The sequence below is a fragment of the Thermomyces dupontii genome (genome assembly GCF_041956625.1).
Source record: "Thermomyces dupontii strain NRRL 2155 unplaced genomic scaffold VTN31scaffold_10, whole genome shotgun sequence".
NCBI lineage: Eukaryota > Fungi > Ascomycota > Eurotiomycetes > Eurotiales > Trichocomaceae > Thermomyces > Thermomyces dupontii.
This window is the reverse complement of record NW_027192316.1, coordinates 513232-621681: the sequence shown is the minus strand read 5'-3', so window position 1 is coordinate 621681 and position 108450 is coordinate 513232. Positions and strand designations below refer to the sequence as shown.

Sequence of the window (108450 nt, the reverse complement as noted above, 5' to 3'; positions counted from 1 at the left end):
ACAAATCATTGGCAGTTGGTGACGGCCACCGCAGGGACTGCGACGTTCCTTTCTCTGCCAGCGATTCATTTCGGATATAACCTTCGGACTGGTGATATCTAACCCGTCGATTCCCGTTCGAACTCCGAACGGTGTCGGACGCACAATCGGGTAGGGAGCGGTCGACGAAGTTACCCTTGCTCACAGTGTCGACGTTTGATTTGGAGCCGTTTCCTGATGAGCAGCACGCACCCAATGTGAGTTGCTGTGTGATTTGGTTCAGAGCGCGGGTAATTGAGGTTCGGAAGGACGCAGGATTCCAGGGTTTCCCGGAGCGGCTGTATGTGCCGCATTTCGACATTGAAATGGAAGAAGATACATTTCCCTACGACCTCCACTGTGTATTTCAAGTAGGTTGTCGTTGGGATAGCAGACCCCTACCTAGCGTGGGAGACACAGTTGATGTTGTTGATTTTATGATCGGCGTTCATGAACGAGGAGGTTGGTTATCACCGCTGGTGGCTATCATGGAAATGAGGCACCACCGAGGACGTTTTAGGCGTAGAGTATGAGGAGACGGTGGTAGAAAAAGTCAGGCTGGTCATTGACAGAGTAGCATGATGGACAGCAAGGACGGTTGAAAGCAGTCAATAAGCCTGTAGCATGTAGAGGAACGTCTTCGGCTGTGTTCATTCACTCAGAAGAACGAGATTGTGACGGACAAAGCAGGAAGTTAGCTACTGTTCTTTGAGATTGTATGGTAGCACCTTTTCGTGGCGAGTCTTCGGAGCAGAATCCCTGAGAGATGAACAGTATGACAGTAGGGGCAGCGGCGTCCCATTTATATGGATAGTATAGGTCCCGCGGGGATCGCGATCGGCGGGCGTAGGTACTGTTCTTCAAGTGACGACAGGACAGGACGGCGAGATGCCGCTCGGGCCAGGACTTTGAGAGTCGACTGAAAGTAGCGACTTAGCAAGCAACTGTTCTTCGCGTACGTATCAAATAGGAAGACCATTCTGTTGAAACAAGCAAGGAACGGAGGGATGAAATTTGGTAATCACTCTGGAACGGAGTAGGAGGAAGTACACATCTCTCCTCTGAACATTCATTACATACCGACATAGAAATGGACAAGTATGAGGGCGGATCAGAAAAGTGACTTGACCACCAACCGTAACTGTACCTTTGGTCTGGGCCTTGATCGGATTTCAGGGTCGTGAGTATGCACACTCATGAAAGATAATCGAAGGGAGGCAGTATCTGAGACGAATCTCTTGAACAGAATGGTCCGCCGTGGAAGCAGCCGTGCGGCAGACCTCTGAAAGCAGCAAGAGCTCGTTATTTTGATGCCTTTGATCTGTTGATGTTGTTTGTTGTTGAAAGGGCGATATGAAACGTCTTGTATCCTACAGGATTCTCAAAAAGGGACGAGTCTAACACCAAGACGGACGTCGCCATTTGCTTCAAGTTGTCCGGGTACGAATTCACAATTGCAAACAACTGTCCACATAATGAGGGTCTTGAACTGAACGGAGAGCGTTGATCTGCTGCAAGACTCATACGAGTAGTCTTACGGGCCACTACAAGACACTTCAGAGGGTTCCACTGTACCTTTCGAGTACTCCGTAGTTTAAACCGAATTATGACAGAAATACTTACCTACCAACTAGGTTGGCTACTAGGTAATCGAAGTGCAGGAGAATGTACTCCGTACGGAATACGATGTAGGTACTAGGACTCAATCAAAGACTTGGGTTGGAAGCCAGGCAGGACGGAACTGAAGAAGTCAGGTGTAGAGCGAAATGTTGGAGACCTTTTTTACTTTGCCACTTGAAGCCTTGAGGGTGGAATTAGCTGACCTATTACCGTATTTTGGTTGACTAGCATTATTTGAAATTCACGTGATAGTACAATTTTTGCCGCCGATCGGTCGGTCCTCGCGCGGCCTTCGGGACCCTTTCACTCACTTCGTTCGTTTCAGGGCATTCACAAAATGTAGTGCGGAGGCTAGCCACAGCACCTCTGCAGGGGGCCTGATAGGCGTGTAATTGTCGGAACTAAATTTATGAATCACGTGACATATCACATGATCTTTTAATTTCATTCACCGGATAGGGACTAGCGTCAGTACGGAAAAAAGAACGACTGTCAGACACAATTGGTGTGAATGTGAATACACTGCATTATGATCAGGCTGTCAATCAAAACGATGATGCCTATCCGTGAACAACAAAAAACAACACGATCCTATCACGCCAAGCTTCGCGTCTTGCCAGATTACCTCAGGTACCTAGTGAGTCGATGCCTATATTCCGAATTCCGTGGCATGGTTCGTTTGCGACGAAGGGAATTGGCTTCCTCCACCAGAAGACGATCCTGCTGATGGGCTGCGAGGAACAGGTCCACCCATTTCACATTTCTTTTCGCGACTTGGTCCTCGTAGAGCTCTAGCATGTCAGCTAACATTTTCCTGCCTTCCTCCACGCGGGTCTCCCACAACCCCTCGTCGTCTTGATCGTCATTATGAAGGTACAACTCGCTTTCTGCCTCATTCCCCGAGTCCAGCTCGCTTCCAGACTCGAGGTCCGACTCTTGAAGTTGGTCTTCTTGTGGTTCCTGGGCTTGAATTGCCGCAGCCGGCGCATATTCCGGTCGTAGAATGAGCCCCTGCCTTTCCAAAACGGACGTGTTGTTCTGCGCTTCACAGTCTGGAAGAACTGCGGGTCAGGGAACTCGTAACAGTGGACAATATGCTTACAAGTCAAAAAGCGATTCTGAAGAAATGCTCGGCACCCGCAAACCCAATTAACGGGGTTCGTATGATAGATTATCATTTTTTGTGGGTCAACTGACTTTGCCGCATCTCTCTTCCATTGCCTTTTGAACGCTTCCCTCCATCGAGCCTTATGGACTCGGGTCTGCCCACTCAGGATTGCCGATAAACGGTGCTCCGCATCGGGCAGAACGCGCGTTATGAGGATGAACACGATAAATCGACGCGAGGTCGATTGAAGCGGTGGAGATGATCATGTTTTAACGTCCACCAGTGGGACTCTGCAATCATTGTTGTTTTGACTGTCGGAATCTGCTTCGGATCGGCGGACCTCGCCCACAGTTCCCGCTGCTCTGGGTGATACCAATTCTCAAAAAGATAAGCCCACAGCCGAAAATAGCCGCGAGGCCTGCACCACCTATACATCTCAGTGGCACATTCACGATGGATAAGATCAGAAGATTTGAATGTGCCATTCTGATCGGGAATGAAAGGATGAAAATGAAAGTGATGACACATCATGTCCAAAATTGCCTGTTTCTCATCCTTTGTCCTTGGTTCCAGCCGCCCTTCGTCTTAATTTCTCTGTCCTTGATGGACACTCACATTCAGCAGGATAAAGATGGCTCGACGGACGGCCGGCGTTGTATCTTAGAGCCCCAGCAGATCTCCAGCTCAGGAATGACTTTTTGCGCTTCTGCGGGCCAGTAATTGTCTTGGCTATCTGTTTCTTTTGAGTTTAACTTCAAACTGACCGCGCGCTTGATATGCCAATAACACAGCTGAATTTTGGCATTTTTCCAAACAGAGGTCACAGCCGCAATCTCTGCGGTGTCCTTGTCAATGGCGAAACAAGCTGAATTGAATCCAAAACCATCTTTGAGCCGCTTTAAGAACCGATAGAGCACGACTGAAGTTGCGCCAGGATCTGCACGAGCCTTTTTCTTTTTACCTCGCGCATTGGCCCCTCTAGGACTCACAACCTCCGTTAGGCAATATGCTAAAGGAACTCCGGTGCCGTCAATCTCGGCAAGCAGCAAAAAGGTCTATGCCGGTGTTATTCGTCCCATAGGTTGAGTCCATCACAAGCTGCGTGGTCGACCTGGAAAGCTGCATAATGTTCTCCGGAGCATAGAGACACAATGCCCTAACGTTGCCCTCCTGGATGATACCATATCGACCTTGATATTGGCCGTATTCAGATAGGAGCTTCTCTGCCGAGGCCACAGGGTCTGCATCTCGCTGCCATATTTCAGCATTTGCTCTTTGCCAGAGAACTTGGTACCGAGTGACGGTTTCCGCCTCGCGCATCCCCCGAATTTCACGATAAATTTCCGAAGGCGTTTTAGTCGCGACAAGCTCGTTGATCGATTCCCGAACCATCGGTGGCACTTGCACATCTTCATAAGGAGGATGCCACTCGTGATGGATAATAATTGACAGTGTCCGGCTCTGAAAGCATGCGCGCATAACGAGTTTACTCTTGCAATCAAACCGCATCATGCGTCTGCCATCACGTCGCCTTTCGAGGTCAACGTTTGAATGATAACCTTGAACATGGCGAGATCTTGAGAGCAACGGTATGTATATGTGAGGCTCTGTAAGTTTGATCCTTTGTGCTTGAAGCGGAAGCCTCCTTCTTTCCAAATTATCTCTGTGAGATCACGCAATGCCGCGCTCAATGCCGCCAATGGAGATGTTTCCGAGTCGGGATTGCCAGCGGAACCGGGTTCATTCGATTGCACTAGATCGCCGAACATAACAGGAAGAGCATCCATATTGAACGTGTAAGAAGCATTCAGAACTTCGCTCTGGCCCTGTTAGAGAAATAGAGCGAGAATGAGATGCTGCCCGCTGAAAATATTGAATTTCACAGGCAACTCACAGCCTTTTTCCAACGGCGAAGACGCTGAATGAAATCTCTCCATTCATTGATATGCAGCTGTCGTTTTCGACTATGGCGCTGGCAAGTTTTTTTCCTTTTGCCGTGTTTGTTGATTTCGAAGTCTTCGGCAGGCCGACTTCTTTTGCAGATGGAGCAAGGAAATTCAATCTTCCCTTCAGAAGCCATCGTCAATCGCTGTTACGATTAATGCCACAACTGAATGAAAGTAGTCTTGCTGATGAGCGTGGTGTGGTGAAGCAAAAGTACCGCGGGAAAAGCGGACGCGATATGCAGAACGCGATGAGCGAACGGAGGAAACAAACAATAGTTATTATGTAATCATGTAGATGACTAATAAACAGGTCACGTGACTTTCATATAATTAGTTCCGACGATTACACCCGCAGGTTGTCACGTGGTTGGTCACGTGATAGATTATGTCAGCGGACAGCACCTTGGCAGCTCTTGGCACTCGCGCCCCTATCTCGTGCTCCCTAGCTCGTTCGCAGAGCAATGCTCACAAGCTAGTGCTCTGACAAGAGTAGCCTTTCAAAAATACGCGTTCACCAGGACGTGCATATGGAAAAGTACTATTGTACTTAAAGTCGATTACCTACCAACCCCTCCTTCATCTCCATTTGAAGATTATTCAGAATCTCCCATAGTTACTTTACCAGACAGTGTAGCATTGCTTCCTCTATCACCGAGCAATAACAGTTTTCATTGAAATCGACAGAGAACGGCTGCACACAGCTTCGGATTCTCGCCTCCAGCCTGCAATTTCGCCCCCCCTCCCCAAATGCTTGATTGTAGGTACAGGTACCTCGGTACCTACCCAGGTAGGATGACCACTAATGGCCGGTGCGTGGACACAAAATAAAAGGAAGACCTCGTGGCAATACCATTGTTACAGGGGCAAAACCAATTTTGATCGCTATGTAGCTATAGTCCGCCGTAGCTTATGGCAATCGGATAATGTCGATCAGTCGTGGATGGATGGCTGTTAACCAGTCGTCTTCAATGATAATCGAGGAATCTGTCGATGTAGCCCGAAAAGAGTGAAGACACTCGTTGGATTAAACATTAGTAGACGAACGATGCTAGATTATATACAATGTTGACTATTATGCAGTCATATCTGCGCAAAAAGATGTCTATCCGCGTTCCTATTACATCGTGCTGGCCACGCGGCAACGGGTCGGTACGTCTGGAGACGGTCTGCCATTCGATTTGTCGTCTGATCCTCTCGATGGGGGGCGCCTAGCTTCTGCTCAACCACTCTCTGACGAGGAACGGCACGTTTTTCGCGTTGGCTCGCGGAAAAGGCAGCGAGCTCTTTCGATAAGGAATCGCCGTACATCGGTTGGTGACTATGTATCGTGGTCATTACATTTGTTCAGCGCCTTCTGCCGATGCTGACGCCGCCTTCTTCGGCTTGCTGGCACGCAGATGAGACCGGATAGCTCTCAGTGTGAAGCCCAAGACCGGGCCAATGGCGGTATAGTAGAAAGCACTGTGCTTGTGCTTTTCGAAATCGGCCGCTGGTTCCACCAGATGATAGTAAAGTATACTTGGGTCATTCCGATCAAGTCTGAGAAAAACAATCGCCTCGCCTGTTGTGAAGTAGCCATATCTCACCCCGGCCTCCATCATGTCATGGTATACGCGACTGACTGCAGCAGCGGTCCGAATTTCGGCCTGGTATTGAAAGAGAGCGCTCTCATCGTTGACACTGGGCCCCGTGGCTCGGTTCACCACTCCTCGTAATGATCCATGTCGCGAAGTCCGGCCCTGAGATGAGGAAGAGTGAGTTCGATCGGGTTTTCGCATTCAAAAACTGGGATATCGCCCTTGATCTTCGGCTCAGGCATGGAATCGCAGGTCTGGTTTGGTAGTTCGTTTGTGCTTCGTTGTTGATGTGGCCCCCCTGCGTTCTGTTCCCGTGTGTTGCCATTCAGCACGTTCAAGTCAGGATGATGCTGAACGTAATCCGCAATTCCCAAATGGTTTTGCACATCATACTCATTCAACTTGCTCACAATTGAAGCAACCGGTTGCACGATCATGAGACGCCAGACATACTGGAGATCTCTTTCGTCCGAAATTATAAGACTTGACATCGGACTCTGAACATGAAAATGAATTTCACGTAAACTCTCGAAGATTTGACGACTTTTCAAGAGGCCGAATGCTTCCTTCAAATCTCTCTGATATCCAGGTTCGGACCAGGCCAGGAGACGAGTAGGGCAGCGCTTGCTCTGCCGGCTAGTCAAATCCTCTCTCGGTTTCAAGGTCCTGTCTAGTCGAAATCTTTTGTAAAACTCGTTGTGAAAAGCTCCGATAAATTCGCAGTGAGAGGTATTGCGACTGTCGCGGCTTCACTCGGGCGCTGCTTCAATTCCGAGATGCGCTCCAACTTTTTTTTCGCCTGTTCTATCTCGCGACGCTTCTCCTCAGTTAGGCGTTTCAACTTCGTTCTCTCCATATCTATTGCCCGCTGTTTCTCGTCCGCAATGTATTGCCAGATTCTTTTCTCTTTTTCCCATTCACGTTCCTTCTCCTCGGTAATGCGCTTCTACCGGTCTCGCTCCAAGTCCATCATCCGTCGCCTCTCCTCCGCGATGGATTTCCGCAGTTCTCTCTCGCGTTGCACCTCCCGCTGCTTTTCCTCGGCAATGCGCTTTCGCTTCTGTTTCTCACGCTGCAGCTTGCGCTGCCACTTCTTTCGCTCGCGCTCGACCTTGCTCAGTCGCTTTTTCTTCCCGTGCTCCGTCGCCTCCCTGGTACGCTTCTCTCCTTTCTGTTGCGAATCATCATCCTCCGGATGTTGAACTTCTCCGCTGGAATCCGCGTTGGATACTGGAGAGCCCTCGAGTGATTGCAGAGGGTGATCATTGGAGGCACGGGAAGAGGAGCCAAAGGAAGAAAGAAAAGTCGACACGAACAATATTGCGCCCGTGAGTTCATAGAAAGCTGAATGAGCCGGGATCTCATTGAATTCTCAGGGGCTAAGCTGTGGGAGGAAGCCTGGAAAACAGGATCGACGCGTGTTTTGACTTTTCTTTTTTCAGTCTAGTAAGCCCAAGTATGTACCTCAGTGAAGATAGAGTTGGGTTTGATGCATACTCTAGCCTGCCTGCTCCTTGATCTCTTTGTGTATATGAGCAATTAGATGAGACGTACTAGGTAGTGAAAGCATCGGAAATGAAGGCATTTGATCGTTAGACTCATCAAGGACTCCCAGAGTCTGTTCACAGGTGGCCGACGTAACTCGTATCTAGTACGGAGGACTACCTAGGGAAGTACTAGTTAGTTCAGACGAGTACGGAGTATATCAAACACTTTGGACCTTGAGGGAAAAGCAGAATGGAATATCAGCAATACCTTACCTACAGGGCTTTCGGTAAGTACCTCTAGGGCTTAATTGAGGAAGAGAAATGTTTCCATTTCAACCTTTAATCAGAGTCCTAGTTACAGGTAGTCACCAAAGTACTAAGTTACTCTGATCTCTCGATGACAAGGACTCGAATAGAACAACAGGCTGATGACGATTGTTATCTGGTGGCAACCATCCCTGAACATAACATCTTGTTGAATTCAGTCAAGTTCAGTCAAGTTATATGTTGAAGGCGTTGAAGCCGACAACATCCAACATCTTTTTTTTTTTGTCTTCTTACCCCGGGGCGGAGGCGAGAAATAACAATGATAACTCAGCAACAATTGAACGCGCCATAAGGACATCAAAGGCGAGACAGAGACTTCAAGGTTTGCCGACGTCCGGTCATCAAAAAGGGCGCGGTGTCAATCTCAAGCGCTCCGGACTACCAACCATGGCACAAGTCAAACGTTCGGCACAGCGACCCGATGATCAGCGGCGGCTCTCTGTCTCGGTTGACTTTGCGCAGGGGAAGCCTCCTAGGTAGCCCGCTTAGCGGATCCAGCCGAATTTTTGCTTGGCGATGGCTGTTTGTTTGGACACGATTTCCTTCAACGGCTGCCTCTTGGGCTTCTTGGGTTCGATCATCGTAGCACGATCGAAGTCAATCAGCATTACCTGTCCAGTTTCTTTGCACCACAAAACGTTCGCCAAACGCACGTCGTTGTGCATCACGCCTAGTTCATGCAATTTGTCCACCGACTCGTGAATCTCTTTCCTCAGTTTGGCATCGCCAAAGTAGTCATCCCAGGTTATCATATCGCCACCCCAAGACAGGAACAGCATGTGTACAATGTACTCTCTGAACTCCCAGCAGAAATGACTCTCAAGATCAGCCGATTGGAGGGGCCTGAGCCGCTGGTATATTTTCGCCTCGTGTTGAAGATAAGGAACAAAATCTTTAACAGTCGCTTTGGCAACGAACGTGTACCCGTATTCCATCAAAGTCACCCTGAAGAGGTTTCCTCTTGCTCCATACAAGAGTTCCCCCGTTCCTTGCGATCTCACCGGCTCGAGGCCCCTATCTCGAGTTCTTTGCAGTTGGTCATTGAGAAGACGAAGCCACGTGGTGTGATCGATCGGATGGCGTCCCTCCGTGTTCTCTCCCTGTTGCACGTGGAGCGAGTAGTTGGGACAACCACGATCCATCATGCCTCCTTCAACCAATCCCAGGAAGCACTTTTGTGTGCAATGCTCACTATTCCGGGTCCTCTCTGTGCGAGAATCCTGCTGATTTTGTTTCTTATCCGACTTGTTCTGGCCACGCGGGAATGGGGTCGGTGTCTCTGGCGGTCCGCCGTTCTCTGATTCTCCGTCTGATTCGTTAGACGAAGAACGTCGGTTCGACGATTCAGTTGTGGGACAGCACGTCTTGCGCGTTGCCTTGGTCGATTTTCGAAGAGGGTAGGGAGATCTCTTGACATTGGTGGCTGTCCCTCGGGGCATCTTAACTTCAGATCCTGGTGGCGTCGGCTTCCGCGCGCTCGGCGGCATCTCCCCCAGAATCCGTCCGGGATCCACTGCCCATTCTTTCAATCGTTGCTTTATCGATTCCCTGTCCGACTCCGAAAGCTGGGACGACTTGATAGCGCGCAGGGTGAACGCCAGGACCTGGCCGATGGCGGTGTAGTAGACAGCACTCTCCTTGTTCTCTCGGACATCGGCCACTGGGTTCGTCAGATGGTAGTAGAGAACACTCGGATTCCTCCCAATCTACTTTGAGGAAGACGAATGCCTCTCCCGTCGTGACGTAGCCATAATTCACGCCGGTGTTGATCATGTAGTCATATGTTTGGGTGACTGCGGCAGCCGTCAGCTTGTCAGAATGGTATTGAGAAACAGCGTCGTGCTCGTGGGAATTGGGCTGCGTCACTCTGTGGACCACCTCATCATAAATATTGGCGTCGCGAAGACCGGCTTTGAGGTGGGCAAATGTAAGTTTATGGGGAGCCTTATACTCAACGACGAATGCGAGCTGCCCATCATCCTCGATTCCTTGTTCACGCTTGAAGACACAAATTTGATCTGGTCGACGTCCCCTCGGAGGCTTTTGATGTTGTGCATTGTTGTTGATTGCGTTCAGGTCATTGTGAAAACGGACTCCACCCCCAAGGTTCAGCCGGTTATGGACGTCATGCTTCCGCAACATGTCGATTATGAATGTAACGGGTCACTCTATCATGACACGCATGACGCCCTGGAGATCTGCTTCATTCGAGATCTTTTGGTCTGACATCGACATCTCGGCATGAAAGCGAACCTCTTGCAGACTTGCAAAGATTCGTGCATCATTCGGACACACATAGAATACCTTGTCCAATTCTTCCTGCTTCAGTTCAGGGAAATCGGACCACTTCTGGAGACGAATGGGGCACAGTTTATTCTGCGGGTTGGTCAGATATCCTCTTGACGCCCTGTCCTTGTCGGGCTGGACTTCAAATCTCTTGTAGAACTCGTCGTTGAAAGCTTCAATATGGTTGATCAAAGAAGTTCCGCTGTTGCTCTGAATCCGGCACTGAAGCTCGTCCTCGATGCGCTTCCGCTCTTTTCTCTCAACATCTATCACCACCTGCCTCTCTTCCGCGATGCGTACCCACTCTTCTATCTTGCGTGCGAGGTCCCGCTGTTCCTCCTTGATGTGTTTCCACGCTTCCCTCTCACGTTCGATGGTCCCTTGCTTCTGTGCCACAATGCGTTCCCACAATTCTCTCTCACGTTCGAGGGCCCCTTGTTTCTCTGCCACGATGCGCTCCCACATTTTTCTCTCGCGCTTCAGCTCCCGCTGCTTCTCTTTTTCAAGGCGCTTCCGCTTCTGCTTCTCACGCTTCTGTTTGCGCTTCTGCTTCATTTTGTCGCGCTCATCCCCCCTGCGCTTCCGTTTCTTTTCCTTGTGCTTTCCATTTCGCTTCCGCTTCTTTCTCTCGCGTTCCGCCTCGCGCTCGGACGACTCATCTCTTTCATGAAGTCGTTTTTCCGCATTGGATCCAGTCGCATCCTTGATAGACTGCTGCTCCCCGTTCTGCTGCTTAGCGTTCTTCTTCGGACGCTGACCCTCCGAGTTGGAGCTCATGTTGGATAGAGACAGCTCGAGTGTTTGCAGAACTTGAGCATTGGAGGCGATGAGGAAGAAAGAACTGTAGACATGACGAACAGAAAATGCCATGACATTTTTTATAAGCGTGTGATCCTTTGAATTTTCAGAGAAGGTGAATTATGGACGTTGCACGTCTGGCAATGACGAGTATCGCGGGTTCACGGTGCTTTTGTTTGATGACTTCCTGTTTAGGGCTAGCGTACGGAGTTCTGTAAGAAGTCTCATACTGTTCCAGGTTTAGTGTATGCTCCAACATTCTATCTTTGGCTTAGGCTGACATCAACCCTAAACGCTCTTCATGTGAAAAGTGAATCTGAGACAGAATGTTCCGGTTGATCATGGAGGGAGTATTCTCACACGCAGCTGGGAGCTGCTCTGGTTTTTGAGCAAATGTTTCTCGGAAGCATATTAGCTAACTCATACTGGTGCCTTGAGAATGCCCATTGACAGGATATCTAGGACTGGGCAGAACAATAGTAGGCTACTAATAAACAGTAGCAACTCACTCAGGGATATGGAGACTGTTACAATATGACCAGCAAAAAGTGACTGGACACTACATAGCAGTGTCTATTCAACAATAAGTACTACTCTTGTACTGAATTCTCCTTCCAGAGTTATTGGAACTATGAAATATCCTGTCGTAAGCTCATTGACTGCGCAGGGAAATCATGTAGATCACCCAGACTTCTCTGGTTCTGATAGACATACCTACCGACTAGGATTGATGAATATCAATCGCTTGTCCAGCAAATATACGGTTATTATCAGAACGTTCTTGGATAATGGTGCCTATAGACCACAAAATCGTTGATTGATTTTACCTGTTCGAAGTTACTCGTGATCAAGACAGTAATTGACAGCTAACTCAATGCCAATTGATAAACAAAATGCATGGACACAATCCATAAATCACGCAAATAAGTTGTTCACATCGCCAAAACATGTCTATCATACAACCATCCAAGACACATACACCCAACGCCGAATACCCACACCAATCCATGCATAGAATAAAGCCTAGGAGTACAGTATATGCAATCATGGATTCTTGAATCTACGTGTACGCATAGGCGTGCCATCAAGTGAATATCAAACAAGAGCAAACAACGTGTAAAAAACATGAAAGTTCTGACTTTGCACAGCTGGCCTCCAACTCCGCTTGTGTTCAACAAACTCAAGGAGCAAGAACGAGCGCAAGAAGCGCCATGCGACAGTAGAGGCCGTACCGCATCTACAAACCACGTTAGTATGTCAACCCGTACACACTGTAAGCCAAAGAGAAAAAAACTCACCTGGCGGAAGTAAGCAGCCCGCTGGTCGAAATCCACTTCCTCGCTAATCTCCGCATTGCGCGGCAAGGGATGCATGACGACCATGTGGCTTTTGGCGTGCTTCAGGACCCGGTTGTCGATGATGAAAGTGTTCTTGAGCCGTTCATACTCGTCCAGATCCGCAAACCGCTCCTTTTGCACCCGAGTGCAGTACAGCACGTCCGATCGCGCGACAATCTCCGGCGTCAGCTCCTCGGACTCGACCAGCAGCTGGCCCGACGAAATGACCTGCTGGCGCACGTCCTCCGGCAGCGACAGCGCCTTGGGCGCCACAAGCTGCACCTGCACGTCGTAGAACTGGAGCAGCTTGATAAGCGAATGCACCGTTCGCCCGTAGCGCAGATCACCGGTGAACGTCACCGTCAGACCCGTCACCGTTCCCAGTTCCTCCCGGATGGTGAACAGATCCAGGAACGCCTGGGTCGGGTGCTCACGGCTGCCGTTGCCACCGTTGATCACCGGCACCGGTGAGAACTTGGCGGCCGTGTGCGCGCTGCTCTCCTCCGGATGGCGAAGCACAATGGCATCGCCGTAGCAACCCAGAGTGCGGATCGTATCCTGCAGCGTTTCGCCCTTCTTGGTCGATGAATGCTCGGTCGAGATCGCAATGGTGCGTCCACCAAGGCGCTGCATGGCAGCGTCGAACGAGGCAGAGGTGCGAGTCGATGGCTCAAAGAACAACGTGCACAGAACCTTGCCCTTGAGGATATCCAGAACACCCTGTCGCTCCACGCCCAACCTCATCTCCTGCGCGACGGTGAACAACAGGTGAAGGTCCGACCGGTTGAATTGGTTGACCGAGATGACGTGTTTCTGCTTGAAAGTGGACCGCGACAGTAGCTCCTGCAGGGACGGCGACATCTGCGACAGCGGCGTGAATAGCGGTGGCCCGAGTTCTGGTCCAGCGGGCAAGTGGTCGGTCACCCTTGGACGCTGTGGCCGCACTGGTGTGCTGGTGGTCATGGAGAAGCGACGCTCAATGGAAGTCTGCGCCTGCACTTTGGGCGAGAAGGACTTGATCGAAGGCGACGGCGGTACAATGCGATGGCTGGACATGTCCGCACCAAGTGCCGCGCCGGGCTGAAGCTCGCCATCCAAGCAAGAAGTCTTGCCCTGGAAAACGACACGGTGGACAGAGCCCTTGAGAGGTTTACCATCAAACGGCGACCAGGCCTTGTCGTTGCGATAGATATACTCGCGGTCGAGCTCGACCTCCACGCTCGCGTCCGGCTGATCATGCAGCTCAAAGATTCTCTTTGGATTGTGGTACAGTCGGTCGACAATGTCATTCACCGTGAGACGTCCCTGCGACACGGCCGTGAGGAGGAGAGGCAGGGCATCAGAAATACCAACAGTGGGGCTCGCGTTCTTGCCCGCCAGCTGATACGGGACGCTGCCGATAGAGAAGACGTCGATACCGTTCAGATGCTCCCACAGAGCGTTTTGGTCTTCTGCTGTGGGAAGGCCGGCGCAGTTGGGGAAGTCCGAACGAGTGAGGAAGAGGCTGTAGATCGAGACATCGCAGGTGATCTTCAGACCCTTCTCCTTGCTGAGTGCAACGAGATTGATGTCGTCCTTCGACGTCACGTTCATCACGTGAATGTTGCGATTGTGTAAGCTCGCCAGGAGAAGGATCGATGCGAGCTCCGTCCCCTTCGCATCCGTGAGGATAGGCTTACTGGCTGGCCAAGAAGCGAAGTGGCTGATGACTGCAGGGACCTTGATATTGCCGGACAGATGGTTGAAAGGAATGAAGAGGGACCCCACCTCAGCCGTAAGCTGTCCGAGCGTTTCAGCATTTGAAGTGGTCGCAGTCACCGAGAGGTTGAAGTCGCAGAAGGATCCTTCCTTGGTATTCCGCTGGGCAATACTTAGGGCCGCGCTGTCGGTCACGAACGTGTCAACGCCCACTGGCATCACTCGAATCATCGTAAAACCGGCGGCAATGGAAGCCTCCGTGACCTGCCGGAAATCCTTGGATCCGGGAGTGGCCAATCCGGGGACAAAGGAGGCGATATTGATCAACCCAGGGAGGACCACCGTCCGGTGACTGGTCTGTGCGTCAATGGTAAGAATACCAAGCTGGTAGTTCCGCGACAGAGCTTCGATCAGGAGCTTCGCATTCTTGACGTTGGTGACAAGAGGTGTCTGGTAGTCGACGGCCATTCGACGAGTGCGGTAACCCTTGCTCATGTAATTGGCAGGTCGACGGTACCGGTTGTTCGACGGCAGGTTGATGTACAGATCGATGAGGTTATTGGCCAGGTGCTGCGTCAAAGAGTACTCGGACTTGAGATCCTCTTCTTGACCAGCGAGCACTTCGAGATACTTGACTGGAATGCCATGTTCCTGGATGTAATCCGCAGTGCCAGCAGTGGCAAAGAGGTTGTAGCCCATTTGGTGCAGCTTGTGGATGAAGGGAAGCATTTCCAGCTTCTCTTTAAACGACCCGATCGACAACAAGATGTTCTTCTTCGGCAGACGGAAACCGGTCGAAATCAGGGCCTTCAAGTACGCCTCATACCGGTCACGGCCAAAGCAAGCAACCTCACCTGTCGAAGCCATTTCAACCCCCAGCACCGGGTCAGCGCCGGACAAGCGGGAGAAGGAGAACTGCGGGACCTTAACACCGACATAGTCCTTTGGCACATTGGTCGGCGGGTACGCCTCAAACGGAACACCGAGCATGGCCTTCGTCGCCATCTCGATAAGGTCAACGCCCATGACTTTGGAGACGAACGGGAATGAACGCGATGCTCGGACGTTGCACTCGATGACCTTGATATCATTGTCCTTGGCGATGAATTGGATGTTGAAGGGCCCGGTCACATTGAGCGCATCCGCTATCTTGCGAGTTGCATCTTCGATCCGGCGGACGGTCTCAGGATCCAAATCCTGTGGAGGGAGGACCAAGGTGGCATCACCAGAATGCACGCCGGCATTCTCAACATGCTCAGAAATGAAGTGGCCAACCATGACACCGTTTCGGGCAACGGCATCCATTTCAATCTCCTTGGCATTTTCGATGTACTTGGTGATCACCACAGGATGCTCACGCGAAACGGCGGCAGCTTGGTTTAGATAGTTGGCCAGGTCATCCTCCGAATACACCGTGTTCATTGCAGCACCCGAAAGGACGTACGACGGGCGGACCAGGACGGGATACTTGACTTGCTTGCAGAAGGCCTTGGCCTCTTCGATGCTAGTCAGCTCCTTCCAGGCAGGCTGGTCAACGCCAATACGGTCAAGCATGCGGGAGAACTTGTATCGGTTCTCGGCGGTATCGATCATCTCGGGGGAAGTGCCCAGGATCTTCACATTCAGGCGATGCAGCGGCAGTGCAATATTGTTCGGGGTCTGACCACCCATCGACATGATCACACCAGTCGACGACTCCAGCTGATAGATATCCAAAACCGTTTCCAAGTTGATATTCTCGAAGTACAACCGATCGGCTTCGTCGTAGTCGGTACTGACAGTCTCCGGGTTGTAGTTGACCATGACGGTCTTGTAGCCCTGCTCACGAAGAGTTCGAATGGTCCGAACCGAGCACCAGTCGAACTCCACAGACGAACCAATCCGGTAAACACCGGAACCGAGAACCATTACGCCGTGATCATTGAAATCGATGTCGTGCTCCGAGCCGTTGTAGGTGAGGTAGAGATAGTTGGTTTGGGCAGGGAATTCGGCAGCCACGGTATCAATCTGCTTCACCACGGGGAAAATGCCCGCCTCCACACGCATGCGCCGGATCGCAAGTTCGTTGGAACTCAAGAATTTGGCAAGCTGTCGATCAGAGAAACCGAGTTTCTTGGCTTGGCGAATCAGGTCCATGGGCACAGTGGAAGCATTATAGTTGCTGCTAAGCATCTTGCCGAAGTCGCTGAGTCCCTTGAGCTTGCGCAGAAACCATTTGTCAATCTGTGTGAGCTTCCAGATGTCATCCACCGAATAGCCATTATGCATGGCATTCGCGATGGCAAAGAGACGCTGGTCGGACGGGGTTTGAAGTTCCGTGTCGATTGACATCAGTGCACTGGTCTCGTTGAAGCCCAAGTTATGATAATCAACGGACCGGATGGCCTTTTGAATAGCCTCTTCGAATGTCCGACCGATGCTCATAACCTCTCCGACGCTCTTCATGGACGATCCAAGCTGGGTGGACACTCGGGTGAACTTTTTCAAATCCCAGCGAGGGATCTTGACGACAACGTAGTCCAGAGACGGTTCAAAGCAGGCGCAGGTAACCTTGGTGACCGAGTTGGCTATCTCATTCAACGGAATACCCAGACCGAGTTTCGCTGCAATATAGGCGAGCGGGTAGCCAGTGGCCTTGGAGGCCAGAGCTGATGATCGAGATAGACGAGCATTGACCTCGATAATGCAATACTCCTTCGAGAACGGGTTCAAAGCATACTGGATATTGCATTCACCGACGACACCGAGATGGCGGATGACATTGACGGCTGTCGTCCGAAGCATGTTGTAGTCTTCATCCGACAAGGTTTGAGAGGGAGCCACCACGATAGAATCACCGGTGTGAATGCCCAAAGGATCGAAATTCTCCATGTTGCAAACAGTAACGCAGTTGTCTTGAGCATCGCGGACAACCTCGTACTCAATCTCCTTCCAGCCTTTCATACTCTTCTCGATAAGGACCTGAGGACTGGCCGCAAACGCTTTGGAGCAGAGATCTCGCAGCTGTTCTGGATTCTCCGCAAAACCACTTCCAAGGCCTCCCAGGGCATAAGCTGCGCGAACAATGACCGGGAATCCAATGTCATCAACGACCCTCATGGCCTCCTCTAGGTTGGAGGCGGAGGCAGACTTGGCGCACTTCTCGCCGATTGACTCCATGCTGCGTGCAAAGAGCTCACGGTCCTCGGTGGTGATGATTGTCTCGATAGGTGTGCCCAGAACCTTGACACCAAGCTCCTCGAATTCGTCCTTGAGCTGGATACCCACTTGGAGGGCAGTTTGGCCACCAAAAGTCACGTAAATGCCGTCCGGTCGCTCATGCTTGATGACTTTCCGCACAAAGTCTGCGTTGACAGGAAGGAAATACACCTTATCCGCCAGACCCTTGGAAGTTTGGATGGTGGCAATGTTCGGGTTGATCAAAATGGTGTAGATGCCCTCTTGTTTCAGAGCCTTGATGGCTTGACTGCCGGAATAATCAAATTCTCCGGCCTGGCCGATGCTCAAGCCCCCGCTACCCAGGACCAGGACTTTCTTGACCGACACCCGAGGCGCTTTCCGCTCATTCTCGGTCTTCGTTCCACCAGGGAACTCGACTGGCTTGTTCATAGCCTCGGGAGAGGCGATGGTCGATTGAATAGTATTAATGAACACGTCGAATAGAAACTCGGTATCGCGAGGACCGGGAGTGGCCTCTGGGTGGAATTGAACACTGAAGAACGGCCGGCGGACATGCCGGATACCCTCGTTGCTGCCGTCGTTCGCGTTGACGAACAATTCTTCCCAATCCGCTGGAAGGGTAGCTGCGTCCACAGCGTAACCGTGATTCTGGGAAGTAATGTGGCATTTCCCCGAAATCATACTTGTGCAAGGAATATTGTGGCCACGGTTTCCGAACTTCATCTTGACAGTGCGGGCTCCTGAGGCGAGGGCAAGCAGCTGGTGTCCGAGACAAATGCCGAAGATTGGCACACGTGCTTCACGAAGTACCCGTGCCAAGTTGTCGATAGTGGTTGTGATCGTGGTGGGATCGCCCGGCCCATTGGAAACGAAGAGGCCATCGTAATCTTTGCCGGCGAGATTAGGAAAGTCATAGTCCCAAGGGACGACCATGACCTCAACGCCACGGGAAAGCAGGCAGCGAAGCTGGTTAAATTTCATCCCGACGTCCACGCAGAGCACTCGAATGGGTCTACCGGATGGGTGCTTCAGCGCAACCTGTTCGGGAGGCGAAAAGAGGCGGCGCTCCCGGATGGAGACTGAGAATTGTCAGTTTCCGGTAGGCCATCTACTCCCGCGAGGATCATACCTTCGGCCACTAGATTGATCTTACTTGGATCGACCCATTCGATGTCCTCGAATGATTCACGCCATTCCCCGGGCGTGCCATTGGTCACCGTTCCGTTGGGCAGCTGAGACTTTTGCAGCAACAAGCGGCCCAGCATACTGCCCTTTTCGCGGATCCGCTTGGTCAGGGACCGCGTGTCTACGGCATAGATGCCCGGAACTCCTTGCTCCTTGAGCCAAGAACCCAGAGATGACTGGGCTAGGTAATGTTCGTAGTCCTCACCCGAGTATGTGGCGACGACCAGGGCAGCAATATGGATCTGGGTGGACTCGAAGTGCTTTGGCAGGTCCTTCAGGAGTTCGTCCATGGCGTCGCGAGGCGGCACGCCATAGTTGCCGACCAAGGGAAATGTAATTACCAGGATCTGGCCTCGGTAAGAGGGATCTGTGATGGACTCCGGATAGCCAACCAGGCCGGTCTGAAAGACCAATTCTCCAGCCGCACTCTTCTCTGCACCAAAGTTATATCCCTGGTAGATGGTTCCATCCTCGAGCTCGAGGGTCATCAACTTGCCGTCCGTGCCAACGATGGGGGAGGCAGCTGGCGGGTAGAAGGCGCCATCGGTGGCTGTGGGTGGCAGGGCGGAATTCGACCGAGACTCTCGATTCATACTGTTATATGCAACGACGCCTCCGGTCGAGGGACTGGAGGGAACGGGGCCATTGCTCACACTAGTGCCCCGAGGCGAAGAGGCCTCGAGGCTGGTGTCCAATTGCGGCATGGATCACGGCAAAAGAGAACGAGGGACAGTCAGGTCCTCCGTCGCAGAAGCAGAAGAAACTATGGACGCATCAGGCGCACTTGAAGACAGCCGCAGAGTCTGTCAATGCGCACTTCTGGCTCCGGCGAGGAAGACAATTGGGGAGAAAAGCAGCTCAACGAAGTGCATTTTTTATAAATTTTTTGCCATGGTCCCGCCTAGCCAAGCTCCCATTGGACGCGGCCCGCCCAGTCGATCCAGAGTCCAGAGCGTCGGTTCGGAATTTTCTTGAAACATGGTTTGCAAATTACGACTGCCAAGACCGGATGCTTCTATTCAAAGCACCCAGGAGTGGAGTCACCACACGAGATTAGTGATCAAATCTGTGCAGTCTTTTCGATTTTCACGTTCAAAAACTTCAAATTGCCGATTTTTGTTACAGATTCCACGCTCATGACGCCAACATGTCGGTCCGTTATACCTAAGAAGGTATTTTCGTTACAGATATTTTCCGCACCCACTGTGCTTGGGACTTGAGGACATTCAGAACCCGCGTTTGGCGCGTTGAGCGCGGATGTCGAGATCTTCAGATCACAGGAAGCAGCTCTAACTTTCTCTCAACGTTCCTCTGAGCCTGCACTCCATGAGCACTATGAGGTCAGTTTTGAATGATGGTACGGTACGGCCCTCATCTGAAGAAATTGACGGAGACATCCTAGAATTTCCTGTTTGGTGCTTAGAGGATACGGTGAATATCCAAATACATTATTATTCCGTCACTCAGCCCTAACTCTGCAACCAGGTGGATCATCGCAAGTTGTATCGAGGTCCAACTCAACATGTTGGGACGTGAGATTGGTCACTTCATCAAATATTAGTTTATCCCTTGAACGATTCCTAGGTCAGTACTCAAACCTGATCACTCTGAATGGAAGTATTGGTAAGGTACCTGTCTTCATACCTCTAGTTCGCTGGTCCGTTAGCCGAGTCTCATGATGGGATGAATACTTGCAATCACGAATGTAGCAGATGAACATAAAAGAAACACAAAATGTCTATGATTCTATCTAGTGGTAGGTACCCGTCTATAACCCATCCGCATAACATCCAACATACAGAACCATCATGTCGTAAATTCGTCTATATGTCCACCCAAACCCATCAAAGGTCGAATAGTTGATACGGACCTTCCTCAGGGACCCAATCAAACTCCATCTCCATGGGCATGTTCTCGGCGGGATACATCCTCAGTGCCTGATTGGGATCCATGGGAACAGGATGGGACGTGATCTGGCCGGTTGTCTGCTGGGGCCATGGATGTTGAATTTGAGACCCAGCTGCATGTGGGTCGTAAATCGCACCCTCCCTCCCATGAGACGGCGTACCCAGTCCCGGTTGGTGCCAACCGCCCTGCATGGGGGACCCGGCGGTAGGCGCCGATGCGGGAGACACCGCATACCCCATCTTGGAGTCGGAGAGTTGAGACTGCATCGACGGCGATAGCGAGGAATGCTGGTCATCTGACCCCGGTGTTGAAGCAACTTCGTGATACATCCTCGTTGCGAAGGGTAAAAGGCCACTATGCCACACGGGAAACGAAGATTCAGCCGATGGCGAGGTTACCGAATGGCCCTCGTGGGAACTGACTTGCGTCGGCTGTGCTTGCGGCTGCGGCTGAGGGGATGCGGTCTTGTTGGTCGTTTGATGAGACGGAAACTGCCGATAAAAGTCTCGCAACTTTGCCTCGATAACCCTCAACCAATGGGTCGGGGTCAAAAACTGTGAATTGCCGCTGGCTTCCGTGAGTTTCTGCGTTATTGCTTCGAGATATGCCTCCATCCGCACAGACTCCGGGCTGAGAACCTCTCCCAGCGCGCCCGACTTGACCGAGCGGAAAACTTTCAGTAGAACTATCACGCCCGTGGTCACACGGCAGTATGCAAGACTTGGCATCTGGCGTACGGCGTGTATGTCACAGTTTAGAAAAGAATCAAGCAGCCCGTGCGCCGCGTCGAGCCACCTCAGCATGAGATCCACTCGAAAGGCACTCAAAGCTTCCTCCGAGCGCCCCGTCGGCTCATCATCGATGGCATGAAAATCATGATATCCTTCCCCAACCCCAACTCCGTACACAGCCAAGGTTATAAAATGATATTCAAGCGCCATGAAGACTACGTTGTTGATCAGTGCATGATTTCGACGCTTCCATCCACATCATTTTGCCGTACCAGTGAAATGCTCCGAATCGATGCCCCTTCTCCAGTCTTCGACTCGTTTATCGAACAGGCGAAGCACAGAGCGAACCCGAGCTTCCGTCAGAGGCGCGATTGAGCTAGTTTCGTCCAGCCCAAAAGCATGCAGCGTCTCGTCAGTAATCTTCTGCAGGCCGAACCAAATAGCAAGCTGCCTGTCAGAGCTGATCGGAGATCGACTCAGCATTCTCACACACTCTTGGATCCAATCATTGTACACGAGCATATTCGGCCGTCGTGTTTTAATAGCAACACTGTTCACAGTCAGTCACTTGCACAGATGAGAGGGAAGGGCCAGGGAAAGAAACAAAGTACACACCCAGAAGCCAAGTGATAGCACGCAAGGATCGCCCTCGCCTGCTCGGCCATACGATGGTCAAAATTTGACCGAGTATGCGCCACCTTTTTGGCCTCCGCTGGTCTTCGAGATACACGGCGCTTCGAGGCTATACCTATCTCCAGCGCCATCGTCGCGGCAATATGGGCATACTGAAATATCTGGGATTCTGCGGGGGATTCTGGGGGAGGGTGAAACACAACCATCAAGATCAACGCCTGGACGAGTTCCAGAGACTTCTCACGCCTGAAGAAAAATCGCAGCGCGAACGAATTGATCAACTCCCGATTCAGCGCAGCAGCAAGCTTGGAATCTACTGCGAAGGATGCGGAAGCGAGAACGGACAAAAACAGCACGGGTTTTGTGTGTCGTAGCTGGGCTGCGGACGTTTGTTCCGGCAGCACGACCACCGGGAAGTACTTGGCCAGCTTGTGGATAAAAAGAGAAATCAGCTCGTTGGCCATGTCGAGAGACACCACGCCGCGATCGATTATATCATCCCCATCCAAAGATTCGGGTGAGACGATGTTTTGTGTCAGGGGAGGCGTGTTCGTGCTCCAGACAGAGCTTTCACTGCACGAGGCGTCCTGTCCGTGCCACTGTCCAGGGGATAGAGACTGGTTCTGAGCCCTGGAGGGGATTTCTGAATCCCTAGTCGACGGCTGGCCACGGTCACTGAAGTCAATGTCTTCGGAGTCCTCGTTTCCAGTCTCTGACTCTTCGATGCTCGGTTCCCCGATAGGAAGGGTGCGATCCCGCAGCATCGTGCGCATGGCAGCCATCTCCCGCTCCAACTGAGCGACGCGGGAGTCGGTACGCCTCCGCGGACGACGCTTCTGCGGAGCAACGAAGATGCAAGGGCGGTTCGCCCTGGTACATCTCTGGCATTGATTTGGGACGTTTGGATCGGGGATGCATCGCACCTTTAACGACCTGCAGGACTCACATGATCGATTCAATTGTTGTTGTGACTGGGATGGCTGATCCGTCCGGCCGTCAGTCCCCGTTGTCGACGGTTGGCTAGTACTCGACATGCTGTTGTCCAATGACACAGGTGCCAGGTGCAAGAAGGGTAGCTCCCGTCTCTAGCCTACCGATGACTGAGGCGTACCTAACTAGGCAGTACCAACCGTAAAAGAAAACGAATAAACGGTGCAGGAAAAGAGAAAAAACAATCACATCGAGCAGGAAAGAGCTTGAGCGCTCCAGAACGCTCAGTGACACTAAGCACCAGCCATGGCGCGGTGAGATTGAGCAACGACTCGAGTCTGTACTAGAGAGGAACTGTAGTACCTAGAAGCGCGTCGATCAGGCCATAGGTACTACTATACTGTAAGTAGGGCTAAGAAGTGATAGTATCGAAGAATGAGCTGTAGAGGATTAATAATTCCTGTGCCACATTCATGGTACCTAACGGGCGCTGGTAATCCCTTCAAGTTCGATAATTGCCGCGTCGGGCGCAGTATCAAGATCATTGGCTTTCAGCCACGATGCATGGCAATCGAGCGATCTGTGCAGATCACGTGATCAATGGATGAGACTTTTCTCCATGAGCCTGGGCACACATTGATTTCCTACCTAGGTAAATTGGGGTGGGCACAAAAATGCACCACACCACGGTCAACTCACCACTGCCGTGAGCATGGGCGAACTCTAAACTGCTGATGCAACCGGTGAATCCATGGGGCTCTTCTCGACTCCAGGCTAAATAATGTACCTTGTTGAGCTTAGTATTCAAGGCATATCTACAGGTAGTCTTAGAGTACTATTCTACTAAATCATTCCAGATCCATTCTGCCAACTAAGCTGAAGCAGTAGTACCTATACTCTCGTATGTTGAGTATGTACGGAGTACTTCATCAGATTGGGTTCATAGTGTATCACTTTGCCTGGAGTAGTACAATTGCCACCCAAACATGTCCTAGTTTCTCGGCTGCTTGGATGGTTAAATTATTTTTTTTTTCTTACAGCATCATGATAAGTATCTGGGCAATAATGTGTTCATGAAATTTCAGGAAATTGATCCCCATGAGTCATACTAGTATGCAAGGGAACGACCCAACTCACCCAAGTCCCAACAATACTACTTAGAACCCATGTGCACTCGATGGGCGAAAAGTTACCTGCCAGAGCTAACGTATCTGCTCCAAATTACGAGCACAAAGGACTTACTCGTAGTAGTTTTCTTTTTGGGGGCCGACTTATGTAACAGGATTCCAATTGCATCGACTTATCCTATTGCTCATTCGAGTCTCGAGTCGTCTGTTCACGACACACTGTGCAGGTATCGCTATGAGATTTCTCTGAACTTCACGTACGAATCTAACCTTTGGCAATCATAGCATGACAGTAAAAGTAGAGTCTCTAGGGTAGTCGGCTTGGTACTAGCCAGACTACAAATGATTGACAATTGGGTCCCAAGGCTGCTATTGCAGCAAACGTCAATACCAGATCCACAGCCAAGGAGCTCGATACGAATGCAGTTGCCGGTAGAGAGAGTATGGCATGGACTGGACAGGCATGAAGCATCAGTATGAGATATGGCCAAGCCAATTCTTGTGTGCGAGTTGCGAGATTTGAACAAACAGAATCCGATTGACTCAGTACCTTAAATTTTAACCTTAGTCTACGAGTCAACTAGTAGTAGCATAATCGAGAAATTAGTTGAGGCTTAACTCAACGGTCGAGATCCAGCCGTTGGGAGCAAGATTGTAGGGGAGGGACGAGATCACTCTGATGCTGTATTGGCAACTAAGGGCAGGCCAATCCTCTGATCTGTTTCGACTCAACATTGCTGTCTGGTGACCGGGCTGGGCACGACCTGGGCATCTGTCGTCGCATCCTTCGGCTACAATAAAGCCATTCTGCAGTATAAGAGTAGAGTGCTTTTGTCAAAGTTCGATCTCATCACCGTATGTGCATTCATTCAAGAAACCCAGCCCGTTTCAGGTTCTCGCGCACGAATTGATACCTGCCCAATGGTAAATTATAAAAAGTTACTCCTTCGGCATAAATCATCCCCGAGTAATGACTTTCCAGAGGCGGTGTAGTTTTGTCATTTTTAAGCCCTTGCCCTACATAAAGACTCTCGGCAAACCATCTCGTAGCCAACAAAATGACCCCAGACGGTCTGGAACCTTGAAGATCAAGCTACCAAGTGAAACGCGTCTTTGCCCCGGAACCTGGGGTAGGGCAAGAACAGCGCATGTTCCAGACTCGTACGTTATCTTCACCGTCGGAGCCCCAGAAACCCCTGTCTGTCGACGATTCTGCACAAGCAGCACAACGGAATGCATGCCACAAAGTTCTCCGTAGCTGGAACCCAGTGTGATAAACTGTTCAGTCCAGCTTGTCCAGCTTGACGCGCGTTTCCTCCCACGTCTTCGCGACCCTGGATCAGGTATACGGAGTACTTTGTGGGAGAACCATAGTACTACCTAATCTAGAAGCTAGAAGAAAAGACACGTGCAATGAGTACTGGAAGTACTTGGGAGGCATTCATATGGAGAAAATGCCGTAACCTTAACCTCTTGCAACGAACTTGGACTGAATTGATTGACCCACGGAAATCCCCCACAGGCCTACCTACTACAGTCAAACCCCGTTATGGCGATACAATCCATCCCTCCAGTAAGTATCGCGATAGCGAGAATATCGCAGATCGAAATCTCACGTGACTATTGTAATACCATTCTAGGTAGTAAATCAAGTTACATGTAATAATGGCTTGCCGCTTTGACTGGAGTGCGGCCATCCATGGCGGTCTTCATTGGTCCATTGTCTTGCTGCCAAGCTCCCCCCACTATTGAGCCATACAAGCACTCTGATTGGTCAATCTTCCTCCCGCTAACGCGATATTCTGGACTTCAGGCATCGCGATATCGACTAACTATCGTGAAAGCTGAAAATTTGTATGGGCGGAGAATCCGTCCCGCCCATGAGTATCGCAATAACGGGGATATCGTGATAACGAGGAGAAATATAACGGGGTTTGACTGTATTATTCAGTACTAACTAGGTATTGGCTAGGTAACTAGGTGTACGGAGTACTAGGTAATTTGATGATAGTCACTCAAAATGCTGAGACAAACCAAGCAGCAACCCAATGATGCCAATTGAATGTACCGCGGCGATCGTGAGTTGGACATTATCCCTGCCTCTGCCACCATCTTCGTGGGGCTTTCGGCCCTGCAAGCTGGTCAGTAGAGCGCGTCAGAGGTGAGCCCTAAAAAGCTTGACTTGGCATGCAACCAATGAGCATCGTCGTTTCATGGAGCAAGCATGTAGATTGTGTAATTGCCAAGTGCGGAAGAATCGATGATGACTATTCCGATGCTGAATGAATCCGTCATAATGGCATTCATTTGTCCCTTTTTTTCTTGTTTTTCTCAATCTGGTTCTGTTCAGCATTCTCTTGCATCGAATCGCCATTTAGCCGCATCGGTTGATCATAATCCTTCAATTGAATCTAATACTAATACTCATTGGTGCGGATTGTACACTGCAGGGGTACATGCTCAACGCAAAGTCCATGCCAATGACTTCGGGTCGTGACCTACACAGCAGCATCGCGAGCACGCCGCAATGAGATTATGTCTGCTACTGCTTTGCATAGTAGTACTACTATGTGCTGGCATGACCGCGCTTACGTCGACCGAGCTCGGTTCGGATTTCACCAGCACTGGGATAAATGTAGCCAAGACCTCCATTAATAAGGGGGGGAAGCCAGGGTCGAAATATTTTCGTAAGTCGGTCAGGCTAATTTCTGGAAATAAGAAGCTCATGAGTTACACTAAGACGAGTCATCGTAAGAGGTTCGCACTGAATCACATTTGCCCGATACTAATGACTGGGGGCTGTTCTCGGAGGTCTAGGTTCAACAATCATTATGATGGACGGTTGGTTGCAATGTCTCTTCTTGTTGCAACTCGCAGCTAACCATGGACAGTTTTGCATCTGAGGAGATGCCGGGAGAGAAGACACTTCCCTACCTGAGAGCTTTGATCCAAACTTACCTTGTGACAATGAATGACTTGGGGGTTGCCACGTGGATCATGCATGGCACTTTGCTAGGATGGTGGTGGAATCAGAAGGTACTGTCCTAGCTACCTATCTCTCACAGTCTTGTCACTCTAAATTTGTGGCCCATACCTGACATGTATCTGGTCTAGATTATGCCATGGGACACTGATATCGATGTGCAAGTCACGGAACCCAGCATTTATTTACTAGCTCAACATTACAATATGACCGAGTACCATTTCGACCTCCCAGGCATACCAGGTGGCCGAACATACGTGCTAGATGTTAACCCGAATTACCATGTGTCATCTACCAAAGACCGCGCTAATGTGATCGATGCCCGATGGATCGACAAGACCAGTGGCTTATACATCGACATTACTGCTGTGCGGGCCGATGAAAAGCGTAGAAAGAACGGTGAGGAAGGGGCACTGATCTGCAAGGATTCCCATCAATACCAGGTACGTTTGCTTGCTACTCTGCTGTCAATGGGATGGGTTGCGCTCACAAGTTGACAGGAGGAGGATTTGTTTCCACTGCGTGATAGCCTGTTCGAAGGCGTCCCAGTTAAAATTCCTTTCGCGTTTGTCAAATTGTTAACAGATGAATATGGCGAAACATCCATTACGAGAACGAGATACAAAGAGTGCGCCGACTCCAACGCTTCTATATAGTTGCTTGCACCACTGTGCTGATTAGTTATGCGGCTACTCAGGCATACGTTCAATGACGAGGCTCAGCTCTGGGTCAGGGACGAGTGAGTGAATGCTCAGAAGAGATAGTACCTTCGTTGTTTAACAAGGCGCAGCGTTAACGAGAAATTGACAAAGCCGGGGCACTAACTCATGAAGGTTGGGAAAAATTCGATTCGACGTTGGGACCATAGTAACGACTTGACCTAATCATCAGTGAGGATACGATGGATCATCTCAGGGTAAACAAGATCAATCATCCCATGCTTTCTCGCTCGAGACCTTGCTGGTATCCTAGACTTCAACTAGGAATTCGAGAGTCGTACTCCGTACTGGTAGTTCATGATGATTATTTTGGATGTGGTTCTCAATCTTGTCTGAGTTCTGAACTTCTGACATTCTGCAATTCTGCAGTGACCTGGTTGACTTCGTTCAAAGCTGAAGTTTGCAAAGGCTTGAAAATTGTAAGTACCCAGTCCCCATCAGGCACTAATATCGCAACATGATTGGTGACTATGGGCTCGTGCTCATCAAATTGACTTCAGAGTGGGCAAAGCATATCTATAATGACCAATTAGAGCAAGCCATAGTTATTGGTGCAAAACTTTACGCTTCATTCTGTTGTGATTTGCATAACCGATAACGAAATCGACTCGTCGACTCGACAAGTTGATCACCTTGAACTCAAAACAGATTAAGCTTCGTGGATTGGGCTGAGAAGAAGCGACGATAAAGTTCTCTCATTGTCCTCCGTCCGTTGTTTCTCATGATCGGGGAGCTGTCAAGAGAAGCAAAATCCAGACGCGATAAATTCTTCGAAAGTTCTACCACGTGTCGTTCTCGTTGGCCGCATTACCTACAGTACTAAGTAGCTCAGCGGCATGATTGGTTCTCAGCAACATCGTGGGACATCCACAGCTTTAGCCGAAGACCGTCCATTTGCATAGCTTGGGCGAGAGTACGGAGAGTACCTATCATGGAAAACAGCAACGATGCACTCGAGGATATGCGAGGTCACCATGAAACTTTGTCGCAATTATCGCAACCAGCCAGCCAATCCGTTGTGCAGCAATCGCAGAGCGTTGCCAACCCACAACAACCGATGCAGCCAGTCACCAACCCGGACCCCCAGCTGCAAATCAGGAGCTGCGTCACCTGTCGTCGGCGCAAGGTACGCTGCAACAGGAGACATCCATGCTCGAACTGTGTCAAAGCAGGCATTGAATGCATCTTTCCTACAAGACGCGCGCCTCGAAAGTCACGGCGCCCACCAGAAAGCGACATTCTCGATCGCTTGCGCCGGCTTGAAGGTGTTGTGGAGAGTCTGGGAGCCACAGCAGTGGCAGATCGACCGGATGCCACCCGCGCCCCCGTTCCGGAACACCCGCAAGGTTCTGCATCAACAATTCAGGAGCCTGAGACGTCAAACAGTGACAGCTGGCCAGGGGAAACGGGTGTGCGCGAGCAGATTGGACGGCTGGTGATCGATGATAGCAGCAGGAGTAGGTATGTCAGTAACAGATTCTGGGCCAGTTTGGGAGATCAGGTGAGGTGAAATGCAGAGCGCCGAGGACATGAGGCTAACGTTGGCCAGATCGAAGAGCTGCGTGATCTGCTGGAATCCTCCTCCGAGGATGAAGTGGATGACTCATCGCCGCAAGACTCTGTCAAGTCGGCAAGCCAGAACCATGATTCCTTTCTCTTAGGCTATCATTCCGTGGCCCATACGCTTCGAAGCTACCATCCGACAACAGCGCAGACGTTTGCTTTGTGGAATATTTACGAGCAGAATGTGGCTCCGTTGGTGTCCCTTCTTCACAGACCGACCGCATGGAGAATCCTCTCGGAAGCTGCGACGCGTGTAGAGTCACTCGACAAGAACACCGAAGCTCTTGTCTTTGCGGTGTACCTGAGCGCAGTCATCAGTATGAGTCCGGAGCAAGCCCAGCAGGAACTGGGCGAGGATCGTGACAGCGCAATCAACCGCTTCCGGTTTGCCACGGAACAAGCCCTGGCCAGAGCCAACTTTCTCCACTCGCAGAACCTGACGCTCCTACAGGCCGCGGTTCTATTTCTTACTGTGATCCGCGCGCATGACAGCTCTCGCTTCGTGTGGACCCTGGTACCCGTGGTGATTCGCTTTGCTACTAGTCTCGGTATTCACCGTGACGGCACTAATTTTGGACTCAGCCCGTACGAGACGGAAGTCCGGCGTCGGCTGTGGTGGCACATCTGCATTCTGGATGTGCGCTCAGCAGAGGATTACGGAATGGACCCGATCATCCACGACGAAGACTATGACACACGGTTATTCTTGAACGTGAATGATGAGGATCTCACACAGGAGATGTCTGACCCGCCGGCAGAGCGCGTGGGAATGACGGATGTGACATTCTCCCTCATGCGGAGTGAGGTGGTGATTGCATACCGCCAAGTTATGTATACGCCTCTCCGGACCAGGGTGATTCCAAAGCTGGGGCAGCGGCTGAATCTGGTCAAGAGCCTTAATGACCGGCTTCAGGCGCTGATAATTAGGCACTGCGACATGTCGATTCCTATACACTGGCTGACTGCGACCCTGGGGCGGCTGATCGTGGCGAAACTATGGTTGATTGTGCACCACCCGTTGATCAACGATGAGCGGCCGACGATGATGCCTCACGTAGTGCGTGACCAAATGCTACGGACATCTGTTGAGATGATTGAGTTTTCACACTTGCTAGAAACCAACGAGGAGACAACCTGCTGGGGGTGGCTCTTCAATTCCTACAGCCTGTGGCATGCAGTGGCATTTGTCCTGGCAGAGGTGTGTCTGCGTCCGCCGTCGCCGGACATTGATCGAGGATGGGCCGCAGTCAATGCGGTCTTCCGCAGCTGGGAGAAGCAAAACTGGCAGACAAAGGGTGTTCCCTTCCGGCCGTTATCGAAACTAATGAAGCGGGCGATCGACGTCCGGCAAATGCAGAGGATGCGGGAGAGATCTGGGGAGTCATTATCACCGTCTTCTCAAAGCGTTCCGCCGCCGGGGTCGCAGACGACCCCTTCGTCGATAACGTCCCCGTCCAGTAGATTGATGATGGGAGTTTCAACGCCGGACTTCAATCCGTCAAATACAGGTTCCTCTCGACAGCATTCGGCATCTAAGAGCCGGTCGCCGCAGAGACAGCAGCAGCAGCAGCAGCAACGGCCCAATGCTTCTATGTCATTTGACCTCGACCTGTCACAGTCCATGCCTGATCTACTCCAAGACATCTTGCCGCTGCATGGTATGACCGGTCCAATCACACCCGAGACTGTACGAAACCAGAGTATCCCGCTCTCGCCGCCTTCCACGAGACAGGCGTCAGAACCAGGACACCCCGGACCGATCGACACGGCGCCAAATAGCTTGGGCATGCCCTTATCGCCGGACCGACCAAGCCATATGATGCGTGACTTCGGAGTGGACTGGGGGAATATGGACGGAATCGGGATGATTGGAAGTACACTTGGGCTATTTTAATAATAATACTGTATGATTATGACCTACCGAGGGTTACGATGCTTCCAGGATGATCCGACAATGAACTGAAGCTTTTGGCCTCATTCTGGGCAGGATGCAGCTCCGAGTTCTGGGAGAAGCGCGTTACGATGACGAATGTAAATTACGTATCGGTACGATATTGAAACTTGCGAAACGTCACGCCTAAGCCCAATCAGCCGTGTCACGCCCCGTGTCACCAATCAAGTTACTGTAACAATACATACCACCCAATGAAGGAGCTCTGCTCAGGACACCTTTCACGTCAGCACCTCACGACCGGCTCTCTCCATCCCGACACGACTCCTCCACCAAAGCCGACACAATGGTCAACAAACGGCAACCAGCGGCCCAAGCCGGGCCAGGGCTCGTCGGCAAAACCTCTCCTCCCGCAACAACAATAACATCATCCCCAACAACACTCTCCTCCCGCGCCTCCTCCCGCGAAATCATCCAGCACATCTGGCAACGATACCTTGCAGAGACACCGCAGCGGACATTTCTTCTTGACGCGTTTATGATCTTTTTGGTGATCGTTGGCGGGGTACAATTCTTGTATTGCGTTTTGGCGGGGAACTTTGTACGTTACCTTATCAATTCCTTCCGCGGTTTGGATTGTTTACTGATGACGGGTTGGGGAAACGTTTAGCCATTCAATGCGTTTCTGAGCGGGTTCTGTGCTGCGGTCGGTCAGTTCGTGCTCACGGCGAGCTTGAGGATGCAAACTAGCCAGGTTGCTGGTTCGGGTTCTACCGATCAGAGTGCGACGTTGCATGAAAGGTTGGTATGAGCTCTATCGAGGTGGATGCGGCTGGCTGACAATGGTGTAGGGCGTTTGCGGATTACATCTTTGGGAGTCTGATTTTGCATTTCTTTTGTATCAATTTCATCAATTGATGGGCATTCGTTGGGCTCGAGGAAAACCGTTCCGCGTATGTACGCCAAGGTGTATTTATATTCTCTATTGCGAAAGCCTTTCCCGATAGATGGACACGCTGTCTAGCGGTACAACAACCTCTCTACCTCCTCGGCAATGGCCAACGCACTCGTCAGTCCCGGACTCTCGATTCCTAATAAATTGACGAACCCATCGAACCCGTCCTCCTTCTGGATCACGAAATCCTGAAACTCGCGATGCTCCGCCGGACGCAACTTGGGCCGGATGCCGCAATAGTCCAGTGATATGGCCGACGGATCAATCCCTGGTAGATACCGCCGGATCTGTTCCAGCGCCTCGGGGAGCCGGGACGGGTTTGGGACGAGATCGGTCGCGTCGGGGACCCATTCCACGTCCGGGCCGAAGCGGATGCGGTTGGCCATGTCGAGGGTGAGATGCGTGCCGAGCCCGCCATGAACGGCGCCGGGAGCTGGATAGACCAACGTATTGATGGGACCCGGCCGAGACGCGCTGTAGGAGAAGTACGTGCCCTTCGCGTAGTAAGGCGTTCGATGCCGGGACGGCGGCAGCAGCATGTTCTGTATATGGCAGGCATACAGCCCTGCGCTGTTGATCAGGGTCTCCGCCGTGATGGAGTCCTCCGTTTGGCCGCCATCCGACGAGGCGAAGATGCGGTAGGATGACCCATCGCGCTCGATCCGCGTCACCGCGGTCCCCAGCGCCACATCGCCGCCACGGTCCTCGAAATCACTCAGTAAAACCGTCATCAGCGCATGGCTATCGATGATCCCCGTCCACTCGGACTCGACGATCCCGGCCCGTGCCTGTATGTCCGGCTCCCGACGGCGAGCCTCCTCGCACCCGACGAGTCGCGTAGGCACGCCGAGCGACGTGGCGTGCTTGTGCAGGCGCAGGCACGCCTCCCACTCGCGTTCATCCTGCGCCACGATCCATTTCTTGGTGTTTCGGTGTGGGATATCGCGGGCCGCGCAGAAGGAGTACAGTAGTCGGTTTCCGCGGATGCAGAGGCGCGTTTTGAGCGATTGCGGAGGATAGTAGATTCCTGCGTGAATGACCTGGAACCACTTAGTTTTGACTTCGGTGAAGAAAAAAAAAAAGAATGGATAAGAAGAGATCCTCGAAACCTCAGAGTTTCGACTGCTCGTCTCGGTCCCAACGGCTCCGTGCCGTTCCAGGAGGATGGTGCTCGTCCCGTCGCGAGCCGCCAATTGTCGCGCAATTGCGAGCCCGACAACGCCGGCTCCAATCACCTGAACGAGCGGCGCATTAGCATTGGCAAATTCGTAGGCAATTCAAGGAAATGGAATGATGAAGGCTTACGGCGTGGGTAAAGTCGGCGTGTCGTGCGGCGGTGTTGGCGAAACTTCGTCGACAATCAGGCCGGACGATGAATCGCCGTGCGCTGGACAAGGACGGTCGCAGCAGCATCGCGATGTGAAGCTTCCCTGGAAATGCTCATTCACGCAAAATTAGACAGGGTAGATTCAAATTTCAATTGTGCCATGTAGATTTGCAAGACGTTGGGAAACCGGGCTCTATATATATACCTAGTCAATGGTTTGGGACTACACATTCGGAGAACATCCGGCATACTCATACGATCAATGGCTTCATTACTCTAAATCTATGACAGAATGACTCCAAGGCGTGAAATATACTCGCCTACAACAGACCAACGCCAGATGGTCACCGTCGCATAACGCCCTGCAACATCTCGTTGAAATGCTCTTTCTGTTCCGTTGCGAGCTTCCCGTTCGTGTCCTGCGTGCATTAGCACAATCCCATCGTCAGTGCCAGCCGCACTTACGCTGATGATGGTCAAGATCAATGAGTAGTTGTTATACAAGAATCGCTCGCGCCGTTTCGGATCTCCCAATCCCCGACTCAGCTTGGCTAGGAGTGAGTCGAATTCCGCCGTCAAGCGACCCAAACTGTTCGAGACCGGCTCGTCATCTCCCGCTTCGTTACTCAAGGATAAGATCCCATGCACCAGCTGTCCAAAGCGCTGCGTGAGAAAGTGCGGTGCCGACGATTGCGTTGCGTCGTCGCTGGTCAGCGACAGCGTCGACATGCCGCTGCGAGACGCAGTGCTCGCGACCTTCTTCAGCGACTCGCAGTGCAGATCCATGATCTGCTGGAACCGCGGCCACAGCTGCATGTTGATCCCGTTGATGTATGAATCGGCGACTGGGACTCTGCGTCGCTGCAGCTCAAACGCGGCTTGCTGATTCAGCCGCACGCACAGGAGCACTCCCAGACAATCAGTTGTGTTATCAATCAGCGACTTGGTCATGTTCTGGCCCAGGGTAAACACCGGTTCAAAGATCTCTATGGCCCGCCGCGAGATCTGCTGGAACGATTTGACCGAAAACATTTCGGCCATGAACGAATACTCTGCAGACACGTTGTCGATCAAAGCCAGGTTGAAATGTCGGAACGGCACTTCGAACCCGTGTACGGATTTGTCCTCTTCTGCGACATGCGCCCCCATCGCCATGTGATTCGTTGTTTTCAAGATGTCGATTCGTCTTCCTAGCGTGAACGGATCGAATGCAGAGAAGCCGCGGGCTGGGCCCGTGTGGGCTACACACTCAGCACAGGGCCATACCTGAGATGGGAGCAAACCTACCACTTCGCTGGGATGCGTCTCCTCCCAGGACGTTGTTCTGGTCAGACTGATGGAGCCGAAGCTTTCCCAGCGCCTGACTGTACCGTGTGAAGTGTGAGATATAGTACCATCTCATCGTATTGACGTATGCTTGTGTGATCTCTTCTGTGAGAGTCGGATGCGCTCGGTATAAATAGCTGTACAGATCTTTGTACTTAAGGAAATTCTGCTGTTGAATGATCTGTGCATTAATGTTTGGCGAGCGCAGCGCCTTGATTTGAGCCACCAGATAATCACGGATTCTAACGACCGCCTGCGCAGGTCAGCGCGGTTGAACAAATAGCGGGCCGAGACGTTACCTTTGTCTTCAAATCCGCGAGTAATGGCCGGAGATCATCCAATGCTTTGATCGACGCAGATGATTTCTCGATGCTGGCTGAACGAGCCTCGACTTCGTTCAACGCCTTGACCCAATTTTCGTCGATGGGACCGTCTACAATCGCCCGAACTGCTTTAGGGGAGATGCTGATCTCCTCCACAGCCGGTCCCAAGAGCCGTTCTACATTGCGGCGATTCTCCAGCTTCGCATTTAGCTGTATCGACCGTGCTTGTAGCGACTCGATTTCAGCAGAGACAGCCCCCAACTCGTTCTGAAAGTCGTTGAGGTAAGACTCGACAGACTTTAGCACCTCATCGCAATCCTAGGTGGATCAGCATACACCCGGATCGGATACCTATGATTATCCCAACATACTGCAATCGCGTTGTGTAGCTCCTGGTACTTGTCCTGTTCACACTCAACTGCGATCGACATTAGCCGGCGCCATTTGAGAGCCGGGACTAGACATACATTGCTGGATTGCTTGCGCCCCATCGTCGCTGCGAACAATGCCGCCAGGCTCCGTCCCTCGGAGGGCAAACTGCTCAAGGGAGAGTCCTCCAAAGTCAATTGACTCGACCAGCTGTGCCGGTTTCTCAACCGTCGTTTCGGCCGACTTCTCCGGCGCTTTCCTCCCAATGATGCTGTTCAGGACTTCCAGTGGATCGCTAACTCCCGTCGGCTGTTGTCGCGACTGCGCCGGTCTCGAAGCGGTGCCATTGGACGAGGATCGCGCTGTTCCTGGCAATGATGTTGTCGAGTCGTCCGGAGACAGTAATAGGGAAGTCGACGATGATCGCGGATGGAGAGTCGAACGGAGGCTCTGGGACCGAGGAAGACGCGCCGGTCTCCGCGCAGGGGAATAGGATCGACTGTTCGGCGGCGGCGTTCCTGAGGGAGACGAGTGACCCGACAGACGGTCAAGCCACATCCTCGCGGCAACGGACACGTCTGGTGGTCACAGCATGGAGGAGACGATCGCAGCTCGGAACCAAACCGTTGTGAACGGGAGACGGAGACACAAAGTCGCTACGATGTATGTTGCGTTGCAGCGATTGTGTCCGTCCTCATCTATCTAGCATTTCATGAGAGCTCAACTGCCAGCTTCGAGAGAGTGATGGCCTCAGGCCCCCTAGGTATGTATTAAGATTACACGTTTCATTACACAAACGCATACATTATAGCACCAATTTGGACTTTTCCTGGTAACTTGGTGTAACAACAATGTTGCTGCCTCTGAACTTAGTCCTGTTGAACTCCTCCGTCACCGAGCTCGACGTGCGGCTCTTGGAACCGTTTCAAGCCTCGAGCTCTGACCATATCGCGTGCTTCGCAATGTCGCGAATGGACGTGTCGCTTGGAGGTTGAAAATTGAACTGCGGGACACCCCTGGTTCCGGCAAGCGATAAGCCCCAAAGACGCACCGCACAACGATCTGATTCGCCAATGAGAGACCCCGCCACTAGGCATTCCTAAAACGGAATGGCGCCCTGAAAAACTGCCTCGCAGATTCTCTGCTTTTTCATACCCCCCCCATCTCCTCTCAACTTTTGCTCCTCCTCCCAGACGACATTTATTCGGCCAATTTCCTTTGTGTCATCGCTTCTCTTCACTGTTCAATAGTCCCTTCAACCAGACACCATGGCCGACGACGCGCAGGTGAGTCCAATCCCTGGCGGCGGTTCGACAGGATACCCCGCTTTGCGTTGTCGCAATGGATGTGCAGCAAGTCTTGCATTGTGCATCCATTTCTAGCGCGTATTTTTGATTTCTACCCGAGGGTCGTCAGAGATGTTGACTCGCTGTGTGTTGTCAATAGCATGAACACACCTTCGAGAGCGCCGATGCGGGTGCCTCTTCGACCTACCCCATGCAGTGCTCGGCGCTGCGCAAGGGTGGCTACGTCGTGATTAAGGGCCGTCCTTGCAAGATCGTCGAAATGTCGACCTCCAAGACCGGCAAGCACGGCGGTGCCAAGGTCCACCTTGTTGCGCTCGACATCTTCACTGGCAAGAAGCTGGAGGAGTTGTCTCCTTCCACCCACAACATGGATGTGCCCAATGTCACCCGGAAGGAATACCAGCTGGTCAGTTTCAGAGCCAGGGTTTTGGCTTGTCTTTCGCTAACCGTGTGCAGCTGGATGTGACCGACGACGGTTTCCTTTCCCTGATGGACGATAACGGCAACACCAAGGACGACGTCAAATTGCCGGAGGGTGAGGTTGGTGAGCGCATTACGAAGATGTTCAAGGAGGAGGAGAAGGATGTCAACGTGACCGTCATGTCCGCCATGGGTGAGGAGGTTGCGGTTGATGTCAAAGAGGCCGCGGCTGCCCGTTAAATGGAGTACAGGACGATTATGTCCTCTCATGGCCCCGGCTGTCATGGGACCTTTCCCATCTGTGTCAATTGTACTCTGGGTCGCGGGTCACACGACGCTGTTTTCCTGTTTGCGTGCTGTAGCGGTCCATTTGCATTCTTGAAGATTGGGAGAAGACCCGTCCATGAATTGCTTTTGTGACGATCAAAAGAGACGACGCCATGTCAGATACTTCATACTTCAATTGGGAATTTGACGTGGGATTACGACCAGACACTACTTATAAAATAATCTAGTGTTCTCGTAGTCTTCCTACCGCAATAGACGCAGGGAAAACATTCCAAGTTCCCGGCAGACCGGGCCAGGTGATTGTGCTGTATCTGCTGCCCAAAGGCGATGGTTGACGGATTTTTCAGGCAATCAACCTACACGTGACCTAGACCTTAGGTAGTACAAATCAGAAAGCTTCCTCTTCGACACGTCGAGGTACTACCTACTCAATACACAGCGAGAAGTACCCTTTACTCCTACTTGCTCTTCAGTCGTAGGATAGTACGTGTCGAGGACGGAGTGCTATGTGATCCTAGTCATCTCAAATACGGCAATCATATCAGTCGCCAGCGTGCAACATGACTTGGATTGCCCGGAATGGAGTACATCACTCGCGGTCCATGCGGCCAGGAAGGCTGTCGAGAGACCCGCTATTATCTGGATAGTGGGATCTGGTTCTGCAGACGTGGCCATCAGCAAGAGGTATGGATCCAGAGTACACGTGCCGGAGTCGAACGCGCAGGTTCACAATGTTGTGCAGGGACGGCAAATCGAGGAAGATCCAGAGGATTTTGGCAAACTTGGAAGAATCAGCCGAGTGAAACGCACGGCCGCGGAAAAGATTCAAAAAAGTTAGTGTTCGTCGAGTCACCGCTGGAAATTGAAAGCTAACCTTTTCTTTGCAGCGTTTCGTGGCAAGGAGGCGTATCGGCTTTTTGTCCATGCATATCAATATGTACTGTGGACGCAGTGTCATGCCCTCGTGCATGCAAAGGGTTATCCTGCGGATCTCGAGGTTTGTTTTTGACTCTGCCGAGGGGCGAATTGCACTGATATCGTTCAGGTAGTGGTGAGGGATCTGTGGGCACTACGTTTGCGCTCACTGGTCAAGAAACTCGACGATCTGCCCGAGGATGACGATGACGTTCAAGCGTCCAGCTCTCAAGCTGCTTCGGGCATTGAAGCTGAATTCGATGATACTCGAGAGCAGTTCATGCCTCGACGGCCGTCTAGTACTCCTCGTCTGGTTGAAACTCTGGGGCTCTGTTATTTGGGCTGCCTATTACTACGATTGCCGACAAGTGTTGGTGATATATATAGGTACGATCCCCTGTTTGTTCATACAGGGCGACCCAAGCTGATATAGCAGGTTGGCTATGGCGGGAGATATCCCATACATCCGGGTGGTGCGGTCATTGCCGAATGACATCAAGGATCGACTTCCCCAGGTGTACCTGCGCCAGTTTGACACGCCGGTAAGTTCTCCACCAGGCCAGCTGAGCTCGACTGATTGCTTTTAGTATCTCCTCACCAATGAGCGTCTCCATGAAGTGGTGAACCATTTGATCATCATGTACCATGGGGAATATGGGACCGACTTTCCACCGTTGAATGCGCCCCTGCTGCTCTTTGAGTATATCAGGCAGTTGTCTCTACCTCGTAAGTCGACAATCATCACCAGTGCGTCATCCGCTAATGCCTAGCAGTGGAAGTCTACACAGTAGTGAGGAAGCTCAATCAGATGCTGAAGTTTACATATGACTTTTCACTCTCTTCGAAAGCAACCCTCCGAAACCTGGGGTTCCCTGAGTTGCAGCTGATGGCCCAACTGGTCGTGGCCACCAAGCTCATCTTCCCGTTTGAGAATACAACCAAATTCCCGTCCTCCCCTAGTGAGCCGGCGGCTCAGTCCCTCGACTGGAAACGATGGAGTCAGATCCGAGCTGATTTTGCCAAGAAAATGACGGAAGGGAAGATTGCCAAAGGAAGGCATATCTTACTTGAGGAGGACGACGTTTTCGACCTCACTCCTGAACAACTAGACGACTACATGGATTGGTACGAAACTCGCTGGCTCGATACCAGCAAATGTAACATTCGACCCATCGATTCTGGAACCGGGACCTTGACTAACTACGAATAGCTCACAATCCAATAGCTGAGATGTTCCGCTGGAGTCGGCCGGAGACAACAACTGCATCTTCAGCTGCAGCGCCAAGCAGCACAGAAGATGACACCAACGAGAGGCTAGCATTTGTCATCAGTTCCCTCCGGCCAGTGAAGTCGGTTAAGAAAAAGGATCGGCAGGAGCATCCCCAACCGGGAACATCGTATCAACAATATCAATCCGAGGCAGAACTACCCGAAAATGCGCGCATTTTCTACGAGGCCGCAGCAGAGCTATCCGGGATATCGCTGCACTCGCTGGTAAGGGCTGTGGTGCAGGTCGAAGTAAAACTTCAGGAGTGGATGGAGGATTGGCGGCGGGCTGTCTACCATGGACTGATCGAGGAGAGTTCGTCAGAGGAAGAAGCGAGCGAGGATACAGTGCTCGAAGCAGAGGAATGATCCTGTACCGACGAGGTTGACTCCATACTGGCCAAGTCAAGGCCATTCACACTACTTGTTTCCTGCATTTTCCGCCATTTATTGCTTACACAAATCCACAGAAACGTTCAACATTCGATTTGGATGGTTTTCGCTATCTGCTACATGAAGATAAACTGGAGCAGAGTGATTGCCTAGGAACCTGCAATAGCCAGCGGCATTTTCACTACAAAGAATGGTGCAATGCTGGCCGTGGTAAGAATGTGATTCTAGCCAGTGAATTCACTCGCCGGGTATATAGGTACCTAGCTTAAGAACTGGCTACTGAGAAAGCATAGTGTGCTGTCGAGCATCCAACAGGGACGGAAGGGCAAGGGCTAGTACACCTAGAACAAGCATCTGCCAGCAAACACTCTTAACGGCTGAGCTTGGGAATTCAATTAGCGAGGAGTGGCTTCTATGTAACTGGAATCAATGGCTGGAAGGAAAAGAGCAAAGATGGGTGGGATACGAAAGAAAAAGCTCAAAGAGTTACAACAGGCAGGCGCGATGTAAGCAGTCGCACAAGAATAAAAAATATCAGTCCTATCTATTAAATGGTTCAAGCTGGCTGGTAAACTCTTCCCACATCCGCACTGCAAACCTGAGCCATCACAACAGGGCAACAATATTCATGTCCCAAACTCCGTCTCTGTTAAGACTATTTGATGGTACGCCTCATGTTCTTCAGGCGTCGGTCACTAGAAGAGCAACAACACAACCAGTGGCAGTTACTCCTGGAGGGATGTCAACGTCGTCGGCCATAGGGCTGGATTTACATATACCCACAATCATGCAGCGTCACAGAATCATACTCCTGTCAGCCGTGATCGATGAGGAGCCATGCCAGCTTCCCCTCCACAAGCAACCAACACTGATTCCATGTTTGCCATGCGATTAAATAGGTACCTACCTACGTACAAAATCGGCTGCATCGTGCACTGAGGGCCGGATTCCAGCACATCCAATCTCAGCAGGACCCGCATCTCACCCCAATAACCGTCAACATGGGTGCAGATCATCAAGTTTCGGGGAAGCAGATTCAATTCCACGCCAAACCGCTGCACAGGTGAGTTAAAGGTATCTTGGAAGTGGTGCTCCGATTGAGCAACCACGCAAATCCATGGGAAATCGCAGGGAGTATTCAAGGTCTTTTCACAAGTCAATCTCTATATGAGCCAGCACGGCACATGCCACGGTTGTGTCATGACAAACACAAAGCTGGTGTCGATCAAAAAGGCTGGATGGGAATGGCAATTTGCTGTTGGCCCAGCGAATACCGTGGGAAGTAAGCGATCCTGGACGCCTGACCGTTCTCCTGGGAGATCAAAGACGGCCTTATAATTTTCAACACACGTGGCTCGCAGTCGCCACGGTTAGTGACTTGGAATATTGAGGATGAGGATTCCTTCAGCACCTTGATAAAAGTCATCTCTGTTGGGTCGATGTCGAATCTCAAAGTTGGTGTCCAGTCTTCTCATTTTCATCATATAGTTCCCTCTGGGCCAATCATGGAAACAATGACGAGTTGGAGGGAAGTTCCGTGCGGTTCCGTGTTGACTCCGATTACTGAGGAGTTCCCATGACGTTCAAGCTGCACTTGAGGGTTACATAGGACCTAGGGCGGAGAACGAGCGGAACGAGATTACCTAAGTGCCTACCTAGGTGTCTCCGTTACGAGGTACATAACTAGGTACATACTCCGTACCAGGCACCCCGTGGTAACCTAACTATCCAATCTGGACTGAATCTAGGGCTTAGGGCTAGACTATCCCGAATGGGCCCACTTCGCTAAGCGACTGACCCGACCATCGACTTTGCACCCTTTGTGCAGACAATCAGACTGACAGAGGAATCAGCGATAGACGAACGTCGCAAAGAGTAAGTCATATTACGACATAAAAGTATTCAAACAAAAGAGGATGCTAACATGTCATCAATCCAACAGTGCAGATGTAGGTTCACCCAAGTCCCCGAAGCGCTTGTCGAGCCGTTCGAGCTTTTCGAGTATCCTTCGATGTTCATCACGATTTTCGGCTCCTTTCAACAAGACGGCGAGCCAAATCGGAGGATACAGTTGATGTTTCGACGAGTCGCGGAGTATCCTACTTGAGCGGTTCGACGAGCGTCAAGATGCGCATGGATGGATGGATGGAACATAAGCTGATACGTCTGGATCTACAGCTTCGTCAAGACGCTCACGGGTAAAACCATCACCCTCGACGTTGAGTCGAGCGACACCATCGACAACGTCAAGGCCAAGATCCAGGACAAGGAGGGGATTCCGCCGGACCAGCAGCGTCTGATCTTCGCCGGCAAGCAGCTTGAGGATGGCCGCACTCTGAGCGACTACAACATCCAGAAGGTGCGTAAAGTACTGCCTTATCGCCACGACGGAATAGTATTTGCTGACCGATGGTTGCGGGGGGGAAATAACAGGAGTCCACCCTCCATCTGGTCCTCCGTCTGCGCGGTGGTATCATTGAGCCCTCCCTGAAGGCTCTGGCTTCTCGCTACAACTGCGAGAAGAACGTCTGCCGCAAGTGCTACGTATGTTTTCTTGACTCCTTTTTTCGTTATTGTTTTCTTACTGACATTCACCCAGGCTCGTCTCCCCCCGCGTGCGACGAACTGCCGCAAGCGCAAGTGCGGCCACAGCAACCAGCTCCGCCCCAAGAAGAAGCTCAAGTAAATGGAATGTATCCGATGGGTTTGGAGGGGTGTCGCCGGGGGGTCTGTTTTGCATTTCTTTGCGCTTAGGGCTTTGGAAGGCGCTCCGTGTTGATCGATATTAGACAAATGAAATTTATCGATCAAAAAAGGACTCGTTCCAATTTGTAGAATCGTAGAGTAGATGCTAATCTATGATCGCATACTGATACATCATTTTACTCGTACAGCATTGACAGAATAAGAACCAAGTTGAAAGCTAGAACCCCGGAATGAACTAGAATATCCTCTTGTCATCGTCGTCGTCGTCGTCATCATCCTCGTCCTTGTGTTTCTTCTTCGACGCCGGGCTCCCGTGCCTAATATACATCGTTAGTATTTCACGGTTCATATTTCAAGGGAGCGGGCAGACCTACGCGAAGAAAAGAATCTTAATCGCGATCGCCAACCCAGCATGCAGAACAATGACCAGAATCAAAAGAATCCTGCTCGCCTTGGCGTCTGTGGCGCTGAGCACGGGATACAAGTTCCGCAACAGGAAAAAGACCGTCCAAGCAAACCCGACACCCACAAGGATCCAGTTCAACAACGTGAGAGGGCTCCAGCTGACCAGCGCGACGGCGATCCAGACGAGGTTCGCGTAGCCGTAGAGTGCCCAGCACTCAATCAAATCCGCGCCGGTGCTGCCGAACCACCGCAGCACCGCCCAGAGCGCGATCGGGATCACGCCTGTGTAGCCGTACACCAAGCCCGCCGCGCCGGAGAGCAGCCGAAAGTCATACTCAAAGTGCTTCGCATCGCGCCGCGCCAGGTACTGCGACACAGTGCCCGTAAGGAACAGGATGACCACCACTGTGGTCGCGATCCAGAACGGGCCGTACAGGTCCGGGTTGCCGTCTAGGACGTCTAGGAAGTTGCTCCGTGGGTAGAGGGCCGCGACACACCGCCGCACGACCTCGTTCGTGTCCACGTCAAAGAATTGGCTGTAGTATTGCAGCGTCCATAGCCGGTGCTTGGTAAACCCGCTGCCTCCTCCGCGATGGCTGCTGCCTCCGCCGCCGCCGCCATCATGGCCGCTTAGAAAGGGTGTCGAGTCGGATTGGATTTTGGCGGTGCGAGGATCATTCTCAAAGTCTGTTGATTGTTAGGCACCTCTGACAAAAGCAGACCTCGGTGGTTGAAGAGTGGCGTACTCGATGGGTGGAACTCGAGGTCTTCTTGTAAATCTGTATGGCCGAGATCTCCCTGTTTGCGAATAATACGGCGTCAGTATTGTGCCGCGGTGGCTGCTAGGACCTTCGTATGGTGTGTTTACCTCTGCGTCAACGTCTACGACCACATCGTAGCCGCGATTCGACATATTGGCAATTGAGCGGAGCTCGGCTCTCTCGCTGGTTTGGGCCTCTGATTCTGTGAGATAAGAGTCGTGTTTGTTGGTGGTTATGAAAGACCAGGTGTCCGGTTCAGCATCATCTCGATCTGGCTCCAACCAAGGGAACGAGCACCACGTAATCTGGAGTCGATACCTTCCATATCTGGTGTAGCGTCACTCCAGATCCCATTACGCCAGTTGCTCCTTCATGCCAGGTGGATTTTGCGAGAGGACCAAAACTGAAACATTTCATGATCGTCAAAAGTTCCATAAATGGCCAAATATAGCCTATATACAACCCAGCTATCCTAATAATCCAACACGAAGCCGCCTGAGGTACGACCACAGAGTCATATCCAGACCGCTGCGGCGCAGGTAAATCGACACCAGGCCAACAAAAATCGCCAGTGCGATGCCGCCAGCAGGCCGGCGGTACCGCCAGATCAAGGCACCGGTCTTTTTCCGGAACTCTCCCCGCTGCAGCTGTCGGTACTGCAAGTCGAACAGTTGCATGGCCTCTTGAGGAGTGGAATTCCGCGCACAGTCGCGTGATGTTTTGAGGACACTGTATCGCGATATCCGCGCCCAAGCCCGGAACGGCAAGGATTCCGGAGGGTAACTATTATACAGATCGAGCGCAGACGCAACCATCCCCTCCAAGTCCAGCGGCTGTGGAAGTTTGGACAAGGTAAAATGGAGCATCTCCGGCTCATTCACTGGGATCTCCAGTAGCTCCTTTTTGCGGCGGAGAATGATCGCTGCAAAGAGATAGATGGCCACTACGGGCTCGTGCGCTAGTAGAAAGTCGTAGAGACGAGCAATGTCGCCGTACTCCTGGATGTCATGTGCATACAGCGTTAGTGTTGCGGCCAGAGCGAAAAACGGCTCAGTGCCCGACAGATGCCGACGCAATTTCGAATCGGCCCGCTCTAAAATTGCGGGGATCAACTGCAAGTGCTTGACAGCTGGTGACAGGGACGGGAGCATGTAGTCTCGAATCCGCAACAGAGATACGCGCGCCAAAGCCTGGCGTGCTAGCCGTTGCCCCAACACCAGCAGAAAGACCTGTGCAATGTCATGGTATCCTTGGAAGTATGACAGCATCGGGTATCGTCGAAGGGTCTCGATAATCAGATCGGACAACTCTTGCTTGCGAATCTCCAACTCGGACGGTTCGCCTGGAAGAGAGCACACCTTGTCAGGGTTCCATAGGCATAACGGGATCATGCATATACTGACAGTACGGGTAGTAGACGAAGGCCCGGTCGACATCCAGCTCGACCTGGGCCTCCTCACGATGTCGAGGAAGCTCTTTCCAAGACCGGTCTGATGCCTCCGAGGCCTCTACATTTCCCAGTAGAATGGGCCCTGTGGCAGAGATGAGCATGCATCGCGTTGTGATGTCATCCGGGACTCGACGTACACGCCGACCGACGAAGTTCATCATCCAACAAGCCACCAGAAGAGGTGGCATACTGAATCAAAGCATTGACATCGCATTGCTGACAGGCTTGTCGGATGGCCTCCCGTTTCTCATCATGTTCGCTGGGCTTCTCCGGGGCATCTGCATATACCGGCTGTTCCATGCTCCCATTCATAGGTATTTGATCAGCCCGATCAACCATATTCACTGAGTAAGGCGCCCAGAGTTTGACGGAATGCTGTTCATGAGAATTTTAATCTTAACTAGTAGCAGTGATTACGATAAAGACTCCGGAAACGCAAGGGACATAGGTAGAGCTTGATCATCGAGATACTTGACGTGAAATCAGCCAATTCTTGCGGGATTGTCTTCTGGCTGGTCAGGATTCACGCACTGGGCATGGCGTCGCGGATCGAGGTGATTTTTGGACTCAAGCGTCTGCGTGTTCCTGGCGGATGTCTGCAGGTTTATGCAATGTTCCAGCCCTGCTGCTGGCTCTCACCGCCTACAGTTCATTGACCGTGATTGGCTATGCTCATTTCACATGTTTTCCGATCAGAGCTCCGAGTTACCGTATCACTCGCTGACGACATCATATCATTGGTCATGATGATAAATTACGGAAATGACAACAACAACCCACTTCTGATAAGCAGATTACCTAATCGCCTAAACCAGATTCGGGCAGCTCGAGGAGATTAACAAGTTCATATTTTGGTGCCTGAACTCAGACGCGGTCGCGTCGGACGCAGCTCACCGGCATATTCGCTCGTGTCGGTTCCAAGGTTGCAGTCTGCACGCGGTTGTTATGAACTTATCAAGCTAGGCTTTGTTCGGCATCGGAGCTGTCAGTGATTGAAATTCAATGAGTGATAGGTACGCGTTCCGTGTCCCTCCAGTCTGCCTCATAGATTCGATAAGTCATAAGCTTCAGTTGTCACACATGCCGGCTAACTCAACCTTTGTCTAGGGACAGTTGTATTGCGCTGGGCTGAGTGACATTACTCATATTAGCTACCCCCCAAATCGACTCTTTTCCATTTTACCTGAGTTGCCCCTTCGGTGCCTCTTGCATGTCGCAGGAAATGGGCAGATGGAGCGCATCATGAAAGTATTCCTTGTCGCTGTTGTTGATTCGGCCCCTCAAAAGAAATCTCTTTGCTTCGAACTCAGACAAGATATTTGTTTATCGCACCCCCACTGCCCGCTTTTCAATTGATCGCACCTTGGAGACAGTAGCAGGGCATTCCAGCACCCAGCACCGTAATCTTGGGTCACGGCCTTGTCAATAAAATCTCGTGTGAATTCAAGCTCTCATCTTACAACTATGGCTTTTCAGGCGTCTGATCTGACCAGCGACTTCTTGTCCGGTCAATCCAGCGAAATTGGCCGAGCAATGGCGCAGAACCAACGCTGTGGTCAGCCCACAGAAGCCGGGCCTAACAAGCCCAAGATTGGGCTTCTCACCCAGACCGTCGTGCCTAGTCCAACCGTTCGTTTTGTTGTGCCAGCAAGGCTGAGGAGTCGATTCCGGAACGATGTCGCTTTTGTCGGAGAAAGATCAATACAATTGCGCGAGGTAGTAATGAGTGCTTATCTGGATGATGTCGCCGCCACATCGAATTTTGATGCCGGCATCATGGCGTCCAAGGCCATCCGGACATACGGCGATTTGCCCTTAGACGTTGAGATGAAATTGGGCGCCGGCCAACATTCTCATCCACATGTGCTCAAGTCAGAGTATAACGTTCCTGGTCATATTCTGGTGCTTACATTGGATTCGCAAGAGCTCATATTTCTGTACCACCGTGGTGAAACTTCACATCGCGAAGAAGATCAGTTTGTGTTCTTTCGCCGACCCATGCCGTTGGATGTTAGCATCGTGGAGCGGTTCGGCACGCACCTCGCTGTTGACCCGAAGTATGGCTCCCGATTCATCACTGACCGCGGCGGGAATTAACTTCTGCCAGGTCCCGAGCTATTGCTGTGGCAGCTCCAGCGGATTTTTTCGGAATCTTCGTCATGAAGCCACTCGAGGAATTGCAGTCGCAGCTGTCGAGCGGCACACTCAATCCCATCGCCGAGGTAGGCTCTGAGACATGCTATTAGATTTCGACTTAGAACCCTCCTTTGCTGAACTATCCCCGATCCAGGAACGCTTCTTTCGCCTTGACGGTGACATTTTATTCATGGATTTCCTGTATCCAGAATCAGACAACGAAAATCGCGTGATTCTCGTTTTGATAGTGGCAAGAGGCCCAGATACATATTCAATTTGCTACGACTGGGACTCGTCCGACTCGTTGCGCCACTCCAAACCCAGGGTGCTACAGCGGAAGCTCTCAGAGGAGTGCACTTTACCCAGCCTCCTCATTCCGCTGACCAAACTGACCTCATTCATGTTGGTCACGAGTTCACGCATTGTGGTCTACAACAACGTCCTGGATTCGAGCACAAGCCGACTCCCTATGAAACTACCTCTAACGCCGCCATCTAGCCCCGGGCCCGATCTCCTCTGGGCAAACTGGGCACGTCCGTATCGCAATTCAGTTTACAGCCGTAATCATGATGACATATACCTCTGCCGAGAGGATGGACTGTTGCTGTATTGCGATGTGGACAACACTGGCCAGGTCAGCCAGGTCGTTAAGATATCGGAACTAGGTTATCTCGACTGTGAGGTGGATGGAGGCTTCGACACCATCAATTCCAGCGACCACAATCAGGGCGGCGATATTCTCGTTGCTGCCGGAGTGATGGGCCATGGTGGTCTTTACATCCAGCGTGCGAGAGAGCAACCAGTATGTCTGCAAAAATTCCTGAATTGGGCGCCAGTTTTGGACGCCGTTATGGTACCGACCGGGGCACAGGCCCGAAATCGAGGACAGGCTTCAGGCAACAATGGTGGAGTCTCGAAAGGACGCCTATTCGTCTGCACCGGGTCTTCCAGCAACCGTGGTGTATACGAGCTTCGATATGGGTTCGAAGCTCGCATTGGCCTCATGATCCCTCTGGAAGATCTCTCAAGCACAAGGGCAGTCTGGGCGATACCAGGTTCGGCTGGAGGGAGTGTCTACCTTCTACTCTCAGATCCGGTGTCCTCTACACTTCTATGCCTTCCTCATGGAAGCGGGGAAGAGATCTGCGCTGTGGACGATGCGGAGTCAGGATTTGATTCGGGTTCACAAACGTTGGCTGCGGGAGCTACCGTTAGCGGTGTCCTGGTTCAAGTCACAGGAACTTCGGTTCGCCTGACAACCCCAGGAGACACAGGAAACAATGTCACCTTCGAATTCCCACCAGGGCATACAGTCCTTGCCTCGGCGATTGAATACAGGCACGGATTCATCATCTCCGTGGTCCGATCAGGGCAAGGGATTCAGATCCACACGGGTCGCATCCCCACCGATGGCGAATCACTGGGAATCGAACAGGTGGCTGAGCCGGTTAGCATCGAAAGCGAACCCATTGCGATTGTGATGGAAGATATCCATAATGTGCTATATTCCTTCATAGGAACCAGTGATGGCCATTTGCTTTGCTGGCGCGTGACAGCGGAAGGCATCTCACATTCAGCCACCCATGTCTTGGAGCTGGACGAGGATGAGGTCTCGAAAGCGATCGAGAGCGTCCGTTTCGTGCCTAGCGGTTCTGGGTTTTCATCGACCCTCTTCTGCGGTCTACGTAATGGGCTTCTTGTGCCTCTCTCGATTGAGTTCGGCGATGACGGCCGGGAAATATCAAGTAAGGGTCTTCTAGATTATTGTCTGCCAGTTGCGAAAGAGGTATCTAACTGTCTACAAGACATTCGGCAACATTCGGCCCACAGGCTCGGCCAAACAGCGGTGAAACTAGGCGGCAATGAATCGATAACTCTTGCGACATGCGGCGGCAACATTTGGCGCTTGTCAGATATTTGTCGTGGAAGTGCCTTTGATTGCAGCCTCCAACCAGTCTGGATTACGGACCAGAACGATGTAGGTATGCTTCGGAAAAGTGGCGTATATCAAGCTCACCGGTGTATTTCAGGCATCCTACCTTCAACAAAACGTTGACATTCTCACAATAATTCCTGCCTCTCCAGATCTCAGATCGGGGAGCCTTGCCGGATCTCTCGTATGTATCAGCGACGGGCAGTTGCTCATATGCACCGTGGACCAACGCACGAAAACTGTGCCGCGCAAGATAGACGTGCCTGGTGAAGCGAACCGGATTGCCTATTCACAGCATCTCGATCGCCTTATCGTGGCGTACACTACCGTTGATTGGGAGGTTGATGAAGAGACGAACATCGCCAAGCGGTATGCACGCCCACACCTTGAGTTCCTGGATCCCAATAGCCAGTCTCCCAGTCCGTCGGAATCTGCGGATATAGAGCCGCAAGGCGCCTCGGACCTGTGCCGGCTGTCAGGATCCGCAGGTGAGCGGATAACGTGCATTCAAGAATGGACGCCAACGAGGGATGGCGAGCGGTATCACTTCATCATCATCGGGACGGCACGGAAAGCAGAGAAGGAAGCCGGCCGGGTCGTTTTCCTGCAAGCGACCAAAGATCGGGGACAGATCAAGTGCGCCGTGAAGCATGTGCACAAGTTTGACGGTCCTGTCCGCGCTTTGAGGACACTGTATCGCGATATCCGCGCCCAAGCCCGGAACGGCAAGGATTCCGGAGGGTAACTATTATACAGATCGAGCGCAGACGCAACCATCCCCTCCAAGTCCAGCGGCTGTGGAAGTTTGGACAAGGTAAAATGGAGCATCTCCGGCTCATTCACTGGGATCTCCAGTAGCTCCTTTTTGCGGCGGAGAATGATCGCTGCAAAGAGATAGATGGCCACTACGGGCTCGTGCGCTAGTAGAAAGTCGTAGAGACGAGCAATGTCGCCGTACTCCTGGATGTCATGTGCATACAGCGTTAGTGTTGCGGCCAGAGCGAAAAACGGCTCAGTGCCCGACAGATGCCGACGCAATTTCGAATCGGCCCGCTCTAAAATTGCGGGGATCAACTCACAGAAGATGACACCAACGAGAGGCTAGCATTTGTCATCAGTTCCCTCCGGCCAGTGAAGTCGGTTAAGAAAAAGGATCGGCAGGAGCATCCCCAACCGGGAACATCGTATCAACAATATCAATCCGAGGCAGAACTACCCGAAAATGCGCGCATTTTCTACGAGGCCGCAGCAGAGCTATCCGGGATATCGCTGCACTCGCTGGTAAGGGCTGTGGTGCAGGTCGAAGTAAAACTTCAGGAGTGGATGGAGGATTGGCGGCGGGCTGTCTACCATGGACTGATCGAGGAGAGTTCGTCAGAGGAAGAAGCGAGCGAGGATACAGTGCTCGAAGCAGAGGAATGATCCTGTACCGACGAGGTTGACTCCATACTGGCCAAGTCAAGGCCATTCACACTACTTGTTTCCTATGGGACCGTCTACAATCGCCCGAACTGCTTTAGGGGAGATGCTGATCTCCTCCACAGCCGGTCCCAAGAGCCGTTCTACATTGCGGCGATTCTCCAGCTTCGCATTTAGCTGTATCGACCGTGCTTGTAGCGACTCGATTTCAGCAGAGACAGCCCCCAACTCGTTCTGAAAGTCGTTGAGGTTATTCTTGAACGTGCTCCATCGTGTGGTGCTTTCTCTTGTACTTCCCCTTGTAGTATCTTGCGCTCACCCACTTTGTCTTCTCTTACCTACTCCATATCCAATACCTTTCAAGTTGCCGTTTCTCTTTGGGGATTTGATCAATCATTGTCTATCAACGGTTTTCAAGTTTGGGGACTACTTAGAGGCGGTAAATCTCAAGCAGCTGACAGAGTGCAACTGTTCACATAGGTCCTATTGTCTGCGTATGCCTTTGCCTTTCGCCCCAAGCTCAATTGTCGGGATTCATATGAAATCTGCAGCTTTCACGCGTCATGGAATAAGCCAAATGGTAGACCAGTGCATTTGACGAGCGGCTCTGTTCATGTAGCGGTTCTCAGTGGGATTGTAAATGAGATCTCAACTTGCGCAGTTCTTTTGGTTTCTCAGTCTTTGCTCTCTTTTCAGCGCACTGTTTCCGTGTGCTATAAACTATTCTGATAACTAACTATTCCTCCTGTGCTGACTTGATGGCTCGTCTACGCGTATTTCCTGATTCAAGCCGTCAGTATTCGGCCATAGCCTCATAGTACTACATACTGAAGTACTACTTATTCAATCGTAGTCAACGAGATTCCTGGTTGCTAGACGATGTGTACCGTCTGGTGTAGCTGCGGGTGTAATCTGCTTCACTAAAGAGTTGGAGAGTACTCCGTAGTTAGGGAAAATGGAGAATCGTTGGCAGGAGGAGGAGATCAATCAAGATTTGCTAAGTTATCTGTCATACCAGAGCCCTTGCCTAATCCGATCTAGCGCGTCACCTCACATAACTTAGGGCTGAGCCCTGACGCCCATGACTTACTCGTGCTCGTACTTTGTAGTTCATGTAGAGACAACTCCCGACCCTGAGAGTTCGTTCTTCTCCAGAGGAGACTCGAGGGATCTCATCGTATGGCAGCAGTTCCATAGTGATCTCTCCAGATAGCATTTTCCCTTTGCGGCTGGCCCGCAGCCAGCCGTAAAAAAAAAAAAAAAAAAAAAAAAACTGCCAAGCCAAGGGTAAGCAATAACTATCGTACGAGTTCATGCCTTGAAATTCGGGCATCAGCCCCACTGGCCACTAAATTCGAATTTGCCGTCGCCGATCGACACAAGGACGGAGACAAGAAGGCAGGTCGCTCCGTCAGGGCACATATTCATTTGAATTCATGTCAATCTTTCCTTGCGTTTCTGTGCTGGTATATTGACTGGTTTACGTCTGATTTGACGCGACCAGCACAGAACGGGAATTTGATTTGTGCCTTGTGTCTGGCGATTTTTTCTTTCTCATGACTTAGTACTCTTGTATTCTTTCGAGAAATCCCCATCTCTGTTTGTGGGCGCGACTCGTGGATTTTTTCCAGAGATAGCGAAGCCGCCCCGTGCTAGGTCGTCGATACGCTGAGACCGTGTTTCAAGCTCTGGGATCGTGACATCGACATTCTAAGATCGCATATTCTCGTTCCGAAACGTATCGCACACGCCGGACAAGATGCCACCGAAGAAGAAGGGAGGACGGAAGCAGGAGGAAGACTGGGAGGCCGAGCTGGGCGAGACGCCACCCGGTGCGAACGGGGTAACGACAACAGAGACTCCGGCCGAAGATGGCGACGCCGACGAGTTTGGCGGTGGCGGTCTTCTGGCCGCAGTGAGGAAGAATCAGAAGAACCGCAAGGCAAAGAAGGGCAAGTTGGTGAATGATTTCGTGGAAGGAGAGGATCCCACCAAGCCCGAAGGCGACGAGGGCGACGCGGCAGCTGATCTGGCTAGCAAGGCCCCCGTCGAGGCCAGCTTTGAAGATGACGAGGAGGATGTTTTTGCCGGCAAACCGAAGAAAGGCAAGGTTGCGCAGAAGGCCGCGCCTGCGAAGGAGGCCTCTCCGGAACCGACGGAGGTCAAAGTAAAGTCCAAGAAAGAAAAGGAGAAGGAGAAGAAAGAGCGAGAAAAGCAGCGCAAGAAGGAACAGGTAAATGAGTTAATATCCCCCTTCCAAAAGGATTGCGTTGACAGTCAATCAGGCTGCGAAGAAGAAAGCTGCTGGCGCCGCCGCTCAACCCAAGGCCGAACCGGCGAAGGCTGAGCCGGCGAAGAAAGAGGAGCCGGCACCCGCCAAGGAGACAAAGCCGGCGGCTCCTGAACCCGCGGGCAAGAAGAAGAAAGTTTCAGCAGCCATTGCGGCCATTCAGAGGCAGCAAGAGGCGCTGAGAAAGGCCCAAGAAGAAGAGGAGCGCCGCCGGGAGGAGCAAAGGCGGCTAGAGGAAGAGTACCGACGTAAACTGGAGGAAGAAGAGCGGCGCAAAGAGGAGGCTCGTCAGCGAAAGAAGGAGAAGGAGAGAGAGAAGAAGGAGCAGTTGCGAAGAGAAGGCAAGCTGTTGACTAAGGCGCAGAAGGAAGCCAAGGAACGGAATGAACTGCGGATAAAGCAGATGCTGGCGGCCGGCGTCGGTCACGTGGCTGGCCTGGAAGGGAAGACGACAGAAGAGAAGAAGAAGCCGGTGTACGACAACCGCAAGAAGCGGGGTCCTAAGAAGGAGGAAGTGGACCTGGAGGAGGCGGCCGCTCGTGCTCGGGCCCAGGCCGAAGAAGAAGCCAGACGTAGGAAGGAGGAAGAAGAGGCGAAGGCTCGGGCGGCCGCGGAAGCTGAAGCGGCCAAGAAGGCGGAAGACAGCGAGCCCGAGGATTGGGAGGCCGCCGCCGATGCCGAGGATGAGGAAGGCGTGAAGCCCAAATGGGACGACGTCAAAGACAGCTGGGACGCCGAGTCCGAGGAGGAAGCCGAGGATGACGCTCAAGCCAAGAAGGAGGAGAAAGCTGCGGCGCCCGCGGCTGCACCCGCAACACAAGCTCCCACGGCGACCGCCAAGACTGCTGAGCCGGAGTCAGAATCGGAGACGGAGGAGTCCGAGTCTGAGGAAGAGTCCGAGGAAGAAGAAGAAAAGACCAGCGCAGCCCAGAGGGCGGCTGCCCAGCGAAAAGCGGAAGCGGCAGAGCGGCGGCGAAAACAGCACGAGGAGGCGTTGGCGGCGCGATCAAAGGACAATCTCCGGTCTCCTATCTGCTGTATTCTGGGTCATGTCGACACGGGAAAGACCAAGTTGCTGGACAAGATCCGACAGACGAACGTGCAGGAGGGAGAAGCCGGTGGTATCACCCAGCAGATTGGTGCCACCTACTTCCCGACGGAGGCACTCAAGCAGAAGACACAGGTGGTGAACAAGGATGGCAAGTTCGAGTTCAAGATCCCTGGTCTGCTGGTCATCGATACACCAGGCCACGAGTCATTTGCCAACCTGCGGTCGCGAGGCTCATCGCTGTGTAATATCGCCATTCTCGTGGTCGACATCATGCACGGTCTCGAGCAACAGACGCTGGAGTCGCTGCGCCTCCTGCGGGAGCGTCGAACGCCGTTTGTAGTGGCGCTGAACAAGATCGATCGACTGTACGGGTGGAAGAGGATTGACAACAACGCGTTCCAAGACAGTTTGGCGATGCAGAACAAGGGCGTGCTGAACGAGTTCCGGACGCGTGTGGACAAGATCAAGCTGGCGTTTGCGGAGCAAGGGTTCAACTCGGAGTTGTATTGGGAGAACAAGTCGATGGCGCGCAACGTGTCGCTGATTCCGACGTCGGCGCACACGGGTGAGGGCGTCCCAGACCTGCTGAAGCTGCTGGCGCAGCTGACGCAGGAGCGTATGACGAGCTCGCTGATGTACCTGTCGGAGGTGGAGTGCACTGTTCTGGAGGTCAAGGTGATTGAAGGCCTGGGCACGACGATCGACGTGGTTCTGTCGAACGGCGTTCTGCGTGAGGGCGACCGAATCGTCTTGTGCGGTCTCAACGGGCCGATAGCAACGAACATCCGGGCGCTACTGACGCCGGCGCCGCTTAAGGAGTTGCGAGTCAAGTCGCAGTACGTGCATCACAAGGAGGTCAAAGCGGCGCTGGGTGTGAAGATCGCGGCGAACGACCTTGAGCACGCGATCGCAGGGTCGCGACTACTGGTTGTTGGGCCAGATGATGACGAGGAGGACCTGATGGAGGAGGTGATGTCTGACTTGGAGAACCTGCTGAGCAAGGTGTCGCGAGACCGTCGTGGAGTGACGGTGCAGGCCTCGACGCTGGGTTCGCTGGAGGCTCTGTTGGAGTTCCTGAAGGACATGAAGATCCCCGTGGCGAACATCTCTATCGGGCCGGTGTACAAGCGCGACGTGATGATGGCGGGGCTGATGTTGGAGAAAGGGTTCAGGGAGTACGCTGTGATGCTGTGCTTCGACGTCAAGGTGGACAAGGAGGCACAGGCGTATGCCGACGAAACAGGCATCAAGATCTTCACGGCGGACATCATCTACCACTTGTTCGATGACTTCACGCGACACGTGAAGCAGCTCACGGAGCAGCGGAAAGAGGAGAGCAAGCTGGACGCGGTGTTCCCGTGCGTGCTCAAGACTGTGGCCGTGTTCAACAAGAAGGACCCTATCGTCATTGGCGTGGACGTTATTGAGGGCAGCTTGCGGCTGATGACGCCCATTGCGGCCATCAAGCAGAATGCCGAGGGGAAGAAGGAGGTTATTCAACTGGGGCGAGTGTACGCATCTCTACATACTTCTCCAGTATTGGATGACAATGTTACTAACAAGACTGAAACAGACAATCGATTGAGCGCGACCACAAGCCCATCAACGTTTGCAAGCGCGGCCAACCGTCGGTGGCGATCAAGATCGAAGGGCCGAACCAACCGATGTACGGCCGGCACCTGGAGGAGTCGGATACGCTGTACTCGTTGATCTCGCGGCGGAGCATCGATACGCTGAAAGAGTTCTACCGGCCCGAGGTGTCGATGGAAGAGTGGGCGTTGATCAAGAAGATGAAACCATTGTTCGATATTCCTTGAGCATGCTCTTATCCGTTTGATGTATGTCATGAGTCAGTTCCGTGTTTTATGCCTCAAAATAGACCTCCAAGTACGGAGCACTTGATGAGATTGGCCTGGGCGAATGTAGTTATGAACAATTGGACTCGAAACTCTTTTTTTCTCACTCACTCCCCTCCCACTTCTCAACCTTTCCTCCCTTATCCACCCAATCCAACCAACTCCCATCATATACCGCAATCCTTTCCGGATCATATCCAGCCTGCACCGCCAACTGCGCCGCCGCCCTGGCCCTTACCCCAGCCTTGCAATAAAACACCAACTCATTCTTCTTCTCCCCATTACTACTCCCGGGTTTCGAAAACCCAAACCTCGTCTCGAATTCCTCCGGGGAAAGGAAATACGCGTCCGGTTGCGAGGCCAACGGAATGGACACGGCACCCGGAATGATTCCCGTGGAGGAGAGTTCGGCGGGTTCGCGGACGTCGATGAGGATTCTGTCGGTTGAGGGGGCGGAATTGATCTATAATCTCCACGTATTATTACTTTTGGCTCTTTTGTTTCTCCTACTTCAGAGTGGGTTACCGAGGGAAGGTTGTTGTACCTACGTACGTCTTCGAATCTGACTTGTTTCAGTTGTTGGGCTTGTTGTTCCGCGGTGGAAGTGTTGTTGTCGCTGTTCGACGAGGAAGAGGAAAAGTAGCGGTTTGTGAGAGGGACGCATCGAGGGCTAGAAGACAGAGGACGTTGATGTGCGATGAGCGTCGGTAATCGCTGGCGACACGTTGCTGCTGCTGCTGCTGCCGCGCTGATGGGACTCGTCGGGGTGGTTCGCGGGGAGTGCATGCGCACCCCACTGCGAAGCGCGACGCTGCCACGGGCGCGAATCAAAGGATTCGAAATCGTAGCCATGATCGTGGGATGCCGATGAAGGAGAAAGGTTCAGATGGGGTTGACTCGGAACCTAGACGCGCCATGACGTACGAGTACTCCGTAGAGCTACGAAAAACTACTAAATACGGAAGGTAGGTGTGAAGGCGATTACTCATCGTCATCGCAATGGATTCATAATCAAAATCTTAACCGAAGCACATCAACTCCCAGACGTACAGGATGAGGGAGTACATAAAACATAACACGACGGATTAAGCATAAATTAGGTATGTATATATATCGCCCGCTCATCATTGAACCAAGCCCCATCGTAACGGATCAATTCCGCGGAGTGAAGACCAAATGAAGGTCATCCTGTTCGTAGTCAGTACCTTCAGACTGAGATCCAGACAAGGAATCGGAGAACGTACCTGCGGGAAAATTGTGGCAAATACTTTGATCTTGTCCGAATCGGGCGTTTTATGATGCTTCCAGTCGATAAACATGCTGGCCTTGCCGATCAGGCCAATCAGGGTGTTCTGGGCATATGTTTGGCCCAGGCAGTAGTGCGGCCCCGTGCCAAACACGAGCCAATTCTTCGGATGCTTCTCTGCATCACCGCTGATCCAGCGGTCAGGGTCAAAGGTCTCCGGGTTCGGGTACGCCTCCGGGTCATGCGTCGCCGGGTAGATGCTGGGCACCACCATGCTGCCCTTGGGGATTGTGTAGTCCGGCGTGACGGGGAAGTCCCGCTTGGCCAGGTACGGCACCATGATGACCGGCGGCCGGAATCGCAGCGTCTCCTTGACCACCGCCCGCGTGTATGTCATCTGATCCAACAGGTCCAGCGTCAGCGGCGCGTTGCGGTCGCCGTTGCGCAGACGGAGGTTCTCCTCCCGGATCTTGTCCAGTACTTCCGGGTGGTCGGCCGTCAGCTGGAACAGCCAGGTGCATGCGGCGCTCGTCGCGTCCTGCGACGCAAACAACAGCGTGAAGACGGTCTGCGCAATCTCATAGTCGGTGAACTCGCGCAGCAACATCGGCGGCTTCTCCTTCTCCAGCTCGCTCTCCGGCACCCCCTGCGCGAGCTTCTCTCGGTACTTGGCCGAATCGTACTGCGCCTTAACCCACGCGTCCATGATGCAGTTGACTTCGCCGCCGGCTGCAATCCGCTTCTTGCTCTTAGCAGCACACTTGGAAAACTCTTCCAGCACATAGTCCGCCGCCTTCTTGCCGTACCACGTCTTGGTGAACGGGATGATGATGGGGAAGTTGACCAGCTCCAGAGCCTTGGTGATCAGGTAGTACTCTTCGGCGATCCGCTTCACCGCCTCCTCCGAAATGTGGTCGCCCACAAACGTCATGCACGAAATCGCCGTCATGGTCTCGCGGAAGTGTGGCATGAACGGCTGGGGCTTGCCCCCGTTGGCCGCCGACAGATTCACCCAGTGTTTGAGGTACTTGTCATAGACTTTCTCCTGGCCGGGCAAGTACAGCGACAGCGCACTGCGTGTGAACAGCACGTTCAACCCCTTGCGGAACTCCACATGCTCCTTGCCATCCAGAAAAACCCAGTTGTCCGGGCCGAGCAGCTTGTGCGCGGCGTCGACCACGCACGGCTTGACGTACGCGGGGGAATTGAAGATTTTGCGCGAGAGGTCGCGCGTCGAGGCAATCACAACGAACCTGCTCCCGGTTAGAACGTCCATACCCCCCGCGCATACAGAAACGAAAAAAAAACTCACTTATGAAAAACAGACACGCAGCTCAGCTCGCCGCTGTCCCATTTGGCCTTGTACTCATGGAACTTGGGAAACACCGACTGGAGGAACGGGCCCATGAAGGGGATTTTCAGGGGCGGGCCGACAATGTTCCCCTTGAGATAGATGTATTTGACTACGCGGCTCGTCAGTACCGGCGAAGGACAACAAAAATCAGTCGGCGCCACGTACCCTGATCGTAGACAACGGCGGCCAGGAAGAGGTACAGCAGGGCGCTCCAGACGGTCAGACCGTCCAAGAACGAGGCCACCCAGGCCGGCGTGGCCAAATGGGCGACCACGCCGGCTCTGGCATCAGCAGTCGGCGAAGCAAAGGTATTATTGAGTCCGGACATGGTGTTTTGGAGCACCGTCGAGGGACTCCCGGATTCAACACGAGGGTGTTTGTGGCCCAGCCAACACCGGAGCTGGAGAAAAAGGGGGCTACCAGTACTCGTACTCGTACGGTAACAACCAATTGACCGGGTAGGAGATTACAGAGCCGGGTAGCAGGGAAGAATAAGATCGAAAAACACCGATGTTGGCTTGGAATGTCTAGTAATACACGCCAAGAGAGGAGAAGCGATAAAATCGTCTTGGACTCTTGGTTCCTGGCGCTGGCGGACGTGTTGCAAACCTGTCGGTGGAGCTCCGGAGCCCGGGCGGTCCGATATAACTCGTACGAACTGGCCTGACTGGCTTCTGGCTTCTGCGCGGCCGGGCCTGAAAAGGGAAAAATCTCCACTGCCGCTTATGTAATCCTTATCCAATCTCCCGAATCAATCTCCGCCAACCACGCGGATTGCGGAATTGCTTGCTCCTCCATGGATGGCCTCAGGTGTCGACTTCACTCAATTGGGCCAATCCCGTTGCTGCGTTAGCCACCAACGGGTGGATCGGATGACTTCGGCTGGCCTGGATCCGGCCAAGATCACGTGACCCAATTTGCCCTACAGCAGCCCTACTCCGGACTCGAACTCGTACTCCGTACGGCCACTTTTATCCGGTGCTCATTATTCGCTGCAGACCGTACGGAGTACACATGCAACCTACCAAATCGAAAATGTCTCCGAGAATGCTTAACTATCCCGCCATGATGGATTTTACTCCGTTCTCTCGGATTCGAACCCGTACGGAGTACTGTATTGTATTATTACTCACTATTATGAGTCCATACTCCGAGCAAGCTCTGTCATTCATATCTTGCAGAATGCAGATTAATAATCTCACGCAGGAAGCTTTTTGATTGGCCAGATGGGCAGCAATAAGCTCGCCCGCTCACCCCCGCCCGGAAGATCCATCTGATCAAATACAGTAATGTCAAGTTGCATCCTTGATACCATCCCGACTTCCCGAGCCTACGTCCTACGATCGCCCAAAACTAAACCACCCCCGTCGAGCAGGCTTGGTGTCATCTTTGCCCTCCGCCGCGGCTTTCTTGGGTGTCTCTCGTGGATACTGGATGTAGTTCCACGCGACGTCCAGGAACAGCGGCTTGACAGGCACCGGCTGCATCCGCGGCGGAAACGGCACTAGGCGATGCGCATCGAGGTCGTCGGCCGAGTACTCATCCAGCCGCTCGACTAATGACTGTTGCGGCCGGTGTGATCCTGACGTCGCCTGCGTCGCCTGCGACAGCTGGTCGAGCGTCACCAATCCGCGGTGGCGAGCGATCAATCCCTGCAAGGTGGCTCCAATGATCTGCACCTGCTGGGAAGAAACATCCAGTCGAGGAGGTTTCTCCGCGGCGTCCGGCAGAGACTCCGGACGGATCGCCGACACGAGATCTAGTGCCCGTGTAAAGAGGGCCAGGGCATTCCGCTCATTCCCTTGTAGAGAATAGAACCGCCCAATGGCAATGCACCTGTAAACCCTGTCAGTGGACAAAATGTGTTTCTTTCGAGTCGCCGCACATACCGCAGCGCGCGGAAATACGCTCGTTTCGACTCCAGCTCTCCGACAAACTCCACGTCGCCCGCGACACCCGGGAGCTCCTGGACTACATCCAAACTCTGCAAGATCGAGTCATACAGAGTCACCTTCTCCCGGAGACGCGAGAGCCTCTTCCCAGTGGCAGCCTGGGACATGGTCTTGCCAGGCTTGCTCTTGCGCCGCCGTCCGGCAAACTCATCGGCTAGCCCGTCCTGCGGTCCAGCCAACACTCGGTTTCGGCCCACGCGCCATCCCACGGATGAATAGCTTACAGCGGTGCGTGTAACTTGGAGAGCCTGGACACGCGCGTCGCCCGGGTCCACCCCTTCGCTGGTCAATTCAGTGAGAGCCGTCTTTGTTGCATCAATGGCCTCCTGGCTGGCGAGAATGACGTTGTCATATGCTGCGGCTTGCTCCTTCGGAGACGCCCGTTCCTGGTTGTCCGACAACCAAGACGATAGATTGGCCTCCGCCGCCGCAACAGCGGCCAGCGCTTGTGCTATTGATGCATCCTCGATCGGGACTGTTCGCGATCGCCACGAGATTCGATCCGGCAGTTTCTGAACTGATCCATCCGGGCCCTTTGTCGTTCCGGCCTGCTCCTCGACTAAGCTGCTTGGGTCGATTCTCACGACATCTGCTCGGATCTCTGAATCGGAAGGGAAGCGCTCGATGGCCAACGATGGGAGAGCTCGAGTACGTGGTATCTTCAGCTGGTAGGCCGCATAACGAAGGGAAGGGTCAACCGTGTCAGAAATGAGATCGCTGAATGCATCGCTTTTGGCTCGCGTCTCCAGCGCGGAATAGACCACTCGCGCTAAGCTATACATCTCCAAGCATTGATCCCACCTGCGTCTTTCCATGTACAGAGCCCCGGATATTAGTCCCCAGTATGCGCGGGCTTCGACAACATCCGTATCCGTCGCGCCGGAAGTCGCCTGGTCTTTCAAGACCGATACGAGTGATTGCGCATAACCAGATGCTTTTGTGAGCCTACTTATAATATGGCTTCGCGTAGAGCCAGTAATCCCTTTGGCCGAGGAATTCGCAGAGTGTGATACTTTCATATGCATCGCCTGCGCCCATGCCCGCTCCGACAAGAGAATCAAGATTTGTGCATAGCTGTTCGATCGAGCAAGCGCTGTCAGCGCTGTGCTCGAAATATCAGAAGAAGTACTTACGCTTGATTTTCGTGCACATTTTCCGCCGTGATTGGAGCTTTTGGTGTGTATTTGCGGCCCTTGGGAGTCGTTTGTCCAAGCTTCTTTCGCAGCGAATGTAGTCGCCGCGCCGTCTGTGCCCTGTAGGTGTTGTAGTCTCCACCCAAAAGGGCTTCCTGGCGCCTCGAAAAGAAGAAATTGGTGATCTCCATTGTCTGTTTATTTTTGTCGTTGCGAAAGAAGTGGGCTGTCCTCCAGAAGCAAGCTGGCCGCGGGACTTAAGCTGGTGTGGTGTGTTTCGGTAAAATGAAACGCCGGCGCCGGAGGTTCCTGCCTTGATGCCTGAGAAAAAGCATAAGCCCGATCATGCAACAAAAGATTCTCGACTTGCGTCGGTATTGCGCTCGTTCTCTTCTGCAGAGGTTCAACCTCAATCGAGCAGCATAATTGGGAGTTTCTTTCCTCCCTACAATCTCTGAACCTCCTTCGGTTTTTTACGCCTTTGTCATCTCATCATTTCGCCGTCCCCGGTGATCTCAGAGATCCCCGACATGCTTTTATCCACGCCTGTAGCTTGAATTGCGCATTGGTTACGGAACCGGGCAAAACAAGGGAATGCTCGAACGGGCCGTTGGATGCCTCGAGAGCGCTGGTCAGAGTGTGTTTCGAAGCTACAATGGCATGGTTCGCAGCCGGAAGACTCTGAAGCCCGGATTCTGGCGTTCCAAGTCCTTGGAAATCGAAACCAAACTCTGGTATTTCATCCTCTCGCATATCTCGGCGGCGTCGCGTCGCCGATCGCCTGACCCGAGTGAGTCATCTGTCTCGACTCCTGAATCACCCGGACCGTTTCTCGACTTTCTCTATCCTCCCAAGACTCTCTCCGTCGCCGCATCGTGGCTGTCACGGCATAGATCCCATCAATGGCTACGGAAGAAGAGAAGGTCTGTGCCGGACTGGGTTCGTCCGTTTGCTTCGCATTCGTCACTACACCACGTCTCCGCTCCAAGAACAGTAGAGCAACCAGAAGAATCGAGGAATGAAGCTGCAGAACGGGAACGAGCAGTTCGCGAAAGCCAAGCCCTTCTTGTCTCCCTGCTGAATAGCGGGGATCGCAACGAGTACGATCGAGTTTGGCAGTTGTGGAATCAAGGAGGCCAGCCATCGGAGCTCCAACCTCGCGTTCTCGAGTATCTCTCGTCGTCACGAAATCCGACAGACCTGTCGCGAGCGAGATGCATTCTTGATAAGATTGAAGCGGACCACCGAACAGCGGACGTTTATTGCAATGGGGTGGTATCCCTCCTTCATGCTGGGCAATTTTCACATGCGAAGCAACTCTTGTCCGAGGCCCTCGCCCGTAACCAAGGCCTCAAGCCCTTGGGTGCATCAATCGCATTCTTTCTCGACACTGGGAGGTGGAAGGATGTAGCGGAGGCGTGGGCTTCATTTCCATCAACCGAATGCCCTGCTTACGATCACCAGGCGTTGTCGCCTGTAGCATCTTTGACCACACTGCCTCAGCGGCTGTCCTCGCTCCTCGAGTTCACGAACCAACAGCCGGATTCCGATGAAAAAACCACATTGGCTAGCCTTGCTTCCTGCCTGCTACATGTCCTCTTCAAGTCAACGACACTGATGAAATCCATCTCCATGGAAGCGATCCTTCACCTGACACAGCAATCTAAGCGCTTGGAGATTCTCGAGAAAGAACATTACAATAATGCCATTACGACGCTTCGATCGTTCGAGGTGCGCTCGACGGTGGTCAAGTCTATGATCATGTACCGCAATTTCCGATGGCATTTGAAAAATGTGGTACCATGGTCGAAGATCCTAGAGGACCTTCTTCAGACTCTAGAAGATTTGGAAATTCCGCACGGCGTCCGGTATCTTCTTGATGAGTTCAGACAGTTCTTTGGAAAGCCATCCGTCGAAGCGTATAAACGGGCACTTGTGGCATTCGCAAGGTCTGGTTGTGTGGATGAAGTATATGAAACATTCGACAGTCTCCTCCGGGACCATGGAAAGCCAGTAGAAACTTCAGATAACCGAGCGGATCTACGGAAAACTGCGCGGAACCTGCGTTGGATATCTCCAGTCCTCCACGTCCACGCTCGACTGGGGCAAGCCTCTGCGGCACAGGCCCAGTTTGACAAGATCGAGGCCCTTCACGGCCTTCGCCCCAATCGTTTGTGCTGGAACGTTTTGATCTCAGCATATGCGAATGCTCACGATGCTGAGGGGGCCGTCGCGGCGTTCAAGCGGATGAGGGCCGCGGGTGTGAAGCCAGATTCGTTCACAATCGGGACGCTCATGGCGGTATGTGCCAGAAAGGGGGATATTGATGGCGTTCGCAATCTCTTCAGTGCCGCCCAGCGTGCCAAGGTGCGGGTGACGACTCCAATGGTGGACACCATTGTACAAGTGCTGTGTCGGAATAACCGCCTCGACGATGCCGAGCAGCTGGCGGAAGCCGTCCTGTTCCTGAAGACTGTTGAAGGGTCACGTACCCGAATGTGGAACACCCTTCTGTGGTCTCACGCGTTTCGAGCAGATCTTGATTCAATCTCGAGAATTCAGTCCCGCATGGATGCCGCCGGGATTCAATTCGACGAGATGACATATGCCGCCCTGATGACTTGTCTGTGTATTCTGGGCAAGCCTGACTCTGCCCGGCGTCTGCTGCGGATCCTCCACCGCAACCGCAAGATGCACGCGACAGAACTACATTACACGATCATCCTCTATGGCTATGTCCGGCAACGGAACCGAGATATGATCCATGTTATCTACAGGGAGATTGAGGAACGATTTGGAAGCCCCGGATTGAGCGCTCGCCTCCTAATGTTGAGGGAATTCTTGACTCGAGAGTCGGTCACTGTCAACAACGGGGCTGACGGTGATGAGAGCCGGGAGGCCGTCCTCTCGAGCGCCGAGAACATCCTGATGAAAGCGATCTCGGAGTTCGAGACGCGGACGTTCGCCACCAAACATCCACGGCCGGCCACCAACCGCCTACCACTTCACATGGCGTTTCCAGCTCTGTACTATGAGCCACTGATCAAAGCATACGCCAATGAGGGTTCTCATGAACGAGTTGAGGCGCTTCTCAAACGATTGGAGCGGGCCACCGGAAGACAGATTTCGTTGCGCTTTGTTTCCATCTTGATGGAGGCGTACCTCCAAGCGGGGAACCATGAGGCAGTTGAGAGGTGCTGGCAGCTGGCTCTGAACAAAGCCTTTGAGCAGGCACGTCCCGTCAAGGTTGATCCCGATTTGTTGCTATCCTCCGCAGCGGAAGAAGGGCAGGGAGCCTCAGAACCTCCCCAGCCACAGGCTCCTCCCGGTGTAGGGTCGATCCTCGAGACCGAAGCGGCGCAGGAGCGGAGAAAGTCGCCCGTATTGGCGGCCCAGCGATTCATACTATCCCGTTGTTTCTCCCTGTACCTCCGTGCCCTCGGGGAGACGAACCAGACGTCAAAAATCCCCGAGGTAGCAGCTGCGTTTGAGCAAACCGGGTTCGTAATGACCACTGCTAATTGGCTAACCTATGTTCGCGAACTGGCATCCTCGTCGAATCCGTCTGATCAGCTGGAAGCGTTCCGGACTTTCGAACAGAAGTTCATGCCCAACTTCCCCGGCTGGGATCTTTTGCGCCGCGGCATCGGAAACCGACCACCGGATGTTCCAGACACGATCGATCACCTAGACCGAACGGAGATTGGAAAGTTGCGCGGCACGCTCGGGAAAGCAGGCAAGCGATTATGGTCCAAGGTCAATCCTACAATGATGCAGCCGTCGTACAACGTCATGGTCCACCTTGCAGCCGCCTTGATCGACTTCCGCGCACGAAGCGCCATCGATAGTGACGAGCAATTGGATACCCTGTTTTCCGTTGCTCCCAGGACCCTCCGTGCGATCGCCACCATGCCCCATTACCGAGAAAAATTCCAGGGCGTCCTCCTCCGACAGCGCTTGGAGGGCGGACTCGACAAGTACAAGACTCCACGTCAGCCCTACGTTTGGACGGGCGGCGTGCTCGGAGTCGAGGGGCGAAAACATGTGCCAAAGTACTTTGAGGAGCAAAACCTTCCAGTGGACGGTGGCGATGTGTCGGACGGAGACCTCTTCGTGGACAGTACTTCGACATATAGGGGCACCCAAAGAGGCGCTGCTGGCCACGAAGATCTTCACCATGATACCCCGGACAGTATCCCTCCAGGGGACCGGACCATGGATCCGCAAGACGAGCACGACATCGAGACAGAGACCCTCCTCGAGTCAAGGTATCGAACCCGTGGCCTGCATCCACGAGAAGACGAGGAACCACCTTTGGACGACGCCGGCCCCAGCCGTCCACCTCGGCAGCCTCCACCGTACCGTCGACCGTATGCGCGGTGGTAGTCAATGACTCTCCCCCTCTGCCAAAGACTGTTTTCAGAAGGCCGCTAGCCTTCAATCACAGTGTACAGTATTGTGTTAATAGGACTAGACGTGTTGCATTTATTGGTATGATGCATTGAGCATGCTGTGTAAATAATACAACAGAGATGGCATGTTGCAATCAGTGGCATTAGGTATGGCGTAGTCCATTGCTTGCATGATTCAACACTACTCGTAACCCACCCACTCGTCTTTCATGCCCAATTTCAGTATGAACTGCGAGTAAAAACGAATCTGCCATTTCCCGCCTCGATGTTTCTTCGCTGTATCTCATTTCGTGCAAGTGCTTGCACCAACGCGCTGCATGGCCTCGAAGTTTTTCGGTGTCGCTGGGGCACGGTCCTGCGCTAGTCCCTAACGGGACTAGTGGTGTTGCTGACCGCAGGAGGGCCTGAGGCACTGAGGCAAGGCACGGGACCCATTGTAGACTGCTTACGTAATCATATTAGAGCGCGACGAAACGCGTCTAACGCGTTATCAATTTTTCCCTTTTTGGCGAGGCCGCGTCAATACTGCTGGCGTCTGGGCTCAAAGACCATACACATACGTCCAAGGTGCCTTGACTCTGGCAGAACTCCGAACAATCTGATCCAGTCCGTCTAGGCGTTTCTGACTGACGCAATGGACGGAGTCGTTCTCCGCGACGAGGCGGTGCAAGACCGCGTTCGTGCGGCCACGGAATTCCTTGATCCCAGTATGATCCTTTGAGGTCCCAGTTTCTTCTGATCTGAGAAGGCTGACAATTGTCCATAGCCGATGCGCGTGCGCGAAGGTAAAACACAAAGCCTTCTGATCCCTGTGTATTCGATTTTTGAACTTCGCTGACGATTGAACGCAGCTATCGAGCCGACATTGTGTTGATGCTGAACCGCGGACAGCGAAGACTGACTGTAAGCGCTGATCGAGGCGAGGATGCATGAACACCAAACTAATCGCGTACGAATGCAGGTTAGCATCGACGATGTACGAGCTCACAGCCGGGAATTGGCAGATGGGTGCGTTGGTTAAATGGACGAGGTGGTCTGGATTATGGTTTCTGACGATGTGGTTGCAGTCTACTACATTCTCCATTCGACTACACGCAGGCGTTTGATCGGGCGTTGAAGGATATAATCAAGACGCTACCCAATCGACCTGCGAGAGAGACCGACGATGACGTGGTAAGTGGGCTGATGATAATCGTTGAAAGTTGGATCATCGCTGATGGGACAGGCTTACTATTGTGCATTCGTTGGCGCGTTCGGCGAAAACGCTTGCAATCCGCGGACAATAAGCTCGGCGCATCTTAATCGTATGGTCTCGCTGGAAGGGATCGTGACGAAATGCTCGCTGGTGCGACCGAAGATCATCCAGAGTATCCACTACAGTGAGAAGAAGGACAAGTTCTTTGCACGCAAATACCGAGATCAGACGATGACGGCGAACGGCATGACGAATTTGAATGTGTATCCACAGGAAGATGACGAGAAGAATCCGGTAAGATCAACGACTATATGCAAGAGAGAGCTCAGTACTGATAATGCCATGTAGCTCATCACGGAATACGGATACTGCAAGTACATGGACCACCAGACCATCTCCATCCAGGAGATGCCGGAACGCGCACCCGCGGGTCAATTGCCTCGCAGCGTGGACGTTATCCTCGACGATGACCTGGTGGACAAGGCAAAACCCGGCGACCGCATCCAGCTGGTGGGCATCTACCGAACGCTTGGAAACCGCGGAGGCGGCTCGGGGTCTTCGACATTTCGCACCGTCATTATTGCGAACAACGTTATTCAACTAGCCTCTAAATCCGGCGGTGGCATTGCGCAGGCAACGCTGACCGACGCGGATATCCGTAACATTAACAAATGGGCGAAAAACCGAAAGACCAAGATTTTCGATATGCTTGCCCAGTCGCTGGCTCCCAGTATCTACGGGCATGAGTATATCAAAAAGGCCATTCTGCTGATGCTACTGGGCGGTGTCGAGAAGAATCTTGACAACGGCACTCACCTCCGTGGTGATATCAACATCCTGTTGGTCGGCGATCCATCCACGGCCAAGTCGCAACTGTTGCGATTCGTGCTCAGCACCGCGCCGCTGGCCATCGCCACGACGGGCCGTGGATCGTCCGGCGTGGGTCTAACTGCAGCCGTCACCACGGATAAGGAAACTGGGGAGCGACGGCTCGAAGCCGGTGCCATGGTTCTGGGCGATCGGGGCGTGGTTTGCATTGACGAGTTCGACAAAATGAGCGATGTGGACCGCGTGGCGATCCACGAAGTCATGGAGCAGCAGACAGTCACTATCGCGAAGGCCGGCATCCACACGTCGCTCAATGCCCGTTGCAGCGTGATTGCGGCGGCGAACCCTATCTACGGACAATACGATCCTCACAAAGATCCACACCGGAACATTGCGCTGCCGGATTCTTTGCTGTCGCGTTTCGACTTGCTGTTCATACTCACCGATGAGCCGGAGGAGCGCCGAGACCGATTAGTCTCGGAGCACGTTCTGCGACGGCACCGGTACCGCCAACCTGGCACAGAAGAGGGCGTGCCTGCGCGCGAGGATGCCACGCAAACCCTTGGCGTGGGTCTGGAGGAGTCCCAGAACGTCAGCCAGACGACGGAGCCGTTGGAGAAGTACAACGTCATGCTGCACGCAGGCATCTCCAAGACAAGTAAAAAAGGAAACGTCGAGATCTTTAGCCTCCCATTCATCAAGAAGTACATCCAGTACGCAAAGACGCGTATCAAGCCGGTCCTCACAAAGGGCGCGGCGGACTACATCGTTGCCACGTACTCGGCGCTCCGAAATGACGAGTTGACGGGCAATCAAAGAAAGACATCACCGATGACGGCTCGAACATTAGAAACGCTCATCCGTCTGTCCACAGCGCATGCCAAGGCACGATTATCGAACCGAGTAGAGGAGCAAGATGCCAAGGAAGCAGAGGCAATTCTGCGATTTGCTCTGTTCAAGGAAGTGGTGGAAGACGGACGGCGAAAGCGACGGCGGCTCAACGCACTGGACAGCGACAGCGACGAGGATATGAGTTCGGACGATAGTTCAGACGACGACGATGACACCTTCCGGCCGCCACGGACGCGGACATCAGGCCGGACATCCACGCGCGGTGCTCGGTCGACCGCCGGCGAGGCGGATGATATCTCAGCCGAAGATGACGATGACGCTGGTACAAGTACCGTACGAAGCGCGCGGCAAGAAACACAGACCGACACGCAAATGTCGGTTGCGTCGTCGCTACCGGCGTCGCAACTGCTCGGGTCGCAGACGGAGGAGTCGCAGTCCCAATCCCTGACGCAGGCGACGGGGCAGTCGTCCGGATCGGGCATCAAGCCAGAGCGGTTGGCGGTCTTCCGCCAGGCCTTGGGTCCGTTGATGGGGACACGGCTGTTTGTGGACGACGATAGTGCCGACGTTGAGGCACTGATCGGCGCTGTCAACACAGCAATCCGAGCGAACCCGTCTCTGGGTGAGCGGCATGTCTTCCAACGAGCAGAGGCGCTTGCGGCTCTGCGGGAGATGAACGATCGGAATGAGCTGATGTGAGTAGATTCCAGGCATGAACCTTAAGACTACGGTGACGCTAACTAGTGCAGGTATCTCGAAGACGATGAGACGGTGTACAGGATCTGATGGATGGATGGTTACTGTCTGGGTCTGTTATGATATTAGTATTCATCAATGTTTTTGTCTATCAGTTCTAGTAGTTACGCCATGCGTTTCTAGGAATTCCATCGTCAGTCCTAATCCGGACTCCGCACAATCCACAGGTATTAGTAACGACAGTAGTGGAACATCTATCATCCTGATCCATCCCGTGCAGACGCCAAAGCAACCTCGACAGTCTATCAAAAATCAATTCACAGGGCTTTCTGTTCGTAAGGCATTGCGTGCCTCTCAGTTTTAGCTTTGTGTTTGATGGGTCAAAGTTGGGAAGTCAGAAGTGAAGTCCTTCGTGATTTTCGTGATGGCCGTTGCAAAAACACCAATTCTCCGAACGCCATAGAAAAGATCCTTTTCTATCTGTAAAGCCCGGGACGACCCGGCAAATCAACATCAGCCCAGAGCTCCTTCAGATAATAGCCCGTCGTTGCCTTCATGGATTCGAACGCTGCATACACTGCGGCCAGCGCGGTCATTTTCAACTGCCGTTGATCGGGGTCGGAATCGTCCAGCGTGCCCTCATCAACGCAGACAGACTTCAACGTGTCGATAAGTCCATGAAACTCGTCCCAGAGCGCGGCGTACACGTCCTGCAAACGCTTCTCGCGCTCCTCCACTGACAGAGTTCGTGCGTTGTAGCCCAAATACGACCATCCAGCCCTCCGGAGGTCCTTCAGCTCGTCGGCCAACTCAGAGACAAAACCGGGGAGGGTGACATCGTGACCCAGAATGTCCTTCAACACAGCAGTCACATCGCGGTGCGTGACGGCGAGGCTGTCGGCAAAGACATAGAACGGCATGTGGCGGCCCGGGGGCGGCATCGTGTTATTCCGAAGGACGTTCTGGGCCCGGACGACGGCGCGAAGCAAGGCAACACGGCGGCGGGGCAGACCGCCCGAGGTCAGTGGGCCGATGGCGAAGCGTGCGACATGCGACAGGATCCCCTGGCTGGAGTCGTCGGCGTGAATCAGCCGGAATCGCTCATCGGCCTCCATACCGGCTGACTCGAGCAGAGTTTTCAACCCGCCAGGGTGAATGGAAGCAAACTCCGTGAGATCATACACCATGCCGTTGACAGCCATCCAGAGCGACTGGGGGTTGTTGTGGTCAGCAAGCTCGCGGACAGTCACCTCACGGAGGCTACTCTTGGGGGTCGGAGTGGCATCGCCGCCGAAGCAGTCCTCGTGGTAGTGGTCCTGGCGGAAGAGGCCAAGGTCAAGAAGACAGTCGCGGACGGTGGCGCCGTACCCGATGCTGCCGCAGACGAAGATGTCCCCGTCCCCAATGACCCGTTGGCAGGAGAGCCGTGGCTGCAGAGCGGCCAGCACGCGCTGCACCTTCAAGACGTCGCGCCATCGCTCGCTGCGGCCCTGGCGGATAGTAAACCCGTACTCCTGTGACAGCGCCAAGTACAGCGTCATCTGGGGAAGTTTTTTGGTGAACTCGCTCAGCTCCGCGAGGTAGGGAACGTCGGCGAGTGTTTTCGCACTGACGATCAGTTCGATCAATCCTACGGACGCTGGGCTGTCATGACGTGCGGCGCGGTCCTCGATGAAGCCGACGAATGGACCGACGCCGGCTCCCTGCGCGACGAGCAACAGCGGCGAGCGTGAGTTTCTGGGCAAACGCATCTGGGGCTGGGGGAGCACGCGGATGGTGACGGCTTCGCCGGGTGTGATGGCATACATGTAGCGGGAACCGAGACCGTCCGAGCGCGCGATGGTGAGGGTTATTTTTTCAGCGTGGCCGTACACATTGCGGGTCACACGGGAGACAGTGTAATGGCGGGGCTTGAAGCGGCGCACCGGACGAGTGACCTCCTCAAAGGAGGTACCCGGCTGCAGCGCGTCCAGTTCGAGCTCGTCAAAATCGATCCAGCGGATACTGTCAGCTTCGCTTGTTTCATCAAGCAACCAGCGCAGATTGTCACGCCCCTCGGGGCTAAGCTGCTTCTTGGGCCAGACCCTGACTCGGTCGCCAGGCTCGACGGGCATGGGGCAGGGCAGGCGCAAGGTGACACTGATAGTTCTGCTCCCCGTCATTGAGACGGCGTGGACAATGGTCTGCATGGTTCCCGGGTGGTTCTTCATCCTCGCGCGGATGGCGCCCCGCATCTGCTGATCAAGAATAAGCTCGACAGGGACTCGGATGTGTCCTTCGACCCCGACCCCGCCGGCGGTGTTGAGGCGGCCCGATGCGAGAGCAATGCCGATTGAGCTGACGGCTCGGATGCGATGTTTCTCCAAAAGCCATTGGTAAGTCTGCATCGCGGCGTCGAAGGCAGCGGTCAGAGCCGGTGACTGCTTCTGGGTCACATACCCGCGGATGCTGTATCGATCATCGGCGAGGGTGCGCAGAAAGTACTGGATAAAGGCCGGCAGCAATTTGCGGCGCGACAGCTGCTGACGATGCAAGTCCTCGTTCTGGTCAATGGCATTGAAGAACGCGTCCAGTGCGTGGAACATGGGTGAGTTGACTCCGCTGTTGTCCATTTCGCCGGTACGGATCTTCCTGCCCACCTCCGGATACGTCTTGGCCCAGTAGACAGGGTCGAAGCCGTCGACTCCGTACTGGCCGTTGTGGAAGCGCAGAGAGATAAACACCCTGGCGCAGTCAATAATTATTGCGGAAAGGTTGGCCAGTTCCATGATAATAGCGGCATCGTCGTTGCTAGAAATGCACTTCTGGATGTTGGTCATCGCCTCCAGGGCCGGCGCAAAGGTCTCCTCCATGCGGATCTGGAGCCCGACAGACATGTCCTCCTCGGGCACGTCAAAGTACCGGACGCCGACGCGGGACTCGTGGCCTAGCATGCGGCGATGGTTGTTGAGAAAGTCGTCGGCAATCATGCGGCCGTTGATGCAGCGGCCCATACGCCAACTGACAAACTCCCACGATGCAGTCCAGCAGCGGTGATAATAGATGTAGCTGGGGTTGTCCCCAATGTTGCGCACATCGAAGGTGTACGCATGCATAAGGGTGCTCAGCACGATGGCAGCACGAGCTAGGTACCGCCTGTCCAGCTTGATCATCTCTCCTTTCAGTTTAGGCAGCCCAAGCATGATGCAGTGCATGCGGCCCTCGCGGAGCAGCGTGGGGATCTGGCGGACTGCTTCCTCCCATGGCTCGAAGACCCCGGGCAGCGATGGCTCCAGGTCAAAGGCTGAGAGAAAGCCCGTGGCAAGGCTCATGGCGCCGTCCAGACCAGGACCGATCGTCAGGGTTTGTATCCTCGTGCGGCGGCTGGCGGTCACAGGGTCCTCCGAGCCACGGCTAGGACAATGCAATGTTGTGGGCTGGCCCCGTAACATGGGATGATTGGCTGCCAGGCTTGCCTGGGCCAGCAACCAGGCACTGGGGGGCATGCCAGGAGCAGGGTGTGACGACATTTTATTCTCCTGGTAAATTGCACCCAAGAAAGAATGCTTTGAAGAAGAACAACTACCAAGGAGCTTGAGGCAAAGGATGAATGGACGCTCAGACAGGTCAGAGGGACATGGTCATGATGCGACAGAACAAGAAATGACACCATGAAGTGCACGGAGACGAAGAAGGAAAAGAAGAGGAAAGGACGAAAAGGAGGGAAAGACAAAAGATATGGCTGGTAACGTGAATGCACTTGCGGCGCACAATTCTGAGTTTACAGACAATTCGACCCGTCGAAGAGCGTGTTTTTCCTTCCAGAAACGCAAGATGCGGTGGATTGCTACGACCACAAACCATCACCAAGTGAGCTCAGTGGAAAAGGGCAGAAAAACAACAGTAATTATCCGACAAAAAGGCCCAAGTCCAGCAGTGAGCATCAATGCAGGCCAAGCCAACTACCACTAAGGGGCGGACCAAAGAATCCTTCTCCTCTCTGTATGACAGTACTCCTCCCAGGACCCATCTCGATCCGATCTTTTGGATCCGTCGGCATACCATGAGGCTCTGTACGAGGGCCACCGCACACGTTGCAAGGCGACCGGACAAAGAAAAATACCGGAAAGACCCGCCAAGTCACTGGTCAAGCCCTAAACATAAACCCGTGTCTCGCCCAGCAAACGGGAAACACCGTCCATGTATTCCAGCTACATTCTGTTGTATCTGTTTAACGCGACACAGATCGATTCCAAATACTCAGTGGAAAAACCCCGACACGCAAGAAACGCCCTTGATATTGAACTTTAGATACTGCACAAAACGTCCGATTCGATGCTCACCCGCAAAATTGACTCCGGGAAGTTTGGCCGAGAAAAATACAATAAACTCCATAACATCCTTTGTATTGTAAACAATCAATTGATGCGAAAAAAGCTGCACATTACGTTTTGTTATCTGATAATCAGGATGCCGAATTCAGCAAGAGTCGTCGTGAACAGTGAAGAACTATCGGGATCTTCAGACTGATCGGTTCGGGCAGTGAACAAGAGCAAACTGCGGGTCGCCACACATCGGACCATTGTCGTTTGTTCGGTCTAGACCCGTGCCTTTGTCGGACGCAACTGATAGGTGAGCCGAGTCGCTTGTAGGTTTCAGATTGGCGATGCTCTATGTACTACGTCAAGTGACTTGATGCATTATCACTCTGACCCATTCGATCCATTAATTTTAGAACAATTTTCATCAGATGTATTCTATCTATGCCTCTGCTGCGGCGCCCTCTGGGGTGCCATGGCGACTTCTTCGACCAGGCTCTTCAGACATGACCGTCAGCGGAGATGACGCTCGAGCTGACGACTTGGTGCCCTTCTTGCGACGCGGTTGCGAGTCGGTAGCACTCCCACTCTCGGGGGTGGCGCTGCGCGAGACGCCCCGGGAGCCTTGTGACTGGGACGCAGAGCGAGTATGACGGCGAGTTCGCGCGTCGAGCGACTTGCCTGCGGCATGCTGCGAGTGGTGATGACGGGCCTGCTCGAGGAGCTTGAGCCTGCGTTGTCGCGCACGCGGCAGGTAGAACCACCACAGCCAGCCGCCCTCCTGGCGGGCCAGCTGCTTCTCCCGTTCGCGAATCTTGCGCCGCAGCTGGGCGCGCCGCTCGTTCTCCTTTTCCCAGAATTCTGCCCGGTATTCGTCCCAGCTTTCTCGGAACTCCGGCGAGAATGCTTTCGGCAGCAGCAGGAGCCGGATATGGTCGCCTCCCGGCGACAGATCTTCCTCAATCACACCGGACTCGTAGTCGTTGTCATCTACCACATGATACGGGCGGTGGGCTCGTCTTTCCGACGGATGCACCTCGACATACTGGTAATTGCTCGTCGACCCAAAAAATGCCGGGATGGGGAAGAGAAACGACAGGTAGGAGAGCAGTTCCCGCCACCAGGGGCCCCGGATAATCACGATTTTGGTGTTCATCCCTCGAAGGCCGCGGTTGGCCACGGTGAACCAGCGCCGTGGCCAGCGCATTCCGCGCTCCCATTGGCCTGTACCCCAAACCAATATCGCTGTCACAATGCCTCCCAGAAGCGCTACTTTCTCCCCCATCTCCACCATCCAGTACACTGACCCTCCGACGCCGCGGCCATCCTCTCGAGGCCGCAGGAACAGCGCGTAGGAAAAGTAGGCAATCCACAGGGCCAGCAGCGTGAGAAAAAAGGTATTTTGGCGTCGACGGTCCCGAAGCGCCAGATACTGCGCCCGTAGTGAGCTCTCGAGGATCAACAAGTTCAAGTAAATCTGGGGCGGGGAGGACGGTAGTGTCGACAGCGGATCTGGGGTTGACGGTCGCGTCTCGACGCTCGGAGGACTAAGACTGCCGTCGGCCTGGGGCTTGGACAAGGGCGACGGCGAGCTGACCTCGGGAACTTTCACGTCCGCCGCCGGCGTGCCCTTGACGATGTGGTCGAGCTGCGACTCCATCATCCGAATGTCTGACCGTCGCAGAGCTCTTTGGTCGCTGAGATAATCCCCTACGTATTTTTCGTACTTGTGGTTGCCTGATTTGGACATATCGCGCGATGCCTGATTGGGAATAGCGATCTCAACCAGGATTGGTTGAGAAGATCGAGATCTGCATCGGAACAGTCCCCATCCGCTCCAACTCCAGACTCCCACTTTTTGCCATCTGAGAGTCGAAGGAGGCCTGACTGCCTGAGGCATTAAATAAGTCACTGAACCTTCAAGGAAAGTGGATCAGAAGGACGAATCAAGATTCGAGGGGTGACAATTGACCAATGATATATTTTGGTATTACCAACTCCGGCATAGTGCATCGGCAGCTGACCAATCACAGCGCAATTTCACAATCCCCAATTTCCAAGATCATGGCGGCTTTTTTAGTACTAAAGCATTCATAAACTCAGTTGACGGACCGTTGAACCGCTGCAGAGGACAACCATCTCGGCGCAACTAACTGGCCGAACCGAGCGGCGTTTCCGTACTAACCCCGAAGGCATACATGTTTCTGTCCAGTTCGGCAGATTGGCTGTCCCGCCCCGGCTCTCAGTAGGACCTCTGCACATGATAAAACCCCGGCCGATGAGGCAAAAGACAGCATTTTTGATCAGTTCCAATGCCTTGGCTCCCCCATGCTCTGAGGTGTTCTCTCACGTTCCTCCACCATCGCACCCCCGAACGTTGCCTGCAAACATTCATTTTACAGTCCGTCGAGCAGTCCGCCGGTTGTGGTCGTGTAGTACTAGTCGTATAGTCGAGCGCCACTGGCAGATCGCAGTTGGGACTCTGTCGGCTAGACCATCGAGCCAACGAGCGAGAGGTCGTCGACTGTACTCCACCGCGGCATCACGGTCGTCGCTCAGCATGTCTTCGGCAGAGGCTGCGAGTTCGGCAGGCGAGGGCCTGCGCCGTCGGGAAGCGCCAGCGAACGCTTCGAATGGCGCAAAAGTGAATGCTCTGTTCCCGCTCAGTTATAAAGATGGATTCATGCAATGGGTACGGAGTACTTGTTGCTCGTACTATATGATACGTTCATAGGAAACTCACGCACTCTCACTACTGCAGTGGTCGAAAATCCCCGCCGCAGCCGCCGAACACAAAGTCCTCTCTTTCATTCCCTACCTCCAGCAAGCTCCCACACAACGGCAGACGGGGAACGTACCCACTGCCCCAGATGCGCCAGCCGATGCGCCAGACAGCCTCCAGAAAGCGGACCTCAGCCAACAAGGGGACGAGTCGTTCCGCTCAGTCAATGACCCTTACGGGCCGCGATGCTGGCGATCGCGAATGGTCAAGTTGAGCGGGCGTGACCGCGCACTGAACGAATTTTCCGTCGAGCGCATTGGCGAGGAAGCAGACCAGAATCTGGTGATGCTGCATGGGTACGGGGCCGGCCTTGGGTTCTTCTACAAGAACTTTGAACCTCTCTCTCGCGCCAAGGGGTGGAAGCTGTATGCATTGGACATGTTGGGAATGGGTCGTAGCACACGACCACCATTCAAGATCACCGCAAAGACGCGGGAAGAGGCCATCACGCAAGCAGAGGACTGGTTCATTGACGCGTTGGAGGAATGGCGGGTCCAGCGGAAAATCGAGCGGTTTACGCTGCTGGGACACAGCCTGGGCGGCTACATGGCCGTTGCCTACGCGCTCAAGTACCCAGGTCATCTCAACAAGCTCATCCTAGCCTCGCCGGTGGGCATCCCAGAGAACCCACAAGCCGTGAATGAAGCTCTCCCGGAGTCATCCTCGGATCCGGCCGTTGCGCGGGAGTTTCAAGAATCCGTCGCCCAGAACGGCCCATCAGCAGAAAATCATGCACGAGTACCGCCGCCGCCGCCGCCACAGCCCCGGAGACGGCTGGTCAAAGTCCTCGAGTACCTGTGGGACGCCAACGTCTCTCCATTTAGCATTGTCCGCTGGGCGGGGCCGTTGGGGCCGCGACTGGTTTCCGGGTGGTCGTCGCGGCGGTTTGCGCACCTTCCGGCAGAAGAGGCAGCTGCGTTGCACGATTACTCATACTCCATCTTCCGGCTCCGCGGAAGCGGCGAGTACGCACTGGCCTACATCCTTGCACCAAGAGCGTACGCGCGCAACCCTCTGATCCGACGCATTCAGGGAGTTGGGCGACAGGTGATCCGGGCAACAGATGAGACAGAAACATCGTCAACAACGGCATCATCATCATCATCTTCGTTGTCATCCTCCTGGTCGAAGGCGGAGGTGATGGAGCGCGAAACCGGAATTCCCGTCGTATTCATGTACGGCGAACACGATTGGATGGACGTGTCCGGGGGCTACGCGGCAAAAGCCAAGATCGATGCGGAGCGGGAATGCCGCCGCGCGCAGGGGATGGAGGACAACGGCACCGCCAAGGTGGTTGTGATACCGAAGGCTGGCCATCATCTGTACCTCGACGCGCCAGATGTGTTTAATGAGTTTGTCCTGCAAGAGATGGAAGATGTGCGACGGCGGGAGGAGCAGAACCGATGACCTGAGATTTCATTTCTTTTACACATTCGTTTCCTTTTGGCATGTTCATGGTTTGAACAGGATTAGATGGTATGTGGAGTTCTATTGTAATGATTCGAGATACCTCATGCAACAGGTACCTAATGGGATACTCGCTCTCTCTTTGCCTGCGTCTGCCACCAGAGCTCGTAAACCTCATTCGAATCGATCAACAAAAGTGGTCCGTCTAAGACTGCCCTGGACCGAACGTAGTGAGTGAAAGGGTCCGAAGGCCGCGTGAGGACCGACCGAACAGCGGCAAAGATTGTACTAACTACCTAATAGCCAACCTAGTTGGTCGCTTGATAGTCAAGTTTGGCTCCTTGGTGACGTGTTCCGTCAATGTGAGGTACCGGTACATAGATAGGTAAGTATTTCTGTCAATAAAATCGTCTAAACCACGGAGTACTCGACACAGTGGAACCCTCTAAAGTGTCCTGTAGTGGCCCCCAAGACTATGAGTCTTGCAATAGATCAACGCTCTCCGTTCAGTTCAAGACCCTCACCATGTGCACTGCTGTTTGCAATTGTCAATTCATACCCGGACGACTTGGAGCAAATGGCAACGTCCGTCTTTGTGTTAGCCTCCTCGTGCCTTTTGAAATTCTGGAAGAAACAAGATGTTTCATCACGTCCTTCCAATAACAAACATCAACAGATCAAAGGCCATCAGGTTAACGAACTGTTGCTGCTATCAGAGGTCTGCCGCACGGCTGCTTCCATGGCGGACCATTTTGTTCAAGAGATTCGTTTCAGATACTTCCTCCCTTCGATTATCTTTCATGACTGTGCATACTGACGACCCCGAAAACCGATCAAGGCCCAGACCAGAGGTACAGTTGAGGTTGGTAGTCCAGCCACTTTTCTGATCTGACGCCCTCAAACTTGTCCATTTCTATGTAGGTACGTAAATGAATGTTCAAGGAGAGATGTACTTCCTACAGAGTGATTACCAAGTTTCAACCGTCCGTTCCTTGCTTTTCTCAAGAGATTGGTCTTCCTATTTGATACGTACGCGAAGAACAGTTGCTTGCTGAGTCGCTACTTTCTGTTTACTCTCGAAGCCATGGTCCGAGCGGCATCTCGCCGTCCTACTTTCACTTGAAGCACAGTACCTACGCCCGCCGATTGCAATCCCCGCGGGACCATAAACTCAACTATACTATCCATATAAATGGGGACGCCGCTGCCCCTGCCGGTGGTCGAGCAGACCGTGACGACCCCCGTCGGGAGACAATATTTGGGGGTCAAATTCCAGGGCAAGATCTGCGGTGGACTGGTATCCTCGATCCTCCTCGTGCGCGCCTCGGCCCATGTGGGCATGGCTGGTAACGAGTCCTCGTTCACGGGTTTGGGCGTCGTGTCAAACTGTGCCAGGGAGCGATCCCAGATGGACGGAATGCTGAGACAGGATGTTGTTTGTGCCAGGTAATCGGCTGTGATTTGAGCCCGGTCCAACCGACTATGTCAGTTTAGCATAAGAACTCGTAGCTAAGCGGCTGGGCTGACGGGGATTTGCAGGGTTCCTCCGAATGTGAAATTCCTTGTGGATGACATCGAGTCGGAGTGGGTATATGAAAGCGACCCCTTTGACTTCATCCACGCGCGATACCTCGCTGGCTCGATCAGGGACTTTGGGAAGTTGGTGAAGCAGTGCTATCGGTACTATGCTGACTCTGTTCCGTTATCCTTCTTGACACTCTAACGAAAAACAGATCAGTAAAGCCTGGCGGCTGGGTTGAATTCCAGGACTGGGACGGCTATCCCATGTCTCCAGATGGCACTCTCAACGGCACTGCGCTCCAACAATACTACGACGAAGTTTGGGGCGCGTTCGAGGAGGCTGGCTATGAGGTGCGTCCGGACTCAAGTTGGAGCAGTGGTTCAAGAAGGCCGGGTTTGTGAACAAATCCATGTGGAGAAGTTTGTGCTTCCATACGGCGTCTGGCCAAAGGATCCCCATCTTGTCAGTTATCCCCTTTGCCCCCAGACGGTGAATCAATAACACTCCAGTACTGACCTCTTAGACAGAAGAAAGTTGGCGCCTGGAATCAGACCCGGGGCGGAGCGAACGGCTTTGAGGCCGGAGCCCTGGCACCTCTGACACGGTTCAAGCAGTGGAGGAAGGAGGAAGTTATTATCCTTGCCAGTAAGGCCCACGCCGACGGCCGGAACCGCAACATTCACATGATGTTCAACTTGTGAGTGTCCCCGTAGCTACTATCCGGCATTGCTAAGTACCTATACACTAGACAACTAACCACAATAACCTCCGCAGCTATGTTGTCTACGCCCAGCGTCCCGAGAACTGACAGACAATACTAAGTACTGCTGTCGTGCCTGGACAAGTCGTACCTGTAACCTCGGCGGCTGGGCCCCTTGCTCTCAAAGTTCGGCCGGAGCCGTCCACACTAACAGCAATGGAGGAGCCCCAAATTGTACTGCAAATGTCCGTGGCTCTGTGGTTAGAAACATCTGATGAGAGTGTGAGAAGTCATCCATCTAAAATGATTCTAAGCAGTACATTAGTTATTCGTTCTTTTTTTTTCATTCCTGCAAGCCCTCTCTAGTCTGCCCTTTTCCACATGACTGGAGAGCAGAGGGTATAACCGTGACAGTCGATTTAGAGGAACAACCCATTCCGGTCCTTTTTTTTTTTCCTTTCCTTTCAATCCCCATGATAGGTTTTGTCCATAGTCACTTCTAAAATCTTTCACACTGAAGAAGTAGAATGCCCCTCCAGCCCTCTAATACGACATTGCCAGCATGATGGGCACGCCAGCTCCGATTCAGAAAATCAAAGAGTTCCTCCATAAACGGTGATTCAAGTACTTAGCTACTGAGTCAGTAAAAACATGGCTTCCCCAGGGGTCTTTGTTCCAGAGGTGATGTTCTGCTCCTTTTTCAGTTTGAGCTTCATGTGCACTTCAACGAATCAAGACCTGCTTCATTTGTCTGTCGGGAGCTGCTGCTCAACTATTCCTATGCTCTCCCAGACTCCCTCTGCTGCAACAGAAACCTCTGGACCGCGCTGATGACTAACAGTACATAATCTTTGCGCAAAAGGGCAAGGCTCAGTTCGTTTCGGGGCATGCGCGGCCGGGTGCCGCGCATCACCAGTTGATCACTGTCCATCACACCTTTTTTTCTGAAACAAGCATCGACGGAGACGTGATTTGTAGGTATTAGGTTTAAGTATCCACGTGACATGAATACCAAAAATGGACTAGCACTGGGAAGTGACGACCAACTAACCAATCGAACAGACTGCCTTTGTTCAGGCTGTCTGATGGCACATGTAGCACTCCAAGAGACAGAAAAAAACCCAAGCCTGAACACCGTAGATAACCACCGATCATTCCCGTACGGACCATGTCTCCATCAGATGAAAGCCAAGCCGACTTCCCCTGGCATATTGGCGTCTTCGACGCCCACTGCCACCCCACCGACAACATGCCGAGCACAAGCACCATCCGCGACATGAAAGCACGCACGCTGACCATCATGGCCACACGCGCCGAGGACCAGGATCTCGTGGGGCAGGTCGCCGCAACGTATGGTCCCGAGCGCATAGTGCCGTGCTTCGGGTGGCATCCGTGGTTTGCGCACCAGATTAGCCCGGGCGAGCGCCCAGTGGAAGATAAAACGGCGCACTATCGGTCGGTATTGCAGGGTTCTCTATCGTCCTCCGGTAACCAAGATCATCGTGAGGAGGATGTGGTGTTCTTTCGGACTCTTCCCGAGCCCAAACCCCTTGGGGAGCTCCTCTCCGACCTACGCACGCGCCTCGTCGCGCATCCCACAGCGTTGGTCGGCGAGATCGGCCTCGACCGTGCGTTTCGGCTGCCCATGCCATGGTCGGAGGATGAGCTGCGCGAGCGCGATCCATCCATCACTCCCGGTTCGCGGGAAGCCCGACGGCTGTCGCCGTTCAGAGTCTCCGTGGAGCATCAGAAGAGCTTACTCAAAGCGCAACTGCAGCTGGCGGGGGAACTGCGCAGACCGGTGAGCCTGCATAGTGTGCAGGGGCATGGGCTCGTTTTGGAGGTTCTCCGGGACTTGTGGCGGGGCTATGAAAGGAAGGGGTCCAAACGAGCCACGCGAAAAAAGACCAAAACCACGGAGGTCCTAGTATCGGACAACGAAGACGATAGTCCTGAAGAAGAGGGAAATCAAAAAGAAGAGAAGCCACTTCCGTTCCCTCCCCGCATCTGCATGCATTCCTACTCCGGCCGCGCCGACTCCCTCGCGCAGTTCCTGCACCCTTCCGCGCCCTCGGAGATGTTCTTTTCGTTCTCGTCCGTCATTAATCTCCCGCCGTCCGCCGCAGAGGACCACAAGACCTTCCAGGTCGTCCGCGCCCTGCCCGCAGATCGGATCCTAGTCGAGAGTGACTTCCACGAGGCGGGTGCGCCGATGGATGACCTGCTCGAGGAAGTGACGCGGACTGTGTGCCGGATCCGAGGGTGGACGTTGGAGCAGGGCGTGACGCAATTAGCTCGGAATTATCAACGCTTTGTGCATGGTTGATATGAATCGCTCATTCCGATCTATGTACAATTATCTATTATGGTAGGTAGTATTCGGTATCCTTGTAGTAGTGGACCCTACGACCATCCATTCAAAAGGATGTCCGCCATTGACGGCTCCTGGCAATACAACAGCCGCCATTCATCCTCCATATCGGGCAGGCCCTCGATGGCCATCGGTCCCGGTTGCCCTGAGTCTGCAATTGGGAACAACTGTCGCCAGTCCGCACCTGGCGTGGTCTGATTGAGGAGATCGGGCGAGGGGCGGTCGTACATGGCCTCTGCGGACTGTGGAAATGTTGTCGATGTTGGCGCTTGTGCTGGTGCAGGCGGTGGAGGCCAAAGAGCTGGCGATGGCGTCGGCACTGCTGGCCCCGCTGCACCAGCCGAAGCATCGCCCGTCGACTCTGGGTTCAGATGCGCCGCTGCAATTGACTGGTGTCTGGCAGAGTCATCGTCGGTGTGGTTATTGTTGTCGTTGATACTGTTGTAAACAACCTGCAGATCCTGCTGCAGCCGCTTCGAGTTCTCGAAGAGCCGCAGGATAGTCTCTGCGGCGTTCCAATACTCCGCCAGCTCGCGCAGAGAATGCTTGATCGAGTCGAACCGGCGGAGCGCGTTGACGGCCAGGACCGGGTTCGAGAATCGCAGCTCGACGCGTACCTGAATCATCGCCGTGAATAGCGCGTACACCCCAGAGTACCATAGATGTTTGATACGCCCAGTTTGGCGCAGCTCCTCAAAGATTGACGTAATAACCCCCGCTGCGGCGCTGCAAATCTCGGCGTCGTGGGGCCCATAGTCGTCGGAATACGCCGTCGCTTTGGGATGAGGTCGATGCAAGAGAATCAAGAAGTTGTTGTATGTGATGTGAAGCATGGCAGATGAGGACGGATTGTTGTCAGCCCGCAAACGCAGTGATTCGGGCAGCCGCAGTGACCAGTTCGCCAACACTTCATCAGCCTCTCCGAGCACGGCTTTTCTCCGTTCGGCGCTGACCCGGATTCCAAATCTCTCGCGTAGGATGTACGACATCAACGTACAGAGCTCGCTGAAGTGCACGACGAAATCTTTTTGGACGCGCGGGCCGCATCCGACAAAATCGGCATCGGTCAAGGGTTGTACGTCACAGTCGTCGAGGTTTCTGCCGATTAGCTTCTTAGTTGCTATCATTGAAACGGCAAGTGGCAACTTACATTGCTTGAGGGCGTCCATGGGACAGGGAAACCAGAACATCAAACTGCACCAGAATCCACCACACGCGCCGCCACACTCTACGCTCGCTGGCCGTGAATTTTTCCGACCTCAGATCGCGATGCATGCCAAGTCCGGTCGCAATGCGCGCGGCAACGCCAACCCAGTAATGCGCATTCGCCGCGACATCATCATCGACAGCGTCTGAATGCCAAGTCAACAGCAACGCGGCCTGTATGAGGACGTCCCGGTTGCGCTCCACCCGATTATCAAACAACCACTTAGAGCGACGGAAGAAAGTTGCCTTGAGCTCATCCCGTTCCGGCTGCGCGCGGGATACATGCGCACCCACCAAACAAATTGCTTGAAGAATCAATATCGGAGGCGGGTCCGAAGGGTCGCGGTTGCGATACTGCATCATAAAATGTTCCTCCTCCACAATTGGAAAGATGGGATTGACGTGCGCAAAATACGCCTCCACAAGTTCGTCTACAAGGGCCGGTTCCGGCAGAGTTAGAGCATCCTGCTGGAGTTGATCATGGCCAATTTCGAGCCGACGTCGCGGGATCTCAATGCCCGCATAATGATATGCCTTTTCCGAACTGTCGTCGGCCCTCTGCTGCCGGAGCAGAAACGACATGTTCGACACGTCATCGCCAACATAGATCGCGCGCACGCCCCGTTGGATCTCCCGCCTATCGGGCTCCTCCTCATCAATCAACGTCACCAGGCGGTTCTCCATCTCTCGACCGCGCTCCCGGACAGAGCCCGCGTCCGATTGCGCGGGCGGACGAGGATGTACCGCTGCATCGGGCCGGAATGCTTGCGGCAGGAATGCTGCCGTACTCTGCAGCGGGGGCTTTTGCTCTGGCGCCGGCGGTGGGGGTGGCCGACAACGAATTGGCACGGGATTCAGAATGGACCGAACTTCAGGTCGCTTCTTCTTCTCATGAATCCGGCAGTCCAGCTTGCCGGCGGAACGGCAATTGGAGCAGGGACAACCCACATCGCGCGCATCGCAGCGAACCTTGCGCCGGTGGCAATGGATACATGCGGCGCCTTGAATTTAGAGTCAGTACGAATGGATAGGCAATTGCATGGCGCAAGTATTGAGGTTTCAAACCTGATCGCTTTTTCGTCACCTTGCTGCCTGGCGGCGACGAACTATCCGGTGCAGCCGAGGCCATGGCGACGGGCAGAATCGGAGAACACCATCGAAGTCGACCCAATCAGAAATCCCTTCATCGCGCTGGTTTTTAACTCATACAACCCGTCCAAATTGGCCATGCGTAGATATCAGAGCAGCAGTCAAACTGAGTGATCTTCGATTGGACGATGACTCAGCCCAGGTCACGTGGTTGGCACAACCCCAGATTTTCGCCGCGGCGGGGCAACAATGCGGCGGTGTCACTCTGACATCTACCGGTATCCGATCAATCGGTCGAATTCAAGCGTATGAAGGGGTATATAGTAGTCCCTTGCTGCGAAAATACCATCAATACCACCCTAATATTTCTAATAGCAGTTTGAAAGCAGCAGAAAGGAGAGTAGGAGTACTGAAACACAAATGGATGCATTAATATTACCTATTCAAGCTGATAGGATGTCATGAGGCGATGTACAAGCGACATGGAACAGAACCTGAGACCTCGAATCGCTTCGAAGTGAAGTTATTGGAGTGTCAGAACCATTAGATATAAAGAGACAATACTGAGAATTCGAGCACCGACGGCTCTGAAGGAACCCGGGGCTCGTGGGACAAATGCAGATGGCACTGGGAATTCGAAACCGGACGTTCACATCAGACCGCGTAACAATCATGATCATTTCAACAGGGGAGACTGTGTTCCACAAGAGCGGATTCTTCTCCTTGAGCGGTTTTGTCCATCGCTCCAAAGGCACGTTGATTTAGCTTGCAAGGTGCCATGGCGGCTTCGAGCAAGGCAACCGCTCAGTAACTACTATACTGGCTTTCTCCGGGCTTCTACAGTAATTTGTTTCTAACGCAGCGGACAGCAATTCGCAGCTCACTTTGGCTGTGGACACCGTGTGTACAGCGCAAAACCATTGCATTACTCCCTAGTAGGAAACATGGCCGCCGAAATTCTCAACCCTTTGGACTAGGTACTGGTAGCCAATTAGTCAAGCGGGCTAGAAGTTATGGCAATTGAAATTAACCATTCCCAACTACTGGAAAGGTCAGAGAGATTGTGTATCTGGCGTCGAGCTTTGTGTATCCTCACCTGTAACAACTTGATCCAGATGTGTTTCCAATGGCGAATTTTGGAATTCTCGCCGACTTTAATCAATAACAGCTTAGCAAAGGTACTTATGTAGTAGGAAGTAGTTAGGCTGGACATGGGCTTCTGGCGCCAGCAACCTTATATACCTCTAGAACTTCGGGAGTGTGCACGGAAAACTCGCGTTCGTTGAGCATGCTTTGTAGATAGGTGGTAGATACCTACCGGATCTCAAAAGGCCGAGAGGAATCAGCACGGTTGGTGGCGGTGCCCTCATCCCATCACTGAAGTCAACGCCCAGCGGTCCTCCGTAAGCTCTCGCCTAGTACATACATAATCTCGTACTCAGCTTGACTGCTGACGTTCGCAACCGCCGGTGACGACTTGGAACGTGCTGGTGACGAATCCCTGGAGTCAAGAAGACTCGCAGTTAGATACTATAAAGTAAGCTCATCGCTTCGCATTTCGCCCCATGAAGTTGTACATCGACAGGAAGAAGACACTTGTACACGGAATCCATACAGCCCGCAACGACGAATGTCGGGGTAAACATACACAAACACATCAATTGAAATGAGGACCGAGCCATCGCCAGCCATCCATTGAACCTTGCATATGAACTATTCCCTCCACCATCATTGAGGCTGTCCAACCATAGAGCCGTAATTGTAACCAGGATTGCCTTGTTCAGATGTCTCCATGTTAGGAGCCACCATACTGTTGTTGCCATCTGTACTGGGGAAGCCGGATGTCGAATTGTGTCGACCGGTTTGGCCACTCGATGCCTCCCCGGCATTATATCCGCTACTCGTACCTGGCCGGTTCTGGTTCTCACTTCTCTGGGACTGTGTCTGAAGCCGGTAAATTTGTGTCCAAAAGAAAAGAGAAAAAAAAAGTGATTAGCGGGATAACGAACCTCGCGGTACTTTGACAGGTAGATCTTTAAAGCTTCGGCATAGTTCTCAAATCCCAACGAAGTCATGGCGAAAAGGATATCCTCGCCATTGACGGTCTTGCGCTTCTCTTGCTGACATTTCTCCGACGCTGGCACTCTGTCAGAACTATTCAGGGAGACGACCGAGGGTCTTTGAGATACCTTCACTAGTGATAAATGAGATGAATTCACTCACGCATTCCTGCATGCACTCTTTTGCCTCTTTGGCTATCTTGGCATTCTCCGGCAGGGCAGTCTTCATAATTCGGGCCACTGTTCATTGAAATGGTTAGCCAATGTCAACCTCTGGACACAACCAATCATCGCGACGGCGCGTATAGCGTTTGCGAGGGCGAATAGGGTCCGCCCATCGCGAAAGTGGCACCCGGAAAGTCGAATGAACACGCGCCGGACCCTGCAATCAAGCAGGTACTATGCTCGAGGACCAAAAAAAAAGTCACGATCAAGAAAAAAAGGATGATTACCATTTGCGATAGGGAGCCATCGATCCTGCTCCTTGACTTCCGAGAACTCGGCGTTAGTGCCGGTATTCGTCTCCTGGTTTTCGCGCTCCATTTGTTCCTGGTCGTCGCCTGATTGAGCTTCAGGTTCCACCTCTGGTTTCGTGGAAGGAGAGGTCGTCGACATGGTTTTAGGTCTTTGTCGACGTGGAGCAGAACCCGCGTGGCAAGTGGGTTCTGTTGGCAGCGAACCACGTCAGAACCCGTTTGGCTGGGCAGCGATCAGCTTTTCCAGCCACCGCTGATTGTGCTTATTTTGTTTGACTTCACTGCGTGGGGATTATGCAGGGACGTACGAACCCTGTCCTATGCGATAGGTACCTAACTGTGATGCACGCGACTGATGACGCCGGAATGCGGCACGTTGGGACAGGAGATCTAAGCGAGATCGATAACCACGCGCGTCAAGGCTGGAATCTTCTGGATTGACCGATTTTCAGTACCTATGCTTTTGATTTGTTTGCGATGAACCACGCTGCAGCTTCACGCGCGTGGTTGGATGAAGTTGGAGCTACTGCGCGGCTGGGGCGGCTCTTACTTGAGATGGACGCGGTTCGGGGTGACAACACGCCTTGGTGACCGCGGTCGCAAGTCGACGGAATACGCGCGACAACCGCTCGAGCCGGTGAGCGATGGGAGGAATGCGTGGCTGGGACTCGGCACCAAAGACGCGCGACTGGTGGTGGTTGATCCGCCCTCGAAGGAAACGGGCGAACCAGAAACGGCGCAGGACGACTCGCGAATAACGGGAGTCAACCGCTGGAGCTATAGTAGACACTCGTGGGGACCGCGACAAGACAGCCACTGGGCGATCTGGACGCTGACCGGCGGGACCCAAGAGATGGACAGGCTGCAGATGATGATTGGGCTGCAAAACTTGGATGACAACAGGGATCAAGAAGAGTGGTTGATTCGACTGAAATGAAATTAGTTGTTTGTTCTTGGTGAAATCATCCCGCATTCCTGGCCTCGCGCTGGAGGTGGGGTGACTCAGGCATCCATCTGCCGCCTCACAGTTTCCGAGCCTAAGGCATCAAGATTCTCAGCCTGATTTACCCAGATGCAAGGCCTCACTGCGAGCGGTTTCTTTGTTCTGCCGTTTGGATGCTTCTAGAAGAGGAGACAGGAATTGCTGCCAGCAAGGCCATAGGCCATTCCGCGCAGTATATTACCGAGGAAGTTCCTGCATTGCATTGCAGCACAAGATCTTGCATGAGTCGAATTCAGCAATGGCATACGGAGTAGTAATGAAATCAATCAAAACCTGAATGGAGACTACGAGTTTGATATGCGAGCTTGTGTAGGCTCGGGACGTTGTGCCGTCGCGCTAACCGTCATCTGGCAGCGTCGGCGTCCAATTTGATCGAAGAATGCGAACGATACGATCAGGTCTCGCCGCAGCCCGCAGAAATCCAAGAATCAGCTGGAAAAAGAAAGCACGTCGTAAAGTTATCCCTACAATTCAATAACCTTGGTCATCAAGGTGATAGTGAGATTGAAGGTCGGCTAGTATACAGAGTGATAGCCAGAAACCTGGCAGAGCGATTCTGAATCTTGCCAGTGTTGGGCATGGGTGCATCCTCACTACCAGGACTCCTCACTCTCGACAAGGAGCCGATGACGTGTGGGCTAGTTTCATGCCTGAGGCCGGGCAGAGAGGATCAGCTGTGGGAGTAAAATGAAGTGGCATTGCCTCACAGACAGTGCTCGACGGCCATTTTGCACTCGGGTCGTCTCTGAGCCGGTGCGAGACCCTCCGGTCTTGGGTTAACCTGTCTCAGACGATTCCTGAAGATGCTCTGATTATTGCTACACCACTTGAATATTGTTATCCTTCTGTAGAACACGACACGTCAGCGAATGCCTGCCTGGGGCACTGGATGGATGAGCCCACCTTCCATTTGTCCATTTCCTCCTGTCTCGCCTTGTACTGCTTCATAAGCTCTTCTAGAACCTTTTTCAAACCGTCGGCATTCGTTCTGAGCGAGGGGATGACATCTTCGATGGTGCGCTCCACGAGGACCCCGTTGATCAGGCGGAAACACTTGCGATCTTTCGGCAGGGGTTCTAGAGTGTCGATGACGAGCCTGCGGCACACGTAATGAGCTTCGAATGACCGATCAAACACAATATCAAAGACATACTTGTGTTCCTCAGCCTCCTGCTCGATATCGCCGATTTTTTGGGCAAGTTGCTGCAATGCGTTCTTGTAGTTGTTGTATTGGAGTTGAAGCTCTGTAGGCCCTTCTTTTTAGCCTGGAGCTTCAAATTAACAGGACATATTCGACCGACCTTGTTGCTCCTTGAGGTTTACTTGCTGCTGGCTTGCCATGGTGACTGCAGCGCTGAGCAGGGATCGCTGAAGACGTGCAGCGGGGAAAGTGAGGATTAATAGATCTTTTAACGGCGGGCGCCAAGATTGCAGGTCACCGTCCAATGCCTTTGGTCAATGTCGTGTCGTCGACGAAATCATCATACTGTGCCCCCATCAGAAGGCCCAGGCCCCGTTGTAGTAATCGGGACTACAGTAGGTACTGATTTACAGCCGGGAAACTGATTTCCCATCGAATGCAGTTTCACTTTCCCAACGGCACAAGTCGGCTACATTCAGCTTTGCTCTCGGAGCTGCACTTGCAGAGTACTCGTACAGAACTAGCTTAGTGGATTCTGAGCGAAGCGACAATCGAAGCGATCCATCAAAGCTGGAACGAAAGCAGAGTCATCCGAGGTAGGCCTAGTATTGTAGAGCTTTTCATGGCATATGCTGCCTCTTAGGTCCATTCAATGACCTGCCGAGATGCCCAAGGTAGCTTCCGGTTAGATTGGTTCCACCATGGACTGAGCCATCTCAAGCTTCGAACCAGGCACGATAAGTATCACGCGCGACCAGCTTCTCGAGCACTCGAACTGTCTGATCATGGCATTTCTCCTTGACATTGCGGCGTGTCTCGGCCCGAGGGGGGCTCCTGTACAGCACTTCCTTGACAATCATCGCGGTCTTATCTGCCCAATTGTCCAGTTCACACACACCGTGGAGAGACTATGGTGGCGGAATAGGAATTGGTTGAATAGAAGGTTCAAGTGACAAAGTCGAACTCTTCGATAAAAGATGGAATTGAGTACATACTCCGTACAGATACTCCGTCGTCGCGGGAACTTATTGGGGGTGTGCAGTTAATGAATCGTTCCTAACTTCATATAGTAGGTGAGTAAGAATACATGTAACTAACCGAGTAAAGTAAGTAACTAACTACTCGTACTCTTACATGAGTGGTTGAGCGTATCATTTGTTTGCATTGTTTGCACTGAAATCGTTCCTGGGTTCAACTCGACATCGTAAAGACAGTTGCCACACCTTCTGGCTGCGTCCGCTGCCAGTAGCCATTTCACGGGTTGGTCAGTCTTTTGTGCATATCGAGACATAGTGGTTCATGATGGCGCGCGACGACGGCCCTCCTCCTGCCAAGCGGCAGAAGAGCAATCTGCCGCCACCACTGCGCGATGCGAAACGGCAGGATATTGACAATTGGGAGACGAACCGAATGCTCACTTCTGGAGTAGCGCAAAGACGGGAATATGCGACGGACTTTGCGCCTGAGGATGAAGAAGGAACCCGAGTGCATCTTTTGGTTCACGACCTGCGCCCACCCTTTCTGGACGGCCGCACCATCTTCACGAAGCAACTGGAGCCGATTTCGGCCGTGCGCGATCCACAGAGCGATATGGCTGTGTTCAGTCGAAAAGGAAGCAAGGTCGTCAAAGAGCGGCGACAACAACGAGAGCGGCAAAAACAAGCGCAAGACGCGACAACCGTAGCCGGGACGACATTGGGAAATATCATGGGCGTGAAGGAAGACGAAGAAGGGGACAGCGCAGTCGCGGCGCCCGTGGAGGATGTTTACAAACGCAAAAAGGGATTTTCGAGTCAGGCGAAGAAGGACGAAGGTGGTGCGAGTGCGTTCAGCAAGAGCAAAACCCTCCGCGAGCAACGAGAGTATCTGCCGGCATTCGCCGTGCGTGAGGAGTTACTGCGAGTGATTCGTGACAATCAGGTTGTCGTCATCATCGGTGAAACGGGATCGGGGAAAACAACGCAGCTGACGCAGTTCTTGTACGAAGATGGCTATGGCAAGTACGGCATGATCGGGTGCACTCAACCGCGCCGAGTGGCCGCCATGAGCGTTGCAAAACGAGTCAGTGAGGAGATGGGCGTCGAGCTGGGTACGACTGTCGGGTACGCGATTCGGTTTGAGGATTGCACCAGCGACCAGACGGTAATAAAGTGTAAGTACAGAGGGCTATGCTGTGTTTGTCTCCGCAGGTCGCTAACGTCTACACAGACATGACAGATGGTGTCCTCCTGCGAGAGTCTCTTGTTCAACCCGATCTGGACAAGTACTCGTGCATCATCATGGACGAAGCTCACGAACGGGCTCTAAATACTGACGTTCTTCTGGGGTTGATCAAGAAGGTGCTGACCCGGCGACGAGATCTCAAACTGATTGTCACGTCAGCCACGATGAACGCGGAACGATTCTCGCGATTTTTCGGCGGAGCACCCGAGTTTACCATTCCTGGCAGGACATTCCCGGTTGATATCCAATTCTCACGATCACCCTGTGAGGACTACGTGGACAGCGCCGTCAAGCAGACCCTCGCGATCCATGTGTCTCAGGGGCCAGGTGACATTCTGGTCTTCATGACCGGCCAGGAAGATATTGAAGTCACCTGCGAGCTCCTCGAGGAACGCTTGAAGTTGCTGAACGACCCTCCTAAACTCAGCATCCTTCCGATCTACAGCCAGATGCCTGCAGAGCAACAGGCCAGGATCTTCGAACGAGCCGAGCCGGGAGTCCGAAAGGTCATTGTGGCCACAAATATCGCAGAGACCAGTCTAACGGTCGATGGCATCATGTACGTGGTTGACACGGGCTTCTGTAAATTGAAGACGTACAACCCACGCATGGGCATGGACACACTGCAAATCACGCCTATCTCCCAGGCCAATGCCGGTCAACGCGCGGGACGTGCTGGCCGCACGGGACCGGGGAAGGCGTATCGTTTATACACGGAGCAGGCGTATAAGAACGAGTTCTACATGCAGACGATTCCGGAAATTCAGCGAACCAGTTTGGCCAATACTGTGCTACTTTTGAAGTCTCTTGGGGTCAAGGATCTCCTGGACTTTGATTTCATGGATCCGCCGCCACAGGACACGATCTCAACCTCACTGTTTGAACTCTGGTCATTGGGGGCCCTCGACAACCTGGGCGAACTCACGCCATTGGGACGTCGCATGACACCGTTCCCGATGGACCCGCCACTTGCGAAGCTGCTGATCATGGCTGCAGACGAGTACGGGTGCAGTGAGGAGATGCTCACGATCGTCTCGATGCTCTCGGTGCCGAACGTCTTCTACCGTCCCAAGGAGCGGCAGGAAGAGTCCGACGCCGCGCGCGAGAAGTTCTTCGTGCCGGAATCAGATCATCTCACCCTACTGCATGTGTACACGCAATGGAAAGCCCACGGCTACTCGGACGCATGGTGCACGAAGCATTTCCTGCACTCGAAGTCTCTCCGTCGGGCCAAGGAGGTGCGCGAGCAGCTGGAGGACATCATGAAGATGCAGAAGATGAACATTGTTAGCTGCGGAACGGACTGGGACGTCATCCGCAAGTGCATCTGCTCTGGGTATTACCACCAGGCTGCACGGGTCAAGGGACTGGGCGAGTTCATCAATCTCCGAACGAGCGTGACGATGCAACTGCACCCGACCAGCGCCTTGTACGGGTTGGGCTATGTTCCCGACTACGTAGTGTACCACGAATTGATCCTGACCAGCAAGGAATACATGTCAACGGTAACGGCAGTCGACCCGCACTGGCTGGCAGAACTCGGCGGAGTATTCTACAGCATCAAAGAGAAAGGATATTCGCGACAAGACAAGCGGATCACGGAGACCGAGTTCAACCGACGCGTGGAAATCGAGACGCAGATGGCAGCGGATCGAGAGCGCGCGCTTGCCATGGAAGAGGAGAAGCGACGGCGGGAGACCCAAGATCCCGCGCGGCGGAAACGGGAGATCGAGGCCGGGACCGGCCCCGCTGTGCGCCCGTCGGCTGTTCGTCGGCCTGTGATTGTGGGGAACAGAAACGGTGGCATCAAGGTCTCGTCGAGGGGGAATTCAAATGACTCCAAAGGCGGAGGAGGCGGTGGGAGCGTTGTGAAGAAGCCGCCTACGGTGAGGAGGCCGGGCCGCGTGTTCTGATCTTGTACAGTACTTACAATTACTTACAATTATAGATATAGACATGATGATACCATTAACGACTTTTCAAATAATTCAATTGATGGATTCCTTTTTTTTTTTTTTTTTTACTCTTTTGCTATCATTGTGACTAGTAAGGTCTGCGGACTCTTCACCTTGATATGTTGACTAGCCCAGGCCTTTTGGCGCGCCACAGCGGTGGTCCCAAAGTCAACCGCTTCCTGGAAGTCAGCGTCCCAGAGTGCCTGACTGGCGGGCTTCAACGCGGTGAAATGGCCCTCGATGTAGGTGAGATAGAGATCCAGAGACTGCAGCGCGGAGAGAGCCAGGTACGGATCTGACGAGGCTTCGGCGGCGCCGTGGCGGGCAAACGGGAAGATCGCATCGCGGAGACGGTGAACGTCGTCACGGCCGTAGTTCTGGCTCTCGGGGAACCGGGCGATAATGGGCCGGAATTCGTTGAGGATGTCCCGGGTGAGGCGCTGCATGACTCGCAGGCCAGCATGGACTTCTGGGTCGTGCACGAGGCGCGGGATAAGATCCTGGTAGATGCTCAGGAGTAGATCGAGCCCTTGGATGGCAGCGCCCATCCAAAGCTCGAGTCGTCGGACGCGTTGGATACCCTTTTCCTGCTCGTTACTGGCCGTCAAGTGGGCATCTGGTTTGTTTTTAGCGACGCTTGCGACCGCTAAGCCTTGCTCTTCCTGTGCGTGTGGTTGTTCTCCTTCTTCGCGCTGCACACACTTTTCAATCCGCACCGCTCCCGATTTGAATTGCGGTTGCTTGGACACTGGGTCCCATTGTGCTGGGCAGGGTGTTAGCAAGCGCCTTCGCTTGCATGCAGTTGAGCAAAAAACGGACCACTCACCCATCGTCAATTCATTGGCGGCCCTTGCCCGGCGGTCGTTGGTATCAAAATACCCGAAATGAAACGGAATAAACACCTCGCCGTCGTTGATCCCTCCGATGGAAACCGGGAGCTCAACACAGCCCCGACGTGAGCGAACCACCACCATCTCCCCGTCGCTGAGTTGCAGGTCCCTTGCATCGTTCTCCGACACAAGCACTGTCGGCTCCGGATATGCCTGTTGCAGGCGTCTTGATCGGCCTGTCTTCGTGCGGGTGTGGAAATGATAAACATTCCTCCCAGTGGAGAGTAGGAACGGATACTCCTCGTTCGGCTGCTCCAAGGATGCCTTGTAGTGCGCAGCTTTGAGAATCGCCCGTCCGGCGGGGTTTAGGGCGTTGTACGCTGATTTGGAGATTGGCGTACCGGTCTCGAGGTCATGTCCATAGTCCTCGCAGTACTCGGTATCTGTGAAAAAAACGCCGTCCTCAAATAGCCGTTCCTTTCCGTACGGGTGAGCGTCGGTGCATGGCCACTGGATCCCTGAACCGCCCTTGAGTTTCGCGTATGTCAGCGCGCTGCAATCCAACGGTCGGCCTCGAGACATTTCCTTCCATGCCTCAAAAACCTCTTCAGAAGTCTTCCACGGAATCAACGGCTTGCCGTCCTTGGTGCGGAAATCCATCCGCCGAGCAAAGTCCAGCCAAATATCCAAATCAGCTCTGGCCTCTCCCGGCGGCTCAACTGCCTGTTGCGATAAGTGCATTGTGCGGTCGGCGTTTGTGAAAACACCGGTCTTTTCGCCCCACTGCGCCGCAGGCAGGACGACATCCGATATGGCTGCCGTCTCGGTGAGAAAGATGTCCTGCGTGACGACGAACAGGTCGGGCTTCGTCAGGAGCTGCCGCACTCGCGGCAGATTTGGCAGGCTGACAAGTGGATTCGTGCCTGAAATCCAAAAGAACTTGATCGACCCGTCCGCAATATATGTGAGCATGTTCTCGATGTGCGTCGGCTGGTTCCAGTGAGGCATCTTCACGTAGTCGATGTTCCAGATATCTGCGATCTCCTTCATGTGGTTCGGGTTCTGGAAGTTGCGGAAACCTGGATATTCGCCATCGCATCCAGTTTCGCGGTTATTCTGGGCGGTAGGTTGACCGTTCATTTGCAGAATTCCACTGCCCCGGCGCCCGATGTGCCCGAGGAGGAGGTTGATGTTGTTGAGCTGGCAGGCGGCGGCAGTGGCTTGGTTGGACTGATAGACGCCTTGAAGTGCGGTAGACAACAGAGTGGGAGTGTTTGCCAGAACCTCCGCCGTCTGTTCCAGCTCTGCGATGGGGACGCCTGTCACTTCTTGAACGAATTTGGGCGTATAGTCCTTCACCACGTTCCGCAAGCCAACCAGTCCAACAACATGCTTGGATACAAAGTCGTGGTTGATCGAATCGTTCTTCAGCAACAAATGCTGTATTCCATTCAGCAGCGCCACGTTTGTTCCTATCTTGGGTGCAAGATGTATAGTAGCCTTCTTCGCCGTGTCTGACTTGCGCGGGTCAACGACTAACAGTGTGGGCGGATCATGCCCTTCGAGTCGATCCAACACTCGCGACCAGAGAACCGTTTGCGTATGGGCCATGTTATGGCCCACCAGGAATAGACAGTCTGTATAGTCTACGTCACTGTATGAACCAGGCTGCCCATCGCTCCCAAACGACTCGCGCATGGAGGCGGCTGCTGTTGCCGTACAGAGCCTCGTATTTCCGTCCCTGCGCGATCAACTCATACGTCTTGCCTCAAGAGTGTCAACAGAAGCGGGCATACATGTGCAATGTATTCAATCCGGCCTTGCCAACCATCGCAAGCACGTAGTATTCTTCAAGAAACAGCTGACCTGTGGTGTAGAACCCGATGCCGTGGTTTGAAAGTCTGGATTGGACCTCACGTGTTCTCTCAACGATTAGGTCCATTGCCTCATCCCACGAGGCGCGCTCGAGTTTCCCATTGCGCCGAATCAATGGATATCGGAGACGATCGGGGTGGTCGATAGAAACCCATCTCGGTCCGGTCAGAACACAACTTGCTGGGAAAGCACTAGACAGTGTATGGTACCCATTGAGTCCTTTTGGTCCAAGACGACCTTTATTCACGCGGTCTGAAACCCGGCCGCGAACACCGACAACGCGGCCCTCTTTCACTCCAATGTCGAGACCGCAACCATTACTGAATCACTCGGTCAGGTGCGCAATGCCATCCGTTCATGGGAAGTCATCAGACCTGCATAGCACACATGCACTTTGCACCCATTTCTCTGGTTCTTCAGTGACATTACTGTCGCATCTCACGGGCCATTCATGTTTGTATGGGGTTCGCGGGCCCCAGATATCCGCGATAGAATCACGCGTTTCACGAAATTCCCGAGGCATGTTCGCCCACCAGCGATTCATAAGCTGGACCTGGAAAGCATCGCGGAGAGCACTCCTTTGCCATTGTAAGAGAGACAATTGGTCACACACGCTGCTGTATTTGATGAATCAGGGGCAAGCAGTAAAGGAACGCTCTTGTTGCGTCAGGTCGTCGTCATTTACTCCGTACTATGAATGACATTTTCCAGCGAGGTAGGTACTGCATCTAACTATGCACAGAAAATCGCCAAACTACGTTTAGCGCCACTGACTGTGATTGCAGTGCCTAATCCGGTATGGTTGCGTGTCAAAGGTAATTCCTTACTGAGAGTACTCCGTACTGCCATCTATCCTGGGAGTGTGCAAGGATGTTGTGAAACGTAGATCAGCAGTCTGATGTGTATGAAAAGAGGAGCTCAGCACGAACGTACGAGTACGAAGAAATCGCTTGGAGAAAGAAAGGGGACAGCACAGGGGACGAATAGTATCTTGTACGCACAAAAGATAACCTGAGCTCCAAGGACGCACCCACACGTTTTCTACTACATACAGTACTACATATTGGCGTGCGAGTCTAAGGCTGAGCCCTGAAGGGGGCCGCTCGCACCATGTATTTGCCTCAGTCCCTCAGGCCCTCCTGCAGTCCACATGGGTTTGCAAGGGCCTTTTCTCTCGCCTTCTCAGCTGCGGCTCGGAGCCGATTGTTAGCTTTCAGTTGGCCTTCGACTTTAGTCATACCGTCGGATCGGGTTTCCACTATTCTGGGGCCAGCTCAGGGATAATGTAGAAGCATTCTCGAAAAGGTGGATTTTGCCACAAAGGCAGGTTTTCCGTTCCGACTTCTTCGTTCCATTCATAGTTTTCCCAAGCAGTGTAGGGTCACGGCGGTCTGCTTTGAGAGTGATGGGCCTGGGTTTCGAATCTGATGATGATTGTTGTTCCCGGTAAAATGTCCGGTACCGGGTGGCATATTCTTCAAAAGATGATGAGCCCCCTGTAAGCTCATCCCAAAGCTTGCAAGTGAGGGCATTTGCTTCGTCGATCTTCTTGTTGACTTCATAAAAATCATGCTTTGCCGTCTCGGCGGCTCTCATGCCCAGTTCCTCCATCTCCCGGACTGTGTGGATCCAGCTCTCGATCCACTCCTCTTTGTCGCGACGGTGGAAATCTCTTGAGAGAGTCATATTTCTGTTGAAGTTCATTGCGTACGAACCCTTCAGAAGGCGAGTATTGCTGACGCAACGCTTTAACCACGTGGTGAATCCAAAGTAGCGTCGATTCACTTGGAGAGCTGCCACGGGCCAGGTCCAAGTATTCCCGACGCACAGTCCGTGTGATGTAGTCTTCAATGGCGATGCCCGCATCTTCAATTCGTTGATAAGTCGCCAGGTCACAGTCGTATTGCCGTTCCAGGAACTTCAGGTCTTCCTTCTCACTGGGAGTAAGGTCGGTAATGCGGACGACCGTATTAGAGCCTCCTGTGCTCACTCGAACATCTGCAGGACGTGGACAAGTCGGCTCATCATTGGTTCGGAGCGAATCCTCATCAACCTCCGGGTTGATGTACTCCCAGGGTTTCCGTCGGGAAAACGAATGACTTGAATGCCTTGTACCACTGCGGCCAATCAGCCGGCTTGGTAAGGGTAGGGTCACCTGTTCGAATCTCAGTTGCCATTTTTTGAAAAGGTTGTCGAAGTGCGGAGTGGTTTAGGTCATGAACAGCACGATCGTTCTCCGAGACCACACAAAAGTGACAGGGGTTGTGGGCTAATCGCACTATGTAACAGGGAGAGGACTCTCCAAGACTCCAACCAACAGATGCACTAGAGAACCGGACTCCAAACTCACCATCCATGATCCATAAGTCTCAGCTTGGTGCTTCGACTCATAACTAAGAAGTCGAACATTTGACCAACTGTTTACATGCTCTTTGCGTCGATCTGTTTGTTCCGAGTTTATCTATACTGTACTCTCTGATCCTATCTGTCGGAGGTAAGATTGACGTGTAGGCCTTATATCATTTGTATCTGCTGTTCTGCTTAGGGCTCAGGTCAACATGTGATCCACTGTGTGTACAAGTGACCATCGAGTAGCTTCGCCAGCTCCTGGTCTCCACTCTTCTCGTATCATAAGTATCGATCAATTTTGACCTCTCCTGTCTGCTGCTGCCTCGGATGTCCTGTTCTTGGACGGTCATATACATGGCGACCATCCATTGGCCTTTCCACCCGTGATTTGTACAATGGTTCCAGTTCACAGAGAGCGAAAGACACAGCTAGAGGTACTACACTACACTAGGTGGAAGTTCTCACACGCCTTACTTCCTAATTACTGGTTTATTCTTCTCTCTTCATGAAACCGGCGTCGTTCAGCCCCACGAGCTGCCCTGTCAGAATCCCGCGGATCGTCAACACGTGGTTAGCCAGCCAAATGATAACCAACAGGACGATCAGAATCGTTGACCAAACATGGAGAACGGGCGAGTCCAAGAACTTTCCGAGCTGGACCGACATATTGGCGTACACAGCCTACAGTGGTTAACTCTTGCTGGAGAGCATTGAAGCTGTAAAGACGCCGAGTTGCTCACAAAAGGGAAAACGAGTGCCCATACGGCCATGGAGATGTTTGTATTCTTTAAACCTCCAGGTTGCGTGACCAACCCATATACTATGCTTATCATGGCGAAACACCACCAAAACGTGGCATAGCCCCAGATAAGCAGTGCGGCAAATTGACTGGCGTATCCCACGGGGATCACAGCTTCCTCTCTGTCAAGAATGAGCCCTCGTTATATTTCGCGAATGCGCCATTTTTCACGGCTTCCCCGAGGAGCATCATTGCGGAGGCTCCTTGGGCGAACGGTCCGCAGAGGATTGCTTCTTCATGAATCACATCTGGTGATGCAAAGTATCTGTCGTAGAGTCGGGATCTGATTATTTTCACCGTGGCAAACGCCAGGGGGAATCCGGCGCCAGTGATGAGGTATGATACAATGATTACTGGAACTTGGAGACGTTCGTTGATCCGACCGTACACGCAGAGCGTTCCTCCGCCAACGGCAGCGGTCAAGGCGGCCAAAGGGGGAAGAAGAATCGTTGGAGACAGAGTTGGTCTCCCAGGAGGCTGGATCCTAATATGAAAGTAGTGGATAAGAATAAGTATAGAAACCGCCAAGGCAGCGTTGATCCACCAGAGAACGTATACGATGATGCTCCAAGTCGGACCCCAGGCCGGTACCAGCACCAACATGGCCATTGTAATGACGGCTGTATAAGCGGTTGATACTGCTGAGAGACAAGCGGTTTCAAGGATGCTGGCGCGGAGTATTCGGGCCACAGACCACGGATAGAGTACTATTCGTAGGAGGTAGGTGAAGCAAAACAAGACGAGGAGAACAAAGGCATATACCCAGATGACAATGGAAATGACGCCCAGGCCTTTGAATTGGTACTGCATCTGACGCAGTACCACGGCCATGACGCCTGATCCCTGAGGAATTAGGAACCATTGAGAGGAGAAGCGCGACAGGGCGAGGGAGAGTGCCGGATTGTGGTTGTGCTCTGGCATTGAGCAAGGTAGGCTATGGATTGCAAGACACGGGATGAAATACTAGGTACTAAGTTATGTACCCGGATGAATCAAAAATTCACAGGGTAAGTACTTAATAGTAACATATGCAATGTGTTGTTGACAATTCCACTATAGGTACCTAAGGTACTTATCGAATTTTTGGACACGCGACAATAATGACATCATTGCCGGATACACCCTAGGTACAAAGGTATTCGCATGTGCTAAGGCTAGTACTCAATGACGCGAAATAAGAAGACGAACGTATCTTCCCAACCCCAATCATGCAACTTGTTGTGACAGAAATTGGCAGTCCGTCGAGGTCCAAAATGGGCATCACATATGCCGAAGCTAGGCGTATCTTAAACGATGAAGCCCTCCAGCATCGCGACGGTATTCGAGCTTCATCAAGGGCGATTCCGCTCAAGTCTAGCGTTAATCGCATTGTGAAGGATGGGTACGATTCTCCTGTATACACGCCGAGGTGGGACACCTCCGCCATGGATGGCTACGTCCTGCGGTCCGAGGAGACTCAATCAGCCTCGGAAGATAATCCCGTGACATTCCGTGTCGTGGGAACTGTCGCAGCAGGTGATGAACCACTGATTGTTCCAGGCGACGCACACACATGCGTTGAGATCATGACTGGAGCACGTTTCCCGACGGTCTTGTCCGGAAAACCCTTCGATTGTTGCGTGCGACTCGAGGACGCCGCGGTCGTGGAGAGTCGAGAGAACCCCAAAGAGCGGCTAATTCACGTTTCGAAGCTGGCGAAACCTAACCAGCATAAGCGATTAGTTGGTGAAGACTTTGCAATAGGCAGCCGAATCATCGATTCATATGCGACAGTTCGGCCGAATCATGTCATGGCTCTTGCATCTGTCGGCTGTACAGAGCTCACAGTATTACCGAAGCCACGCATTGCGCTCTTCTCAACGGGCGCAGAATTGATTGCCACAAGCGACACCATGCAACACATCCCGGATACTAATGGACCGTACTTCTCCACGGTTCTGGAAAGTCTTGGATACGATGTCGAATTCATGGGGATCATCGACGATAATCCTACTACAGCAGTGCAAAAGATACTGGAAAGCCAGCTCCAGCAACATGACATCGTGATCACCACTGGGGCAGTATCGGCAGGCAGATTCGACTTCATAAGGCAAGCTCTCGAGAAGCTGAGCGCAGATATCCTGTTTCATCATGTGGCCATGAGACCCGGCCATCCGGCGCTTTTTGCAAGATTACCTGAATCACCCCAGCGGCGGGTAACACCATTTTTTGGGCTTCCGGGAAATCCTGTGGCAGCAGCCGCGTGTTTCAGGTTTTTGGTACTTCCATACCTGCGCACACTTCTTTTCCAACAACCGGAAGCGCCGATTGCAGCAACTTTACGACTGAATGACTCAAACGGTATTAGAACCAAAGATGGCGGCGTCCAAAAAGTCGACTTTCCCCAGCAAGCAGACGTCTTTCGCGCTGGCCAGATATTGCCCAGTTCCCCACCTGACCTTGAGGTTCAGTTGATTCAAGATCATAGTCCAGGCAAGATCCGCCCGTTTGTTGACGCCGATTGCTGGATCCATATCCATCGGGGAGTGACAAGCCTCTCTGATGGGGACATTGTTCATGTTTTTCCGATGGTATAGGAGGTACGAACAAAAGAGATATATCACGTTTTGCCTCCTCTATCTCCCGCGCACTGAAACTGTTTCATTGCAGTATCCCACTCTTCAGATGTATTCGCATTGAATAGCTCGTACTTGTTCGCTGGGAGTATTGTTTTGGTGTGCAGTTCCTTGACAACAAATCGAGGCCCATACATGCCACGTTTAACGTTGTCCTTGAGTTTCCGTAAGGCAAAGGGAGACCAAATCCCTAGAAGCGCTTCCTCGAATCCGGAGTGATTGACGTAGCACGTCAGAGGGCCGTCAAATTCTCTTATCAGTCGACAGATGGTCTCGACTTGGATGAGGGGCAAGTCGCACGCCACGACCAGCCAATTCGCTTCTGGCTGCTCTTCATACGCCGCGAGAAGTCCTGCCGCCGGACCAATGGAATGGTCGCTATCGAAGAGAGCTTTGATTGAGATTGAATCTTCGATCCTAGGCACTGCAACCACGTCGCTGATCATATCAAGGAGATTCGGATCCTGCAAATTAGACAAGGCCTTTTCATCCGGAAGTGACAAGTGCACATGGCTCAGGTTCGGACATGCTTTGCTAATCAGTCCATGCAAATGAAGGTACATGGGCAGTCCGTTTGGTAGATGCAGAAGCTCTTTTCGTTCACCCATACGGGTTGATTGGCCGCCAGCTAGAATGAGCGCCTGTAAATACATGGGATAGAGTATGTACTAATCATCTCATTGCCTGCAGAACGGCGTATTGTTCATTCTATTTGGTGTTTTCGGGCGTCTGTTTACCTACAAGTCCCGTGGGCGTGACGTCATTTTTGACCCTTACAAGCTTGGCCCTGGGGCTCAGAGTGGGCCCGATAGGATACCAAGCTAAGCTAAACGCTAAACCGGATCAGGATAGAAGAAGTAGCTTAGTAATCAACAGGCTCACAACCTCCTTTGCCAAGACGGGAGCTCAGAGACCAGAGGCAATTGTGCACACCCCCGTGTTAAAAGTCTCAGACGGTGGGAGACCATGACTCCACGAGGCACTCGTCCCTTCGAGGTGGACAACGTGGCGAGGAGACCCATGTCACCTGGAATACGTACTCGTACAGAATCCATATCTTGAGTGCAGGTACTTTGCCAGCAAAGAGTAAGTACTTTGTTAATGGTACGTGGCTCCTTTTGCTACAACCCAGACCTTCTTGGTCTAATGCCGAGGAAGAGGCATTGCTCAGAGCTTTGGTTATTGACTGTCTCGTAGGTATTCCAGGGTTCTATGATTGCAGATCCGACACTCGCCTTTCTGCTGTTGTCCTCCTGACCGCGCGACAATTTACGCGACCGTTCCAGATATACCACTCAGGTGTTTCCACATCGGCAGAAGAGTTTTCGATCTCATGGGCAATACGATGGCAACGGACAGGTACGCTCAGGAGGCCAACGATCCCGTGAGGACGGTGGAAACAAGAGATGGGGAGGATGAAGTGATGGTCACACTAAGCGAAGACGAATCGGTGAAACCGCAGTCAAATCCTCATCAAGCTGACGCTCATGATTTGGAGCAGCGACCGGAAGTCCCGTTGCAACGGAAACGCGCGGCGACAGATTTGGAGGGAAGGGCGGCAAAGATCCAGCGCGGAGACGCTCCACGTTCATTGGCCGAGACAGTGGTTGAATTGCAAAACTCAATGAACGAATCACTCCGCCGTCTTGAAGAGATGTTTAAGCCACGGTCGAGGCAAGCAATCGAATTCTTCATGAGCGAGGTTGAAGATGTGCTGCCTGAGGACTGGAGGGATGACAGTGGCAGCATACCGTACAGCAAAATCGATCCTATCATTCAGCTCTTCAAAGATACAAACTGCTGCGACACATACCTGGCTCTCCGGAAGTTGGAGCATAGACGCGGCTACCTTTTGACAACATTGGGGAAATCTCGGGGGTGATCTCTATGGGCTCGAGATTCTCGACAACAAGATCGCGAATTGACCGGCACAGCCCTTTCGTGATGATTCCCCAGGGAGTCAGAGGTGACGACAACATCCTACACCGGTTCGGACATCAATGAGCCTGCTCGTTTCCTGTTGGAAAAGTACAAGCATTCATGATCTGGAAATGCCCTGAATTTTAAAGGAACCAATACCCTCTAGTAATGCCAAGCCAGTACCAGTCTACCTACCAGAGGTATTTATATAATCAGACGATCATTTCCAGCTCCACCATCAATAGTTATATTCGCACGATACTCGTCCATCCACCAATGATCCTTGAGTGTACAGCTTGTACTGGTCACATGATTTCAGTAGCCCTAAGCTGATGTACCAAAGCAAGTCCCTTCTTGGTTATGAACAGGATCAGGATCCAGGGCTGCGAAGTCCAACTTCTGCTACTTCTTGCTGCTATCTACCTCATGAATGGTATTGAACGCATGGGCGGCTGTCGGTGATTCACACTGCTGAGTTCGGCTCGAGGGGTTCCGGTGTCATCAGTTGGGAGGCCTTCGATATCATGGAGATATTGACTTTGATATTTGAGTGGATGGTATATCGTAGGCAGCATCTGACGCCTTACTCAATGAGTATCGGACCTGTGTCGAAACAATCACAATGATGAGACAAAACTTTGTCATGGAGGCGACTTGAGATGTCAGCAGCAGCAAGTGAATAAGAGACTACGCGAATCCTGCCCAGTACTACTCTGCCTAAAGCAGCCTGGCACGACATCGCCAGGGGGTCATTCCGTGGCTCATAGTTTCGTATATCCATTACCAAGGCTTCTTGCAATATACAATAACCCTTCTTGAGTCACAGCCATTATGTGAATGGCCTCTTTAGTGCTACTAGTTATATAAACCATGCATAGGTAGGTAGGTAGTTTTCTTTTGCTTTTGCATCTCCTGTCCTTAACCTACTACCTCTTCATACGCTCCTGTCTCCAACCAACACCAGAGTCCAAACACACATCCTGCCCTCACCGACCCCAAAAACAATGGCCGAGGATTCGACTCGAAATGGAAGCCCCCTTGAAGTTAGCGACCTACATTGGACGACCGAAGGAGATCATAGGGGAAGCATAGAGGTTGACCAAAGTTTTCTGGGAAATATCACGCCATGCAAAGCGATGACAATAACGAACATCAGACTATCCATCGATGAGCAGGTGAGTGGTATATAATTCCTTGAGGTGAGGACAAGGATGAAGATCTGAGCATGGGACGTTTGCCACCTAGATGCTGATGGAAAAGAAAAGGATCGAGAAATCGAAGGCTCGAAAGTCTGGCATAAATTTTCAGGAGATCCTACAACACTAGAATTCCTCCTTCAAGAAGGTCTAGATTTTGATTACAAGGGACCCGGCGCCATTTCCGTGGTGATTACTGTGGAAGTCTCCGCTGCTGAGAGTAGAGCGTCAAAACTTTGGACATGCGAAGCTCAACTCCCCATGGAGGCATGTCCCCCGAGTGATACGGACAATATTTTGAGGGTTGTGGTGAACAGCGCGTTGGAGGCCAAGCTCAAGGGTAGACATAGGCGCTGAAGGATTTGAATTGTGTAGATGCGATTTCGAAAACCCGCTGAGAACGGATTTTATCGTGATTTCTTAGGACTGCATTTGTTCGAGTTTGAAAAAATATCAGACATATTACATCCTCCACATCAAAACCGAGAATCAAAGTAACCCATACAAAAGGTCAATCTGCTTACAGCCGAGTCCCCTCCCTCTTCACGCCTTCCCCTTCGCTCGATTGCCTCGTACCATTCATCTCCCAGCCTCGGCCGCGGTATCGAGCGGGCCACACTCCAGACTTACCCGGCGCCAGAATGCCGTTCGGATCCAGGGCATCCTTGATCCGTTCGTTGAACCTCATCAGCGCGTTGTTATTCCAGTTGTATGTCCCCGCAATCTGATCCATCAGCGCCAAATGTGTGCGATACTCGCCATAACCCAATGCAGCAGCATCATCAATCATCTTGCGCAAACAGGCCAGCGCATTCTTGCGCTGCTCCGGATTATCGCGATTGAACACCACCTCCACAATAATATGCATCTCCCGCAGTCCCACGCAGAAGGCCGCAAAGATGTCGAAATTGTACATGGCGGCGCACGTACGCGCTATCTTCCACAGATTCATCGCATCTGGGCCGCGGACCGGCGATACCGGGCTGAAGGCAATGTGACTTCCGTTCGGATACCAATTTGTCCATCGCAGTTCCTCAAGGTCCGGAATCCCGGCTGCGATGCGATCGCGAGACCAGAAGTAGTCATCCGGGGGCAAGGTCGACGGGTCAATGCGCCGGGCGCCAGGGATCTTCATGAACTCCTTGTGGATAATGTCTAGTTTATACTGGCGAATTTCCTTGGGCCCATACGACATGCCAAAGTACAGCCAAGTGAAATCGCCGTAGTTGAGTTCTCGCCGCGCGACTTCCTTGGCCTTCTCGTCCGGAATCTGGCCAGTTTCAGAGAAGAAGTGGCTGCGCGGCTTGCCCTTCAATGCAATCATTTGCACAACGTGACGTAGCTGCGCGACATTTTCAAGAATGTTGCTGACGCGAAGCGGACGGATGATTTCGACCTGTTGGTCAGATTAGTATCCCAATAGACCGACGTGGTCTGTTCAACTTACCAAAGGTGCAAGATCGGACTCATTCGGAAATGCATACAGCTACAAACGTTAGACAACGCAACAACTGAAGCAAGGAACATACGAAGCTTTCGTAACCACCGGGGTTCGGCATCAAAGTCATGCCCATCTTTGTCACGATACCCATGTTCGATTGAGAAAACAAGCCACTACTTCCATCAGTTCCCCCGTTCTCGGGAACATGAACGGCACGGTTGATACATACTCAGACATTGGACCGAAGCCGTAGGGGAAGATCTGCCAGCTGGAGCTTCCCGGCATTGCTCCCATGCCGGTCCGCATGACTTCTCCAGTGGGCAGAACGACCTCGAGTCCGGAATGACAGGCCCAGTCTGTTGGAGTTAGCCACTTGTATTAAAAGCTTCAGTTTCTATGTCCTGACTTACGGTCTCCATAGGCTGTGTATCCGACACCGCGATCCAACGTGTTGCCCAACACGGAGCCGCCGCCCAGATCCGGCACATCCACCCAGAGATGTTTGTAACCCCGTCTCTGGATTTCTTCATACAGCGCGAAGAAAGTCACACCCGGTTCCACGAGACAGGTGTAATCATCCGGATTGATGTCGAGGATCTTGTTCATACGCCGACCGAGGTCGATGACAACGGAACCGCGAACACGAGGCGCGGCGCCGCCATATCCCACTGATCAAGTCAGCGACAACTTGCGCGAAATGTCGACAACAGCATACAGTTCCTTCCGATCGAGATAGGAAAGATCGGAATCTTATACTTGTTTGCCCAGAGCACGATTTTCTGCACTTCTTCCGTGCTCCCAGGATAGACCACAGCGGACGCGACGAGTTCCTCTTCATCAAGTACGTGCTGGGCATCGTGGGTATTGGGGTCTTGACGAGTCAGCATCTAATGTTTAGAAGCGATCCTGCGACACAGAATTTAGCTGTACTGACGTTCCATGTACCTGCAATCACACTTTATTAGCCCTACATACATGCCAAGTGGAGAGTAAAGGCTTTTGCTTACCAGCCATCCTTCAAAGGCTTATCCACGAGTTCTACATGTTCCTTTCCTAGCTCTCGTTCGAGTTCGTCAATTGCTTTCAGGAAGGTGGCCTTGTCAATGCCTTTGGGGATGGCGAGAGGCCGCTTCCGGGAATCTTGTTTCTTGGTCGCGATATCGAGAATTAGCGATTTGGCATACTGTGCCTTCTCGTACAGCCGGGAGGGGATGCCAGAATGACTCTGCGACAACTGTGGAGTGGGAGGGATTTCCTTTGGCGCCATTGTGGAAAGGGGTAGTACTTTATTTCAACGACATTAAGTTGCGAACTGGCCGGGCACTCTCGTGCTGTCCAAGCACCTTTTATCCCAGCTCCAAGGTTGGAAGAACCAGAACAGCATTACATGGCCATCAACCTATTAGATTACAGTTCTACGACTGGGTGTTGAGGGCCGAGTAGTACGTTTCTCCCCGTAGTACGTTTCTCCGGGGAGAAACGCAGCTAGCATCGCCTAGACGATTGTGATGCTTGGTTAGTAGTTGGCGCTGCTTGAGCCTTTGAGCTAAGCCGGGCTGGTCCTAGTTGGAGGTTT

At 52.8% G+C, this 108450-nt stretch overlaps 34 protein-coding genes across 34 annotated transcripts; 15 read left to right on the top strand and 19 right to left on the bottom strand.

Annotated features, from left to right (window-relative positions):
- Positions 1–10246: 10246 nt before the first annotated feature.
- On the bottom strand, positions 10247–11239 carry VTN31DRAFT_2030 (uncharacterized protein; the record flags this gene model as incomplete). The annotated part of the gene is made up of 1 exon (XM_069402154.1): positions 10247–11239. The coding sequence occupies one exon, from the start codon at positions 11237–11239 to the stop codon at positions 10247–10249; it is 993 nt and encodes a 330-aa protein (XP_069257659.1).
- A 1108-nt stretch (positions 11240–12347) lies between these two features.
- Positions 12348–19271, bottom strand: VTN31DRAFT_2029 (uncharacterized protein; the record flags this gene model as incomplete). The annotated part of the gene is made up of 3 exons (XM_069402152.1): positions 12348–12404; positions 12466–18461; positions 18512–19271. The coding sequence occupies 3 exons, from the start codon at positions 19269–19271 to the stop codon at positions 12348–12350; spliced, it is 6813 nt and encodes a 2270-aa protein (XP_069257658.1).
- A 1140-nt stretch (positions 19272–20411) lies between these two features.
- VTN31DRAFT_2028 (uncharacterized protein) lies at positions 20412–22873 on the bottom strand (the record flags this gene model as incomplete). The annotated part of the gene is made up of 3 exons (XM_069402151.1): positions 20412–21421; positions 21479–21756; positions 21822–22873. The coding sequence occupies 3 exons, from the start codon at positions 22871–22873 to the stop codon at positions 20412–20414; spliced, it is 2340 nt and encodes a 779-aa protein (XP_069257657.1).
- A 3601-nt stretch (positions 22874–26474) lies between these two features.
- On the top strand, positions 26475–27703 carry VTN31DRAFT_2027 (uncharacterized protein; the record flags this gene model as incomplete). The annotated part of the gene is made up of 8 exons (XM_069402150.1): positions 26475–26583; positions 26637–26646; positions 26714–26737; positions 26788–26932; positions 27011–27322; positions 27380–27507; positions 27577–27618; positions 27670–27703. The coding sequence occupies 8 exons, from the start codon at positions 26475–26477 to the stop codon at positions 27701–27703; spliced, it is 804 nt and encodes a 267-aa protein (XP_069257656.1).
- An 826-nt stretch (positions 27704–28529) lies between these two features.
- On the top strand, positions 28530–31055 carry VTN31DRAFT_2026 (uncharacterized protein; the record flags this gene model as incomplete). The annotated part of the gene is made up of 2 exons (XM_069402149.1): positions 28530–29099; positions 29148–31055. The coding sequence occupies 2 exons, from the start codon at positions 28530–28532 to the stop codon at positions 31053–31055; spliced, it is 2478 nt and encodes an 825-aa protein (XP_069257655.1).
- Positions 31056–31398: 343 nt separating this feature from the next.
- Positions 31399–31970, top strand: VTN31DRAFT_2025 (uncharacterized protein; the record flags this gene model as incomplete). The annotated part of the gene is made up of 3 exons (XM_069402148.1): positions 31399–31653; positions 31723–31853; positions 31904–31970. The coding sequence occupies 3 exons, from the start codon at positions 31399–31401 to the stop codon at positions 31968–31970; spliced, it is 453 nt and encodes a 150-aa protein (XP_069257654.1).
- A 102-nt stretch (positions 31971–32072) lies between these two features.
- VTN31DRAFT_2024 (uncharacterized protein) lies at positions 32073–33420 on the bottom strand (the record flags this gene model as incomplete). The annotated part of the gene is made up of 3 exons (XM_069402147.1): positions 32073–33047; positions 33117–33242; positions 33313–33420. 3 exons carry the CDS (start codon positions 33418–33420, stop codon positions 32073–32075), a joined length of 1209 nt encoding a protein of 402 aa, XP_069257653.1.
- A 258-nt stretch (positions 33421–33678) lies between these two features.
- On the bottom strand, positions 33679–35910 carry VTN31DRAFT_2023 (uncharacterized protein; the record flags this gene model as incomplete). Its single annotated transcript, XM_069402146.1, has 6 exons — positions 33679–33753; positions 33800–34575; positions 34622–34913; positions 34960–35301; positions 35355–35401; positions 35451–35910. The coding sequence occupies 6 exons, from the start codon at positions 35908–35910 to the stop codon at positions 33679–33681; spliced, it is 1992 nt and encodes a 663-aa protein (XP_069257652.1).
- A 710-nt stretch (positions 35911–36620) lies between these two features.
- VTN31DRAFT_2022 (uncharacterized protein) lies at positions 36621–37319 on the top strand (the record flags this gene model as incomplete). Its single annotated transcript, XM_069402145.1, has 3 exons — positions 36621–36638; positions 36799–37065; positions 37116–37319. 3 exons carry the CDS (start codon positions 36621–36623, stop codon positions 37317–37319), a joined length of 489 nt encoding a protein of 162 aa, XP_069257651.1.
- A 627-nt stretch (positions 37320–37946) lies between these two features.
- On the top strand, positions 37947–39917 carry VTN31DRAFT_2021 (uncharacterized protein; the record flags this gene model as incomplete). Its single annotated transcript, XM_069402144.1, has 8 exons — positions 37947–38051; positions 38110–38200; positions 38255–38364; positions 38413–38669; positions 38719–38824; positions 38870–39008; positions 39056–39439; positions 39493–39917. 8 exons carry the CDS (start codon positions 37947–37949, stop codon positions 39915–39917), a joined length of 1617 nt encoding a protein of 538 aa, XP_069257650.1.
- Positions 39918–42015: 2098 nt separating this feature from the next.
- Positions 42016–42627, top strand: VTN31DRAFT_2020 (uncharacterized protein; the record flags this gene model as incomplete). The annotated part of the gene is made up of 4 exons (XM_069402143.1): positions 42016–42035; positions 42120–42300; positions 42375–42485; positions 42541–42627. The coding sequence occupies 4 exons, from the start codon at positions 42016–42018 to the stop codon at positions 42625–42627; spliced, it is 399 nt and encodes a 132-aa protein (XP_069257649.1).
- A 255-nt stretch (positions 42628–42882) lies between these two features.
- VTN31DRAFT_2019 (uncharacterized protein) lies at positions 42883–43965 on the bottom strand (the record flags this gene model as incomplete). The annotated part of the gene is made up of 4 exons (XM_069402141.1): positions 42883–42964; positions 43022–43739; positions 43799–43850; positions 43921–43965. 4 exons carry the CDS (start codon positions 43963–43965, stop codon positions 42883–42885), a joined length of 897 nt encoding a protein of 298 aa, XP_069257648.1.
- A 315-nt stretch (positions 43966–44280) lies between these two features.
- Positions 44281–45563, bottom strand: VTN31DRAFT_2018 (uncharacterized protein; the record flags this gene model as incomplete). Its single annotated transcript, XM_069402140.1, has 3 exons — positions 44281–45155; positions 45217–45345; positions 45401–45563. The coding sequence occupies 3 exons, from the start codon at positions 45561–45563 to the stop codon at positions 44281–44283; spliced, it is 1167 nt and encodes a 388-aa protein (XP_069257647.1).
- Positions 45564–52510: 6947 nt separating this feature from the next.
- VTN31DRAFT_2017 (uncharacterized protein) lies at positions 52511–55909 on the top strand (the record flags this gene model as incomplete). The annotated part of the gene is made up of 3 exons (XM_069402139.1): positions 52511–52984; positions 53037–55603; positions 55666–55909. The coding sequence occupies 3 exons, from the start codon at positions 52511–52513 to the stop codon at positions 55907–55909; spliced, it is 3285 nt and encodes a 1094-aa protein (XP_069257646.1).
- A 142-nt stretch (positions 55910–56051) lies between these two features.
- On the bottom strand, positions 56052–56800 carry VTN31DRAFT_2016 (uncharacterized protein; the record flags this gene model as incomplete). Its single annotated transcript, XM_069402138.1, has 2 exons — positions 56052–56411; positions 56501–56800. 2 exons carry the CDS (start codon positions 56798–56800, stop codon positions 56052–56054), a joined length of 660 nt encoding a protein of 219 aa, XP_069257645.1.
- A 300-nt stretch (positions 56801–57100) lies between these two features.
- VTN31DRAFT_2015 (uncharacterized protein) lies at positions 57101–58876 on the bottom strand (the record flags this gene model as incomplete). Its single annotated transcript, XM_069402137.1, has 4 exons — positions 57101–57136; positions 57193–58447; positions 58507–58657; positions 58714–58876. 4 exons carry the CDS (start codon positions 58874–58876, stop codon positions 57101–57103), a joined length of 1605 nt encoding a protein of 534 aa, XP_069257644.1.
- Positions 58877–59885: 1009 nt separating this feature from the next.
- VTN31DRAFT_2014 (uncharacterized protein) lies at positions 59886–61824 on the bottom strand (the record flags this gene model as incomplete). The annotated part of the gene is made up of 3 exons (XM_069402136.1): positions 59886–60384; positions 60438–61574; positions 61634–61824. The coding sequence occupies 3 exons, from the start codon at positions 61822–61824 to the stop codon at positions 59886–59888; spliced, it is 1827 nt and encodes a 608-aa protein (XP_069257643.1).
- Positions 61825–62227: 403 nt separating this feature from the next.
- On the top strand, positions 62228–66019 carry VTN31DRAFT_2013 (uncharacterized protein; the record flags this gene model as incomplete). Its single annotated transcript, XM_069402135.1, has 1 exon — positions 62228–66019. One exon carries the CDS (start codon positions 62228–62230, stop codon positions 66017–66019), a length of 3792 nt encoding a protein of 1263 aa, XP_069257642.1.
- Positions 66020–66679: 660 nt separating this feature from the next.
- VTN31DRAFT_2012 (uncharacterized protein) lies at positions 66680–69706 on the top strand (the record flags this gene model as incomplete). The annotated part of the gene is made up of 8 exons (XM_069402134.1): positions 66680–66752; positions 66812–66830; positions 66897–66948; positions 67007–67053; positions 67113–67218; positions 67271–67534; positions 67589–69615; positions 69670–69706. The coding sequence occupies 8 exons, from the start codon at positions 66680–66682 to the stop codon at positions 69704–69706; spliced, it is 2625 nt and encodes an 874-aa protein (XP_069257641.1).
- Positions 69707–70092: 386 nt separating this feature from the next.
- On the bottom strand, positions 70093–73125 carry VTN31DRAFT_2011 (uncharacterized protein; the record flags this gene model as incomplete). Its single annotated transcript, XM_069402133.1, has 1 exon — positions 70093–73125. One exon carries the CDS (start codon positions 73123–73125, stop codon positions 70093–70095), a length of 3033 nt encoding a protein of 1010 aa, XP_069257640.1.
- Positions 73126–73541: 416 nt separating this feature from the next.
- VTN31DRAFT_2010 (uncharacterized protein) lies at positions 73542–74009 on the top strand (the record flags this gene model as incomplete). The annotated part of the gene is made up of 1 exon (XM_069402132.1): positions 73542–74009. One exon carries the CDS (start codon positions 73542–73544, stop codon positions 74007–74009), a length of 468 nt encoding a protein of 155 aa, XP_069257639.1.
- A 347-nt stretch (positions 74010–74356) lies between these two features.
- VTN31DRAFT_2009 (uncharacterized protein) lies at positions 74357–75664 on the bottom strand (the record flags this gene model as incomplete). The annotated part of the gene is made up of 1 exon (XM_069402130.1): positions 74357–75664. One exon carries the CDS (start codon positions 75662–75664, stop codon positions 74357–74359), a length of 1308 nt encoding a protein of 435 aa, XP_069257638.1.
- Positions 75665–76474: 810 nt separating this feature from the next.
- On the top strand, positions 76475–78103 carry VTN31DRAFT_2008 (uncharacterized protein; the record flags this gene model as incomplete). Its single annotated transcript, XM_069402129.1, has 2 exons — positions 76475–76606; positions 76676–78103. The coding sequence occupies 2 exons, from the start codon at positions 76475–76477 to the stop codon at positions 78101–78103; spliced, it is 1560 nt and encodes a 519-aa protein (XP_069257637.1).
- Positions 78104–81493: 3390 nt separating this feature from the next.
- On the top strand, positions 81494–82651 carry VTN31DRAFT_2007 (uncharacterized protein; the record flags this gene model as incomplete). Its single annotated transcript, XM_069402128.1, has 1 exon — positions 81494–82651. The coding sequence occupies one exon, from the start codon at positions 81494–81496 to the stop codon at positions 82649–82651; it is 1158 nt and encodes a 385-aa protein (XP_069257636.1).
- Positions 82652–82728: 77 nt separating this feature from the next.
- VTN31DRAFT_2006 (uncharacterized protein) lies at positions 82729–85031 on the bottom strand (the record flags this gene model as incomplete). Its single annotated transcript, XM_069402127.1, has 3 exons — positions 82729–83794; positions 83847–84903; positions 84968–85031. The coding sequence occupies 3 exons, from the start codon at positions 85029–85031 to the stop codon at positions 82729–82731; spliced, it is 2187 nt and encodes a 728-aa protein (XP_069257635.1).
- Positions 85032–86719: 1688 nt separating this feature from the next.
- Positions 86720–87666, bottom strand: VTN31DRAFT_2005 (uncharacterized protein; the record flags this gene model as incomplete). Its single annotated transcript, XM_069402126.1, has 4 exons — positions 86720–86935; positions 87001–87128; positions 87181–87291; positions 87504–87666. 4 exons carry the CDS (start codon positions 87664–87666, stop codon positions 86720–86722), a joined length of 618 nt encoding a protein of 205 aa, XP_069257634.1.
- A 1682-nt stretch (positions 87667–89348) lies between these two features.
- Positions 89349–89871, bottom strand: VTN31DRAFT_2004 (uncharacterized protein; the record flags this gene model as incomplete). Its single annotated transcript, XM_069402125.1, has 4 exons — positions 89349–89375; positions 89434–89626; positions 89684–89774; positions 89832–89871. The coding sequence occupies 4 exons, from the start codon at positions 89869–89871 to the stop codon at positions 89349–89351; spliced, it is 351 nt and encodes a 116-aa protein (XP_069257633.1).
- A 1099-nt stretch (positions 89872–90970) lies between these two features.
- VTN31DRAFT_2003 (uncharacterized protein) lies at positions 90971–93807 on the top strand (the record flags this gene model as incomplete). The annotated part of the gene is made up of 2 exons (XM_069402124.1): positions 90971–91823; positions 91880–93807. 2 exons carry the CDS (start codon positions 90971–90973, stop codon positions 93805–93807), a joined length of 2781 nt encoding a protein of 926 aa, XP_069257632.1.
- A 2649-nt stretch (positions 93808–96456) lies between these two features.
- Positions 96457–97098, bottom strand: VTN31DRAFT_2002 (uncharacterized protein; the record flags this gene model as incomplete). Its single annotated transcript, XM_069402123.1, has 3 exons — positions 96457–96709; positions 96764–96874; positions 96929–97098. 3 exons carry the CDS (start codon positions 97096–97098, stop codon positions 96457–96459), a joined length of 534 nt encoding a protein of 177 aa, XP_069257631.1.
- A 686-nt stretch (positions 97099–97784) lies between these two features.
- Positions 97785–98420, bottom strand: VTN31DRAFT_2001 (uncharacterized protein; the record flags this gene model as incomplete). The annotated part of the gene is made up of 1 exon (XM_069402122.1): positions 97785–98420. One exon carries the CDS (start codon positions 98418–98420, stop codon positions 97785–97787), a length of 636 nt encoding a protein of 211 aa, XP_069257630.1.
- Positions 98421–100955: 2535 nt separating this feature from the next.
- On the top strand, positions 100956–102278 carry VTN31DRAFT_2000 (uncharacterized protein; the record flags this gene model as incomplete). The annotated part of the gene is made up of 1 exon (XM_069402121.1): positions 100956–102278. The coding sequence occupies one exon, from the start codon at positions 100956–100958 to the stop codon at positions 102276–102278; it is 1323 nt and encodes a 440-aa protein (XP_069257629.1).
- Positions 102279–102301: 23 nt separating this feature from the next.
- VTN31DRAFT_1999 (uncharacterized protein) lies at positions 102302–102925 on the bottom strand (the record flags this gene model as incomplete). The annotated part of the gene is made up of 1 exon (XM_069402117.1): positions 102302–102925. The coding sequence occupies one exon, from the start codon at positions 102923–102925 to the stop codon at positions 102302–102304; it is 624 nt and encodes a 207-aa protein (XP_069257628.1).
- Positions 102926–103650: 725 nt separating this feature from the next.
- On the top strand, positions 103651–104199 carry VTN31DRAFT_1998 (uncharacterized protein; the record flags this gene model as incomplete). The annotated part of the gene is made up of 1 exon (XM_069402116.1): positions 103651–104199. One exon carries the CDS (start codon positions 103651–103653, stop codon positions 104197–104199), a length of 549 nt encoding a protein of 182 aa, XP_069257627.1.
- A 1754-nt stretch (positions 104200–105953) lies between these two features.
- Positions 105954–108141, bottom strand: VTN31DRAFT_1997 (uncharacterized protein; the record flags this gene model as incomplete). Its single annotated transcript, XM_069402115.1, has 8 exons — positions 105954–106829; positions 106881–106919; positions 106963–107047; positions 107104–107230; positions 107285–107542; positions 107590–107745; positions 107809–107819; positions 107882–108141. The coding sequence occupies 8 exons, from the start codon at positions 108139–108141 to the stop codon at positions 105954–105956; spliced, it is 1812 nt and encodes a 603-aa protein (XP_069257626.1).
- Between the last annotated feature and the right edge of the window lie 309 nt (positions 108142–108450).